The following is a 144,179-nucleotide window of genomic DNA, read 5'->3' on the forward strand; positions in this document are numbered from 1 at the left end:
ATATATCATTCCCAAACATTCTAGACATTTATGAAAATGACCATATCTAAGTGCTTGTTTGTCAGAAAATGTAAAAAAAAAAAAAAAAGGTGTCATATGCCTCCCGGTGGCGCAGCGGTCTGAGGCACTGATTGGTGCTAGAGGAGTCACTACAGATCTGGGTTCGATCCCGGGCTGTGTTGCAGCCGCCCGAGACCGTGAGACCCATGAGGCGGCGCACAATTGGCCCAGCGTCGTCCGGGTAAGGGGAAGATTTGGCCGGCTGGGATGTCTTTGTCCCATCGCACTCTATCGACTCCTTGTGGCGGCCGGGCGCATGCACGCTGGCTTCTGTCGCCAGCTGTACGGGGTTTCCTCCAACACATTGGTGCGGCTGGCTTCCGGGTTAAGCGAGCAGTGTGTCAAAAAGCAGTGCGGCTTGGCAAGGTCGTGTTTCGGAGGACGTTTGGCTCTCGACCTTCACCCCTCCGAATTTGGGAGTTGCAGTGATGGGACAAGACTATAACTACCATTTGGATTTCACGAAAGGTGTCATTCTTCCTGGAGATGTATATGAACAGATTATAATAGGATTTCATGTAGCTAAAACGCTGTCAGTTCCACTTTAATCATAGCAGTAACAAACTCAGGTATAAAGTAGACAACAAAAAAAGTAAAATCATACTATGAGCCTGTTTATTATTTCCTCAGCTTTACTCCCTGTAGGATATAGAGGGCCACAGCTGGAGCTTGTCTCTAGCTCTTTGTGTTGCTCCTCTGGGCTTTCTTCTTTGGCTGGTGCACCTCGATCAGCTGGATGCTGCGACGCTTGATCTCCTCGCGGGACATGGAGCAGTCCTCCTCCTGACTGCGGAACTGGAATGTATCTGAGAGGGAGGAGAGGAGCAGGTGGAACCGGAGGTATTACACACAATAAGCAAACACCATTAGCCAAGCACTCAACAGCCATTATGGAAATGTACAGCAATGACTTCCTGCTGTTAATAATAAGATTTTGTTTACAATATACTGAAAAACCATGCATAACCATACACCCCCAAAAAAGCATACCTTCTGAGGTACTGTCATACACAGGGCTGCTGGCCCTCTTGTAGTTCCTGGGCTCCATCATGGTGCTCTGCTCCAGGAAGCTCCACACCTGAGGGGAGAGGGGAAGGGAGAGGGGTGAGATGACTGATGAGAGGGGTGAGATGACTGATGAGAGGGGTGAGATGACTGATGAGAGGGGTGAGATGACTGATGAGAGGGGTGAGATGACTGATGAGAGGGGTGAGATGACTGATGAGAGGGGTGAGATGACTGATGAGAGGGGTGAGATGACTGATGAGAGGGGTGAGATGATTGATGAGAGGGGTGAGATGATTGATGAGAGGGGTGAGATGACTGATGAGAGGGGTGAGATGATTGATGAGAGGGGTGAGATGACTGATGAGAGGGGTGAGATGACTGATGAGAGGGGTGAGATGACTGATGAGAGGGGTGAGATGATTGATGTGAGATGACTGATGAGAGGGGTGAGATGACTGATGAGAGGGGTGAGATGACTGATGAGAGGGGTGAGATGACTGATGAGAGGGGTGAGATGACTGATGAGAGGGGTGAGATGTGAGATGAAAGGGGTGAGGGGAGAGGAGTGAGATCAGAGGGGAGAGATTCAGGCTCAGAGAAAAGAGGTAGAGAGAGATGAGGGCTGAGGAAAGAAAGTAAACCAGTGTTTCACCTTCTCATGGTCAGCTGTGTTTTCCTCAGTCTTCTCTGAAGCTGTGGTCTGCAGTGTGGGCAGACGGGCGCCGATTTCCCTCAGCTTCTCTATTGCATCCAGACCCCCCAACTCCCTGGGAGAGTCCTACAACAAGACAGAGAAATTTGGTTTAGAATCCTCTCTATTCCTGATTAAGATCACCAAGGGCTGGCATGTATAATGAGAACTGTAGTGGTAAAGAACAGAGCCTCTGGCTGATAGATGACCAGGGTTTTGTTTTTCATGGTGACCAAGAAAGGGCCAGATGAGACTGAACTGTCCATCTACAACTTGATTGGGGTCCAACTGTGGTTAATTCAATTGATTGGACATGATTTGGAAAGGCACACATAAGGTCCCACAGGTGACAGTGCATGTCAGAGCAAAAACCAAGCCATGAGGTCGAAGGAATTGTCTGTAGAGCTCCGAGACAGGATTGTGTCGATGCACAGACTAGTCAGGATCAAGGGAAAGATGAACGGAGCAAAGTACAGAGAGATTTTTAATGAAAACCTGCTCCAGAGCACTCAGGATGAGCGGGGAAAAAGGATTTAATCCATTTTAGAATAAAGCTGTAACGTAACAAAATGTGGAACAAGTCAAGGGGTCTGAATACTTTCCCGAATGCACTGTATATAAAGAAAGGGATAAAATGGCTACCTTCACTTGCACGCAGCTCATCCTGAAGAACAGGTTGTTGACACCCTTCTCCACCCCATGCAGCACTGATTGGGCCTTTCCAAGCTTGTCCTTCCAATGGCTGCAACGCTCCTCTTCCTGCTCAAGCTCCGCCTGCATTTCCTCCTTCAGCTGCTCAAACCTTTAGATAAACAGGGTGAGTCTCAATTGTATTTCCTCTCTCCTCCACAAGTTCTGAGGCTCGAGATCTGAAGTCTCTTCAGATCTTTTCCTCTTTTTCCATGGATGACACAGGAGTACCACTCTTCTGTGTAGCTCTACTGTACCTGTCAGAGCTGGGCCCAGCGCTGAACTTGAGCTGGGCGTACTGGAGCTCCAAGGCAGCCAAGGTATCCATGCTCTGCCTGACCAGCTCCTCACACTGGGTCATTTGGTTGTGCAGCTGCTCCCTGATAGCCTTCTGAGAGACCAGCCGTGTTTCCAGCTCCTACACAGTGGACAGAGAAACAGGTGAAGAGGTGGACACATAGTCAGCTCAAAGAGACTTCCAAGCACCTGACTGCCATGTTGACAAGATGACCAACTCAAGTTCGGCAGCCCAGGAAGTCCACGTATATACAGTGGTACTTGGTGAGCAATTAGCCCTGACAAAGACCCAGTTTGGGGGAGAAACATTGTCCTGTTAAACACTTTTGAAGCCTTATACCAGTGTGGATTACATTTTTGTTCAGAGACTGTCAGGCAAGTTACCAGTCTTGGGGTTTGTTTCACTACCTTTGTTTTTTCTGTAACAAGTGATCACGTTTTCATATGTGTAGTTTCATGCTATCACATGTTGTCACGTTATCTCATTAACTTCACATAAGATCACGTGATCACATGAGAACGTGTTTTTGGAACACTTCACATGTTCACGTGAAATTCATGTGGTTTTCACGTAAGGTCTCAAACACATCAAACATCACATCAAAGTTTCCATGTGTTTAATACCATTCCAATTACTCTATTCCATTCAATTATTATGAGCCGTCCCCCCTCACTAGGCTCCTCTGACTGCAATATAACTCAACAAAATGAAACACCTACATCAATGTGTCACGGGACATAGTGCTGTTTGCAACAGTGGCTTACATAAAAAGGTAAGATGAATAATAGGTAATGCATTGCTTATTAGTGCTTATTAGATACTGCATATAATAGGGCTAAATGATCCAAGTGGGCCACCATACCTGCAGATCAGTGCAGCTGAGAGCTTCTCTCAGAGCATCAATATCCTCCACCAGTTTGAATATGGACTGGGGAGTAGTGGAGACAGGGGTGGTCTGCTGGGCTGCAGGAGGAGAACACAACACAGACACGCATCATTTCATCATCTCCCTGCTCTACATGGGAAATAAAATGTGAGCACATGAAAAATGGATATCGTTGTATGTACGCATATTGCCTTTTCTCATGAAAATGATGTATGATTCAGAATATTATTGCCTTCAAGCTAGAGTACTATCTGGACATGGGTGATCTGATGCGTAGTATTCACTGTATTTATTTGAATACATAAGTGTCTGTGGTGAAAGATCCCCTGTCATAGTACCTCTGATATGAGCTGTCTCTTCAGCCAGTCCCTCTCTGATAGTCCCTCTTCGAACCTGCAAAACAACAACGCTCATTGACTGCAATAGACATCCTTCTTGACCAGAGATGGGCAACTGGCGGCCTGTGGGGCACCCCTCTTTTGTAAGCCTGTGGATCAATTCCGATTTTTATTTATTTATTTAATTGTTTTACTCTCGGGGTCTCAACTTACTGTTGAGAGTTAGAATAGTATAATACACAAGTTACAATTTCGAAAATTGGTTGTGCATCAGCAGTTTTTCTCATCATGTCAGTCACTGACAGTCACTCAAGTAGCCCATGTCAGCTAACATTTTTTAGTTTGGTAAGTTAGTCTAGCTGCCAGTAGTAATCATGGTCGAATTCTTGACCGGGGGACTCCATTGATTTTGTTAGCCACTCACTCAGATATTATATTAAAAACTGCTACTTTTTCTCTCCGCCCCATGGCAAAATGTGTAGAAATGAATGATAAAATTGCAAAATCTTCTCACATGGCAAAATGTGTAGAATTGCAGGAAATTAGCTCTAAAACATTTTTTTTTCTCTCCGCTGTCAAGTGCGGGCAGCAAACAATAAATTCTTGCAAGGTATCCCCAACAAAATGTTGCTTAGGGCCGGCTCAGACTGCATGTGTGGGTATGCAGACCCGTGAGTCACTGTGGCCCCTCATGATGAGTTCAGATTTTTTGTGGCACCATCATAGTTGCCCATTCCAGCTCTTGACTAGTGTGTTCTTTCACTTTAAATATTCCCTTTCAATCGCTCTTTCTTTTTCTAGCTTTCTGTTGCCCACAGGTCCCTCCCTCCCTCTTGTTCTCTCTCTCCCCCACAGGTCCATCCCTCTGTCTCCCTCTCCCTTTTTCTTTCCCTCTGTCTCTTTCTCACTCTCTGTTCCCCATCCCTCTCGCTCTCTCTTTCTCCCTCTCTCTCACCCTCTCTGTTCCCCACAGGCCCATCCCTCTCCCTACCTCCCTCCCTCTTGCTCTCCCTCCCTCCCTCTCTTTCTCGCTCTCTGTTCCCCACAGCTCCATCCCTCTCTCTCCCTCTCTGTTCCCCACAGGTCCAGCCCGCTCTCTCTCCCTCCATCTCTTTCTCTCTCACCTGCTCTTTCAACTTCTGAGCTCCTTTGCTGCTTCGTCGCTCTCCCTCCCTCTCTCTCTCCAGCCGACCCTCCACCTCCTTCTCTTTCACTCCCCTCCTTTCACTCAACTCCTTCTCCATCATCCTGCGTTCCACCATTAGCTGCCTCTCCATCTGAACCAGCTGACTCGAGGCGAAAGACAGACAGACATACACACATCCTACTAATGTAGTGTGAAAAGACATGCACACATCCTGGCCGGTATTCAAACGAGCCTTACCTTTTTTCTCTTATTTTTTCCCAATCATACAAAGACATGTAACCGAAGGTAATGTTATGTTATTCAAATGTAAACATCCCAAAATAGACAAGTGGGGGCTAAAAGTTACTGGATCCCCAATTTGCCTTACCTTAGTGCAGTCCACAGCAGCCACTGCGGTGTGAGACATGTGGGCCACCTTTCCCAGCTCTGTCTGCCCGCTGACCACTGAGTTCTGCAGCTGATCCAGAGCCATGGGCATCTCACGCACCTCCTGAACCAGGAACAAACAACCCAACCCCAGGTTACATTGGAGCTAGATTTGTCAGCGTCCCAAATGGCACCTATTCCCTACATTGTGCACCAGAGCCATATATTTAGAATGTTGAATATTGTTCTAATTCTAGACATTCAGTTGTAGCGTTGTTTAAATATTCCATATGTAATGTTAATGGGGCGCTAACATGGCTGCCATAGAACGTTGAAGTGTCATGTAAATGCGTCATAATCCAAAAAACGCATTGGCCCAATGCTCTGTAGTGCACTACTTTTGGCCATGGCCCATAAGGCTTTTGTCAAGAGCAGTGCACTGTATAGGAAATAGGATGCCATTTGAGCCACTTTGCCAGTCCTACCTAGTCACACTGGTCTGTTGATCGGGATTACACTGACTGGAGAATATCTCCCAAGGGAGACTTGAATTCAATGTTAACAATTTTATTTAATTCAATGTCCACAAAGAAAGGCTGATATTTGTGAATGTGATAGTGTTACAGACCTGATGTAGGTGGTCACAGACTCGCAGGTAGGTTTTTTGGATCCTCTCAGCCTCTGTGATTTTGATGGTCATCTTTTCTAGACTGTTCTCCAGCTCTCTCACACGCTGCCATGGAAGATGGAAATGTCAACAATAAAAAAACATCAAGCCAATTACTGTGCAGCGTAAATGCTTGGATCCTAGACATCATTCACGTGGGTATCATAACAAGTCATGGTCACTCAATGTCAACTTGCACAAGGTCATTCACACACCAACTCCAGTGCCTCTCCTCTTTCTAAAGATTTAATGAAATTGTCCTGTATATATGGAGTGTGGAAATACTATTTTTGTTGTCTCTTGGTACATATAACTTATTTTATTTTTTGTTGTCTATTACTGTTCTGTACTTTGTCATGTACAGTTGAAGTTGTAAGTTTACATACACCTTAACCAAATACATTTAAACTCATTATTTCACAATTCCTGACATTTGATCCTGGTAAAAATTCCCTGTCTTAGGTCAGTTAGGATCACCACTTTATTTTAAGAATGTGAAAGGTCAGAATAATAATAGAGAATTATTTATTTCAGCTTTTATTTCTTTCATCACATTCCCAATGGGTCAGAAGTTTACATACACTCAATTAGTATTTGGTAGCATTGCCTTTAAATTGTTTAACTTGGGTCAAACGTTTCGGGTAGCCTTCCACACGCTTCCCACAATAAGTTGGGTGAGTTTTGGCCCATTCCTCTTGACAGAGCTGGTGTAACTGAGTCAGGTTTGTAGGCCTCCTTGCTTGCACATGCTTTTTCAGTTCTGCCCACACATTTTCTATGGGACTGAGGTCAGGGCTTAGTGATGGCCACACCAATACCTTGACTTGTTGTTCTTAAGCCATTTTGCCACAACATTGGAAGTATGCTTGGGGTGATCGTCCATTTGGAAGACCCATTTGCGACCAAGCTTTAACTTCCTGACTGATGTCTTGAGATGTTGCTTCAATATATCCACATCATTTTTCTTCCTCATGATGCCGTCTATTTTGTGAAGTGCATCAGTCCCTCCTGCAGCAAAGCACCCCCACAACATGATGCTGCCACCCCCGTGCTTTACGGTTGGGACGGTGTTCTTCGGCTTGAAAGCCTCCCCCTTTTTCCTCCAAACATAACGATTGTCATTATGGCCAAACAGTTATATTTTTGTTTCATCAGACCAGAGGACATTTCTCCAAAAAGTACAATCTTTGTTCCCATGTGTAGTTGCAAACCGTAGTCTGGCCTTTTTATGGCAGTTTTGGAGCAGTGGCTTCTTCCTTGCTGAGCGGCCTTTCAAGTTATGTCGATATAGGACTCGTTTTACTGTGGATATTGATACTTTTGTACCTGTTTCCTTCAGCATCTTCACAAGGTCCTTTGCTGTTGTTCTGGGATTGATTTGCACTTTTCGCACCAAAGTACGTTCATCTCTAGGAGACAGAACACGTCTCCTTCCTGAGCGGTATGACGGCTGCGTGGTCCCATGGTGTTTATACTTGCGTACTATTGTTTGTACAGGCGTGGTACCTTCAGGCATTTGGAAATTGCTCCCAAGGATGAACCAGACTTGTGGAGGTCTATTTTTTCTGAGGTTTTGGCAGATTTTTTTCGATTTTCCCATGTTGTCAAGCAAAGAGTCACTGAGTTTGAAGGTATGCCTTGAAAAACATCCACAGGTACACCTCCAATTGACTCAAATTATGTCAATTAGCTTATCAGAAGCTTCTAAAGAAACATAATTTTCTGGAATTCTCCAAGCTGTTTAAAGGCACAGTCAACTTAGTGTATGTAAACTTCTGACCCACTGGAATTGTGATACTGTGAATTATAAGTGAAATAATCTGTCTATAAACAATTGTTGGAAAAATTGCTTGCGTCATGCACAAAGTAGATGTCCTAAACGACTTTCCAAAACTATAGTTTGTTAACAAGAAATTTGTGGAGTGGTTGAAAAAATGAGTTTTAATGATTCCAACCTAAGTGTATGCAAACTTCCGACTTCAACTGTATTTGTACGTTTTATGTGGACCCCAGGAAGAGTAGCTACCGCATGCGCAGCAGCTAATGGGGATCCTAATAAACTAAACTGAACAGTAAGAACTGTGTGAGTGGTGCTGTCCATGGTGCTAAACCTTGACATTTGCTTTCTTCTACGTTTTTGGGGACAATTGAGTCTGTCAAATGACACCCTTTCCACTATATAGTGTCACCTGGTCGTAGTGCTGCTCGTCTCCATCCGCATTGGAGTCCAGCTCCAGGGCTTTCATGGCCTGCTCCATCTCCAGCAGCTGAGACCCCTTGGCCCTCACGGAACACTGCAACCCGTTGTGCTGCTCTATCAGAGTACACCGCCTACGCTTCTCCCGCTCCACAATGCTCTACGCACAGAGATATGCAAGCATATTATGTACAAGCCGGCATATACAACTGGGCTCTTCCAAAAATGTAATGCCTTCATACAAAGCTAATATTGTCTACGCACGCACGGGTCATTACAAGCTTGCCACCTCTCTCTCTCTGCCTGATTTGAAGTTAAACTGAACAAAAATATAAACACAACATGCAAAAATATTACAGTTACAGTTCATATCAGGAATTCAGTCAATATAAACACATTCATTAGGCCCTAATCTATGGATTTCACATGACTGGGAATACAAATACGCATCTGTTGGTCACAGATATCTTTTTTTTTTTAAGTAGGGCGTGGATCAGAAAACCAGTCAGTATCTACCACCATTTGCCTCATGCAGCGCAACACATCTCCTTTCCATAGAGTTGATCAGGCTGTTGATTGTGGCCTGTAGAATGCTGTCCCACTCCTCTTTAATGGCTGTGCGAAGTTGCTGGATATTGGCGGGAACTGGAACATGCTGTCGTACACATCGACCCAGAGCATCCCAAACTTGCTCAATGGGTGACATGTCTGGTGAGTATGCAGGTCATGGAATAACTGGGATATTTTCAGTTCCTGGAATTGTGTAAAGATCCTTGCGACATAAGGCTGTGCATTATCATGCTGAAACATGAAGTGATGGCGGCGGATGAATGGCACGACAATGGGCCTTAGGATCTCGTCACGGTATCTGTGCATTAAAATTGCCATCGTTAAAACGCAACTGTGTTCGCTGTCCTTAGTTTATGTCTGCCCATACCATAATCCCATCGCCACCATGTGGCACTCTGTTCACAACGTTGACATCAGCAAACCGCTCGCCTACACGATGCCATACACGCTCTCTGCCCGGTACAGTTGAAACAGGAATTCCTCCATGAAGATCACACTTCTCCAGCGTGCCAGTGGCCATCGAAGGTGAGCATTTGCCCAATGAAGTCGGTTACGACACCAAACTGCAGTCAGGTCAAGAACCTGGTGAGGACGACGAGCACGCAGAAGAGCTTCCCTGAGACGTTTCTGACAGTTTTGTGCAGAAAATAATCAGTTGTGCAAAACCACCGTTTCATCAGCAGTCTGGGTAGTTTGTCTCAGATGATACCGCAGGTGAAGAAGCCAGATGTGGAGGTCCTGAGCTGGCATTGTTACATGTGGTCTGTGGTTGTGAGGCTATTGGGCTTACTGCCAAATTCTCTAAAATGACATTGGAGATGGCTTATAGTAGGGAAATGAACATTACATTCTCTGGCAACAGCTCTGGTGGACATTCCAGCAGTCAGCATGCCAATTGCACACTCCATAAAAATTTGAGACATCTGTGGCTTTGTGTTGTGACAAAACTGCACATTTTAGAGTGGCCGTTTTATTGTACCCAGCACAAGGTGTACCAGTGTAATGATCATGCTGTTTAATCAGCTTCTTGATATGCCACACCTGTCAGGTGGGTGGATTATATTTGCAAAGGAGAAATGCTTACTAATAGGGATGTAAACAAATGTGTGCCAAAAAATATATATTTGAGAGAAATAAGCTTTTTGTGCTTATGGAACATTTCTGGGATCTTTTATTTCAGCTCATGGGTCCAAAACTTTACATGTTGTGTTTATATTTTTGTTCAGTGTATATGTACCTCCATTGACAGTCCTGGCTTGGGCAGTGACCTGCTCAGGGTCCTTCCACCTCGTGGGGCTTTCTGATCATTCTCTAAAATCTCATTGACAGCACTGTACTCTGCCTGGGCCTGCCGCTCTGAACATCATATACAGGGAACAGAAGTCAATGAGAGAGAGGTGATGAATAAAATAATTGCAATCTATAGAGCATTTGATTGGCAGTAGAGGATGCCTGGTTATTCTTTAAAAGTGCCTTCCTCACCATCTTAAATAAGCATGCACCATTCAAAAATGTAGAACCAGGAACAGATATAGACCTTGGTTCTCTCCAGACCTGACTGCTCTTGACCAGCACAAAAACATCCTGTGGCATTCTGCATTAGCATCGAATAGCCCCCGTGATATGCAACTTTTCGGGGAAATTAGGAACAAATATACGCAGGCAGTTAGGAAAGCTAAGGCTAGCTTTTTCAAGCAGAAATTTGCATCCTGTAGCACAAACTCCAAAAAAGTTCTGGGACACTGAAGTCCATGGAGAATAAGAGCACCTCCTCCCAGCTGCCCACTGCACTGAGGCTAGGAAACACTGTCTCCACCGATAAATCCACTATAATTGAGAATTTCAAGAAGCATTTTTCTACGGCTGGCCATGCTTTCCACCTGGCTACCCCTACCCAGATCAACAGCCCTCCACCCTCCACAGCAACTCGCCCAAGCCTCCCCCATTTCTCATTCACCCAAATCCAGATAGCTGATGTTCTGAAAGAGCTGCAAAATCTGGACCCCTACAAATCAGCCGGGCTAGACAATCTGGACCCTATCTTTCTAAAATGATCTGCCGAAATTGTTGCAACTCCTATTACCAGCCTGTTCAACCTCTTTCGTATCATCTGAGATTCCCATTGATTGGAAAGCTGCCGCGGTCATCCCCCTCTTCAAAGGGGGAGACACTCTAGACCCAAACTGCTACAGAACTATATCTATCCTACCCTGCCTTTCTAAGGTCTTCGAAAGCCAAGTTAACAAACAGATTACCGACCATTTCGAATCCCACCGTACCTTCTCCGCTATGCAATCTGGTTTCAGAGCTGGTCATGGGTGCACCTCAGCCACGCTCAAGGTCCTAAACGATATCATAACCGCCATTGATAAGAGACATTACTGTGCAGCCGTATTCATAGACCTGGCCAAGGCTTTCGACTGTCAATCACCACATTCTTATCGGCAGACTCAACAGCCTTGGTTTCTCAAATGATTGCCTCGCCTGGTTCACCAACTACTTCTCTGATAGAGTTCAGTGAGTCAAATCGGAGGGCCTGTTGTCCGGACCACTTGCCACAGGGTTCAATTCTCGGGCCGACTCTCTTCTCTGTATACATCAATGATGACACTCTTGCTGCTGGTGATTCTCTGATCCACCTCTACGCAGACGACACCATTCTGTATACCTCTGGCCCTTCTTTGGACACTGTGTTAACTAACCTCCAGATGAGCTTCAATGCCATACATCTCTCCTTCTGTGACCTCCAACTGCTCAAAAATGCAAGTAAAACTAAATGCATGCTCTTCAACCGATCGCTGCCCGCCCGTCCAGCATCACTACTCTGGACGGATCTGACTTAGATTATGTAGACAACTACAAATACCTAGGTGTCTGGTTAGACTGGAAATCTCCTTCGACTCATATTAAGCATCTCCAATCCAAAATTACATCTAGAATCGGCTTCCTATTTCGCAACAAAGCATCCTTCACTCATGCTGCCAAACATACACTCGTAAAACTGACCATCCTACCGATCCTCGACTTCAGCAATGTCATTTACAAAATAGCCTCCAACACTCTACTCAACAAATTGGATGCAGTCTATCACAGTGCCATCCGTTTTGTCACCAAAGCCCCATATACTACCCACCACTGCGACCAGTACACTCTCGTTGGCTGGCTCTTGCTTCATACTCGTCGCCAAACCCACTGGCTCCAGGTCATCTACAAGTCTCTGCTAGGTAAAGCCCCGCCTTATCTCAGCTCACTGGTCACCATAGCAGCACCCACCCGTAGCACATGCACCAGCAGGTATATCTCACTGGTCACCCCCAAAGCCAATTCTTCCTTTGGCCGCCTTTCCTTCCAGGTCTCTGCTGCCAATGACTGGAACGAACTGCAAAAATCACTGAAGCTGGAGACTCATATCTCCCTCACTAGCTTTAAGCACCAGCTGTCAGAGCAGCTCAAAGATCACTGCACCTGTACATAGCCCATCTGTAAATAGCCCATCCAACTACCTCATCCCCATTCTGTATTTATTTATCTTGCTCCTTTGCACCCTAGTATCTCTACTTGCACATTCATCTTCTACACATCTACCATTCCAGTGTTTAATTGCTATATTGTTAATACTTCTCCACCATGGCCTATTTATTGCCTTACCTCCCTTATCCTACCTCATTTGCACATGCTGTATATAGACTTTTTCTACTGTATTATTGACTGTATGTTTGTTTATTCCTTGTGTAACTCTGTGTTGTTGTATGTGTCCAACTGCTTTGCTTTATCTTGGCCAGGTCAAAGTTGCAAATGGGAACTTGTTCTCAACTAGCCTACCTGGTTAAATAAAGGTTAAATAAAAAAAATAGTAAATTTTATGTAGCCTGTCATATATTTAGCAATAAGAGTATTTTAAGAATAATTTATTCAACTTTTATAGCGCTATTCATTACATAAAGAATATCAAAGCACTTTAAAGCAACACTAAAAAGACAAGCAATTTAGAAAACATAATTCATGAGATGGATGGTCATAACAGAACAGCTCAAAGACCGGCAGATGGTGATATTGAGTCGTTTTCATCTGCGTCCAAACGCATCGCATCGTATGCAGCATGAAAAAAACACATACACTATATCATCCGTGGACCGGTTCGTACATAAAACATTCTCTATACAGTCAGTAAAGACGTTGACTTCCTCTTTAAGTCAATTTAATGGCGAGATGGCGAGGGAAAAAACGGAAATATGTGTACTTTCTTTATGAAACCATTTTTCCCACCACCATGCTAAAGTAGCTCATGCCTAGGAACGCTTGTCCCATGTTGCGTTCAGCCAATACAGTTGCAGCAGTCTGTTGTTTACTCCTGGCTGAATGCAAGGGTGCAAGTCATCAGGAAGTAGCATTAGCATTGTTGTGGAAAATTGTGTTTTTCTAAAGAAAGTATTGCTATTTTCCCGCCATTAAATCTAGTTATGGATGAAAAACGATGCTTTTGCAGCATGTATGGAGGCTTTTGGTATGAACCGGTCCACGGGGATACGATTGTATTGCCGGCTGCATTATTTAGGCTAATGAGACCGTCGGAAAGTTCATGAGTTGTGATCATGCAACATCGGAAGTTGGTCAAAGGGGGAGCGCAATGGTCTCTGGAGCAAGTCGGGGGCAGGCAGCCATTAAGGTGCCTCGTCGTCTGTTTGGCGTCTCCATATAGTAGGACTGATGGAAGTTTGAGCTCAGCAACGGCAGTTCATGGACTCCGTTGTAGGTGTAACAAACTAGCTAGGCTTCACTACTACCAAAATTAAGCACACACTTGGGTGGGGCTACGCCAAAAAGCACGGCACATTTCATTAACAATTCAATAGTAGCCTTGTTACTTAGTCCTTACTACAGTGAATACATCAGCCGTCTTGCTTTCGGGCTTTTCTCCATCCTAAACCTCCGGACAGATGGCTGGCATTCAAATGAAAACAATTGCCAGCTAACACATTAGCTAGCTTGCCAACTTCAGTTTTGAAACTCCATGGTGGATTCTGATATTAATTCGCTATATATGTAGATTTTTAAAACAATGTTTGCGGAGGAAAAATGCCCAAAATGTATTAGTTATAGAAATATTTACAAAATGTACAGGAGCTCTTTGCCGATGCGACCTCATGGAAAACACGGAATCAATAATTGTGTCAAGGTGTGGCTTCGATATCTATCTAGGCAGTGGTTTAGAACTTCACTTAGTTATCTTTTGAATGTTTACACTAAACGTGCATGTATTATCCCTCGGAAATAGGTCTACCCGTGGACAAATAACTTTTACCTAATTGTTGTATGCGGAGTCGCTGTTCTTGCAGAGTCAGCATCGTTGGCTGCTCTGTATCCGCTGACTGCATACTGCCCTGTCTTTTGCTGTACGACATTTGTGTTTTATCGTCGCTTTTCAATAGGTTTCTGCCACGCGTATGACAATATCCTGTAGTGATCTATATCATTCTATTGAGATGTCATAATAAAACATAAATACGTGTTTGATAACAGGCACGTGAGGCAGCCACATTAGGTGCGTTCGTAAATTCACTATCTACTCCGATTTCAGAGCACTCTCGTCTGAGTGCCAGGGCGCAGAATAACTAATGCATTTACAAACGCGCAGTAAACGTGGGCAAAAAAAACGTAATTCAATTGTTGCCAGCAACACATTTACAGTCGCTCTAGATAACATGAAAACATCCAAACCAGCTCTGCTAGGGCGAGGAAAATGGTCAGTGAGGTGTTCTCGCATTTGTGTCTGGAAGTAGCTAGTAGCCAACGTTTCGATAGTTTGGGTGCTACACTGCCATTGTGAGGTCAGAACGCTCTGATCAACCTGCCGAACGCTTCGAATTTACGAACAGACAATCTGACAACACTTTGAATTTACGAACAACCCAAAAACCACTCTGACACACTGGAAACAATTTACGAAAGTACACTTATTCATTTGTGTCATTGGAGGACGATTTGGGGCAGCCCAATGGGTCTCGAGCTAAAAAAGTTGAAGAACCCCTGGGCTAATGTAATGTAAACAGTAGCTCTGGTTTAGATCTCTGGACGGAGTTGAGTTTACAAAGCTATGTAAACTGTATCATCAAATGCTATGCTATTATTGATTAACATAAATCAGTGCAATTTATTATATATATTTTTTTATTAACCTTCTAGGCAAGTAAGTTTAGAACACATTCTTATTTACAATGAGGCCTAACCCCAACGACGCTGGGCCAATTGTGGACCACCCTATGTGACTCCCAATCACGGCCGGTTGTGATACAGCCTGGAATCGAAACAAGGTCTGTAGTGACGCCTCTAGCAGTGAGATGCAGTGCCTTAGACATCTACGCCACTCGGGAGCCCTAATTTCCTTAGTAACCAGTTAATAATAGCAATAAGGTACCTCAGGGGTTAGTGGTATATGGTCAATATACCACGGCTAATGGCTGTATCCAGGCACTCCGTGTTGCGTCGTACATAAGAACAGCCATTAGCCGTGGTATATTGGCCACAAACCACACCTCCTTGGGCCTTATTGCTTAATTATAAACCAGGTGGTTTGAGCACTTAATGCCTGACTGGTTCCCTGGTTCTGATAAAACCAAGATTGAACTCTTTGGCTTGAATGCCAAGCCTCACATCTGGAGGAAACCAGGCACCATCTCTACTGTGATGCATGGTGGTGGCAGCATCATGCTGTGGAGATGTTTTACAGCTGCAGGGACTGGGAGACTAGTCAGGATTGAGGCAAAGCAAAGTAGAGAGATCCTTGATGAAAACCTGCTCCAGAGCGCTCAGGACCTCAGGCTGGGGCGAAGGTTCACCTTCCAACAGGACAACGCAGGAGTGGCTTCGGGACAAGTCTCTGAATGTCCTTGAGTGGCCCAGCCAGAGCCCAGACTTGAACCCAAACGAACATCTCTGGAGACATAAAAATAGCTGTGCAGCAGCACTCCCCATCTAACCTGACAGAGCATGAGAGGCTCCCCAAATACAGGTGTGCCAAGCTTGTAGCGTAATACCCAAGAAGACTCAATACTGTAATCGCTGCCAAAGGTGCTTCAACAAAGTACTGAGTAAAGGGTCTGAATACCTATGTGTTTTATAAATTAGCAAAAATGTCTAAACCTGTTTTGGCTTTGTCATTATGGGGTATTGTGTGTAGATTGATGAGGGGAGAAAAAACAATTGCATCCATTTTATAATAAGCCTGTAAGGTAACAAAATGTGGGAAAAGTCAAGGGGTCTGAATACTTTCGGATGGCACTGTATGAAGACTGTTTAGTGACAAAAATAAGGGGTTACAGGCATAGAAAACTTTTTCCATTTTTTTTGGACATCTTTCTAATACTGTATATCTCTCAGATATAGGACAGACACTTCAGAACAAACTTCCTTTTCATTTTTTGGGGTACTATCTGTTCCATGTAGTGAATCTGTTATTCAATGTGTTTATATGGGCTAATAGCAGTAAGGCCCACAATTATTTGTTTATATATATTTTTTTATACTTCCAGGCGTCTTATAATTCCAAATCGAATAGCTAAATGATGGTATGACCTCATTAAAACAATTCCATATAGCTTAGTACAACCTCCCTTAGACTGGGCTTAGACTCTTATGGGTTAAATCATCAGTTTTCAAATCATAAAGGACAAAACCATAGTGTTTGCAAAATCATATCAAAGTATGAACTATTTTCTGCTACTCTTCCACCTTTTATTCTTAGTAGTGTACTACAGATGTTCCATAACCCTGACTAAAACGTTCTACTCTGCTAAGGAAAAGTAATCTAAAGAAAGGGAAGGAGAAAAAAAATACAACTACCGTTAGGTATCACACACAAATCCCTGATAATATGGCACTCAACAGTGTCCTTTCTAACAATGTAAATAACAATACATATTCTACATAATTAAAGTAATACATTCACTGTAAAACAACAATACCATGTATAATGTTAATACTAGAAGAATGATAAGATTGTTTTGCAACCCAATCTAATAAGATTTAATATTTCCTTTATCATAGTTGCCCCCAGGTCAGGCTTCCAGCTCCATTAATAAATTATTGGTACTGGCTACAATCAATCACTATCAATCGATGAATCAGAAAGGAGCTGTTCTGTTACCACCATGAATGTGAAAGACACACATGGCAGCAAAAAACATTGCATTGTAAAACATCTCTTCATATAGTTTCATGTAACCAAAAGTATTATGAATGAAATGTAAATGTTATGACCTTGATCATAATACAACCTAACCTTAACATAACAGCTGAAAAATGATAAACATCCTAACATAATAATAATAATGTCTAGACTGGCATTGAGGACCACTGTCAACCGGACAGAGAAACAGTACATCATGAATATGATGGATGTTATGCATCATCAACACTGTCTGAGCGGTTTGGTGGTCGTTTGGTTTGGTGATGTCGGACCCTGATCTGAATCTCTTCATCCTGCGATAGGAAGATGGAGAGAACATGAAACAGAATGAAAAGAGGTGAGTAGTTGTAGGAGATTAAACAAGGAAAACAATGTTTTTGTAAAACTGATCTCTTGACTTTATTTTTTTCTTCTTGAGAATTCCATGGTTCTTTGTTTATTTAGTAGTTAGCATAACTTTAGTAAAGGTAATACTGGATCCTGCTTCAGTGGGTCTACGTGTGCATTCCGAATGGGAATAGGGGACCAATTGGAACTCAAACTTGTACATACTGTGTCAGACTCTGCAGTCTCCTCCCCCTCTGTGTGTTCCACTCCACTGTTGGGATTAGACATGTCAAAGTCAGAGAGAGCACTTTCTCTGGCCTCCTCATCATAGTCCGTCTGGTAATCATCATAGTCCATCTGGTAATCGTCTGATAACTCTGAGGGACGGAGAGCGAAAAACACAGGAATCAGAAAGGTACATTAGGTGTGTGTGTGTCCGTCCCTCTCACCAGGACTGGTTTGACAGGCTCAATTCGAGAGACAATCTCTGCCAGGTCAGTGAAGGAGGCATTGGGACATGTGACCACCTGAGAGACACACAGACCGAGGATCACAAAAGGCAGTCAATAATAGCCTGGTCTCAAATCTGTTTCTGCCATCTTACCAACTCCTTGTCACGGCAAACAATTGGCATGACAATTCAATAGGGAATTGGCAAGAGAGCAGAAACAGGCTGGGACCTAGGCTAAGTCAAAGAAGTCCAAAGGAACATTTATTGGCGACTATAAATTAGCAACGATTATAGTGATATGGTGGTTGCAGCCCTGTTCCACTTCTTTATGTTAATGTATTAATATGTGTAAATACAGCCTGTTTATTCATGCAAATTAGGTACATATAATTTTCTTTATTTTAACCCACAATATTTAAAAAAAATACCTGATACAATAAGACAATTTATATGTGAGTGGATTCTAAGAAAAAAAGTGAAATTTGACAAATGTAATACCTGAATTCCCACCAAAATCCCTGAACTCCATTCATTATTTGTCTGTGCCAACACAATGTTTGTCAATACCTGATGGATTATAAAAATTCAAAAAGTTTGGAGAATCTACATCCATTGTCCAACTGTTGCATTTATTAGAATTGTTTTCAAAATCTTTTAACAATTTTGATGACCGTTGCTACTGTAAATGAGAAAACTGCTACACTCCAGTTCATAACAGGTTCCTAACAGCGAGTGTTGGAAGCAATCAGTCAGAAATGACAGTAAAAACCATATCAAAACAACATGAGCCAGAGGTGCGCAAGGGTCGGAGTAAGGGTTGGAAAAGCTGGTGCAACACATCTGAAATAGAAACTAGATGTGGTGCAGTTAGGAAGCTGTCTGTGTAACTTGCTAACTCACATTGCAGCTCTTGGTCTTGTGAAATTCCTCTTGATGTCTGTCTTTCATCATCTTATCCACAACTCCACATGTCAAACATTGTCTTATCGTGCTGGTAGCCCACCTCCTGAGACAGAGACAGAGAAAGGGGGATTAGGTGAGATCATGATGACACAGCTAAGGTGTCTATGTCCCAAATGGCACCCTATTCTCTACATAGTGCACTACTTTATGGGCTCTGGTCAAAAGCAGTGCACTATATAGGGAATAGGGTGCCATTTGGGATGCCGCCAGTGAGAAACAGGGCTAATCACAGCGATCTCGTCGAACTTGCCAATCTCCAAGGTGCCATAGTGATCGATGGGCGGCCGGATGCACTCGCAGTACTCGCTGTCTTTAACCAACTCCAGCTGACGAACGCAGCAGACATAGGCCAACCTGGTCTGGATCTCAGCCATGTTCAGGATCTTTATAGTGAATTAGAGCACACAAATACATGGGAGTGCAGGTAGGCCTCCACGCTTACGCAAGCAAAGGAAAGTAGCAGGGGTCTCCAAACAACAATGACAGGAATCCAATTACAGGGCTTACCCAGAAAAATGTCCAAAAACTGACTAATACCTGGTAAACAGGAGGGAGCACTCAAAACAGTCTAGATAGATCTGTTGTGATCAACAACCGAGAGATTACTCATTGTCAACTAAATAACCCTGAAGTATACTGGGCTATCTAGCAGCCCCCTTACTCACCTGGACTTTCTCTGACAGGGGATTGAAGCGTTTCCATAGCAGCCACCAGCCAGACAGCGAGTCGCCGTAGTTGGTGAGGTTAGTCTCGTCCTGGCTGCCCATGTCGATGGCAATCACTACTTTGGCCCCCATGGAGCGAGCTACGTCAGCTATATACAGAGAGCGAGACAGAAGTAAAGACTGACCAATAACCATGGCATCTACTGTGTACTGTACATCACATACAAGTTAATGTCTCTAACTTGTACAGTATTACAAGTATGCTGACTTTTAATTTCATGTTTTATAGTCATTTGAGACATGGTCATATGAAAACTGACCAGGTAGGTTATTGATGTAGCCACTGTCCATGAGTAAGTGTCCATCTTTGGGGTCACAGAGGGGAGGCATGTACCCAGACAGTGACATGCTGGCACGCACATACCTCCACAGGGAACCTACAGGAGGAGGGAATGCTGAGGTTTAATACTTCTAGAGAGTCAAAGAGCTAGATGATATGTCCCAAATGGCACCCTATTCCCTATATAGTGCACTACTTTTGACCAGGGCACGCATCAAATTATATCTTATTCACTATACTTTAGTTTATTTAGTAAATATTTTCTTAACTCTATTTTCTTAGAACTGCATTGTTGGTTAAGGGCTTGTAAGTAAGCATTTTACGGTAAGGTCTACCTACACCTGTTGTATTCGGCGCATGTGACAAATAAAATAAGATTTGATAGTGAACTACTTTTAACCAGAACCCTAAGGGACCTGGTCAAAAGTAGTATACTACATAGGGACATAGACAGAGAGTAAAGCCAGACAGACCGTCAGTGTGAACCCTCATGGATGAAGCAGTGATATCCGTTGAAGTAGGGGATCCACAGGTCCTAGGACAGTAGGAGGAGCAAGAGGGGGAAAGGGAAATTAAGAGAGGATCATCTAAAACCCCCACACAGAGGATTTCACCTTATCTTGTTTGACCTTGTGTAAATTTGAATAGGGTAAGAGCACAATAAAAATGTAACTGACATCCTAAGTTTGTACCGACAGATGTAGCCTATTGAATATCATTATAGAAATGCATAAAATGCAGCCTCCAATTGACCCTTCGCTAAGCCCCGCCCCAGAATTGTGATAATCTAAATCGCAGCACTCCAATGGATAGCAACTGTCGAAATGGAAAAGTGTCGCGGTAGCTATTGATAAATAAGAACATCAAGACGAAACAGCTGCTTTACAAGTGGGATGCACTGTTGAGTGCTACATCCCGAGGGGTTTGTGCAGATTGTACAGAGATTGTGACAGCCGGTTAAATGACATCCCTTGAGAAGGCAAGAACAAGATGTATGTCAGGAGAAGTGCAGTATTATCATAAGTATATGTATGCTTGGAATAAATACAGAGGAGGAATGGAGGGTAGAAGAGAGACAGAGAGGAAGAGGGTAAGCTTGAGTCGGTTAAAAATGGCAGAAAAAAAGGAGATGGTTTGTTAAAGGGGGCATGGGTTATTGTGTGTTGATTGATGAGGGAAAAAACATTTAATCAATTTTAGAATAAGGCTGTAACGTAACAATATGTGGAAAAAGTCAAGGGGTCTGAATACTTTTTGAATGCACTGTAGACATACCAACAATGCACTGAGCTTGTCTGATACTTTAAGCGCACTGTTTGAATAAATAATTAAGTCACATATTACTCAAAAGGGAGCCAGAGATCAAGATAGCCTAACCAGAAAAAAAACTGTTCCCGACCCACCCCTTCCTCCCGCTCCTGTTGGCCTTTGCAGATTCTGCCATTATGCAATTATATCAATTATAATAACATGTTTTTGTTCTCTTGCCAACTAGATAAAAATTGCCTACATAAAGCCAACCAATAAAAACATTTCAGGTAGAATATCCTGATATAAATAAATATTCTATCAGTGGTGTAAAGTACTTAAATCAAAATACTATAAAGTACTAATTAAGTAATTTTTGGGGTATCTGTACTTTACTATTTATATTTTTGACAACTTTTACTTCACTACATTCTTAAAGAAAAGTATGTACTTTTTACTCCATACATTTATCTCTCTACTCTCTCTAGCCTGTCTGCTACGAACATGCAACATTGTATCAACTGGATAAGGCCCAGCAGCATCCACTAGCAAACTTGCAACATTGTATAAACTATTCTGGGCCCTCAGAGTGTCCTGAGCAGGTGAGCTCTAGACAGACATGGCTGTATTTGCGCAAGGGATAAGAAGTAACCAGGTATTTGATTAAGTTTCCACTGGATCAGAGAATTACATTTTTCCCTTTCACACTGAGGCTCGTTGGTTATCGAAAGGGAGCGAGTTGGAAATATTTTTCAAATACATTGAGGACGTATTGTCATTCTCAATGGATATAAAGACAGACTTTGTTTACTTGCTGTTTGAGGAGGAGAAAGAATACTTTACCAAGCTCCACAGCTCATTAGTGGTGGTGAGTTAAGAATCAGAAATCCCCAAATGGGCAGATTTATTCATTTGCGCACAGGCCCGGTAGTCTATAGGCCTACTTCTGCGTAATCAGGTGTGCGCCCTGACTCAACATTGACAGGAGTGCTCCAAACAGAATATAAGGAATACATTTACAAAACTCGTAAATAGAATGAAATAAACCAAAACTTGTTTCTCACAAGTGTAGCATAGGTCGTGAGCCCCACCAACAAACGTGTCCACTCCGACAATGAGAACGGTAAACGACTGTTATAATAATAATAATAATACTGTATATTGAATGCATTAACAGAAGTTATCATAACCAAACAAACATTGTAGATGAGAAATGATGGGAATTAACGGTAAATGTACTAGGCCTACTGGTGATGTGTCATGACTTGCCCTCCTGGGTGGAGATCAAAGGTTCCAAGACCCCCCCCTCGCAGGAACTTTCTCTCCCTTGCCATGCAGAATTGAGGGGAAATAACAATTTTGTTACAAATCGATTCTTCCCGCCAAAACTCCCAACATCCAAAAGTGGATAATAAACAATATTTCTAACACAAAGAATGTGGGAAATGGTCGGGAGGGACTTAAAGAACAATCATGTCAGATAATTTATTGTTTTCTGATATCATTAAAGACATTATAACAGAAACATTAACTTTGAGTTTTCACAATATATATGTCAGTTACATCTAAATGTTGTAAAACTTTATATGATTAAATATAAATCTATTTGTGAGAAGATGAAATGTGATTTTAGCCTTCTAAATGAGATAATTGTTTTTCAAATTAAGTTTTACCCAGTCAGTAACGACACCCACGTGAGCACAGACATTATGCCAAAAGGAGTGCTTATAAAGGACTCCTAAAGAATTAACATATCAGACCAAAACATGCCGGGTTGCTGCCGGTGTGTAAAGTGGTTCTATCTGTACCCTGAATAGTCAACCACTAGACCAGTACATTGCCGGGTTGCTACTGGCGTGTAAAATGGTTTAAAACTACCAGACCAGCATACGTGCAGCATGAGCTGAATATGTGACAAATGGTTTAAAACTACAAGACCAGAAAATGGTGGGACCCTCTGGAACTTGCGAGTGAAGAGGATAGGGAATATACCGGAACATTCAGTCTGCAGCTGTTTAAATACCGGTAGCCTAGTAAACTCGACCGAGGACCACCGTGTATGTACCTTTGATGTATCCAGTCTAACGAACACTCAGAGACAAAGAAAGCCTTCTACAACTACTAAGGACATTGTGACCTCTGGTGAACAACCAGAGACTTGCATCGAACTACTCGCTGTAGACGGATCGAGTGGTTTCAACAGACAACAAAGACATACAAGTGTATATATATACATTACAATTATTTTTGAATGAGCGGTCGTTCATGTGCAAAGTGTTCACATTCTCATGAGCATAGGTTTCCAACTGTATGTATGATTTCTTTCCCGCTCTTTATCTGTCCCCACCCCCTCTCTATTGTTTAAGAAGCTGTCATATTGGGTTAGTCCACTAGGTACTTTTCATTGTATTATGTTAGTAATCAGTTCAACATATAATCTATCCTGTGTGTGTGCTTATGTAATTCTGTGTGATCAGTTAGTTAGTAAATAAATAAATAATTACGCCAATTTGTGTATCGCTGAGTCATCATTTAGACTAGGGTTCGTGCAGATTTGAAATCAATGACGTTCAGAATGAGACTGATATGAGGTAATAAATGATTGATGAATGACTGGTATGATAACGATATTCCGATATATTCTTGAGTTAATTCGGGAAATGGTAACTCATTAAACAAACTTCTGTGGTGCCCCAAGATTGCTAATGAGTTTAATTGTAACAGGATTAATTTAATCACGTAATAGTTCAACCTAGTTAATTGAATTGATAAAATAACCATCAACACATTAATGATAGTCACGTCACGACATATGTAATGGTGAATTGATAGACGATTAAACTAACAATCAAAGGGAAAACAGTTCACACAATGCAGTTATGAAACAAGGAATGCACACAAATTGGCGGAAAGAGTGCATTCTGGAGAGAGATGTGCCTTGTGCATCAAAGCCCTCCTTGACTCAACATTTGAAAATTACACCCAAGATACATTATCTTCACACATACCGTAGGCTGTACACATACCAACAATGCACTGAGTTTGTCTGATACTTTAAGCGCACTGTTTGAATAAATAATTAAGTCACATATTACTCAAAAGGGAGCCAGAGATCAAGATAGCCTAACCAGAAAAAAAACTGTTCCCGACCCACCCCTTCCTCCCGCTCCTGTTGGCCTTTGCAGATTCTGCCATTATGCAATTATATCAATTATAATAACATGTTTTTGTTCTCTTGCCAACTAGATAAAAATTGCCTACATAAAGCCAACCAATAAAAACATTTCAGGTAGAATATCCTGATATAAATAAATATTCTATCAGTGGTGTAAAGTACTTAAATCAAAATACTATAAAGTACTAATTAAGTAATTTTTGGGGTATCTGTACTTTACTATTTATATTTTTGACAACTTTTACTTCACTACATTCTTAAAGAAAAGTATGTACTTTTTACTCCATACATTTATCTCTCTACTCTCTCTAGCCTGTCTGCTACGAACATGCAACATTGTATCAACTGGATAAGGCCCAGCAGCATCCACTAGCAAACTTGCAACATTGTATAAACTATTCTGGGCCCTCAGAGTGTCCTGAGCAGGTGAGCTCTAGACAGACATGGCTGTATTTGCGCAAGGGATAAGAAGTAACCAGGTATTTGATTAAGTTTCCACTGGATCAGAGAATTACATTTTTCCCTTTCACACTGAGGCTCGTTGGTTATCGAAAGGGAGCGAGTTGGAAATATTTTTCAAATACATTGAGGACGTATTGTCATTCTCAATGGATATAAAGACAGACTTTGTTTACTTGCTGTTTGAGGAGGAGAAAGAATACTTTACCAAGCTCCACAGCTCATTAGTGGTGGTGAGTTAAGAATCAGAAATCCCCAAATGGGCAGATTTATTCATTTGCGCACAGGCCCGGTAGTCTATAGGCCTACTTCTGCGTAATCAGGTGTGTGCCCTGACTCAACATTGACAGGAGTGCTCCAAACAGAATATAAGGAATACATTTACAAAACTCGTAAATAGAATGAAATAAACCAAAACTTGTTTCTCACAAGTGTAGCATAGGTCGTGAGCCCCACCAACAAACGTGTCCACTCCGACAATGAGAACGGTAAACGACTGTTATAATAATAATAATAATACTGTATATTGAATGCATTAACAGAAGTTATCATAACCAAACAAACATTGTAGATGAGAAATGATGGGAATTAACGGTAAATGTACTAGGCCTACTGGTGATGTGTCATGACTTGCCCTCCTGGGTGGAGATCAAAGGTTCCAAGACCCCCCCCCCCCCCCCTCGCAGGAACTTTCTCTCCCTTGCCATGCAGAATTGAGGGGAAATAACAATTTTGTTACAAATCGATTCTTCCCGCCAAAACTCCCAACATCCAAAAGTGGATAATAAACAATATTTCTAACACAAAGAATGTGGGAAATGGTCGGGAGGGACTTAAAGAACAATCATGTCAGATAATTTATTGTTTTCTGATATCATTAAAGACATTATAACAGAAACATTAACTTTGAGTTTTCACAATATATATGTCAGTTACATCTAAATGTTGTAAAACTTTATATGATTAAATATAAATCTATTTGTGAGAAGATGAAATGTGATTTTAGCCTTCTAAATGAGATAATTGTTTTTCAAATTAAGTTTTACCCAGTCAGTAACGACACCCACGTGAGCACAGACATTATGCCAAAAGGAGTGCTTATAAAGGACTCCTAAAGAATTAACATATCAGACCAAAACATGCCGGGTTGCTGCCGGTGTGTAAAGTGGTTCTATCTGTACCCTGAATAGTCAACCACTAGACCAGTACATTGCCGGGTTGCTACTGGCGTGTAAAATGGTTTAAAACTACCAGACCAGCATACGTGCAGCATGAGCTGAATATGTGACAAATGGTTTAAAACTACAAGACCAGAAAATGGTGGGACCCTCTGGAACTTGCGAGTGAAGAGGATAGGGAATATACCGGAACATTCAGTCTGCAGCTGTTTAAATACCGGTAGCCTAGTAAACTCGACCGAGGACCACCGTGTATGTACCTTTGATGTATCCAGTCTAACGAACACTCAGAGACAAAGAAAGCCTTCTACAACTACTAAGGACATTGTGACCTCTGGTGAACAACCAGAGACTTGCATCGAACTACTCGCTGTAGACGGATCGAGTGGTTTCAACAGACAACAAAGACATACAAGTGTATATATATACATTACAATTATTTTTGAATGAGCGGTCGTTCATGTGCAAAGTGTTCACATTCTCATGAGCATAGGTTTCCAACTGTATGTATGATTTCTTTCCCGCTCTTTATCTGTCCCCACCCCCTCTCTATTGTTTAAGAAGCTGTCATATCGGGTTAGTCCACTAGGTACTTTTCATTGTATTATGTTAGTAATCAGTTCAACATATAATCTATCCTGTGTGTGTGCTTATGTAATTCTGTGTGATCAGTTAGTTAGTAAATAAATAAATAATTACGCCAATTTGTGTATCGCTGAGTCATCATTTAGACTAGGGTTCGTGCAGATTTGAAATCAATGACGTTCAGAATGAGACTGATATAAGGTAATAAATGATTGATGAATGACTGGTATGATAACGATATTCCGATATATTCTTGAGTTAATTCGGGAAATGGTAACTCATTAAACAAACTTCTGTGGTGCCCCAAGATTGCTAATGAGTTTAATTGTAACAGGATTAATTTAATCACGTAATAGTTCAACCTAGTTAATTGAATTGATAAAATAACCATCAACACATTAATGATAGTCACGTCACGACATATGTAATGGTGAATTGATAGACGATTAAACTAACAATCAAAGGGAAAACAGTTCACACAATGCAGTTATGAAACAAGGAATGCACACAAATTGGCGGAAAGAGTGCATTCTGGAGAGAGATGTGCCTTGTGCATCAAAGCCCTCCTTGACTCAACATTTGAAAATTACACCCAAGACACATTATCTTCACACATACCGTAGGCTTAAGGAATACTCTCTCACAAACGGTATCATGTCCAAAGCAGTAGCCATTTATGGAGAACCAATGCAATTGAAACAAATGCAATTTCACTTATTTTCTCAATTTTATAACATTTATTGGTGTGCAGAGGCAAATACCCTCGTAGCACGCATGCCTTACATTGCCAATGCCTGTCTTAGAGTGATGGACTTTGCCATCCCCGTGGCCTCCGCAATGGATTAGTCAGTCCACTGAGATGGGCACGAATCAGACAGGTGTCTCGTGTGCCATGATTACATTTTTTTATTTGCGACTGCTCAACTAAAGAAATCTCAGTCGACCACCAGCCTATTGACCAAACAATCGACCACTCGACTAAATAGGGTCAGCCCTAAAGCTGAGATATCTGCCACCTTGGTGTCAGAAGAGGGGAAGGAGAAGTTGAGTGTTGTCCGCATAGCAATGATAGGAGAAACCATGTGAGGATATGACGGAGCCAAGTGACTTGGTGTAAAAAGAAAAGAGCAGAGGGCCTACAATCGAGCCCTGGGGGACACCAGTAGTGACAGTACGTGGTGGAGACACAGATCCTCTCCACACCACCTGGTAGGAGCGACCTGCCAGGTAGGATGCAATCCAGGAGTGTGCAGAGCCTAAGACGGCCAACCCTGAGAGGGTGGAGAGGAGGATTTGATGGTTTCAAGGGTTTTGACTTCTTAAACACGGCAGAAAGCTAACACAATATGATGCTCTGTAACCTTATTAATTCAGCTGCTTACTTAGATAACTAGCAAGTCAAGAGGTCGCGTTAACACAGAATTATAGAATATCTTGCTGTGTTTTGTAAAAACAGATCTAAAATGCTTCTTATTGGAATTTCTGGTCAGCATCAGACTCATTTTGTGCTTCAGCTGCACTTTTCCACTTGGATGAGAATTCATGAAATGGCATTCTATCAGCAGACAACGCTCTAGAAATATGATGGACATGAATTGTTTTCGCAAAAAATACCTTGCTTTTTCATTGTAAGCTCATTTTACTTGTCATCTGATGAAAATTAAGCTATTTTTGGCCAAATGTGTTGCACTAATTCGTTTTCTTTGAAGGAAAACTATAGTTGCATGTCCCTGATCACTCTATTGAAGCAAAAAAACACTTGACTTTCAATATGAAATGCGACCCCTGTCAATACACAGCTGAACTCACCTGCTCCCACCTTATCCCGTTGTACTATTTATAAACAAACTGTCTAAGCTCTGGGGAACTAAAAGAAGGAAGCCTGTACAGAATACAAATATTCCAAAAACATGAATCCTGTTGGCAATAAGACACTAAAGTAAAATTGCAAAAAATGTGGCAAAGAATTTAACTTTATGTCCTGAATACAAAGTGTTATGTTTGGGGCAAATCCCACACAGCACATCACTAAGTACCACTCTTCATATTTTCAAGCATGGTGGTGGCTGCATCATGTTATGGGTATGCTTGTCATCGACAAGGACTATGGAGTTTTTTTTAAATTAAAATAAACGGAATAGAGCTAAGCACAGGCAAAATCCTAGAGGAAAACTTGGTTCAGTTTGGTTTCCAACAGACACTGGGAGACAAATTCAACTTTCAGCAGGACAATAACCTAAAGACAAGGCCAAATATGCACTGGAGTTTCTTACCAAGATAACATTGAATGTTCCCTACATTTAACTACAAAAAAATGCACCATTTTCACATGTTGATGTTGGGGTGGTGCTGGAGATGAATATGAAATAGAAAAACTGAAATGTTCCTTTAAATTTAATAATAAATAGTGGCCTAGTTACAGTTTTGACTGAAGTCTGCTTGAAAATCTACGGCAGGACATGAAAATGGTTGTCTAGCAATGACCAACTTGACAGAACATGAATACTTTTTAAAGAATAATGTGCAAATATTGTAGAATCCAGGTGTGCAAAGCTCTTAGAGACTTACCCAGAAAGACTCCCAGCTGTAATCACTGCCAAAGGTGATTCTAACATGTATTGACTCAGGGGTGTGAATACTTATGTAAATTAGATACTCCTGTATTTCATTTAATACATTTGCAAAAAATTATGCGACATTGTGTGTAGATGGGTGAGAAAATGTTTGAATCAATTTTGAATTCAGGCTGTAACGCAACAAAATGTGGAATACGTCAAGGGCTATGAATACTTTCTGAAGGAACTGTATATCTTTTCATATGTGCAATGTGAATGCAAGAGACAAGTTGGAATGTCTGACTGAAATGCAGGACAAATCAACCCATCTAAATTAGTGGTGTTTGAATTTGTTGATAAAATGCGGGACATGATTGTTTGGTTGTGGGACAAAGGGCCAAAATGCAGGACTGTCCCGCACAATTCAGGACATGTGGTCATATTAACCACAAAAAAAACCAGCACGAGGCTTATTCTTTAACCAGTCACTATTAGAAATGGAATCCTGTCATTGGGAGTGGACTACAGTATAACCTACTCAGTCTCACCTCAATCTGTTTGTCCTTAAAGACAGAGCTTATGCTGTTGAAGGAAGCCCCAGAGAACATGGAGGTCACAGGGTACGTCAGGTCGAACACATTCTTGAAGATGGACCCCATGTCCAAGGGATGGAGAGGGGAGAGAGATACAGTAAACTTCTTTAATGCATTTAATCCAGTTCCTTGAATTTTATTTGACATATTTAAAATATAGAGTTGTCTCAGCCACTGGAGTACAACAATACATACATCAAAAATCATCAAAAATGCTAAACACAAAGTCTACTGACTTATTTTCATTGTGGTCCTGTACCTACTCACCATGGCCCACTCGCGAGCGTGAACCCTCATACGGCTGCTGCTCTTCTCCTCAGCGTACAGCGCCCCCATCAGGGAGCCGATGGAGGTTCCACCCACCATGTCCACAGGGATTCCTGCCTCGTTGATCGCCCGCAGGATGCCAACTTGAGAGCAGCCCCTGGATAGAGGAACACAGACCACGGTTAGGTTACAGATTCCAAAAAAATAGCACTGTACAATAAGCACAGTCAGTGTGTGAGTAAAATAAGGGGAAAGGGGGGGATGTTCAGCCTAAGAAGCCTTTAGTGGACATTCAAGTAGAGCAGTATTTAGGGGACTAGAGTGAGTAGTACCCACCTTGACCCAGCTCCTGGACATGCCAGAGCAGAAAGGAAAGAGAAGCAGAAAGTAGACAAGACAGACAGAAAGGCCATAATCAAAAGACAGGCCTCACAGAAACACAGCAAGGTAGACAGAGGAGAGAGTAATGCAGAGCAAACAGACACTAAGAGCACTATACTATAAATGTAAAGTTAGGCAAAAATGTGGAAAAACCATTACATGGGACTAAAATCACAAAATAATGGTCTTTATATAATTGCAGAGTTGTAACAATATGCAGCATAGAAATCATAATATGACTACTGCAGATTACATATCTAATCAGCTTCAAAAGTCCTACTGATGGTGCTGCATGTTCATGAGCATGTTACACTGGAGTGTGAGGTAAAGAGAGAGTAGCAGTACCTAGCACCCCCTCCCCCTAGCACCAGGGTGATGGTGTTGCCTGTCAGTATTCTGGCCAGACGGCTGAAGTCAGAGTGGCGGTCCGGAGGCTTCTGGAAAGCACGCTCGTACATCTCTCTCTGAGGATGACCACACAGGACCACAGCAGGAACACAAGACCAGGGGTAGAGGGGAAGAGTCTGCAAATTAGTGATTCATCCCAATTGGCACCCTATTCCCTAGTACACTACTTTTGAGTGCTATGTAGTACTCTATATAGGAAACAGGGTGCTATTTGGGAAGCAGACTAGGTTAGGCTGTCCTTTAAAGGCTTCTTTCTGAGACCTACATCATATGAGCAGTGAAGCAGAGTGAACCAAGACCAAGAAGTAGGTTGAATATTCCCTAGTGAGAGGAGCTGGGATTATTCTGGCTGAGGTGTGTGTGTACCAGCTTGGACACGCTGCTCTTGGAAAAGTGTGTGTGTGCGTGTGCTTGCATTGCCTGTGTCTGCCTGTGTGTCTCTGTGCCTGTTTGTATGTGTGTGTGTGTGTGTGTGTATATATATAAGGTACCAGTTTAGGCAGGCTCCTCTTGGAGAAGACCCTGTGTGGACAGGAGAGGTGCAGGTGTTTGGAGATCCAGCTCCTCATGTTGAGCCAGTCAACAGTGCCCTAGGGCGGGGGACCATCCTCCCTGTGCAGCAGAACCAGCTGCTTCTGTGCCCGCACAGCACTGCCCTCCAGCATCCGCTCCAACTAGGGGACAGAGGCCACAGCACAGGGACAACAGGGTCATACCCACAGTGGAGTTAAGGTTGTATTCCAAATGGCACCCTATTTCCTATATAGGCCATTACTTTGGACCAGAGCCCCATAGCCATCTGGAACACATCCCAAGTCATGATGTCACTGACAGCTGGGTGGAAATGTTATCTGGAAATACAAATAGCTGTGAAACTCTAAAGTCTTCTGTCACAAGCTGCATCTCACACGATGTCCTATCCATCATGTAATAATAAACTATTGGACCAGATCCATATGTGTTCAAACATTCAGTAGTAGCTTTATAAGAAGTACACTGTTTAAGAGGGATTGGGTGCCCATCAATATTATCCCTTCATAGCAATCAGACAGCAGAGAATTAAATAGTCCAAAAGCCTGTGGAGGTTGTGAAATATGACCACAAGCTATTCTTTTCTATGGGTATCATGATGAAGAGACTCAATGTAAGACCGTATGCCTGCTCCTTAACAAAGCAGAGTGAGGGTAGAAAAGACACGAAACGTGGATTTAAAAAATCATGAGCTTGCCTTGGGCTCAGTTTCAAAATATCACCTTTTTTTATATGACAGTTGTGTGTGGAAAAAATATTCTTTGTATTTTATTCCGTTATATTCCATTATATTCTTACTATAAAATATATGGGTGTTGACTGTAATCAGGGTATGTGTGTTTTGTCTGTTTAAATGAACAAAATAACATTTCATTTGGATGATGCCGTCATGGCTGCACAGAACCTTAACATAATTGAGCTCAAAATATGCCATTCTGTTATTTTGAAAATGCATTTCATTATTCTTCGAATGTTTCTTAAAACAAATGAATAATGGATTTCTTTTGATGGTGTATATTCAGTTGATTTATTAAAATAGATGTCTGACCACATCGGCCCACGTCTACTCATACTCCTAAACATGCCGGCATGTGCACAGGAGACATAAAGGCTTACCCTGGCGAGAATGTGGTAAAAATGGGACTGTATGAATTGGGTTCTAAAAAATATTGCCAGATTTTTTATTTTACAGGCAACATACCGTAAAGTCTGTCTCTAAAGGGTAAAAGAGACAAGCTTTGTTAATCTCCTTCCTCATTAAGCTAGAGCATCAGTCATTCAACCCCTAATTAACAGACTTACTTTAATAGGGGTTAAACCTAACAAAGCTAATTAAGAATCCCTTTACACTTCACTAATCCACACACACACAAACACACTCATTACTCTTTACCAGTAATTCCACTTGATAAGATATTGCTTTAAACAAAGTAGTCCCTTGACTATCCTAATTCCAATTAGGCAGATAAGGTTTTATATGTTGATTATTTATTCAGCTGCCCTTCATCAGGTTCCCCTTGTAAAATAGGTCTTCTGAATGGGACTTCCCAGTTAAATAAAGGTTAAAGATTTTTTTTTCTTAAAGGCTGTGCGTTTTGTACCTCGCCCACAGTGGGCTCAGCCTCTCCTAGTCCCACAATGATGATGCAGTCGGCCTGACGGATGCAGCGCTGGGTCCAGGGGGTTAGGGTATCGTCTGATTGGTAGAGAACGATGCGGTGGATGTCCTCCTGCTGCCCCAGCCAACTGGACAGACGGTACTCATGCACACTATAGAGGAGAGGTGAGATGTGTTTGTGTTTTCATCAACTATGACAATGAATTGATCTTGACACTAATGTGCTAAAGCAGATAAGAGAGTGCATGCCTGACATTATGACATCATTTCTGGTGGTGTCTCTGCTTTAGCTGCTGCTTCTCGTATTCTGGCTCGCTGATACGTCATGTTGAGGTCAGCAGACATGACACCTGAGAGTGTGAGGAGAGAGCATTCAGACACACGGAGCAGGGCTTGTACAGTACAGGTGTGTGTGTGTGTGTGTGTGCATGAGGTAATGGATGCTTACTTGACACTGCCACAGGAGTGGACTGAGAGCGAGACCTCTTTCCTTTAGTGGTGGGGCTGCTATCTAAAAGACAGCACTTCCTCTCCCCATTCTCTGAAACACCATACAGCAACACCATGAGTATACAGCAACACCATGAGTATGTGTTTCCAGAAAGCCACCATTGTTCATAGTGACATAACATAACAGCCTCCACATTCATGCATCTGGATCAATATTTACATGATAAAGTGTTCCAAATGTAATCCAGACATAATCCAGACTAGAGTTTCACATTTCCAGTAGCTTTCCCAAAATTGCCATGTTTTCCCAGAAACCCCAGTTGGAGGATTCCCAGATTTTCTGCTTATACCCTGCTGATTTCAGGAATCTTTCAACTGGGATTTGTCTTTTGGAGAGAAAGTTACCTGAATTATGGAACCCTATGCTGTCACGTCCTGACCTTAGAGATCCTTTTTATGTCTCTGTTTTGGTTGGTCAGGGCGTGAGTTTGGCTGGGCATTCTATGTCTGGTGTTCTATGTTGTCCTTGTGTTGTATTTCTATGTCTGGCCTGATATGGTTCTCAATCAGAGGCAGCTGTCATTCATTGTCTCTGATTGAGAATCATATTTAGGTAGCCTGTTCCCACCTGTGTTTGTGGGTGGTTGTATCCGGTTTAGTGTTTGTGTCACCTTTCAGGACTGTGCATTTGTCGTGTTTGGTTTAGTGTTGCATATTTTATTAAATGATATGAACACTTACCACGCTGCACCTTGGTCCTCTTCTTCTCCTCCAGGCGACAAGCATTACATATGCAAAACCAAAGGATAAATGATCATTCAATGCAATGATGCTGAGACTGACCAGTGAGATGACCATCCCATAATAACTGACCTGTGTCACTAGGCCCCTTCTCATGGCCAGACTCTTCAGACTGAGTCTGTCTATGAGAACCCCCTCTATCAGGCCCAGCCTCTTCAGACCGGGAGTGCTGTCTGTGTAGACCCCTGTCAGGGTTGGCTTCACCTATCACACTGCCACCAAGGGGACTGCCTGGCTCTCCTGAAACACAACACACACAGAGAACCATCAGGTTTATGCATTCCCTTCAAAGATGAAATACCCAGTCATTAATCTCAGGTTAACCCAGAACTAAAGTCTTGAGTAATTGGTCAGCTGCTGGGTCCATACATGTTAAAAGAAGAGATTAAGAGATGCTAGAATGAGGAGCGGAACTGGAACGAGGCGCTCCACCCTCTCTCTTTGCAAGTTATGGGAAAGTCTATGGGCTGAATGTCCCGACCCCTTCTGAGAATTCAAAATATGCTAAAACCTGCGAAAACATAATTTGTCCAAATAACAAGTGTCGAAAAACCCAAGCACCAGACCTATTGCTGCTCGTTAGCTATCGGCAGCCATAGTATAAATACAGTGTCTGTCTGTCAGATCTATGATACAATGTATGTTTACGTAGTCTGCCCACGAGATTACCCAGTCATGGATCATCTTTCATTATTGTTGCAAAAAAAACAGAACACTCAAAACATGAGCACAATGGCAGCTCTTCCTTTAAAGAACTCCAGGCCCCAAAAACACGGGTGGAACTAAAAAATTGAGCCAGGATTTCTGGAGGGACTACTTTTACATGCGCACCTGGCAGATAAGCATGGGTATAAAATGTTTGGGCTTAGCTTTGCTTGGGTCCTCGACATACAAACAGCTCATTGTTCAACCCTAAAGATGCAACTGGTATGTAATGTTTGGAATTATTTATTATGTTGCATCCAGTGCTTAGCACAATTTACATGTTTAACTCTGGTAGGAGTGGTGACTTCTTTTTTTGTGGATATTTTCTGACCACAGAATGCATGGGGGAAAAAGAGGTTTGGTGGCACCTCAGAACACTATTTTGGAGAACATTGTCCGGCGCTCAAGTGGTTATCAACCTATTCCTATTCCCTATTCCTTATTCCTCTGTCATTCAACTACTCTATTCAACAAATCAACTGTTTCAACATATTCAACAAATGGCATCAAAACCATAATAAAACACTAAAAAGGAATTGAGTTGTCCCTTTGCATCCTTCACGTGTTGAGCAAGCCGTTTTCAAGTTTGGGCAGAGCTGAAATAATTATAACACCTAGACAACTTGACAATTATTGAGGTCTCTATGTATGTATGTGTGTGTGTGTGTGTGCGTGTCTCATACCGCATTGAAGAGCTCAGTGGTGAGACCTAGGTAGTTGTGAAGGGCTAGGAAGGTCACTCTGCAGGCACACCATGATGATCTAGAAAGGACAACAAAAAGTAACAACGGCCCCACTGTTTTGGGAGAGCAGAACAGAGTACAGCCAGGCTGTGTCCCTGAAAATACTAAATACTCAGCGATTTTGTATCTTGCGGTTAGCTGTGTAGCTACAGAATAATGTTTCAGTTGCATACAAACCAGTCAGGGGTGTAATCTCCAGTATTTGAGTGATATTATATAATCGCTGATTTCCCTATCTACAGATCACATCCCAAATGGCACTGAATCAGATGGGCCCTGGTCAAAAGTAGTGGGACACACCCTAGGACACCCTAGGAAAAGTAGTGGGACACACCCTAGGACACCCTAGGAAAAGTAGTGGGACGCACACAGTCTGTCATTGATAGTAACAGTACCTGGATAACGCGGACCAGAGTCTCTGGGTATTTCTCAAACACACACTGGAAGGCAGCAGCTGGAAGACGCAGTATGGTAGAAGGGGCTGCAGCTCTGGCAGATAGTCTTGTAGGGGGCTGAGTGACCCTGGGATGCATAAGGTGGTAGAGGACGAGAGGAATTCATTCTAGCTTAGTTCAGTGGTGGCTGGTGTCACTTTAAACCAGAGGACGGGCTCCTTGTAATGGCTGGAATGGAATAAATGGAATGGTATAAAATACATCAAGCACATGGTTTTCCATTCCAGCCATTACTATGAGTCGTTTGCCCCTCACCAGCCTCCTGTGTCTTCGGTACTTATCAGAGTGGAGCGGATATAAAAACATGCACTAGTTGAGTCAAAGGGTAAATGACAGAGTGGAAAGCGTAACGTACAGTGATGACATCCAGGATACTGAGCAGACTATGGACACTGTCTCCTGGCAACACCTCCTTCACAACCACATCTGTCCCATCCTATAACAACAAAATACATTTAATTTTCATTTGACTGACAAATTTTACATGCATAATACATGTAGTTGTAAACGCATCGTAATGGCGGAGATCACTTCACCTCATGACCTTGGGGCGAAATGTTTGTCAAAGATGGAATACAATTTCCTTTCAATCACTGCAAATACCTTCGTCATTTTCCTATTCATTGAGGTGAAATAACATTGTCTCCAGCACCAGATAGATATAGCATGTGGAGACCTTACACTCTCATGTATGCAGAGCTCCAGACGGCCATCTTTCACCACGTAGATGCTGTCGTCGATGTCCCCGGGAGGGAAGAGAGGCGCCATCTCATGGAGCTGCACAAACACCATGTGACGACACAGCTCCAGGAACAGAGGCTTCTCAAAGTGGCCCAGGACCCTGGTGAGATGGATTACACATGGGTTATCGCTCACAGGCTTTGCTAACACAACTGTTGGTAATGCAACACCTTACAACATGAGAACCCATAACTTACTCAGTCTAGGTGAGGGATACTCAAATCTGGATCTTGAGTCTAGGTACACTCTGGTTTTATTTTTTATCTGGTAGTTAATTGAACTCACCATGTGTCCTGGGTTTGTTGTTGTTTAACCTATTTTTTTTTTTAAATAATAATTATTCAGGCGAGTCAATTAAGAACAAATTCTTTTTTACAATGTCGGCCTGGATTAAAGTGCAAGAATAAGAATTATCAGTGTAACTGGACTCAAGGTCCAGATTTGAGTATCCCTGGTCTAGGTGTTGACGTATGTTTGCGGTTTGAGCATGTAGAGCACCTCAGAGGGCAGGTGGGAGTTCTGCACGTCAAACTCTGAGGTCAGCCTCCAGCAGAAAGGGAGGGGGCTCCTTAGCCACCAGGGTGGGAGGCTCCTTGCTAATGCGTAGGATCTGGGACACAAAGTGTTAGCCTTAGTGCGTGGCGTTCAAACTCATCCTTAAAACTAACAAAACTTGGTCAAATTGTTCATCATCAGGAAAAGAGAGGTTATCACTTCAGGTATCATCTGAATACACAATGTAGTCATGACTCACTTTCGTGCTATAGACAGGACTTTAGTTCTCTTCCTGATTCGCTGCTTCTGGGACCCTGAGGTAGAGATAGGGGTTGAGGTAGAGGACAAGGTCTGCACCTGGTATGGAGAAAAACAGGGAGACATATTTTTATTTAAATATACTCTGTGGAACCAGCCTGATCGCACGGTAGCTCACATTCTGACAAGTGAAATGAAACCAGAGCACAGTGCTCAGTCCGCTTGACCAGGCTACAGTAGAGCCTAACATACAGACAATCTACTGTATCTCTATGTGCTATTTATACTGACAATAACGCAATAACAGTTATGGGAGACACACTAGACAAAATATGTGAGGGACTGACCTTTCTCATGATCTTTCTGCCATAAAACATAACTTTGTCTCTTCTCCTGAAGAAATAGTGAGGCTGCTGCTCCTCTGAAAAACACATACAGAAACATGCCATGAACATATTAGGCCTAAATGGCTTTTAGAGCTAATTTACTGTTTTTTGGGGGGGTTCATTACAATGTTACAAACTTGAACAATGTTCACTATTTTACTGGTTTCAAATATTTTGGTTTCAATTATTTGCTAATTCAAGTAGGTAGTTACTGTACAACAACTGATTCTAACAATTAAATCAAATAGTAAGCTCTTCAGTTATTAGGGAATGGAGGCAGGCAATACAGACTGTACTGTTCGTGTCTTCTGTAGAATAAAACCACAACAACGCCTATGAGAGACACTCCCAGTACAGCTACGATCAGCACACCAGTCCACTGGGAGGGGAAAAGAAGATGATTATTTGGCGTGAACCAAACCACATCCACACTAATATATTGGCTAGGGGTTTGTCCCAAATGACACCCGATTCTCTATAAAATGCACTACTTTAGACCAAAGCCCTAGTAGGCCTACTCTGGGAGCAATTTGGGATGCAGAAACAGTAGGCTTTTGGCATGCTGATCTAAGAACAGCCACAAAAGCATTTTTTGCAGAGTAAGTGCTGGAGAAGAAAGTGTTGGGTAGCTACCTGGCAATGGCATAGCAGTCTCTGTTCTGTCCTCCACCCAATGTTGCATTCTGGAGGCACCAGGCTCTACAAAACCAAAAGGAAACCAACATTCAGCTGATGTGTATTCATGACCAAGCATTTAGGAGGTTAGATAGAGGAATGGAATCAAAGACTGCATATTAGACAGGGTAGACTATTGCCTCAGAGTGGGTAGGAGACATATAACTTGGTTTATTACTGGGTATGTACTGCAGCTGTCCTCATCTTTGTCATCCACCTTGTCATCCATTCCTGGCAACAACAAAACAAGGTCACAGTGGAAGAGACTGTAGAATATGTCAGAAAGTCTTTCTCCCACACTTCAATCATTCCATACAGTGATAGGCCTAATCAGAAGGGAATGGGGTTAAAGGTGCATTGTGTGAATTATTGAACTCCTAAAAAGTAATTAAGGCAAAACTTCCCCTAACAAAACAGATTAGAAATGAGAACACTGGATCACTCACTGGCTGTAGTCACAGAGAACTGCCACAGTGTGTCTTTCTGCTGCACTCTGTAACCAGACACCCTCTGGCCACTGCACTTGCATACTTGAATAGACTCACCCAAACAAGGAGGCTACACTACACACCAAAGTAAACAGATTGTTCATGACAGGCATAACAATGGTTTAAAGTCAAATCAAATAAGGCCTGTATAAGACCTGAGTATATTAAATATCAAATTTGCCTGATCTAACGAAGTTCATAAAATACTGAGCAGGTGCACTGCAGGATTGTTTTCAAGAACTGGACTTTTTGCCTAGCTGTGCTTGATCAACAAACTGACAAAACACAGGCATACCACTCTACGAACGTTTCCCTTGCCTTAATGTATCTATTGAAGAAATATGGAACAATAAGACTATATTTCCAATCAATTACATTTAATCCCAGATATTAAATTGGTGCTCATAGGTCCAGGCAGTGGACGGCTATTTACCGAGGTAAAGTTGGTTTTAGACATTCAACAGACCAGTGTCTACTGGACAAAGATATGGCTTTTTCTTTGCAACTCTGCCTAGAAGGCCAGCATCCCGGAGTTGCCTCTTCACTGTTGACATTGAGACTGGTGTTTTGCGGGTACTATTTAATGAAGATGCTAGTTGAGGACTTGTGAGGCATCTGTTTCTCAAACTAGACACTCTAATGTGCTTGTCCTCTTGCTCAGTTGTGCACCGGGGCCTCCCACTCCTCTTTCTATTCTGGTTAGAGCCAGTTTGCGCTGTTCTGTGAAGGTATTAGGTATTACCATATCCCTTTCAATTCACATTCCTTGCAGAAATAACTATTTGCAAACATTGTGTAACTTCATGTAGAACAAATTGCACTTGAAATTAACATTTCTTTAAAGTTATTGCAAATAAATGCATATTTTAACTTTTTTCTGCGACAATCACTGAATTAGTTATTGATCTCTTCATCTTTAAATGCAATATTTGAGATTTTATGTATTTCAATCAAATCAAAACTGGAATTTCTACTCAAAGCAAAGGTTGTAAAAGTATGCTAGACATTTATAGAATAAATCATACATGGTTTGATGTTTCTGTGACAAACAGTGAATTAGTTATTGATTTATACGGCTTTTAATGGCATTTGATAGATGTGATGTATTTCTATTAAATCAAAACTGGAATTTCTACTCAAAACAGATTGTAAAAGTATTGTAACGACCCTGGGTTTATAAGCGCGGAAATCAAAACTGCCACACGAGCATGCTTTTGCGGCCCAGTCGATAGCGCGCCGGACCTCGGGCTAGAAGGTCGAGGGTTCGAGACCTGCTCCCTGCTGTTTCATTACAGTATGCTAGACATTTATAGAATAAATCATATCTAGTTTGATGATTTTGTGACAAATGGTGAATTCTTTATTGATTTTTAAATTGCTTTTGGCGAATGTCTGTTGAATGTCCGAATGTGTGAATATAAAACCAACTTTACCTCGGTCGGCTATATGGCCATTTGGGTAACAACTGTCACGGAGAGCTCAATGGACTGACAGACAAACATACGAAGTCCCGCTATGCAGTTTATTTGCCATGCAGTCAAATAAACACAAAGGAATTGCACCACACTATATGGTTAAATTAAAATATGTTCACTTACTGGCTCGTATTACCAAACGTTCCACTTTATTCTCCACTGTCAAAGTCTTGTACAGATGTATTTTCATGCCCTTGTTAAATCACTGCCAGTATCTGGAATTCCAATTGGCTACCACTGACTGAATCCAACCAATAACAAAACGTTTTATTCTGAGGTCGGTGTCTTCGTGTGCGCTCTATCTTCCGGTGGGCACTGTTCAAGGTGAGTGTGTAGAATTTCCACGTATTATCGCTAAAGTGAGATTAATCGAAGTCATGTAGCTAGTAACTATCGTGCGTTTTATCCAAATGTTGATCTAGCTAGCTACGTCAACAATTAATGTCCGCACTACAGCTGTTTAGAAACCGAGAGTGTGTTGTTAACCCATGCCATGTGTTTTGCGAGCTACAGTAGCTAACGTTAGCTAGTTAACTCGTGCTATCAACATACAAGGTAGCTAGTTATAACAGCCAGCAACGAAACTATGGACAGAGGACAATGTTCAGACGTTTTCAATTATTAGCCATCTCTTCAGGAAGAATCACAACATGGAACATGTGGTAATTAGAGTCGTGCCTAACGTTAACGGTACAAGCATGATAACATCGACCGTTAACGTTAGTTACTAGTAGCTAGCGAGAAAGCGAAGCAGTAGTTGCTCAACAATTGACTAATTTGCACAGGGTAGGAAACTGAAGTCAAGAATATACCAATTGATTTCTCATTCTCCATCTTAGTCTCATTTACTTAATTTAAACTAATGTGAAAGAACTGATACCATAAAGGTACCTAGGTTCACCACATTGAGGAGCGAACTGCAGTGATTGAGTTAGCTGCTTAATATTGTTTCCAGAGTAGGTTTAAACTATCAGTTGTAATCTCACCCATTTCATTGACTCCATACAGATTTGTCCTCCAGCTCGAGACTAAAACTCTTCGATGCGATGGGTGTATTGAATGCTCTTCGAAGGGGCCTTGTGAGAGGAGCAGATCGTATGGCTGAATTCACCAGCAAGCGTGGCTCAAGGACTCACTACAAAGGCAGAGGGGCACAGCCAACGGGAGTACTGACCTCCAGCAGAAAATTTGTTCCAGTACAGGCAATGATCCCTCAGTTTGTGGTGCCAAACTTGGAGGGATTCAAACTCAAGCCCTACGTGTCGTACCGCACCCCGGCTGGAACGGAGCCCGCTGTCACCCCTGAGGGTCTGTTCTCTGAGACTGTGGCCCCACAGATCCAGAAAGACTTTGAGGAAGGCTCCTTTGATAAGGAACAGCTGGAGAAATACGGGTTTGAACCCACACAGGAAGGAAAGTTATTCAAACTCTACCCCAAGAACTTTATACGATAAGTAGTCCACCAAATATTATCCATCTGGAACTCTTGAGTGTTAAGGATCATTGACTTATTTTGTTTGTGTTGGGAGATGTGTGTTGGGAGGTCAAGAGGTTGTTTTACTGGACCCTGGTGTATTGTGAATGTGCTTGCTGAAAGTACTAGTATTTGCACTTCTTATTAAAACATGTATATTATGTTTTGGTCTTTTATATTTTTTAGACCTCAATATGCATGTTGGCTACAGGTTATTTGAATGTAGTCGAGGTTTGCACTAAGCAAAATCAAAACGGTCAATTGATCATAATACATGATTATATCCAACTAAGCTTAGATGTCCACCAAGTCTCACAAACACAGAAGAGAAACCTGGGGATCCAAATACAGTATTTGTATTGTAAAGTGTGTGTGTGTGTCAAATGTTATTAGTTGCGTGCCGAATACAACAGGTGTAGACCTTACAGTGAAATGCTTACTTACGAGCCCTTAACCAACAATACCGTTTAAAAAAAATACAGATAAGAAATAAAAGTAACAAGTAATTAAAGCTCATCAGTAAAATAACAATAGTGAGACTATATACAGGGGGATACCAGTACAGAGTCAATGTGTGGGGGCACTGGGTTAGTTGAGGTAATATGTAGTTAGAGTTATTAAAGTAACTATGCATAGACGATAACAGTAGCAGCACTGTAAAAGAAAGGGAGGGGGAGCTGTTCAGGAGTCTTATGGCTTGGGGGTAGAAGCTGTTTAGAAGCCTCTTGGACCTAGGCTTGGCGCTCTGGTACCGCTTGCCGTGCGGTAGCAGAGAGAACAGTCTGACTAGGGTGGCTAGAGTCTTTGGCAATTTTTAGGTGCTTCTGACGCCGCCTGGTATAGAGGTCGTGGATGGCAGGAAGCTTGGTCCCAGTGATGTACTGGGCCGTTTGCACTACCCTCTGTAGTGCCTTGCAGTCGGTTGCCGAGCAGTTGCCATACCAGGCAGTGATGCAACAAGTCAGGATGCTCTTGATGGTGCAGCTGTAGAACCTTTTGAGGATCTGAGGATCCATGGCAAATTTTTCAGTGTATATATATATATATATACAAAGAAATAAATGCAACATGTAAAGTGGCCCGTGTTTCATTATCTTAAATACAAGATCCCAGAAATGTTCCATACTTTCATGCTTATATCTCTCAAATTTGTTGCACAGAATGTTTACAATCTTTGACATTTTTTGTTCAGTAATATATACATGGAAGAAGTGCTTTTCCTGGAACATTTCTCAACACAGTAGTAACAAGTCCATGATGCACTTGTCAGGGAAGCAAGCATACTTTTGTGATAGTTCACTCAAAAAACATTGTATAATGTTCATTAGTCCACTGTTATATGCTCCCCAAAATTATACATCAGCAGTAAAGTTTTCAACATATAGCACTTTCAGTAAAAAAATCTAAATATGTGACAGTGTTTTGTATCACAGTTTTTGCATTTTACTGTAAGCGCTCTATCTTCAAGATTTGATTTTTTTTATTAAAAAATGGTAATTTAACCTGTGCTGGTTGTTTTGTTTGAACATTCAAGTAGGCGATACAGGTATGTTCCTCACAGGTGAAATATTTGCATTCGTCTGTCTCTGCCTCCTGATTTCATGGGTTTGACCAATGAGACTAAACAAGTCTCAACTTCTACTTTGCTGGTGCTCCAGCCTGGCAACCATCTCCCTATCCACCTTGGGCTTTCACAGTGCAAGTGACCTGTGGGGTCCAGTCACAGTGCCACACATGCAGAACGCGGTCTTAGAAGGGTTGGGACAGGGAAGTGGGCATGCCACAGAGCTAGCAGGTGGTGGGGATAAGCTCTCAGGTACATAAACACGACTTCCTGTGTCATCTTATTGAAGTTGGCAGTGGGAGATTCATACTGAATCCTTAGGTGTCTTCCTGTATGGAACTGTTGCTCTGTGGTCTCCAGGGGGAGGCTCATCCAGGAACAGGCACGACCAGTCAGCCCTATAGGCCAGGGAGTTGTGGAGCATGTAGGAAGCTAAGACGGAACACACTCCTCTGCCCACATCTAGAGGAAGTGAAAAATACCGATTTGACACAATGACAAAACATTACCCGCACTTACAATTCTATAGTACTTTACTAAACCTTTTTGTTGGAATGCCCCTTTAAAAATCAACCAGACATTGTAGTTGTGGTAAAGGGGTAAGTTTTCATGTGCACATCATGCCACTGTCTAGCCCCAGTTCCCACACTTTGCTCGAAGGTGAGGTGAAAGTGCGTACCATATACTCTGCTGTTGTGATCTCTGTGCCTTTTTATGAACTGTGTGGTCCAGTAGAGGGTGACAAAATGCCACAATATTGACCGTTATCCCATGATTAAATAGGTTCACAAGAAAATATCAAAATATTTGACAATCAGCTGTCATGTGATGTAATCTGTGTGAGAATGTTGGGTGTGTGTGTGTTTGCATATGTTTTACTCAGAATAGATTATTCCCAGATGTTAGTTTTTTTTTCACAAGTATGTTGTGAATTTTCAGAACTCCAAACTGGCAACACTTGTAACGAAGCCAGTTTTACATTCAAAACCTTTCATTGTGCATTCATTTTGTTTGTAGAGATCTTTCACCACACAACCATGGATCCAAAATATGTTTACTGTGAAACATAATAAGTCCGTTGGTTTAATCACCAAAATACAACAATTTAGTAATTTTAAAAACCAGTTAATCCAATAGCAAAACATTTAAGATCCATGTTTTAAAATTGTTATTTGAATGTATTATGCTGCAGTACTGTAAATTACTGTACATTACACTGTTTTCACATTAGGCAATACATTTGCACTACCCATTAAAATTGACTGAACATCAAATTTCCATAATTTCTATCCCATGTGTGATCAGAGATGTGATCATTGAAGACATATTTCACAATGTAATAAAATTAAAGAAAGTAAAGAAACAATGTTTAGCTGGGTGATTTGAAAAGTCATAGTCAATCGATCAATAATATAATAATACTCAGCAAAAATGTTTATCATTAATTTACAATCTTAGACACTTTGAGAATAGAAAGGTTCAGAACTTTTGTGAAACATCACAGCACAGTTGAAAATGATATGGCAATTAGAAATCAAAACTGGATGGTTTTCAGAGATAGATGAGAGGGGTTGAGGGTAGCTGAACAGAAAAAATATAACTAATGTAAAATATACCATGTCCATAAAATGTATATAGTATATAAAACCCTAAGTATTGTTGTCCATTACTTTACTCCAATTAGGGGAGGGGTGATAGGGTTAGGGGAAAATAATATCGAAGGAAAATATTTTTAATAAAAACAAATGTATACACCTCAAAATATGTTAATGTACCAGAAACAACAATGCAATGCACCCACTAGTGGTCAAAAGGTTTTTGGAACTCCAAAGATACTGTATAGTACACTATTCTGTGGGGATGAATTACAGTATCATTTGAAAAACAGCAATGTTCCCAGAATTAACCATAATTTACAGCCTGCTGCAGTAAAACGTTACAGAGTTGTTTACTGTTGGTCTGGATTGAAATCATTGCATGCTTCATCCATTGCCTGAGGGAGGGTGGTACACTCATGGGGATGTATTTCTGTTTTGGACTTTCTGTATTATTTGCATATTGGTATTGTATTGATATTGTATAACTGCACTGTAGGAGCTACAAACAATAGCATTTCACTGCACCTGCTGTAACATCTGCTAATCTGTGTACGTGACCAATAAACTTTGATTTGATTTGTTGCATACAGCACATCTCTGATCTTGTCAATATCAGATTTGTATAAAACTTACTGTGAAGTAAAATCACAAGTCCTCATCATAGTAGTACATTTGAGTACATAAAATACCTTTTGTTTCTACTTTCCAGACGTATTGCACATTTCCCTAACAGTTTTTTTCAATCACTTTGGCACATTTTTCAGATGTACAGTATTCAAGTAAAACAACTCTAAGGTGATAACACTTGTAATGCCCCTATCTTATGTTCAGAACTTTTAATTGTGCACACATCTTTCACACCTGAGTCATTCATGTAAAATCAAAGTTTTCTGTGAAATATCATGAGCACATTTTGTTTAGTCACCAATACACCAGATAATGATAGGCTCACCATTTAGTCATTTTAACTACCATTTAATACAATAGCAAAAGATTAAAGATACACATTTCAAATCTGTTCTTTTTAAAGTGCTGAATGGAAAGAATAGTATGTGGGAAATATCATTTTCCATACAGTATTTGACTATAACTTGACTTTAAAAAAAAAAAGTGTCCAATGGCAGGTTGTGAGCAAGTTGAGAAATATGTCAGCCTTACAGTTTTATTGTCCTTATACAGTACATACATAAGACACAATCAGAAGTAGGGGTATTGTAAAGCAGTTGACTACTGTAAAAACTTAGCAAGGTGTTGTATACCTTTTATATGCAACATTGTACAAGATCACCTTTTCTATGTGACTTGTCAACTGATACAGTATCGCCTGTCTCTCTGCTTGAAATTCATCAGCTTACAGTGTATCAATGAAATTCAGATAATGAATGGAATATATTGTTATATACAACCCAGGTATTTCAGCATTGCCTTGTACACTACACTATACTGTTTATTTTAATCGCTATGGTACTATTTTCACAACTATGTGGTGAATTTTCAAAACTCTTAGTACAGAACTCCAAACTGGTAACACTTGTAACGCAGACAGTTTTACATTCAAAACCTTTCATTGTGCATCCATTTTGTTTGTAGACATTTACGTAGACGTTTACTGTAAACTATAATAAGTACATTGGTTTAATCACCAAAACATCCTGCTGTTTTGAATCGTTCCATTTCATGTAATTACAGCCATTCAGTAGCCCTGTACACAACACCTTAGCAAAACCCAAGCTTATTTTATGGCAATAGAGCTCCCTCTCACCTCTAGTGGCCGGTTTTGAAGGTATTTCCCGACATCTTCAGGACGTCCAATTTCGACGTCAATCTGGAACGATCTCCTTGTTCTGAAGAAAGCCTGTATGTATTTTCAAACACTACAAAAGTAAGTCGTCTTGATTTAGCTGTGAGGAAATGCATGAGAGCATTTCTACATTAAGTCATTAATCATTCTGAATTTGATACAGAGAAGTAGAGGCTACATCTGACAACTTCTCTGTTTTGTCCTTCACTGAAATGGAAGCTGTAGCTTGATCTGATTGGATTTAATTTGGTGTATGTTTTTGTGTGGCCTTCTCTGTGTGTGTGTGTGTTTGTTTGTTTGTTTGCTTGTTTGTTTGTTTTGTTTATGTAGCCTTGTGTGTGTGTGTGTGTGTGTGTGTGTGTGTGTGTGTGTGTGTGTGTGTGTGTGTGTGTGTGTGTGTGTGTGTGTGTGTGTGTGTGTGTGTGTGTGTGTGTGGAGGAGGAGGGGCTATGGATTGGCTATTCCCCGGTCATTCCCCAGTGGGTATTTCTGGCTGAGGAGCTGTAGTGTGGTCAAAGCAGACTGAGTCAGAGTTTGTTGTGGCAGGCAGACAGGCAGTTCTAAAGGGCTAGTCTGTGTGCTATGGATTTCATGGAGGTGTTTTTTGTCTCTCTTGGCACTGCAGTCATTGTATTTTATGGAGTGAAAATGGTCCGCTTCGCTAAGATGTTTCATCCCAGAGTTTGGTTCCCGCAGCCAGAGTCCTTCTTTACATCCATGGGAGAGTGGGCAGGTGAGCTCTGAGTGTGTGTTTATGTGTGTGTGTTGACATGTTTAACTATACTTGTGGGGACTGTTTGTTTGTGTGTGTGTGTGTGTGTGTGTGTGTGTGTGTGTGTGTGTGTGTGTGTGTGTGTGTGTGTGTGTGTGTGTGTGTGTGTGTGTGTGTGTGTGTGTGTGTGTGTGTGTGTGTGTGTGTTCACTGAATATTGCCATTGGAGGCGAAAGTAAGTCATTTGGAAGGATCATCTGGAAGTAATGTCTTATGAAGTGGTTAAACATTTATATGAAAATGTTATACTTGAATGCCTTTCCCTGTAACACCTTGTGGCATCAAACCTCTGACTAGCTGGCTCTAAGGTATTGCACTGGATGTAAAGAAGTGTGGCATCTTGTGGTCACAGTGTGATCTCACTGTGCAAATTATACTGAAGGACAACGAGTTCCATCTGGACCCAGATTAAACCCATTAATTTTTCCCCCAGATCTTTAAATGTCTGGGTGCCTGGGGAACACTCTGTAAGGTCATTCACAGCCCAGTGGTTCACTTAGGAGATTTTAAAGGGGCAATCAGCAGGTGCTGTATCAATTTTTGGACTTATATTATAAATTAATAATATGCACCCATTGATTCTTGAAGAATATAACTTCTAAATGCCTCATGAGTTTAGTTCAACGGTCAAACCCCATCAGAACCTAAAAGATATGCTTTTTATAATCCAACGTTTGTAAACAAAGTAAACATAAACAAACACTATATAGCCTCAAAACATGGTTAAAGCTAAAATGTTGATATCATGGATGGTCAGTCCTTGCATCCATAGCTCTGTCTATGAATTTGAGAGTGGTTACATTTCTCCAGCTGTAAGGTCAGCTGTAAGGTGTAAGGTTTCTTCACTGTTTTATTTGGCGCATGTGACTAATAAAATTTGATTTGATTTGATTTTGATTTGTTCCATCAGCTTTTTACTGAAACAGGGGGCGGGGATTACGCTTTGTTGTTGTTTCTACTGCTGATTGTCCCTTTAAAGAATAGAGGGGAGTTTTGGTGAGTGAATTAAAGTTGTTTTTAACACAACTATCAATGTCATGCCATAACTGTCAGTCATGCCATAACTATCAATGTCATGACACAGGTATCAACGCCATTTTAATGTCACATTGATGTCATGTTGACACATTGTATTATCTGGTAATATTATTGGACTGGCTGACATCATTGATAGTCCAGGAAAGGAAAGCATGATATTTGAACACTGTTTCCATGCTTCACACCTAAACTAAGTGTATATAATGTATGGGTATTTTGCTTTCTTAGACCCCATAGCCCTCAAACTCAACTCTGGACCTCAAAGCAGTTCCACTGCAAATCAGGGACTGATTTAGAACTGAGTTACAGTGACTTGCAAAAGTATTCACCCCCTTGGCATTTTTCCTATTTTGTTGCCTTACAAACTGGAAATAAAACCGATTTTTGGGGGGTTTGTATCATTTGATTTACACAACATGCATACCACTTTGAAGATGCAAAATATTTTTTATTGTGAAACAAAGAAGAAATAACACAAAAAAACAGAAAACTTGAGCGTGCATAACTATTCACCCCCCTAAAGTCAATACTCTGTAGAACCATATTTTGCAGCAATTACAGCTGCAAGTCTCTTGGGGTATGTCTCTTTAAGCTTGGCACATCTAACTGCTAGGATTTTTACCCATTCTTTAAGGCAAAACTGCTCCAGCTCCTTCAAGTTGGATTGGTTCTGCTGGTGTACAGCAATCTTACCACAGATTCTCAATTGGATTGAGATGCCGATGCTGCCACCACCATGCTTCACTGTGGGGATGGTGTTCTCGGGGTGATGAGAGGGGTTGGTTTTGCACCAGACAGAGTTTTCGTTGATGGCCAAAAAGCTCAATTTTAGTCTCATCTGACCAGAGTACCTTCTTCCATATGTTTGGGGGAGTCTCCCACATGCCTTTTGGCAAACACTAAACGTGTTTGCTTGTTTTTCTCTTTAAGCAATGGCTTTTTTCTTGCCACTCTTTCCTAGAGCCCAGCTCTGTGGAGTGTACAGCTTAAAGTGGTCCTATGGACAGATACTACAATCTCCGCTGTGGGACTTTGCATCTCCTTCAGGGTTATCTTTGGTCTCTTTGTTACCTCTCTGATTAATGCCCTCCTTGCCTGGTCTGTGAGTTTTGGAGGGCGGCCCTCTCCTGGCAGGTTTGTTATGGTGCCATATTCTTTCAATTTTTAAATAATGGATTTAATGGTGCTCCGTGGGATGTTCAAAGTTTCGGATATATTTTTTTATAACCCAACCCTGATCTGTACTTCTCCACAACTTCGTCCTTGACCTGTTTGGAGAGCTCCTTGGTCTTCATTGTGTCACTTGCCTGGTGGTGCCCCTTGCTTAGTGGTGTTGCAGACTCTGGGGCCTTTCAGAACAGGTGTATATATACTGAGATCATCTGACAGATCCTGTGACACTTAGATTGCACACAGGTGGACTTTATTTAACTAATTATGTGACTTCTGAAGGTAATTGGTTGCACTCGATCTTATGTAGGGGTTTCATAGCAAAGGGGGTGAATACATATGCACGCACCACTTTTCCTTTTAGACTTACATAGTCAGACTTACAGTGCCTTCAGAACGTTTTCACACCCTTTTCTATTTTTCAACATTTTGTTGTGTTACAAAGTGGGATTAAAATGGATTTAATTGTAATTTTTTGTCAACAATCTACACAAACTACTCTGTAATGTCAAAGTGGAAGAAAAAATCTAACATTTGTAAAAATAAATATTAATAATAAAACACTATCTTGATTAGATAAGTGTTCAACCCTGTGAGTCAATACATGTTAGAATAACATTTGGCAGAGATTACAGCTGTGAGTTTTTCTGGGTAAATCTCTAAGAGTTTTGCACACCTGGATTGTACAATATTTAACATGATTATTTTTTAAATTCTTCATGCTCTGTCAGGTTGGTTGTTGATCATTGCTTGACAGCCATTTTCAAGTCTTGCCATATATTTCAAGCGTACAGTGGTACTTAGTGATGTGTTGTGTTGTATTTCCCCAAACATAACGCTTAATTTAAAAGTTAATTTCTTTGCCACATGTTTTGCAGTATTACTTTAGTGCATGTTTTTTAATATGTATAGTCTGTACAGGCTTCCTTCTTTTCACTCTGTCAATTAGGTTTGTATTGTGGAGTAATTGTACACTCTCCTCAAACAATAGCATGGTAATCGTTCACTGTAATAGCTACTGTAAATTGGACAGTGAAGTTAGATTAACAAGAATTTAAGCTTTCTGCCCATATCTGACACAGTTGAAGTCGGAATTTTACATACACTTAGGTTGGAGTCATTAAAACTCGTTTTTCAACCACTCCACAAATTTCTTGTTAACAAACTATAGTTTTGGCAAGTCAGTTAGGACATCTTCTTTGTCCATGACACAAGTAATTTTTCCAACATTTGTTTATAGACAGATTATTTCTCATATAACTCACTGTATCACAATTCCAGTGGGTCAGAAGTTTACATACACTAAGTTGACTGTGCCTTTAAACAGCTTGGAAAATTCCAGAAAATGATATCATGGCTTTCGAAGCTTCTGATAGGCTAATTGACCAAATTTGAGTCAATTGGAGGTGTACCTGTGGATGTATTTCAAGGCCTACATTCAAAATCAGTGCCTATTTGCTTGACATCATGGGAAAATCAAAAGAAATCAGCTAAGACCTCAGAAAAAAAATTGTAGACCTCCACAAGTCTGGTTCATCCTTGGGAGCAATTTCCAAACACCTGAAGGTACCACGTTCATCTGTACAAACAATAGTACGAAAGTATAAACACCATGGGACCACGCAGCCCTCATATCACTCAGGAAGGAGACTCGTGTCACGCCCTGACCATGTTTATTCTCTATGTTGGTTAGGTCGGGGTTTGATTAAGGGTGGGTTATCTAGGGGAATTATATGTCTATGTTGGCCTGGTATGGTTCCCAATCAGAGGCAGCTGTTTATCGTTGTCTCTGATTGGGGATCATATTTAGGTAGCCATTTTCCCATTGTGCTTTGTGGGATCTTGTCTAGGTATAGTTGCCTGTGACCACTACTCTGAGCTTCACGTTTCGTTTGTTCGCTTTATTGTTTTTGTTCTTTAAGTTTCTCTTCCAAATAAAAGGATGGAAACATACCACGCTGCATCTTGGTCCTCTCCTTATAACGATCGTGACAGAAGATCCCACCACCAAAGGACCAAGCAGCATGGCCAGAAGGAGCAGACATCCTGGGCCCGGGAGAGAAAGGAGGATCAACGGTGACTCCGAAGTTCACGACCACGACGGAAGCCCGAAAGGCAGCCCCCAAAACTTGATTGGGGGGGGGGGGCACACGGGTTGGTCGGCGAAGCCGAGGGGCGAGTCTGAGAGCGAAGAGGAATATTGGGATAGACTGAGCGAGGAGTATTGTGAGATAGTTGTGGGGAGTGATGAGGTAGAGTGGATGGTTTGGTGTCTGGAGCAAGACAGTCGCAGTGAGGAGCGTGGGACCAGTCAGGCCCCCTGTTTTGCGGAGATACGCAATGTGTCTCCAGTGCGCATCCACAGCCCGGTGCGTTCTGTGCCAGCTCCTCGCACTTGCCATGCGAAAGTAAGCATCCAGCCAGGACGGTTGTGCCGGCTCAGCGCTCCTGGTCTCCAGTACGCCTCCTCGGTCCAGGATATCCTGTGCCGGCCATACGTACTGTGTCTCCAATGCGCCTTCACAGCTCAGTGTGTCCTGTGCCTCCTCCCTGCACTCGCCCTGAGGTGCGTGTCATCAGCCCAGTGCCACCTGTATCGGTCCCACGCATCAGGCCTCCAGTGCGCCTCCACAGTCCAGTACGTCCTGTGCCTCCTCCCCGCACTCGCCCTGAGGTGCGTGTCATCAGCCCGGTGCCATCTGTACCGGTCCCACGCATCAGGCCTCAAGTGTGCCTCCACAGTCCAGTACGTCCTGTGCCTGCTCCTCGCGCTCGTCCTGAGGTGCGTGTCACCAGCCCAGTACCACCAGTGCCGGCCCCACGCACCAAGCTTCCGGTGACAGTTCCCAGTCCAGAGCTTCCGGCGACAGTTCCCAGTCCAGAGCTTCTTGCGACAGTTCCCAGTCCAGAGCTTCCAGCGACAGTTCCCAGTCCAGAGCTTCTGGCGACAGTTCCCAGTCCAGAGCATCTGGCGACGATTCACGGTCCGGTTCCTCCGGCGACGACCCATGGTCCGGTTCATCCGGCGACGACTCACGGTCCGGTTCTTCCGGTGACGAGCCACGGTCCGGTTCCTCCGATGAATCCACGAGCGGAGTGGGTACTTCGCCCCCGTACCGGAGCCGCCCCCGACGGTAGATGCCCACCCGGAACCTCCCCTATTGAGTCAGGTTTTGCGGTCGGAGTCCGCACCTTTGGGGGGGGGGGGGGGGGGGGGGGTACTGTCACGCCCCGACCATAGAGAGCTGTTTATTCTCTATGTTGGTTAGGTCGGGGTGTGATTATGGGTGGGTTATCAGGGGAATTATGTCTATGTTGGCCTGGTATGGTTCCCAATCAGAGGCAGCTGTTTATTGTTGTCTCTGATTGGGGATCAAATTTAGGTAGCCATTTCCCCATTGTGCTTTGTGGGATCTTGTCTAGGTATAGTTGCCTGTGAGCACTACGCTGAGCTTCACGTTTCGTTTGTTCACTTTATTGTTTTTGTTCTTTAAGTTTCTCTTCCAAATAATAGGGTAGGAAACATACCACGCTGCATCTTGGTCCACTCCTTATAACAATCGTGACAACTCCTTCTGTCTCCTAGAGATGAACGTACTTTGCTGTTGTTCTGGGATTGATTTACACTTTTCGCACCAAAGGACCCTGTGAAGATGCTGAAGGAAACAGGTACAAAAGTATCTATATCCAAAGTAAAATGAGTCCTATATCAACATAACCTGAAAGGCCGCTCAGCAAGGAAGAGGCCACTGCTCCAAAACCGCCATAAAAAAGCCAGACTACAGTTTGTAATTGCACATGGGGACAAAGATGATACTTTTTGGAGAATCATTCTCTGGTCAGATGAAACAAAAATAGAACTGTTTGGCCATAATGACCATCATTATGTTTGGAGGAGAAAGGGGGAGGCTTGAAAGCCGAAGAACACCATCCCAACCATGAAGCACGGGGGTGGCAGCATCATGTTGTGGGGGTGCTTTGCTGCAGGAGGGACTGATGCACTTCACAAAATAGATGGCATCATGAGGGAAGAAAATTATGTGGATATTTTGAAGCAACATCTCAAGACATCAGTCAGGAAGTTAAAGCTTGGTCGCAAATGGGTCTTCCAAATGGACAATGACCCCAAGCATACTTCCAAAGTTGTGCAAAATGGCTTAAGGACAACAAAGTCAAGGTATTGGAGTGGCCATCACAAAGCCCTGACCTCATCCTATAGAAGATTTGTGGGCAGAACTGAAATAGCGGGTGCGAACAAGGAGGCCTACAAACCTGACTCAGTTACATCAGCTCTGTCAGGAGGAAGGGGCCAAATTTCACCCAACTTATTGTGAGAAGCTTGTGGAAGGCTACCCGAAGCGTTTGACCCAAGTTAAACAATTGAAAGGCAATGCTACCAAATACTAATTGAGTGTATGTAAACTTCTGACCAACTGGGAATGTGATGAAAGAAATAAAAGCTGAAATAAATCATTCTCTCTACTATTATTCTGACATTTCACATTCTTTAAATAAGGTGGTGATCCTAACTGACCTAAAACAGGGACTTTTTACTAGGATTAAATGTCAGGAATTGTGAAAAACTGAGTTTAAATGTATTTGGCTAAGGTGTATGTAAACTTCCAACTTCAACTGTAGATGAGATCATTTTAAAATGATGTTAAACACCAAAATCATATTAAACACTATTGCACACAGTGAGTCAATGAAACGTATTATGTGACTTGTTAAGCAAATTTTTACTACTGAATATATTTAGGCTTGTCATAACAAAAGGGTTGTATACTTATTGATTCAAGATATTTCAGCTTTCATTTTTGATTGATTTTGAAAAACATAATTTCACTTTGACATCATGGGTATTGTGTGTAGGCCAGTGATCTAAATGTAATCAATTTTTTAAAATCAGGCTGTAACACAACAAAATGTGGAAAGGATGTGAATACTTTCTGAAGGCAGTGTATATAGTCAGACTTATATAGTCAGACTTATATAGTCAGACTTATATAGTCAGACTTATCAGGCCCTCTATGGGAGTGGCTGAAAGTCTCCGAGGCAGTTTCCTAAAAGATCATATACTGACTGACCTAATATTATACCACACGGTATGGGACACTGAGAGCTACGCAATCAAAATACATACACGCCCACACACAAACTGAAACACACAGGGACACACACAACTAGTCCTGTGGTCCTGAGGGAGCAGTCAACTGGTGTTACTGGGTCCTCTTCTCCTCCTTTGAGTGTGTTCTGCCTCCCACAGTGCTATAAACTGTGGTGTTCTCTTTCCCCATAAAGGACCAACAATACGTAGCCTGACCACCTCCCTTTTCCCAAGCTCTGCTTCTATTCAATTCCAATCCAGCGCAGGGGGGAAAAAAGCAAATAGAACAGTATGTTCTGGAGCGTATTATCCTCTTCCTTCCCCTTAACCTGGAAGAGTCTCTCAAGCTCATTTGAAATCAAATGAACATACGTTTGTTTTCTCTTTCTCTGTTTCCTTTAACTATCAAGCCTTTTTGAGTGTTCGTGACATGTTTGGTTAGAGTGTGTGCGTGTGTGTTTGTGTAGCCTTCAGTCTGTGTCTGTGTGTATGCGTGTGCTTGTGTAGCCTTCAGTGTGTGTCTTTGTGTTGTGTGTGTTTGTGTAGCCTTCAGTGTGTGTCTTTGTGTTGTGTGTGTTTGTGTTTGTGTAGCCTTCAGTGTCCCATACCGTGTTGTTTCTAATTCTTCCTCTTCTGGTGTGTCAAGATGTGCTTTGTGTCTGTTCTTGCTTCATCTCTCTGCCCTGAAGCAATGCAGGAGAAGACAGGAGTCAAGAGGAGGAAAACAGACAGTCTGACATTGTACATTCAGAGGAGACTGGATATACTTCAGCTAGCTACTGAGGGAGAAAGACACGCAGGCTAGCTTGGGTATCCGTTAAGATACTGCTGCCTTTGTTATATTAAGGTCAATAACCAATGCTCCCTTAACATCCCTCCCTTCCCCTCAGAGTGGAACATACCAGGGCTTCTTTGGTAGAGTTTGGTTCGAAGGTTCTCGAAGGCTGGAGTTGTTATTCTGAACTTTTATGTTCACTATCACTGTATGTGTGTGTTCCCAAGCATATACAATTAGTGAATTGCATTAGTCAAACACAAACAACAAGATTCTTCTGCCCTGTTGGTTTACCAAGGCATGGTGAAGACAAACATTTTTAGTTTTTGTTCGCTCTTCAAGCCAGGCACTGCCTCATGGTCAGAAAGTATGGATGAGTTTGTTACTGGGACCACAGAGAAATAAACACTGGACTGCAAATACCGCAGCAATATTGAAAACTCTCCAAATTAATTCTGCAGTTTATGAAAGTAATGTATCTCTTTTGACATTCTTATGACACTGTATAAAAATGAATAGTCCAAATCTGAAATTGTAGTGTTTTGCTTAGTTGCCCAATACAATTCACCCTGAATTCTATCTGGAGTTAGTTCTACTTAAGTGATAATGCCTGAGAAGCTGGCAAAACTTAGTCTCGGGCCGGCAAACCGTGCCAATATATTCACCAAACACCGGCTTCGAGGGCATTATCACATTTATACAACGGGTTACCAATATTTTGATTATTTTATCCATACTATTTAATATTTCCAAATATATATATTTCCGACACAAATCTAGGGTTGCTACCCAAGCCAGCTGGTCGTTTGTTCTATCGGTTCGGTTGCCAGAGATGCGACCCAGTTGTTCAATCTTTTTGTTCTGTATCTATGGACGCAACCCAGACGTTCATTCTAAATGTTCCATTGCCATACTGGCTGACAACGTTCTTATCCCTTGCTTTGGTAGATAGCCAACTATGGCTAATTTACAGACACGTCAAACCGTGCTGCCAGAATAATATTTTAAGCTGTTTTCTAGTGACATTTTTTGGGATACATCCATAACAATGTGCTAATGAAGCACGATTTCGCCTGTGCTCTCTCATTAGGACACTGTTGTTCAGAGGAACTAGCCAACAACACAGCTAACACAATAACCTCATACTGAAGCTGGAAAGACTGCAAACTAGCTACACTTCGTTTCGTTTGATCTTTTTTCAATTGACATTTCTTTGTAAATATCCAGAAAAATGATGCCAGCTGATTCATGATTTCGACTGGCTGAGAAACTCTGCCTGCCTCTCTCGTCCCAACCCCGACATGTTCATTACTATGGGACAGCTGGAGATCGAATTTAAATATTGAAACAATGTTTTATTAAGTGTCAGAGAGACAGAAAGCAAGGAATCTCCGCTGTTGAAAACTAAATGTTAGTCGAAAAGAAATGTGAGATAATGTCTAGATTTTTTTTATAGTGGAGATCAAGTTTATAAGGTGCCTGGCTGGGCTGATGAGACAGTGGATTGCGCAGTCAGATGGAACAGAGTAAATAGGCATTTAACGTTGTAGATTTACCCGGTGGTAACTTGTGGAATAGACGCCAGCTGGAATGCAGTTTTAACCAATCAGCATTCAGGATTAGACCCACCCATTGTATAATGTCAAACATCTGACAGTGTATAAAACACACACAGTTCTAGAATGAGGACATACTGCGTGTGTGTGCGTGAACAGAAATCAGACTCATCAGGACAAAGGTCAAATTAAACACACAGAGACTGATCTCCTGTTGGTTCTCTGTCCTTGCGGTCCTTTTATCAGAACTGAGGAACACACTGTATGTATATGAGTACACTGTGTCAGGACAAGATAGCATATGCAAACAAACACAGAAGAAAATTCCTATTTTTATTGTCTGCAGGAGAGGAGAGGGAAGAGGAAAGGGAAGTTCTAAGTGGAGCAGTACACCCATGCTGTAGTGAATGAAGCCTGTAGTGGTGGGAAATGTTACTGCCTGGTTACTTCTATCAGCTATGTGGAAAGAGATTTTCCAGTCACATCCTATCCCATCTTCCTCTGTTGCAGTGGTCACTGGTGGGTCAGACGGAATAGGGGGGGCATATGCCTTTGAAGTAAGTTCCCATTGTTGTTTCTGAATATGCCTGTGACATCCCACCTGTCCATCACTATCTCCTACGGTTCAATGCTACCTGTCTTACCATCACTAACTCCCGTGGTTCAACCCTACCTGTCTGTCCATCACTAACTCCTGTGGTTCAACCCTACCTGTCTGTCCATCACTAACTCCTGTGGTTCAACCCTACCTGTCTGTCCATCACTAACTCCTGTGGTTCAATCCTACCTGACGTTCCATCACTAACTCCTGTGGTTCAACCCTACCTGTCTGTCCATCACTAACTCCTGTGGTTCAACCCTACCTGTCTGTCCATCACTAACTCCTGTGGTTCAACCCTACCTGACTGTCCATCACTAACTCCTGTGGTTCAACCCTACCTGTCTGTCCATCACTAACTCCTGTGGTTCAACCCTACCTGTCTGTCCATCACTAACTCCTGTGGTTCAATCCTACCTGTCATTCTATCACTAACTCCTGTGGTTCAATCCTACCTGACGTTCCATCACTAACTCCTGTGGTTCAACCCTACCTGTCTGTCCATCACTAACTCCTGTGGTTCAACCCTACCTGTCTGTCCATCACTAACTCCTGTGGTTCAACCCTACCTGTCTGTCCATCACTAACTCCTGTGGTTCAATCCTACCTGTCATTCCATCACTAACTCCTGTGGTTCAACCCTACCTGTCTGTCCATCACTAACTCCTGTGGTTCAACCCTACCTGTCATTCCATCACTAACTCCTGTGGTTCAACCCTACCTGTCTGTCCATCACTAACTCCTGTGGTTCAACCCTACCTGTCTGTCCATCACTAACTCCTGTGGTTCAATCCTACCTGACGTTCCATCACTAACTCCTGTGGTTCAACCCTACCTGTCTGTCCATCACTAACTCCTGTGGTTCAACCCTACCTGTCTGTCCATCACTAACTCCTGTGGTTCAATCCTACCTGACGTTCCATCACTAACTCCTGTGGTTCAATCCTACCTGACGTTCCATCACTAACTCCTGTGGTTCAATCCCACTTGTGCAGCTGGCAGGACGTGGGCTGAACGTGGTGATCCTGAGCAGAACCAAGGACAAACTGGATCGGGTGGCACTGGAGATAGGTGGGAGGAACTAACATCCTTCTTCTTCTTCTGGGATGAGCAACATTGTCATTGGGGACTGTTTAGATGTTAGGTCAATGGGATCAATAATGTATCTATTGATCTTCATTCCGTGACATTGCTCTTTCACAGAAGAAACCACGGGTCAGAAAGTGAAAGTGATCGTAGCCGACTTCACTGAGGATGACATATACGAGTGCATTGAGGAGAAGCTGAAAGGCTTAAATATTGGTGTATTAGGTACGTGGTTTTCAGATTTTTGTAAGTGCAGTAAGTCGTGTCATTCAGTCGTATTCATTGGAAATGTTAAAAATTAGATTATAAACGGGGTGGTTTGAGCTCTGAATGATGATTGGCTGAAAGTCATGGTATATCAGACTATATTCCACGGCTATGACAAAAAATATCTATATTTTTAAGGTTCTAATTACGTTGGTAACAAGTTTTTAATAGCAATAAGGCACAATACGGGTTTGTGGTATATGGCCAATATACCACAGCTAACGGCTGTATCCAGGTACTCCGTGTTGCGTTGTGCGTTCAGAACAGCCCTAAGCCGTGGTACATTGGCCATATACCACACCTCCTCGGGACTTATTGCTTAAGTATAGTATTATAAATAAGACAAGGAGAAATAATGATCTCCAAAAATGGTCTACCTAATGCCAATGAAAGTTAACATCTTATCCAATCCACACAGTGAATAACGTGGGGATTCTACCCAGTCATATTCCCTGCAAGTTCCTGCAGACTAAAGACCTGGAACAGGTGAGAGGAGACAGACACTATTGGTTATCTATTAGCCTGACCTCGTACCTCACATGTCCTCTCACCTACATTGATGTTACCTGGTGGGAGACGGAAGACAAAGAAAGGGAAACACACTTCATTATTGTATTTGTTTTCCTTCCAGAAAATTACTAAAGTGATCAACTGCAATGTGAAAGCCTTGGTCAAGGTGGGTAGACCTACTGCTATTGAATTACATCAGGTGTTTATGCTTAAAAGGTATACCTCAGGATGTTGGCAATGACGCCCTTTATCTACTTCCCCAGAGTCAGATGAACTCTTGGATACCATTTTTATGTCTCTGTGTCCTGTATGAGGGAAGTTATAGGTTGTTTCGCGGGCCAATGCTAAGTAGCGTTAGCGCAATGAGTGGAAGTCTATGGGTATCGCTTTAGGTGTCTTCTTGTTTTTAACTGACTTGTCTTATACTTTATCCCACAGATGTGCCAAATAGTCCTGCCAGGGATGGAGATGAGGTGTTTTTGGAGAGAGGTTTTCCTCAATATAATATTGAGAATTCACACTGTCAATTAATCAAAAGTCCAGTTTACTGAAATTGTCTGTTAATTGCTTGATGAACATATGTTGATGAATGTTAGGAGTAGAACTTGAGTAGTCCTGACCAGAGCCATGTATTTGGATGTATATTCTCTCACAGGGGGAAGGGAATGATCGTGAACATCTCCTCTGGTGTGGCCAGTGTTCCTTCCCCCATATACACAATGTACTGCGCATCAAAGGCTAGTACAGATCTGCTCTGTCTTTCACTTTGAAATCGCTTCACTTAGCTTAATTTAAGTACAGGATGATCAGTAAGTTGTTGAAAAATTATTCTGATTATTTGTTACACAAACTACTAATTCCAAAGTGATTTCAACGTTTCTATGTGGCGGTCTTTGTCCAGGTGTTTGTGGAGAGGTTCTCTCAAGGTCTGCAGGCTGAATATAAAGCTAAAGGAGTCATGATACAGGTGCAGTGATACATCTAAGCATCAGTGTGCATGCATCTATTTTACATTCATATGAATGGGGGAAGGGTGCTCAAATGATCCGTATGTGCACTGACTGTGTACTGGGGATCTGCTATCAGAGCTGGGGTGAATTCTATAGAAATTCCGTCAGTTTAGCAGGTGAATTGAAATTCTAGCTAAATCAATCATTTAAAAAAGTACTCAAGGGAAATAAATGGCACTTTTCAATTGGAAGTTGAATTCACTTCCCCACTTGACTGAATTGAAATGGAACTGACCTCTGACTTTGTCTGCTCTATTTGTCTGATTTACTCTATTTATCTTTCCTGTATCTCTGTGTCACAGGCAGTGGCTCCATTTGGCGTGTCCACCCCCATGACGGGCTACCAGAAGCCCAACATGGTGACCCTGACAGCGGAGGACTTTGTCAGGTCGTCCCTGGAGTACCTCCTAGCCGGGGACAAGACCTACGGCAGCATCTGTCACACAGTACTGGTAAAACACATGAGAACATTTACAGATTTGGAAAGGAGAAGTATTTACAGTGTATAGTCAGAGCCATCACTGAAACCATGCCACTTGCCTCTCTCCCTCCTACAGGGTTGGATGGTAAAGACTGTTCCCAAGCAGATCCTCCATAGTGAGAGCATGCAGGACAGTCTACTGGAATATGTGAAGAAAATACTGGGGAAATAGGTGATAGATCACTTGCAACACATACACTATTTTATCATCATATACTGTGCTTTCAGAAAGTATTCACACCCCTTGACTTTTTCCACATTTTGTTGTGTTACGGCCTGAAATTGATTAAATTGAGATTGTGTAAATGGCCCATAATGTTTTTAGACATTTTTACAAATGAATAAAAATTAAAAGCTGAAATGTCTTGAGTCAATAGGTATTCAACCCCTTTGTTATGGCAAGCCTAAATAAGTTCAGGAGTAAAAATGTCCTTAACAAGTCACATAAGTTGCATGGACAAACTCTGTGCTCAATAATAGTGTTTAACATGATTTTTGAATAACTACCCCATCTCTGTACCCCACACATACAATTGTCTGTAAGGTTCGGTTGAGCAGTGAATTTCAAAACACAGTTTCAACCACAAAGACCAGGGAGGCTTTCCAATGCCTCGCAAAGAAGGGAACCTATTGTCGATGGGTAAAAATAAGAAAGCAGATATTGAATATCCCTTTGAGCATGCTGAAGTTATAGTTGCATGCTGAATTACACTTTGTCACTTCAAATTAAAACTTCTTAGGGCTAGGCACCTTTTTTCTCAATTTCCACCTGAATGATGTGCCCAAAGTAAACTGCCTGTTGCTCAGGCCCTGAAGCCAGGATATGCATATAATTGGTACCATTGGAAAGAAAACACTTTGAAGTTTGTAGAAATGTAAAAAATAATGTAGGAGAATACAACACAATAGATATGGTAGGAGAAAATCCAAAGAAAAACCAACCAGAAATGTCTTTGTTTTGAGAGACCATCCTCTTAGAATGGCAAGTACGAGATCATTTAGAAAATTAGCTCCCTGGATGCAATTCCTATGGCTTCCACATAGTGTCAGTAGTCTATGTTCAAGGTGTCAGGCTTGTAACTTAAAAAATGAAGAAGAAATATCAGTTTTAGTACAGGGACATAGTCTTGGAAATTCGTGTTTGCGCGCCATGAAGACAGGACGCACCTGATAAAATCGGTTTCCTATTGAACATACTTCTTTCCGTAAGAAATATTATAGTTTGATTACATTTTAGCGTATCTGAGGGGTAAATAGAAACTTATTTTGACTTATTGAAAAAAAGTTTAGGGGTGGATTTTCGGATTCCTTTCTCTGCATGTTGAACGAGTGGATTACTCAAATTGATGGAGCCAACTAAACTGACTTTTTGGGATATAAAGAAGGATTTTATCTAACAAAACGACACTACATGTTATAGCTGGGACCCTTTGGATGACAAATCAGAGGAAGATTTTCAGAAAGTAAGTGAATATTTATTCGCTATTTGTGAATTTATGAAACCTGTGCTGGTGAAAAAATATTTTGATGTGGGGCGCCGTCCTCAAACAATCGCATGGCATGCTTTCGCTGTAATAGCTACTGTAAATCGGAGAGTGCAGTTAGATTAACAAGAATTGAAGCTTTCAACCGATAGAAGACACATATGTACCTAAATGTTTAATATCCATGATTTTTATGATTATTTATTTGAAGTGCGCGCCCTCCAGTTTCACTGGAAGTTGTGCCGCTAGCGGGATGCCTAGCCCCTTACACCCAGTCACTGCAAAGATACAGGTGTCCTTTGTAACTTAGTTGCCAGAGAGGAAGGAAACCACTCAGGGTATTCACCATGAGGCCACTGGTGACTTTAAAACAGTTAGAGTTTAATGGCTGTGATTGGAGAAAACTGAGGATGGACCAACCACATTGCAGTTACTCCACAATACTGACAGAGTGAAAATAAGGAAGCCTGTATAGAATAAAAAATATTCCAAAACATGCATCCAGTATGTGCATATTTCAAGATATGGCATATGAGGGTGTGATGAGATACCCAATGGGTTCGACCGTATTTCTCTCAACAATCGTTTGGGGGAAAAAATTATTGACTGGAAATCAAATGACCATCCATCATTAAGACAGTGGATGAATCAAATGCATTAATATCTAAATACAACTTTAAAAAAACATTACAAGTACCAGAGATATTCAAATGATGAGGAATGAGATACATTATGGAGTGTGTGTGGGGGGGGGGGGGGGGGGGCTGTGAGTGTGCACAGAGACAGTGCATAAATAAAAAGTCAATAAAGATACAAGATGAACTCAGAAAGTCTGCGTAGCCATTTTGATAGCAGATTTTACAGGTCTTCCTACTACACCGCCTGATATAGATGTCCTGGATAGCAGGGACCTCGGCCCCAGTGATGTACTGGGCTGTCTGCACGACCCTGTGTAGCGCCATGTGATCAAGGGCAGTGCTATTGCCATACCAGGCAGTGATGCAGCCAGTCAAAATGCTCTCTATGGTACAGCTGTAGAACTTTGAGGGTTTGAGGGCCAAACTTTCCTCCTGAGGGGGAAGAGCCGCCGTCACGCCTTCTTCACGACTGTGTGCGTGTGTTTGGACCATTTAAAGTCTAGTGATTTGGACACCGAGGAACTTGAAGCTCTCGACCTGCTCTACTGCAGCCCCATTGATGTGGATGGGGGTGTGCTCGTTCCCCCTGTTTCCTGTAGTCCACGTTCAGCTCCTTGGTCTTACTGACTTTAAGGGAGAGATTGTTGCTCTGGCACCACACTACCAGGTCACTGACCTCCTCCATGTAGGCTGACTCATCGTCGCCTTTGATCAGGCCTACCACTGTCGTGTCGTCAGCAAACTTGATGGTGTTGGAGTAGTGCGTGGCAACACAGTCGTGGGTGAACAGGGAGTACAGGAGAGGACTAAGCACACAACCCTGTGGGGCCCCTGTGTTGAGGGTCAGCGTGGCAGAGGGGATGTTGCCTACCCTCACCACATGGGGTCAGCCAGTTAGGAAGTACAGGATCCAGTTGCAAGGGAGGTGTTCAGACCCAGAATCCTAAGCTTGGTGACAAACTTAGAGGGGACAATGGTGTTGAACTCTGAGCTGTAGTCAATGAACAGAGTTCTCACATAGGTATTCCTCTTATCTAGGTGGGTGAGGAAAGTGTGGAGAGCAACTGAGATTGTTTAAGAAAAAAGTGAAGTAAAAAAATAAGTAAAACATTTAAAAATAATTAAAAGAGCAGCATTCAAATAACTGTAGCGAGGCTATATACAGTAAGTACCGGTACAGAGTCAATATGCGGGGGCACAGGTTAGCATTTCACTGTAAGGTCTACATCTGTTGTATTTGGTGCATGTGACAAATACAATTCGATTTGAAAACTGAAACCTACTTGAAGGTAACAGTGCTCACTTTTGCCCCTAGTGGCAGGTTTCCACATCATCGCCCAACATCCTCAGAGAAAGTCCCTATGTGGAATACTGACTTGTATCACGTGTGACCTGGTTGTAAAGAACACTCCTAATAATTTTCATTGAAGAACAGAGTGAAGACGTGAGACTGGAGCCATATCTCCACTAACACACACAGTGTGTCTGTAACTCGTATCAGTGTAGTCTCATCCAGGCTGCGAGACAGACAGGATGGCGATTGAATGACCAGACAGCCAGTCTGTCTGTCTACACTCTTTAGTAAATCACTAAAAATATTCATATATAAGCTTTAAAAAATATAAACCTCAACTGTGGGATGATGTGAACAACAGCTAATCAACAAGGCCATTTATAAGAATAAGAAGCAAATATAACTTTCCATCCCACTTACCGGTAGCTGATGTTGTTCCAGCTTGTCAGAGCAGGTTGACTGGCTAAGCACAGTGTGACTGGAGTGATTGGACATGATGAATTAGAGGGAGAAAGATGGGAATAGAGTCAGAGAATATACAGTAGATAGAGGAAGAAAGGGAGAGATGAGAAGGAGAGATGATAGATGTTGAGAGGGAGGAGGTTAGATTGACCGAGACCAAAATTTTCCCTCGTTCTGCATATTACTGTCGGAGTCCCTTCAAGACCGAGACAGAGAGAGAAAGAGATTGAGCTAGAGGAGGGAAACAAACAGTCTGTCACTCTCATTATCAACACACAGCAAGACACAGGGGAGACAGACAGACATACACACACATATGCACGCACTCGCAAAAGAAGGCAGGCAAGCACACACACACACACACCCACATTGTTCAGCATGTCGTGTGTGTCTCACTGATAAACCACAGTAATGGGAGCATATTAGGATGGCTAACATTATTTCAAAGAATGTAACATGTATTGTTTTTAGTCTGTGTCACTATCTAGTGGCAGTTTATCGTCATCACAAGCGACGGCCAAACCCAGACGACACTGGGACAATTGTGCTCCACCCTATGGGACTCCCAATCACGGCCGGATGTGATACAGCCTGGAATCAAACCAGGGACTGTAGTGACGCCTCTTGCACTGAGATGCAGTGCCTTAGACCGCTGCCCAAATTGATCCAGAGATGCCCAAAGCCTAATTCCCGCACCTTGGCTCCAAAGAGGGGTAGGATAACAGTGCTAACCCTAAGCCTAAAATGGTAATACATTGTACAGCCGTGACCTTAAAGCTAGTCATAGCCCTGAGCCAAACCCTACCAAGATAACAAAATGTATCTGGGATGGACCTGGCCCTCAATGACCACCTTCTTCCGGTCCACATTGGGTATGGAATTACCCAGATACAGGTGCCTTAAGCCAGCCAGAGATGACCCAATGTGTAACCGCATGTCAGCCAGCAATTCAACAATGGTTCCCTAGATTAAAACCAGACATCTTCCATTAGAAAGCCTCATTTGGGACAGCAAATTCCCTGAGCCACCTTCATTGTGCCAGAGCTTCCCCTGAATTAAGTGACCTGTACACACGTGAGACATAATTACAGCAATACAAAGAAGACATTACTAGCCTGTTCAACCTCTCTTTCGTATCGTCTGAGATTCCAAAGATTGGAAAGCTGCCGCATTCTTCCCCCTCTTCAAAGGGGGAGACACTCTAGACCCAAACTGCTACAGACCTACATCTATCCTTCCCTGCCTTTCTAAGGTCTTCAAAAGCCAAGTTAACAAACAGATCACCGACCATTTCTAATCCCACCTAACCTTCTCCGCTATGCAATCTGGCTTCCGAGCTGGTCATGGGTGCACCTCAGCCACGCTCAAGGTCCTAAACGATATAACTTCCATCAATAAGAGACAATACTGTGCAGCCGTCTTCATCAACCTGACCAAGGCTTTCGACTCTGTCAATCACCACATTCTTTTTGGCAGACTCAACAGCCTTGGTTTCTCAAATGATTGCCTCGCCTGGTTCACCAACTACTTCTCTGATAGGGTTCAGTGTGTCAAATCGGAGGGCCTGTTGTGCGGACCTCTGGCAGTCTCTAAGGGGGTGCCACAGGGTTCAATTCTCGGGCTGACTCTCTTCTCTGTATACATCAATGATGTCGCTCTTGCTGCTGGTGATTCTCTGATCCACCTCTACACAGACGACACCATTCTGTATACCTGTGGCCCTTCTTTGGACACTGTGCTAACTAACCTCCAGACGAACTTCAATGCCATTCAACTGTCCTTCCATGGCCTCCAACTGCTCTTAAATGCAAGTAAAACTAAATGCATGCTCTTCAACCGATCGCTGCCCGCACCTGCCCGCCCATCCAGCATCACTACTCTGGACGGTTTTGACCAAGAATATGTGGACAACTACAAATACCTAGGTGTCTGGTTAGACTGTAAACTCTCCTTCCAGACCCACATTAAGCATCTCCAATCCAAAATGAAATCTAGAATTGGCTTCCTATTTTGCAACAAAGCATCCTTCACTCATGCTGCCAAACATACCCTCGTAAAACTGACTATCCTACCGATCCTTGACTTTGGCAATGTCATTTACAAAATAGCCTCCAACACTCTACTCAACAAATTGGATGCAGTCTATCACAGTGCCATCCGTTTTGTCACCAAAGCCCCATATACTACCCACCACTGCGACCTGTATGCTCTCGTTGGCTGGCCCTCGCTTTATAGTCATTGCCAAACCCACTGGCTCCGGGTCATCTACAAGTCTTTGCTAGGTAAAACCCCGCCTTATCTCAGTTCACTGGTCACCATAGCAGCACCCACCCACAGCACGGGCTCCAGCAGTTATATGTACTTCCGGCGCCGACAGAGATGGCCGCCTTGCTTCGCGTTCCTAGGAAACTATGCAGTATTTGTTTTTTTTATGTGTTATTTCTTACATTGTTACCCCAGGTAATCTTAGGTTTTATTACATACAGTCGGTAGGAACTATTGGATATAAGAGCAACGTCAACTCACCAACATTACGACCGGGAATACGACTTTCCCGAAGTGGATCCTCTGTTTAGCCTACCACCCAGGACAATGGATCAGATCCCAGCCGGCGACCCAAAACAACTGCGCCGTAGAATGGGCAGACGGAGCGGTCTTCTGGTCAGGCTCAGTAGACGGGCACATCGCGCACCGCTCCCGAGCATACTACTCGCCAATGTCCAGTCTCTTGACAACAAGGTAGACGAAATCCGAGCAAGGGTAGCATTCCAGAGAGACATCCGAGACTGTAACGTTCTTTGTTTCACGGAAACATGGCTCACTCGAGACACGCTATCTGAGTTGGTACAGCCACCTGGTTTCTTCACGCATCACGCTGACAGAAACAAGCATCTCTCTGGTAAGAAGAAGGGTGGGGGTGTGTGCCTTATGATTAACGAGACGTGGTGTGATCATAACAACATACAGGAACTCAAGTCCTTTTGTTCACCTGACTTAGAATTCCTCACAATCAAATGCCGACCGCATTATCTACCAAGAGAATTCTCTTCGATCATAATCACAGTCGTCGATATTCCACACCAAGCAGACACATCGACGGCCCTGAAAGAACTTCATTGGACTCTATGTAAACTGGAAACCACATATCCTGAGGCTGCATTTTTTGTAGCCGGGGATTTTAACAAGGCTAATCTGAAAACAAGGCTCCCCAAATTCTATCAGCGTATCGATTGTGCTACCAGGACTGGCAAAACCCTAGACCACTGTTATTCTAACTTCCGCAACGCATATAAGGCCCTCCCCCGCCCTCCCTTCGGAAAAGCTGACCGCGACTCCATTTTGTTGCTCCCAGCCTATAGACAGAAACTAAAACAGGAAGCACCCGCACTCAGGTCTGTTCAATGCTGGTTCGATCAATCGGATTCCACGCTTCAAGATTGCTTCGATCACGTGGACTGGGATATGTTCCGCATTGCGGCGAACAACAACATTGACGAATACGCTGATTCGGTGTGTGAGTTTATTAACAAGTGCATCGGTGATGTTGTACCCACAGAGTCTATTAAAACATTCCCCAACCAGAAACCGTGGATTGATGGCAGCATTCGCGCAAAACTGAACGCACGAACCACTGCTTTTAGTCAGGGCAAGGTGACCGGAAACATGACCGAATACAAACAGTGTAGCTCTTCCCTCCGCAAGGCAATCAAACAAGCTAAACGTCAGTACAGAGACAAAGTGGAGTCGCAATTCAACGGCTCAGACACGAGAGGTATGTGGCAGGGTCTACAGTCAATCACGGACTACAAAAGAAAAACCAGCCCCGTCGCAGACCAGGATGTCTTGCTCCCAGACAGACTAAACAACTTTTTTGCTCGCTTTGAGGACAATACAGTGCCACTGACATGGCCCGCTACCAAAACCTACAGGCTCTCCTTCACTGTAGCCAACGTGAGTAAAACATTTAAACGTGTTAACCCTCGCAAGGCTGCAGACCCAGACAGCATCCCCGGCCACGTCCTCAGAGCATGCGCAGACCAGCTGGCTGGTGTGTTTACAGACATATTCAATCAAACCTTATCCCAGTCTGCTGTCCCCACATGCTTCAAGAGGGCCAACATTGTTCCTGTTCCCAAGAAAGCTAAGGTAACTGAGCTAAATGATTACCGCACTGCAGCACTCACTTCCGTCATCATGAAGTGCTTTGAGAGACTAGTCAAGGACCATATCACCTCCACCCTACCTGACACACTAGACCCACTCCAATTTGCTTACCGTCCCAATAGGTCCACACACGACGCAATCACAACCACACTGCACACTGCCCTAACCCATCTGGACAAGAGGAATACCTATGTAAGAATGCTGTTCATCGATTACAGCTCAGCATTTAACACCATAGTACCCTCCAAACTCGCCATTAAGCTCGAGACCCTGCGTCTCGACCCCGCCCTGTGCAACTAGGTCCTGGACTTCCTGACGGGCTGCCCCCAGGTGGTGAGGGTAGGTAACAACATCTCCACCCCGCTGACCCTCAACACTGGGTCCCCACAAGGGTGCGTTCTCAGCCCTCTCCTGTACTCCCTGTTCACCCACAACTGCGTGGCCATGCACGCCTCCAACTCAATCATCAAGTTTGAAGACGACACTACAGTGGTAGGCTTGATTACCAACAACGACAAGACGGCCTACAGGGAGGAGATGAGGCCCCTCGGAGTGTGGTGTCAGGAAAATAACCTCACACTCAATGTCAACAAAACAAAGGAGATGATTGTGGACTTCAGGAAACAGCAGAGGGAGCAGCCCCCTATCTACATTGACGGGACAGTAGTGGAGAGGATGGAGAGTTTTAAGTTCCTCTGCATACACATCACGGACAAACTGAAATGGTACACCCACACGCACAGCGTGGTGAAGAAGGCGCAGCAGTGCCTCTTCAACCTCAGGAGGCTGAAAAAATTTGGCTTGTCACCAAAAACACTCACAAACTTTTACAGATGCACAATCGAGAGCATCCTGTCGGCTGTATCACCGCCTGGTACGGCAGCTGCTCCGCCCATAACCGGAAGGCTCTCCAGAGGGTAGTGAGGTCTGCACAACGCATCACCGGGTGCAAACTACCTGCCCTCCAGGACACCTACACCACCCGATGTCACAGGAGGTCAGTACAGGTGCATCAAAGCGGGGACCGAGAGACTCAAAAACAGCTTCTATCTCAAGGCCATCAGACATTGAGTGGCTGCTGCCAACATATTGACTCAACTCCAGCCACTTTAATAATGGAAAAATGTATGTAATCAATTTATCACTAGTCTCTTTATATAATGTTCTCATACCCTACATTACTCGTCTCATATGTATATACTGTACGCTATACCATCTACTGCATCTTGCCATCTTGATGTAATGTATCACTAGCCACTTTAAACAATGCCACTTCATATAATGTTTTCATACCCTACATTACTCATCTCATATGTATATACTGTACTCTATACAATCTACTGCATCTTGCCAATGCCGTTCGGCCATCACTCATTTATGTATTTTTATGTACATATTCGTATTCATTCCTTTACACTTGTGTGTATAAGGTAGTTGTTGTGGAATTGTTAGGTGATATTACTTGTTAGATATTACTGCATGGTCAGAACTAGAAGCACAAGCATTTCGCTACACTTGCATTAACATCTGCTAACCATGTGTATGTGAGAAATACATTTGATTTGATTTGATTTTGTATATTTCACTGGTCACCTCCAAAGCCAAATCCTCCTTTGGCCACCTTTCCTTCCAGTTCTCTGCTGCCAGTGACTGGAACAAACTGCAAAAATCGCTGAAGCTGGAGACTCATATCTCCCTCACTAACTTCAAGCACCAGCTGTCAGAGCAGCTCACAGATCATTGCACCTGTACATAGCACATCTGTAAATAGCCCATCCAAATACCTCATCCCCATACTGTATTTATTTTGCTCCTTTGCACCCCAGTATCTCTACTTGCACATTCATCTTCTGCACATCTATCACTCCAGTGTTTAATTGCTATATCGTAATTACCTCGCCACTATGGCCTATTTTATTGCCTTACCTCCCTTAACTTAACTCATTTGCACACACTGTTTTTTCTACTGTATTATTGACTGTATGTTTGTTTATTCCATGTGTAACTCTGTGTTGTTGTATGTGTCAAACTGCTTTGCTTTATCTTGGCCAGGTCACAGTTGTAAATGAGAACTTGTTCTCAACTAGCCTACCTGGTTAAATAAAGGTGATTTTTATTTATTTTTTATAATTCCGAAAGCAAAAGACATCACTGAAGAAAATTATTGAAGTGCTCAATACACAAGACAAACACATTATGTTCTATCTTTGTGGGGACCTAAAATCCCCGAAAGTCCCCACAGGGATAGTAAAACAAGAAATTCTCCCCCGTGGGGACATTTCCCATGTCCCCATGAAGACAAAGGCTATTTTAAGCTTGGTGGTTAGGTTTAGAGTTTAGAGTTACAATGAGGGTTATGGTAAGTGGTTAGGTGTAGGATTTGGGTTAAGGTTAGGGAAATAAGATTTTGAATGGAAATCAATTTTAGGTGGACACCAGGATAGAAGAACACACTGCAAAATCTTTCCCTAGCTCCGACTACAAAAAAATGTATCGCTCACATTGTCAGCAAGTGTGTGTGTGAGAGAGAAAAGGGATAGCGGTTTGCTTGAACAAGGGCTCAATTCAATCAGATCCCCTTTAGTCGACATCTGCATAGTGGTTGTTTTGGCAGTGGAGGAGGTTGAACTGCGTTAGAGCTGTCAAATTGGCTGCACGGAATCACATTAAGAGAAATCCCATGCAGCCCTGTTTACAAGTTGGAACACTGGAATGTGAGATGTAATCTACACCTCGATTAGGTTGATAGAAATCCTCATTACTTCGTTTAATGCTTTTTAATTTGAGCGTCATTATTCTATACATCCTACACATGCTCAACTTCTAATGCAAATGGGATGCTGTGGCTTCGCGGCAATGATCAAGAGCAGCTGCTCACCGATTTGACAGCTCCAATACAGTTACACCTCCGAAACCGCCAAACATCAGCTATGCGGGTGTCGGCTATCACCGGTAACCACTTGGTCTGATTGAATCTAGGCTCTATAATCTAGCTAGTTTACACTGACCTGAAACATTCTCTATCTGTAAGTACCACTGTTTATTTATTTTGTCCTCCCCGTCGCTCAGAATTGCTGGAAACACTTTTGTTTCGGGAAACGCACCTCAAGCAGTTGTAAAGATATCCAGACAGCTCACGCCTGTAAACTGAACTGTGCTATTGGCTCCAGTTTGAGCACAGGCCTATTCCTACAGTAAACTAAATCATGACACACTATATTTATTTGAGTTAAGACTTCTTGGTCTGTTGCATTTGACGTGAGCCAGTTTCTTCTCACCGCACCTTAACATGGAATAAAAACAGAGTTTTATTTAAAAGGCCATACATGTTTAATGCTTTTCGACCTGTCCCCATAATAATGTAATTGGTTCAGAGTTTGTTTTGATATTTTAACCTGCATGTCGTGATCGCGCTTGGTGTAGGGGGACAAAATACATTTATGCACAATAGCGAACGATGGCGCACGCGCGCAGCCGGTTTGGGTTCCGTGCAAGTGTTATTGTTTATTTGTTTACTCCAATTGGGGGATGGGTGGTATGGTTTGCGGAGAATAAAGGTATATTTGAAAAAAAAAAAGTATGTACAGTCGTGGCCAAAAGTTTTGAATAACACAAATATATGGCAAATAGAAATCCAAAAATCCCAAATCCCAAATATTAATTTTCACAAAGTCTGCTGCCTCAGTTTGTATGATGGCAATTTGCTTATACTCCAGAATGTTATGAAGAGTGATCCGATGAATTAATTAATTGACAGCATGCCAGGGCGGATTGCAGAGGTCTTGAAAAAGAAGGGTCAACACTGCAAATAATGACTCTTTGCATCAACTTCATGTAATTGTCAATTAAAGCCTTTGACACTTATGAAATGCTTATAATTATACTTCAGTATTCCATAGTAATATCTGACAAAAATATCTAAAGACACTGAAGCAGCAAACTTTGTGGAAATTAATATTGTGTCATTCTCAAAAATTTTGGCCACGACTGTACATAGTTATCAAAAGGTCATGCCAGGGTAAGCCTATCAAAACACAGCCCTTATTTTAAATGTTTCCAAAATACCCTATGGGCAAAATGGTGGTAAAATTATTGGAACCATTTCCCTGTTTGACTGCTAAGTTTAATGGGTTTATGACACCTCCACTGTGGGATTCTATTGCTAATAACCCATCCACATCTTCCCAACTTTGTGATGAAGTGAAAACTGAGGCATGCACCCTAGCCTAACCGGCTAATATAGAAAATAAGCTATAGTATAGGCAGAGACAGCCGATACATTTTTTACGTAATTTTCCTGATTTAGATATGTTTCTGCTTATATTTACCGACATTTTGGTAGGCTGTTAGTCAACATGTCTATAATTAGACAGGCCTACATTCAGCTTCTCTTCTTCCCTAATATGTTTCCCTAGAATACTAAATAAACCCTTGCTCACCAGAATAATGACACAAATCGATAGAATGAATGCCTCAATCTATTTGACATCGGTAAAGTTCTCTGTCATCTCTGCTGTCGGGGAGCAAAGACGTTTAGGGGCCAGGGAGAAAATGCCATAACAAATAAAAGAAACAGAAATTTTGCACAGAAAACCTTTCTAAATGACATCAGTTTGACTGGTTCTAAGGAAACAGAAAGCTGTGAAATGACCAACATGTTTCTGATAAGATTTCGGTTTGGCTTGGATGCATATTTTATGTGGTTGAAATACTATCAGCTTTTATGATGCTGATTAAAATGATTAAGATAGCACCCCTACAGAAGGCATCTAACTGTGCATTCATTCTCATTTTATCAAGATGCTGAATGAAAGAAATTGTATTTCTCCAACATTTTGCATACATTTGGTGTATAATTTTACTGAGGGAAATGCCTAATTCTTCAGGAGTTAATATGAAGGCTATGTGAGAGGTTAGACCAGGCAAAAACGAAACTTAAGAATGGGAATTATAGAAATAGCGCATATAGAACAGATCTACCGCTTCTTTGACTTGCTTTCAATGAGAATGAAAGATCTATAAATCACACTTCTATGTGAATTTGGTTGGGTTTCCCAAAAAGTTACATATTGTAGCTTTAACCCATCTGAACAGTAGACTACAATTCCTTTGAGGTGCCATAGGCCTATTTAAAATCCCCATCTTGTGACTGTGGAATTTGTATAGCACCTCACAATCTTCACACATAACATACTGCTATCATCCTCTTCCACCACTTCAGCAAATCTCTCTCAAACATTTATTTTCTGTCCCTCCCTTCTCGTTATTGTCAACTCTTCATTTTTCAGAATTTCCCTTATTGAATTCAACTCTGACATAGTTAATTTTGATACACAGAGGGAAAAAACAAGTCTATTTGGCTTGGTGTAGGGTATTTGGTCCGCCTACAGTTACATGCTGACTAGACCGGGCATACGCAAGTTAATTTTGTCCATCCACACAAGACACATCAGGACATGCAGGTTGAAATATCAAAACTAACTCTGAACCAACTATATTCATTTGGGGACAAATCAAAAAGCATTAAACATTCATGGCAATTTAGCTAGCTTCCTAATTTGTCCTGGGATATAAACATTGGATTGTTATTTTACCTGAAATGCAAAAAGTCCTCTACTCCGACAATTAATCCACAGATAAAAGCGTAAACTGAGTTAGTTTCTAGTACTCTTCCTTCAGTCTTCTTCTTCTTCTTCTTTGGACTTTATATGGCGGCTGGCAAACAACTTTAAGGTGCATTACCACCACCAACTGGACTGAAGTGTGGACCTCAGTTCATCTTTCAATCACCCACGTGGTAATATGCTACTAAAAGGAGATGGGAGATGCGGGACTTGCAATGATTGAATAACATGTATATGTACATTTATGTTTTGCAACGGGAGTGGGGGGGGGATCAGCATGTTACATGAGTGTTTTATGCATTTCAACCTGTCTCCAAATTAGTATAGTTGGTTCTGAGTTTGTTTCAATATTGCAACCTGCGTGTCCTGATCGCCTCTGGTGTGGATGAACAAAATCAACCTGCGTGTCCTGATCGCCTCTGGTGTGGATGAACAAAATCAACCTGCGTGTCCTGATCGCCTCTGGTGTGGATGAACAAAATCAACCTGCGTGTCCTGATCGCCTCTGGTGTGGATGAACAAAATCAACCTGCGTGTCCTGATCGTCTCTGGTGTGGATGAACAAAATCAACCTGCGTGTCCTGATCGCCTCTGGTGTGGATGAACAAAATCAACCTGCGTGTCCTGATCGCCTCTGGTGTGGATGAACAAAATCAACCTGCGTGTCCTGATCGCCTCTGGTGTGGATGAACAAAATCAACCTGCGTGTCCTGATCGCCTCTGGTGTGGATGAACAAAATCAACCTGCGTGTCCTGATCGCCTCTGGTGTGGATGAACAAAATCAACCTGCGTGTCCTGATCGCCTCTGGTGTGGATGAACAAAATCAACCTGCGTGTCCTGATCGCCTCTGGTGTGGATGAACAAAATCAACCTGCGTGTCCTGATCGCCTCTGGTGTGGATGAACAAAATCAACCTGCGTGTCCTGATCGTCTCTGGTGTGGATGAACAAAATCAACCTGCGTGTCCTGATCGCCTCTGGTGTGGATGAACAAAATCAACCTGCGTGTCCTGATCGCCTCTGGTGTGGATGAACAAAATCAACCTGCGTGTCCTGATCTCCTCTGGTGTGGATGAACAAAATCAACCTGCGTGTCCTGATCGCCTCTGGTGTGGATGAACAAAATCAACCTGCGTGTCCTGATCGCCTCTGGTGTGGATGAACAAAATCAACCTGCGTGTCCTGATCGCCTCTGGTGTGGATGAACAAAATCAACCTGCGTGTCCTGATCGCCTCTGGTGTGGATGAACAAAATCAACCTGCGTGTCCTGATCGCCTCTGGTGTGGATGAACAAAATCAACCTGCGTGTCCTGATCGCCTCTGGTGTGGATGAACAAAATCAACCTGCGTGTCCTGATCGCCTCTGGTGTGGATGAACAAAATCAACCTGCGTGTCCTGATCGCCTCTGGTGTGGATGAACAAAATCAACCTGCGTGTCCTGATCGCCTCTGGTGTGGATGAACAAAATCAACCTGCGTGTCCTGATCGCCTCTGGTGTGGATGAACAAAATCAAACTGCGTGTCCTGATCGCCTCTGGTGTGGATGAGCAAAATCAACCTGCGTGTCCTGATCGCCTCTGGTGTGGATGAACAAAATCAACCTGCGTGTCCTGATCGCCTCTGGTGTGGATGAACAAAATCAACCTGCGTGTCCTGATCGCCTCTGGTGTGGATGAACAAAATCAACCTGCGTGTCCTGATCGTCTCTGGTGTGGATGAACAAAATCAACCTGCGTGTCCTGATCGCCTCTGGTGTGGATGAACAAAATCAACCTGCGTGTCCTGATCGCCTCTGGTGTGGATGAACAAAATCAACCTGCGTGTCCTGATCGCCTCTGGTGTGGATGAACAAAATCAACCTGCGTGTCCTGATCGCCTCTGGTGTGGATGAACAAAATCAACCTGCGTGTCCTGATCGTCTCTGGTGTGGATGAACAAAATCAACCTGCGTGTCCTGATCGCCTCTGGTGTGGATGAACAAAATCAACCTGCGTGTCCTGATCGCCTCTGGTGTGGATGAACAAAATCAACCTGCGTGTCCTGATCGCCTCTGGTGTGGATGAACAAAATCAACCTGCGTGTCCTGATCGCCTCTGGTGTGGATGAACAAAATCAACCTGCGTGTCCTGATCGCCTCTGGTGTGGATGAACAAAATCAACCTGCGTGTCCTGATCGCCTCTGGTGTGGATGAACAAAATCAACCTGCGTGTCCTGATCGCCTCTGGTGTGGATGAACAAAATCAACCTGCGTGTCCTGATCGCCTCTGGTGTGGATGAACAAAATCAACCTGCGTGTCCTGATCGCCTCTGGTGTGGATGAACAAAATCAACCTGCGTGTCCTGATCGCCTCTGGTGTGGATGAACAAAATCAACCTGCGTGTCCTGATCGCCTCTGGTGTGGATGAACAAAATCAACCTGCGTGTCCTGATCGCCTCTGGTGTGGATGAACAAAATCAACCTGCGTGTCCTGATCGCCTCTGGTGTGGATGAACAAAATCAACCTGCGTGTCCTGATCGTCTCTGGTGTGGATGAACAAAATCAACCTGCGTGTCCTGATCGCCTCTGGTGTGGATGAACAAAATCAACCTGCGTGTCCTGATCGCCTCTGGTGTGGATGAACAAAATCAACCTGCGTGTCCTGATCGCCTCTGGTGTGGATGAACAAAATCAACCTGCGTGTCCTGATCGCCTCTGGTGTGGATGAACAAAATCAACCTGCGTGTCCTGATCGCCTCTGGTGTGGATGAACAAAATCAACCTGCGTGTCCTGATCGCCTCTGGTGTGGATGAACAAAATCAACCTGCGTGTCCTGATCGCCTCTGGTGTGGATGAACAAAATCAACCTGCGTGTCCTGATCGCCTCTGGTGTGGATGAACAAAATCAACCTGCGTGTCCTGATCGCCTCTGGTGTGGATGAACAAAATCAACCTGCGTGTCCTGATCGCCTCTGGTGTGGATGAACAAAATCAACCTGCGTGTCCTGATCGCCTCTGGTGTGGATGAACAAAATCAACCTGCGTGTCCTGATCGCCTCTGGTGTGGATGAACAAAATCAACCTGCGTGTCCTGATCGCCTCTGGTGTGGATGAACAAAATCAACCTGCGTGTCCTGATCGCCTCTGGTGTGGATGAACAAAATCAACCTGCGTGTCCTGATCGCCTCTGGTGTGGATGAACAAAATCAAACTGCGTGTCCTGATCGCCTCTGGTGTGGATGAACAAAATCAACCTGCGTGTCCTGATCGCCTCTGGTGTGGATGAACAAAATCAACCTGCGTGTCCTGATCGCCTCTGGTGTGGATGAACAAAATCAACCTGCGTGTCCTGATCGCCTCTGGTGTGGATGAACAAAATCAACCTGCGTGTCCTGATCGCCTCTGGTGTGGATGAACAAAATCAACCTGCGTGTCCTGATCGTCTCTGGTGTGGATGAACAAAATCAACCTGCGTGTCCTGATCGCCTCTGGTGTGGATGAACAAAATCAACCTGCGTGTCCTGATCGCCTCTGGTGTGGATGAACAAAATCAACCTGCGTGTCCTGATCGCCTCTGGTGTGGATGAACAAAATCAACCTGCGTGTCCTGATCGCCTCTGGTGTGGATGAACAAAATCAACCTGCGTGTCCTGATCGTCTCTGGTGTGGATGAACAAAATCAACCTGCGTGTCCTGATCGCCTCTGGTGTGGATGAACAAAATCAACCTGCGTGTCCTGATCGCCTCTGGTGTGGATGAACAAAATCAACCTGCGTGTCCTGATCGCCTCTGGTGTGGATGAACAAAATCAACCTGCGTGTCCTGATCGCCTCTGGTGTGGATGAACAAAATCAACCTGCGTGTCCTGATCGCCTCTGGTGTGGATGAACAAAATCAACCTGCGTGTCCTGATCGCCTCTGGTGTGGATGAACAAAATCAACCTGCGTGTCCTGATCGCCTCTGGTGTGGATGAACAAAATCAACCTGCGTGTCCTGATCGCCTCTGGTGTGGATGAACAAAATCAACCTGCGTGTCCTGATCGCCTCTGGTGTGGATGAACAAAATCAACCTGCGTGTCCTGATCGCCTCTGGTGTGGATGAACAAAATCAACCTGCGTGTCCTGATCGCCTCTGGTGTGGATGAACAAAATCAACCTGCGTGTCCTGATCGCCTCTGGTGTGGATGAACAAAATCAACCTGCGTGTCCTGATCGCCTCTGGTGTGGATGAACAAAATCAACCTGCGTGTCCTGATCGCCTCTGGTGTGGATGAACAAAATCAACCTGCGTGTCCTGATCGCCTCTGGTGTGGATGAACAAAATCAACCTGCGTGTCCTGATCGCCTCTGGTGTGGATGAACAAAATCAACCTGCGTGTCCTGATCGCCTCTGGTGTGGATGAACAAAATCAACCTGCGTGTCCTGATCGCCTCTGGTGTGGATGAACAAAATCAAACTGCGTGTCCTGATCGCCTCTGGTGTGGATGAACAAAATCAACCTGCGTGTCCTGATCGCCTCTGGTGTGGATGAACAAAATCAACCTGCGTGTCCTGATCGCCTCTGGTGTGGATGAACAAAATCAACCTGCGTGTCCTGATCGCCTCTGGTGTGGATGAACAAAATCAACCTGCGTGTCCTGATCGTCTCTGGTGTGGATGAACAAAATCAACCTGCGTGTCCTGATCGCCTCTGGTGTGGATGAACAAAATCAACCTGCGTGTCCTGATCGCCTCTGGTGTGGATGAACAAAATCAACCTGCGTGTCCTGATCGCCTCTGGTGTGGATGAACAAAATCAACCTGCGTGTCCTGATCGCCTCTGGTGTGGATGAACAAAATCAACCTGCGTGTCCTGATCGTCTCTGGTGTGGATGAACAAAATCAACCTGCGTGTCCTGATCGCCTCTGGTGTGGATGAACAAAATCAACCTGCGTGTCCTGATCGCCTCTGGTGTGGATGAACAAAATCAACCTGCGTGTCCTGATCGTCTCTGGTGTGGATGAACAAAATCAACCTGCGTGTCCTGATCGCCTCTGGTGTGGATGAACAAAATCAACCTGCGTGTCCTGATCGCCTCTGGTGTGGATGAACAAAATCAACCTGCGTGTCCTGATCGCCTCTGGTGTGGATGAACAAAATCAACCTGCGTGTCCTGATCGCCTCTGGTGTGGATGAACAAAATCAACCTGCGTGTCCTGATCGCCTCTGGTGTGGATGAACAAAATCAACCTGCGTGTCCTGATCGCCTCTGGTGTGGATGAACAAAATCAACCTGCGTGTCCTGATCGCCTCTGGTGTGGATGAACAAAATCACCCTGCGTAAGATGGCGCACGCAGACAGAAGTGCCTGCCCGGTCTAGTCAGCATGTTAAGCCATAAAGCACAGTGTCAAACTAGTGGCTGTGGTTTTCGCTCCTTCCTTGTACTTGATTAATGAATTAAGGTTTCTAATTAGTAAGGAACTCCCCTCACTTGGTTGTCTAGGTCTTAATTGAAAGGAAAAAAACTCAAACCTACAGACACTAGGCCCTTCATGGTATGAGTTTGACACCCCTGTCCTAAACCTTAGGCTTATACACTCATGCCAGATAGCCTAAAATAATGAAAGAAAAACCTCAACCTATAGATATAAATTGCACAAGAATGACAGTTTACATTTATGTATTTTTTAAGGTGTTGTTTTCTGTTTATTCATCCCACCCAGATAAAACTATGACCGCTGGGACTGCAGGTTATGAGTCGACTTGTACATCACTAGTGCAAACCATAGCATAAACATAGTAAAACGTTACACAATTGAAAAGGAAAACAAGCGTTTTTTCTTGGCCAAGTTCATGTAGTCAGTCCTTCCCCGTTTGAGTTCAGGTTCATTCCAAGTGGATAGACCCAGCACCCAGGTTGGATGACAGAGTGCTATGGCAACTAGAGCCACTAGAGGGCACTCAATATACACCTTTCACAGCAGTTCCAATGGCACAATTAGTCCAGATTCATCTCTGGTTAGAAAGAATTAGGCACCACACACACAGTAGAGAACACCACAAGTGTCTGCCTGGTGAAACACAGGGAGTTTCCAGTGACAGATCTGTTTGACACAGACTAGTAGTTACTCACGCTACTGTACGTTCTCCTTCCAACCCACAGTTTGAAGGATGAATGTCACTTTCTCCTGAAATCAAAAGTGTTCCGTTTATTGTGTTCATTGATTGGACTTTCCACACCTGAGGTACTGGGTCATTATATGGTGGGACCTTGAACACGTTAAATACCACCTTTCAGTGTTCTATTTCAAAGCCTTTTCATGGATCAAGTGATGAGTCAATTGAACCCTTGTCACGTTGGCACAAGTTCAGCATTTAAAACTGTATGTTTGATGGGGAGAGAGCAAGAACAGGTGAGTGAGAGAATAAGAGAGAGACAGAGCGAGAGAAGGAGAGAAATAGATAGAGAGTAGGATGAAGTAATCTGCCTATACCCAGGTTATGCACTGTGTTTTTAGGAACTCAGTAGGGACTCAGCTTAATGTTGAGAGTTAGAATAATATAATTCATATGGTGCAACTTCAAAATTTGGTATTGCATCAGCAGTTTCTCTCTTGTTATGCCAGTCACTGACAGTCACTCAATTAGCCCATGTCAGCGAACATGTTTTAGATTGCTAGGTACGGTAGTCTAGCCAGCTATCTAAACCTTGGGCATGGGCCCAGGGGCCCTGACCTCCAGGGGGTCCCCATTGATTTTGTTAGACACTCTCTGTCAGATATCATTATGATCATGGCATAAGTCATGGCAAAATGTGCAGAATTACAGTAAATGTGCATCAAGCATGCAAAAGCTTCTCTCCGCCCACTGGCAAAAGGAGTACAATTGCATGAAATTAGTTTTAAAATTGAAATATATTTGTTTTGCCCGAAAGGTGGGAGGGTTCCCCAACCAAATCTCAAAAAGCTTGTGCCAACGTGACTCTAAGCAGAACGCTGACTTGCAGGTTCCCTCTCAATAATGCCACAAAAAAATTTAAGCTCAATGGAATAAAAATAAAATACAAATGCATGAAGGCACTCAACAAATGTTTAGTACAATATTTCCTTGTGTTTTGGGGAGGATAATATGGAGAGCAAAGTGTTTAAATTGTGCTGTATTTTTAGCAATAATAAATAGAAGTCTAGCAGCAACTGTCGTGATGCATGTGTAGTGTGAATGTGCGTGTGTGTGTGTGTGTGTTTGTGTGTGACAATGAGTGAGTACATGTGTGCTAAGGTGCGTAGGCTCAATCCCAGTTCAAGTATTCAGCAGGCTGATGGCTTGTGGGTAAAAACTGTCTCTGCGCATGGTGGTCCGAGACCCAATGCTCCGATATCGTCTGCCCAGCAGTAAGAGAGTGAACAGTCTTTGGGAGAGTGAACAGTCTTTGGGAGAGTGAACAGTCTTTGGGAGAGTTAACAGTCTTTGGCTGGGGTGTGAACAGTCTTTGGGAGAGTGAACAGTCTTTGGCTGGGGTGTGAACAGTCTTTGGGAGAGTGAACAGTCTTTGGGAGAGTGAACAGTCTTTGGCTGGGGTGTGAACAGTCTTTGGGAGAGTGAACAGTCTTTGGGAGAGTGAACAGTCTTTGGGAGAGTGAACAGTCTTTGGCTGGGGTGTGTGGGGTCCTAGATGATTTTACGCTAAGGAACTTAAAACGTCTGGCTCTCTCCACTGCAGTCCCGTCGATGTGGATTGGGGCATGTCCTCCTCTCTGTTAGCCTCACAAAGCGACCTTATCCCCCAGGCTTACATTATTGATATCCGTGCAGCGTTTTTCATGTAAACTTGCATGAAACGCTGCACAGATGGCTTGCAAGGCTACCTCTCTGCTTCCTGACGTCGATAATCAATTCCTTTGTTTTGCCGATGTTGAGGGAGAGGTTACTGTCCTGGCACCACAATGCCAGTTCTCTGACCTCCGTGTAGGCTGAGTCATTGTTGTTAGTGATCAGGCCTACAACTGTGGTATCATCAGAAAAACTTGATGATGTTGGTGTCGTTTGGCCACGCAGTCGTGGGTGAACAGGGAGTACAGAAGGAGGCTGAGCACGCATCCCTGCCGGGCACATGTGTTGAGTCACCTATCCAGTATTGTCCATTCAGTGATGAACACAAGGAGGGGAGGATAGTCATTAAATGACTATCGCCCAGTAGCACTCACTTCTGTCATCATGAAGTGCTTTGAGAGACTAGTCAAGGATCATATCACCTCCACCTTACCTTACCGCCCCAATAGGTCCACAGACGATGCAATCGCCATCACACCGCACACTGCCCTAACCCATCTGGACAATAGGAATACCTATGTAAGAATGCTGTTCATTGACTATAGCTCAGTATTCAACACCATAGTACCCTCCAAGCTCATCATTAAGCTCGAAGCCCTGGGTCTGAACCCCGCCCTGCGCAATTGGGTCCTGGACTTCCTGACGGGCCGCCCCCAGGTGGTGAAGGTAGGAAACAACATCTCCACTTCGCTGACCGTCAACACTGGGGCCCCACAAGGGTGCGTGCTCAGTCCCCTCCTGTACTCCGTGTTCACCCATGACTGCGTGGCCATGCACGCCTCCAACTCAATCATCAAGTTTGCAGACGACACAACGGTAGTAGGCTTGATTACCAACAACAACGAGACAGCCTACAGGGAGGAGGTGAGGGCCCTCGGAGTGTGGTGCCAGGGAAATAACCTCACACTCAATGTCAACAAAACAAAGGAGATGATCGTGTACTTCAGGAAACAGTAGAGGGAGCACCGCCCTATCCACATCGACAGGACAGCAGTAGAGAAGGTGGATAGTTTTAAGTTCCTCAGCACACATATCACTGACAAACTGAAATGGTCCACCCACAGAGACAGCATGGTGAAGATGGTGCAACAGCGCCTCTTCATCCTCAGGAGGCTGAAGAAATGCGGCTTGTCACCTAAAACCCTCACACACTTTTACAGATGCACAATTGAGAGCATCCTGTCGGGCTGTATCACCTGCCCAGTACACCACTACGGCCGAGCTCCCTGCCATCCAGGACCTCTATACCAGGCGGTGTCAGAGGAAGGCCCCAAAAATTGTCTCCTGCCACCCAAGTCATAGACTTCCCTCTCCGCTACTGCATGGCACTAATTCTGGACAACAGGAACCTGAACAGCTTCTACCCTCAAGCCATAAAACTGTGGTATCATCAGAAAAACTTGATGATGTTGGTGTCGTTTGGCCACGCAGTCGTGGGTGAACAGGGAGTACAGAAGGAGGCTGAGCACGCATCCCTGCCGGGCACATGTGTTGAGTCACCTATCCAGTATTGTCCATTCAGTGATGAACACAAGGAGGGGAGGGTATGAAAAAATGAAATATAGTGGTCCTGTGTGGGTGGGCGAGAGGACAGAACAAAAGCCTAGCTGTCTTTTAAGACTGAGTGCTTGTTTTTGAAGTAAACAGAGAGGAAAGAGTCCAATGAGCGTCCAAAACAAGCACACAGACACCACGGCCCACCCAACATGCATGGTTATGGACCAGGTCGAACCACCTCAACACGAATGTTTATGGACCAGGCCGGACCACTTCAACACGCATGATTATGGACCAGGCCGGACCACCTCAACACGCATGATTATGGACCAGGCCGGACCACCTCAACACGCATGGTTATGGACCAGGCCGGACCACCTCAACACGCATGGTTATGGACCAGGCCGGACCACCTCAACACACATGGTTATGGACCAGGCCGGACCACCTCAACACGCATGGTTATGGACCAGGCCGGACCACCTCAACACGCATGGTTATGGACCAGGCCGGACCACCTCAACACGCATGGTTATGGACCAGGCCGGACCACCTCAACACGCATGGTTATGGACCAGGCCAGATCAACTCAACACACATTATGGACCAGGCCAGATCACCCCAACACACAGGCTGGAGCAGGCCCAGAATAGTCATCAGAGCTGAACTAGGACATCCTGGACAGGAACCATGACAAGATTTTTGCAGTTTTTCACTATAGCTTTCAAATGTCAGATTTTTCCATCAGAGGAATGTGCTGAGCTTGTAAGTATGACACACCACAATAAATATTTGAACATTTACATTCTCTGACATGTTTCTGTGACATAATTTCCACCATATCCCTCAACTTTTGTTTTTGTGAACATCAAAAAGGATTTTCACCTCGTTTCAAAGCGTAATTATTTCCCTCCAAAGTAATACCACCCATCCTCCCTGTCCTTCGATGCAGGTCTTTGAAACTCAAGAATATAAATTCCTACCTTTCATCTCCTCCTAAAGAGCGTGCTGTCAAGGACAAGGTGAACTTTCGGCAAGCAGGAGGGGAGCAGGAAAGACAGAGAAAGTACGAGAGATGGAGAGAGAGGGAGAAATGGAGTGAGAGAGAGGCAGAGAGATGAAGAAAGAGGGAGAGAGGCAGAGAGAGGGAGAAATGGAGAGAGAGAAATAGGGGTAGAGAGAGAGGGGCAGACAGAGGACCCCACATTACAGAGATAGATGGGGAGAAAGAAAGAGAGAGAAAGTGATTGTGCACGCAAGAGAGGTTGGAGCGCACTCCACTCCACTCACATATGGTGGGGCTTTGCTTGTGTAGTCCCACTTCAAGGCAAGGGCCTTGCAAACATAAACAGAGAAGAGGCTACAGCTGGGGAGAGAGGAGGGAGAGGGGCCGGGCCGGCGAACCACTTGCTTACTGATCCCCCCGTTCACTAAACAATGGATCAGATGACGCAGGCCCCTTTGGCACCGCTACACAGACATGGCCCAGAAATGCCTTTCTTCTCAACATTCATGTCTCCCTACTCTCAATATTTACTCTACTGAAACGCACAATTTTCCATTGCTTTTGTCCCGTTTGAAAGGAGAGACCTCCCTCGCTCTCTGTCTCACCTTCTACAGTTCGACATTAGGGTGTTCAGAGAGGACATGCATCTCATTATGGAATATCCAGAGGAACATGAAGACATTGACTTTCTATTAAACATCATATTATACTATAGAACCACATGTATTATTTCAGTCATTCTGTCTAGGTGTGGAGAATGAGCAGGTCTGAGCCCATTTAGGTCGTCTCACCAGTGGATCATTAACATTCAGACAGTGGGCTTGCAGTTTGTTTCCAGGCGTGTATAGGAACCAGAGACTAAACTGGAGGATGATTCCTTCCTTCCTGTGTGTGTGTGTGTGTGTGTGTGTGTGTGTGTGTGTGTGTGTGTGTGTGTGTGTGTGTGTGTGTGTGTGTGTGTGTGTGTGTGTGTGTGTGTGTGTGTGTGTGTGTGTGTGTGTGTGTGTGTGTGTGTGTGTATCCAGTCTTCCTCTTTTATCATGTAGAACAACAAGAGAGGAAGGGCCCAGGAGCTAGGGAATTAGACTGAATTACAGCAAACGGATTGCCTAGGAAACCAAGACAGGAATGGTTGACCAATGGTGTGTAATTTCCTAATGAAATGAAAGGGGGGAATGTTTTTCATTCAGAGACCTCCTTGGAGAGTTATTGTAACAACTGTGGGATATTCCCCCGCTCGATAGAGTTCTTTGCTTGCTGAGTCACCTAAATATGCCCCTTGGGCCTTAATGAAACTTAGATACGCTCACTATATGGACTCTCATGTACTGTATGCCCATGAATATCTGTGTACTGCACAAAGCATTGAACATAGTGTTACTGTGTATGTACTATGTTAAGTACTAAGGTATAGCATACCCAGTTATTTAAAAATATTTTATGTTTAAAATAATAAAGTTTTAGCAATTTAGGAGAGAGAGCATATGTAGGAGAGAGAGAGAGAGCATATGTAGGAGAGAGAGAGAGCATATGTAGGAGAGAGAGAGCACATGAGGAGAGAGAGAGCACATGAGGAGAGAGAGCAAAATTAGGAGAGAGAGAGCACATTAGGAGGAGAGAGAGCATATGGAGGAGACAACGAAGGGTAAATATTGTGGCAATGATAGATTTGGAGAGGAGAGAGGAAGGGAGGCATCATAACAAATAGGGAAAGGTGAGAGAGGGTGCGAGGGGATAATAATCGTTGAAAGAAGACAACATACAGTGGCAAGAAAAAATATGTGAACCCTTTGGAAATACCTGGATTTCTGCATAAATTGGTCATAAAATTTGATCTGATCTTCATCTAGGTCACAGCAATAGACAATCACAGTCTGCTGAAACTAATAAGTCACAAACAATTATACGTTTGTCTTTATTGAACGCACCGTGTAAGCATTCACAGTGCAGGGTGGGAAAAGTATGTCAACTCTTAGATTTAATAACTGGTTGACCTCCCATTTGGCAGCAATAACCTCAACCAAACGATTTCTATAGTTGTGGATCAGACCTGTACAACGGTCAGGAGGAATTTTGGACCATTCCTCTTTACAAAACTCTTTCAGTTCAGTAATATTCTTGGGATGTCTGGTGTGAACTGCTCTCTTGAGGTCATGCCACAGCATCTCAATCGAGTTGAGGTCAGGACTCTGACTGGGCCACTCCAGAAGGCGTATTTTCTTCTGTTGTTGATTTACTTCTGTGTTTTGGGTCGTTGTCCTGTTGCATCACTCAAACAGGAAGTACCCGTGCCAAGGACTATTCAACGCTGGTCTGACCAATCGGAATCCACGCTTCAAGATTGTTTTGATCACGCGGACTGGGATATGTTCTGGGTAACTTCCGAGAATAACATTGACGTGTACACTGAGACGGTTACTGATTTCATCAAGTAGTATATAAGAGATATTGTAACCACTGTGACTATTAAAACCTACCCAACCAGAAATTAAAACCTAACCTACCAGAAACCATAGATAGACTGCAGCATTCGTGTAAAACTGAAAGCTCGAACCACCCCATTTAACCATGGCAAGGTGACTGGGAATATGGCAGAATACAAACAAAGTAGTCATTCCCTCCGCAAGGCAATCAAACAGGCAAAATGTCAGTATAGATAAAGTGGAGTCGCAATTGAACGGCTCAGACATGAGATGTATGTGTCAGTGTCTACAGACAATCACGGACTACAAAAGGAAAACCAGCCACGTCGCGGACACCGTCATCTTGCTTCCGGACAAGCTAAACACGTTCTTTGCCTGCTTTGAGGATAACACAGTGCCACTGACGAGGCCAGCTACCAAGAACTGAGTAAGACATTTAAACATGTTAACCCTCGCAAGTCTGCCGACCCAGACGGCATCCCTAGGCGCGTCCTCAAGGCATGCGCAGACCAGCTGACTGGTGTGTTTACGGACATATTCAATCTTTCCCTATCCCGGTCTGCTGTCCCCACATGCTTCAAGATTGCCATCATTGTTCCGGTACCCAAGAATGCAAAGGTAACAGAATTAAATGACTATCGCCCAGTAGCACTCACTTCTGTCATCATGAAGTGCTTTGAGAGACTAGTCAAGGATCATATCACCTCCACCTTACCTTACCGCCCCAATAGGTCCACAGACGATGCAATCGCCATCACACCGCACACTGCCCTAACCCATCTGGACAATAGGAATACCTATGTAAGAATGCTGTTCATTGACTATAGCTCAGTATTCAACACCATAGTACCCTCCAAGCTCATCATTAAGCTCGAAGCCCTGGGTCTGAACCCCGCCCTGCGCAATTGGGTCCTGGACTTCCTGACGGGCCGCCCCCAGGTGGTGAAGGTAGGAAACAACATCTCCACTTCGCTGACCGTCAACACTGGGGCCCCACAAGGGTGCGTGCTCAGTCCCCTCCTGTACTCCGTGTTCACCCATGACTGCGTGGCCATGCACGCCTCCAACTCAATCATCAAGTTTGCAGACGACACAACGGTAGTAGGCTTGATTACCAACAACAACGAGACAGCCTACAGGGAGGAGGTGAGGGCCCTCGGAGTGTGGTGCCAGGGAAATAACCTCACACTCAATGTCAACAAAACAAAGGAGATGATCGTGTACTTCAGGAAACAGTAGAGGGAGCACCGCCCTATCCACATCGACAGGACAGCAGTAGAGAAGGTGGATAGTTTTAAGTTCCTCAGCACACATATCACTGACAAACTGAAATGGTCCACCCACAGAGACAGCATGGTGAAGATGGTGCAACAGCGCCTCTTCATCCTCAGGAGGCTGAAGAAATGCGGCTTGTCACCTAAAACCCTCACACACTTTTACAGATGCACAATTGAGAGCATCCTGTCGGGCTGTATCACCTGCCCAGTACACCACTACGGCCGAGCTCCCTGCCATCCAGGACCTCTATACCAGGCGGTGTCAGAGGAAGGCCCCAAAAATTGTCTCCTGCCACCCAAGTCATAGACTTCCCTCTCCGCTACTGCATGGCACTAATTCTGGACAACAGGAACCTGAACAGCTTCTACCCTCAAGCCATAAGACTGCTAAATAGTTGGCTAACCTCTAAAAGTCTATAGCCCATAGAAACACATTGAATAACACATTCATGGAAAAGGGAATAAGGTTTTGAAGTGTCTGTACAATACAGTATCTAGGAGATATAAGAAAGCTAAGGAAATATTTTAGTTTTTTGGACACATATTTAACCCCTTTGCTTGTTGGCACCTCCATACTTCCATTAATTTTTTAAACCTGTACCGGGTTACCTTCAGATGAGTCCCATGACAGTTGTGGGGGTCGTAGAGCAAAACGGACAACACCATAAACCCATTGATTTTTGAAAAATATAACTTACTCCTCATGAGCCTCATGAGCTTAGTTCAACTGTTGTACCCCATCAGAACCCAAAATACAACCTTGTTTTACTCCAATGTTTGTGAACAATATAAATGTAAACAAACACTGTATAGCGTCAAAACATGATTAAACTATAGTATTGAAATCATGGATGGTCGGCCCTTGCATCCATAGATCTGTCTTTTTGACCAAAACACAGGCGTGGTGACCGCTTTGCTATTGTTTCAATTAAGGAGCTTTAAAGGGGCCTTTTAATTAGGACCACCATTGGTCCTGCCATGTAAATGGGCAGACATGAGATCCTCAGGCTAGTGGTCACTAATGAACACAGCAGGCAGCTTGGGTTACAACCACTGAAACACTGTCAGACCATACCTGGTCCGAGTCAATAGCACATGGTAGTAATTATCTGCATTACGACGTAGATTTCTACACTGACTGCACAAACATACATGTGCACGCATACACGTGCATAGTAATCTGCGAGCTCCGGCTCCGAGGGTTGCTCGTTCAATCCCAATGATAGGTAATTGTTTGCATTTTTGGGGGGGAATTTTTTTTATTTTTTTTTATTGAATATTAGAAAAATACAATATACTTGCAGTGAAGCCGCTCAACGACTACATCATACCAGTCATCCAACAGATTCCCATTCAGAGCGACACACAGAAGCATCCAGGGTCAGTGCCCTGCTCAAGGGCATGTTGACCGATCTACCACCAGGCCAAAAAACGTGAACCCGAACCTTCCAAGATCCCCACAGTTCCCCAATAGCTGTCCCTCAACCATTCGAGACCCCTCCCACAGTCCCCCCAGAAAAAAAGTCCTTTCCCCCCCCCAAGAACCCCCCAATGCACTAACAACCAAGAGAATGAACTAAAGAGAAAAAGGAAAAGACAGAAGAAAACAGCAAACAACAATGCAATTAAAAATAATAATAATACATTTAAAACAAAGGACATCAAGGACAACTAAAATCATAACAGCAATGCCAACTGTATATGTTTGTGTGCATGTCTGGCACTATTACATGTATGTGTGTGTTCTTGTATGTGTTTATTTGAATGAAAGTGTGAGTAAATGCATGTGTACAAACTAGAGGTGTAACGGCTGTCGAAGTCGTTCTCCTCCTCAGACGAGGAGGAGCATGGATCGGACCAACACGCAGAGTGGAAAGTGGTCATCTTTTAATGAACGTAGACTGAACACTTACACATACAAAAACAACAAACGTGACAAAACCGAAAACAGTCCCGTGTGGTACGAACACTGACACGAGATACAAACACCCACAAAACACACGTGAATCCCAGGCTGCCTAAGTATGATTCTCAATCAGGGACAACGATTGACAGCTGTCTCTGATTGAGAATCATACCCGGCCGAAACACAAACATCCCAACATAGAAAATAACACATCGACAACCCACCCCAACTCACGCCCTGACCAACTAAATAAATACAAGAAAAAGGAAAAACAGGTCAGGAACGTGACAAGAGGTCAACCGATTAATCGGAATGGCCGATTATTTAGGGCCGATTTCAAGTTTTCATAACAATCAGTAATCGGCATTTTTGGACACTGATCATGGCCGATTACATTGCACTCCACTGCGAGTGCAGCAAGGAGCCAAGGTAAGGTGTTAGCTAGTATTAAACGTATCTTATAAAAAACAATCAATCTTAATATAATCACTAGTTAACCACACATGGTTGATGATATTACTAGTTTATCTAGCTTGTCCTGCGTTGCATATAATCGATGTGGTGCCTGTTAATTTATCATTGAATCATAGCCTACTTCGCCAAACGGGTGATTTAACAAGCGCATTCGCGAAAAAGCACTGTCGTTGCACCAATGTGTACCTAACCATAAACATCAACACCTTTCTTAAAACCAATACACAAGTATATATTTTTATTTTTATTATTTAGTTAATATTGCCTGCTAACATGAATTTCTTTTAACTAGAGAAATTGTGTCACTTCTCTTGCGTTTTGTGCAACAGAGTCAGGGTATATGCAGCAGTTTGGGCCGCCTGGCTCGTTGTGAACTGTGTGAAGACTATTTCTTCCTAGCAAAGACAGCCAACTTCGATAAACGGGGGATGATTTAACAAAGCGCATTTGCGAAAAAAGCACAATCGTTGCACAAATGTACCTAACCATAAACATCAATGCCTTTCTTAAAATCAATACACAGAAGTATATATTTTTTTAAACCTGCATATTTAGTTTAAAGAAATCCAGGTTAGCAGGCAATATTAAACTAGGGAAATTGTGTCACTTCTCTTGCGTTCATTGCACGCAGAGTCAGGGTACATGCAACAGTTTGGGCCGCCTGACTCGTTGCAAACTAATTTGCCAGAATTATACGTAATTATGACATAACATTGAAGGTTGTGCAATATAACAGGAATATTTAGACTTATGGATGCCACCCGTTAGATAAAATACGTAACGGTTCCGTATTTCACTGAAAGAATAAACGTTTTGTTTTAGAAATGATAGTTTCCGGATTTTACCATATTAATGACCAAAGGCTCGTATTTCTGTGTGTTATTATGTTATAATTAAGTCTATGATTTGATATTTGATAGAGCAGTCTGACTGAGCGGAGGTAGGTAGCAGCAGGCTCGTAAGCATTCATTCAAACAGCACTTTTGCGCATTTGCCAGCAGCTCTTCGCAATGCTTCAAGCATTGAGCTGTTTATGACTTCAAGCCTATCAACTCCCAAGATTAGGCTGGTGTAACCGTTGTGAAATGGCTAGCTAGTTAGCGGGGTGCGCATTAATAGCGCTTCAATCGGTGACGTCACTCGCTCTGAGACCTTGAAGTAGTTGTTCCCCTTGCAGAGGGGCTTTTGTGGAGCGATGTGTAACGATGCATCGAGGGTGGCTGTTGTCGATGTGTTCCTGGTTCGAGCCCAGGTAAGGACGAGGAGAGGGACGGAAGCTATAAGAACATCCAATAGTCAAAGGTATATGAAATACAAATGGTATAGAGAGAAATAGTCCTATAATTCCTATAATAACTACAACCTAAAACTTCTTACCTGGGACTATTGAAGACTCATGTTAAAAGGAACCAACAGCTTTCATATGTTCTCATGTTCTGAGCAAGGAACTTAAACGTTAGCTTTTTTACATGGCACATATTGCACTTTTATTTTCTTCTCCAACACTTTGTTTTTCCCTCAGCCCATCCCATCTATCTCTGCTAACCACTTCGGGTTTCTATGCAACACATATCTTTCAAATAAGCGGCGATGTTTAACGTACAATTTCAATCTATCTAATCGAATAGAATCCACAGATTGCGAGTTGAAGATAAATACTTTTACTAAGAGTATTAGTATATTAGTAATTGACTGACCCGGTCTCTCCAGATCTCCTAACAGTACTATTTCTATGGTTAATTTTAGATCACTGATATGCATTTTCAGCCTTTCCTGAACCTGAGACCAGAAACAGGCTGCAATACCAAAATAAATGGTCAATTGATTCTGTATCCTCACAACAAAATCTGCATAGCTTCAATGATTTTATGCCCCAAATATTCAACATTTTATTGGTGGCAAGAATTCTATATGATCATTTTAGCTGAAAAGCACGAAGTCTTGAATCTTGCGTTGTTTTATATATCAACTCATGTACCATGGAATCGTAAATCAAAAATCTCTTCCCAACTATTTTGCAATCTGTATGGCACTGTTGTCAACATCCTGGTCCTCAAATGAAACTGGTATACTTTCCTATTTATGCTATTTTTATTCCTCCGCCAGTTATGATCCTTTACAATATATATTTACAATATCATTTAAGGACAAAATACCCTTTTCAAACATCTTTCCCATAAATACAGGTATTTTATCAACCAGCACATTTGAGTTCAGCCATAATATTTGTTGTAATATTTGTTCTATCTTTTCAGGGGGATGAAATTGAAATTGTAGCCAGCTCTGCAATGCTTGTTTGAAAAAGAGAGATACTTTGAAAAAAGTATCATTTTCAATTAATCAAAAATGAGACATGGCAATCTGCACAAAGGAAAAAGGCAATTTTTAAACAATGGATGAGCTTTTCTTAGTAATCTACTTGAGAACCTTTTAGGGTTCAAATAAAACTTTTGAATGAGTGAAGCTTTTAGAGAGAGGTTTAGTGCTTTTATATTTAATCATCTCAACCCACCCAATTCATATTCATTATATAGATAGGCACGTTTTATTTTGTCTGGTTTAGCGTCCCAGATAAAGCGAAACATGTTTTGCTCATATGATTTGAAAAACGAATCATCAGGAGTAGGCAGCGCCATAAGTAAGTGAGTAAACTGAGATATGACTAAGGAGTTAATCAGGGAAATTTTTCCATAAATAGACAGGTATTTACTTCTCCATGGTTGCAAGAGCTTGTCTATTTTTACAAGTTTTCTATTGAAATTCATTGTGGAGAGCTTATTTATATATTTTGTGATATGAATACCGAGTGTCTACTTCACCATCAGCCAATTTTATAGGTAAACTACAGGGTAATGTAAAAGTTGTATTTTTTAAGGATCCAATATGTAATATTGTACACTTATCATAATTAGGTTTTAGTCCAGAGAGAACAGAAAAGTTATCTAGATCTCAATGAGACATTGCAGGGATCTAGCTTGCGGACTTAATATAAAACTTGAGTCATCGGCATACATGGACACCTTTGTTTTTAAGCCTCTAATGTTGTTATTGGATCTGATTTTAATAGCTAGCATTTCGATGGCCATAACGAATAGATATGGTGACAGCGGACACCCTTGTTTAACTCCTCTTGACAATTCAAAACGCTCTGAGAAGTAGCCATTATTTACTATTTTACACCTGGGGTTGCTATACATTATTTTTACCCATTTTATAAGAGAATTACAGAAATTGAAAAAATCCAGGCATTTATAAATAAAATCCAGTCTTACTTTATCAAATGCCTTTTCAATATCCGCTATAAATACCATTCCTGGCTTCTTATATGTTTCATGATGTTCTATTATTTCTATTAGTTGTCGTATATTATCTCCAATGTATTGTCCATGTAAAAAACCTGTCTGATCAGGATGACCAATACCTGGTAAAACCCTTTTAATTCTGAGTGCTATGCATTTGGCTAGTATTTTTGCATCACAACATTGAAGTGTAAGGGGGCTCCAGTTTTTTAGATAGACTGGGTCTTTATATTTGTCATTTGGGTCTTATTTTAATAATAGAGAAATCAGACCTTCCTGCTGAGTACCTGACAGACTCCCATTTATATAGGAGTAGTTAAAACAATCTAACAATGGGGCTATTAGTATATCAAAAATGACTTGATATTTTTTTATTTTTTTTTATTTCACCTTTATTTAACCAGGTTGGCTAGTTGAGAACAAGTTGTCATTTGCAACTGCGACTTGGCCAAGATAAAGCAAAGCAGTGTGACACAGACAACAACACAGAGTTACACATGGAGTAAACAATAAACAAGCCAATAACACAATAAACAAGTCGATGACACAGTAGAAAAAAGAAAGTCTATATACAGTGTGTGCAAAAGGCATGAGGAGGTAGGCAATAAATAGGCCATAGGAGCGAATAATTATAATTTAGCAGATTAACACTGAAGTGATAAATGAGCAGATGATGATGTACAAGTAGAGATACTGGTGTGCAAAACAGCAGAAAAGTAAATAAAATAAAAACAGTATGGGGATGAGGTAGGTAGATTGGGTGGGCTATTTACAGATGGACTATGTACAGCTGCATCGATCGGTTAGCTGCTCAGATAGTTGATGTTTAAAGTTGGTGAGGGAAGTAAAAGTCTCCAACTTCAGCGATTTTTGCAATTCGATTCCAGTCACTGGCAGCAGAGAACTGGAAGGAAAGGCGGCCAAATCAGGTGTTGGCTTTGGGGATGATCAGTGAGATATACCTGCTGGAACGTGTGCTATGGGTGGGTGTTGTTATCGTGACCAGTGAACTGAGATAAGGCAGAGCTTTACCTAGCATAGACTTATAGATTACCTGGAGCCAGTGGGTCTGGTGACGAGTATGTAGCGAGGGCCAACCGACTAGAGCATACAGGTCGCAGTGGTGGGTGGTATAAGGTGATTTGGTAACAAAACGGATGGCACTGTGATAGACTGCATCCAGTTTGCTGAGTAGATTGTTGGAAGCTATTTTGTAGATGACATCGCCGAAGTCGAGGATCGGTAGGATAGTCAGTTTTACTAGGGTAAGTTTGGCGGCGTGAGTGAAGAAGGCTTTGTTGCGAAATAGAAAGCCGATTCTAGATTTGATTTTGGATTGGAGATGTTTAATATGAGTCTGGAAGGAGAGTTTCCAGTCTAGCCAGACACCTAGGTATTTATAGTTGTCCACATATTCTAGGTCGGAACCGTCCAGGGTGGTGATGCTAGTCGGGCGGGCGGGTGCGGGCAGCGAACGGTTGAAAAGCATGAATTTGGTTTTACTAGCGTTTAAGAGCAGTTGGAGGCCACAAAAGGAGTGTTGTATGGCATTGAAGCTCGTTTGGAGGTTAGTTAGCACAGTGTCCAAGGAAGGGCCAGAGGTATACAGAATGGTGTCGTCTGCATAGAGGTGGATCAGGGAATCGCCCGCAGCAAGAGCGACATCATTGATATATATAGAGAAAAGAGTCGGCTCGAGAATTGAACCCTGTGGTACCCCCATAGAGACTGCCAGAGGTCCGGACTTCATGCCCTCCGATTTGACACACTGAACTCTGTCTGCAAAGTAGTTGGTGAACCAGGCGAGGCAGTCATTAGAAAAACCAAGGCTATTGAGTCTGCCGATAAGAATATGGTGATTGACAGAGTCGAAAGCCTTGGCCAGGTCGATGAAGACGGCTGCATATACCTCTACCGGTATGCCATCAAGCCCTGGGGTTTTTCCAGACAAAGAATTGAATAGCCTCAAAAAAATCTTCCTCTGTAATTTGGCCTTCACACTGATCTTTCTGTACATTTGTTAATCTTCCATTTTTTATATTATTTGGAAAGAATTCCTTACCATAATCTTCATTCAGTGAGAAAGGATGAGACAGAAAAGAGAACATCTGCCTAAAATTATTAGCTTCCTCTTTTAAAATATCATTCGGAGAATCATAGACGACTCCGTCTTCAGTAACGAGTTTCTGCAAATTATTTTTGTTAGTGTTACTGTATTGGAGATTCAGGAAGAATTTTGGGAATTTTTCTCCATTTTCCATCCAGTGTGCTTAATTTTTGTAAAAGTTTACATTAGATCGTTCTTGAATAAGTTCCTCAAGTTCTTTTTGTTTTTCCTCTGACTTATTTTGTATCTCTGTAGTATCGTTTTTATTGCTAACTACCTGTACTATTAGTTCATGGATTTCCCTTGTTAGTCTTGTCTCTTTAGCCAGAAAGTGCTTTTTTATTATTGATGAATATTGAATTGAATGACCTCTGAAGGTACATTTAAAGGTATCCCAAACAATAAGGGGATTTGCTGAGCCTATATTATACTGGAAAAATTCAGTTATAAATTATTTTGTCTTAGTTAAAGTAAGTTGTCCTCCAGTAAACATTGATTAAATTTCCAATATCACCGTCCACGTGGAAAATCTATGAGAGTTATGTGAATGCCAATTATGTCACGTTCCTGACCTTGTTTTCCTTTTGTATAGTTGTGTTTAGTGGGTCAGGACGTGAGCTGGGTGGGCAGTCTGTGTTGTTTGTTCTATGTTAAGTGTCAGTGTTAATTGACCTTGTATGGCTCTCAATCAGAGGCAGGTGTTTTACGTTTTCCTCTGATTGAGAACCATACATAGGTAGGTTGTTTCACATTGTTTGTTGTGGGTGGTTGTCTTCCGTGTTTGTGTCTGTGCACCACACGGGACTGTTTCGTTTGTTCGTTCGTTTGTGTAGTCTGTACCTGTTCATGCGTTCTTCGTGTTTATGTAAGTTCTCTAGTTCAGGTCTGTCTACATCGTTTATTTGTTTTGTAGTTTGTTGAAGTATTTTCGTGTTTCGTTTTTACTTTAATAAATATCATTATGTCTACATATAACGACGCTGCGCTTTGGTCCAATCCCTACTCCTCCTCTTCGGAAGAAGAGGAGGAGGACAACCGTTACAAATTAGATGATGATCCGATCACATTCTGTCTCCTATTAAAACTTTTTTAACCTTTGATGCAAGAGAGAAAGAGACAAGAAAGTAGTCAAGACGACTAGCTTGATTAAGTCTTCTCCATGTATATCTCACTAGGTTGGGGTTTTTAGTCTCCAAATATCCATACTATTCTCAGTATAAATTGACCACAATTAGTGCTTGTAAAGTTACCGCCATCAGAGGTATTATGAAGGTCAAAACTAGAGCTTTCAAAGGTCTGATATTTAGAATTCAAGAAATAGCTTCTAGCAATATTTGTTTTATTCCCTTGCCTGTAAGCCAATGCCAGATATGTTAGAAAATTGAGACAAGATATTATGAGTGTAGCAAATCTGAGTAGGTTGATGTGTATGATAATTGTTTGAAATTTACTTTCAACCCAAAGATGTCAACATTTGATGTTTGGAGCAACTTTGAAATTTGATGTTTGGAGAAACGTGGAAAAAAGTTTATTTCTGCAGTGCGACTGTGAGCACTTGTTGGTTCTAGATTAACACCATGAAAAGAGATGTGTTTTGAGGTGGAAATCTGATCGCTGGATTAATCACTCCAATATGAGTGTGTACAGTGTGGGGCAATGACATGCAGTCAGGGTAGGCAGTGCTTACCCTGTGATAAAAAAAATGGTTAAGTAATTATTTTTTGTTATCTGGTGTTTTTTATCAATGATTCTGGTGTTTTTTATGCTCAAAATTTCAAATTGTTCTACAACTGTATCAAAACCTCAGGAAAGGCGCCAGGATATGCATGCCTTCCTTCCCATCCATTCATATTGTTGATCCGTGTGGTCATTCCAGACTCCAGTCAGTGTTGATGGACAGGGTCAGCATAGGTCTCGCTGCTTTGCCTAGCTTCATTTGTTGCATTGAGACGATTTCATGTTTTGCCCATGTGTATTGCCTAAACATGTTGTGTGGCTAACCTTGGGGAAAGTTCTGCACACGTGGGCTTGTCTACATTATTTGGCGTTGCATCCCTTGAACTGAATGAAGCTAGTTAGCTAGCAAAACAACCTAACAAATGGACAATATACTGCACCTCAAAATATATATATTTTGGGTTTTCCAAGGACAATTTTGTGTAATTCAGAGTGGGAGACCAACACCTGTGCTTCCTGGCCTTCATCAGAGGAAGGGACAGAAATCATCCGATAGGGACAACAGCTACTGATGGCCTCTGGATATGATACTCAGGCACGTGCAGAGATAGAGCTCTACCTGTGCAGATCACACACCACTTTGCCCTTCCAGTCTCCAAATTGCTCTTTTGGGTGGTGGTATAATTTCCCCAAAAAATGTTGTATACATATTTTGTTGTTGTTCTGAACAGGCAATGGCACAGAAATGCCCTTGTCTGTGTGTGAGCGTTTGTCTACAACTATGTGTAGCCGTTAGCATTGAGGCTAATGACAACCATCTTCTGGTAGATGGAAAGGCTTTCCTGAAAACCTTCTCAATTAAATGTTAACTACAAAGTAGTCTATGCCTAGCTGGAAGAATTATATCATGATTTTTCAGTGGTAATTTGTTCAGCAAACTCTGCAATCACATCCCACTGGGCACAGACATCAATCAGTTCAATGTCTAGTTTTGATTTACATTTTGTAAAGTTTTCAACTAATTTGTCATTGGATTTAATTTTAAAGTCAAATTGCCCTTTATTTTTGCAAATCCAATCAGTTTTCCACCTTGATTCAACGTCATCACATAGATTTTTTGGGGTTGAAATGACATGGAAACAGCATTGATTCGACCAGTTTTTGCCCAGTGGGATGTGTGCTTCAGGAACATCCTAACCAAGCAAGGCTCTTGCCAGTGGCACTTAAATTAAAGGGTTTCTACACCCCAAAATGTACTTTTCTTTGATTTTTCCCAGACCTCAAAAGTGGTCTCTTGATGTAGTTTAAAGTAACTGCCCAGTGAAAATCTCACTTTTAAAGTTCATATAGTGTCAAGTCACTAAAGTACTGGAGCATATCAAAGTGGGATTTTCAGAGCAAAAACCTGAAAAACCTGAAACCTGGAAAAACAAAACAGAGAAAACAGAATTTGGGAAAACCTAAACGGAATTAGGTATTTATTTTATCATTTTTTTACTCTCATTACTGACTTCTTTAGGGATAGTGTGAAGCAGCAGCTATATTCCTGAAGTGACCTTCAACCTCCCTGCTCCTCAATACTTCTTCCACTTTATCAAAGTTTCAGCCAGGTTGGATACATAGTGTCAACAAGTTGGGTTGGATATAGTAATAGTAAGCTACATTTCTTCCAATCTTCTATTGTGACTGGAATTGTTGGTCATTGCTGAAAAGTGCAGCATTTATTGCAGTTTAAAATAGTTTAGCAAAATACTTTACTCATCAGATTCTTCATTTTTTGTTCTTGCTTTGATGTAATAATCATGAAAAAGCATTTTGTGTTGACAATTTTTTGGGGGAGCACATTCCCCCCCAAAAGATCTGTGTATGGTCCTGGCTGTCAAAGGAGATTTTCATCAAAACTGATGCACGCTTTCGTGTTCTACAGAATAAAATAAGGAAATGGGGTTCTGCTGTGTATTTATCAGCGACAAAATGAAAGTTTTGGATACCGGAGACAAGAATCTAACACTTTTTTGGATCGGTTTGATCACGAAAAGGTTCACTCTGAAGGACAGACGAATGGACTTCATTTTCAAGTAAAGGGAGACGTAAATGCATTTTCCTTTGCCATTTGCAGATTAGGCTACTGTTAAATGCACATGAGAATAGACAATATCCCTTTGAAGCATTTGATTTATCAAGCTATATTTTTCTTAATGAGACACTTTTTTTACATTTTGAACTGCATTTTTCAGTAATTTCAATTGTGGATAAGGACATTGCATTAGAACATTATTTATTATGTTTGTGTAATAATATTTACATTGCAAACTATTCGGATGAAATGTGCCCATTTATTGGTGACCCCAGCCTCCTTTGAGCCAGTAGGGGATGGGTGAGGCTGGAGTGAGGGCTCTTGACAGGGGAATTCCTAACAGTAGGTGCAACTTAGATGCAAACTGCAAACATTGGGATATAAATTGCAGCATTTGACTCTCTCTCTCTCTCTGTAAAAGGCAAGCCACACTCCATGTCTGCACCTGTGACAGCACTATTTGCCTTCCTATAGTGCTGTATAATTCCCCTGCCACATTTCCTATTCTGAAGGGATAGTTCAGTATTTTACACCTTCTAGTCAGATGGTTCCTTACCTGGTTCAGTTTTGTTTAAATAGCCATTACTAACTTCAGCTAACTTTAGCCACCGCTAAGAAAAAAATTATGGGAGTGATTGGGGAACAAAATAAAGTTCAACATTTGTGGCCAAATCACATCCGTGTGACTTCCAACCAAGTCAGAGAGTTAATTTGAGTTGATTTGGCCACAAATGTTGAACTTATTTTTTCCCCCCAATTTCTCCCATAGTTGTTTTTATTAGCGGTGGCTGAAGTTAGCTAAAAAGAGAGGGAAGGAAACCAGTGGAACAAAGGACTGACTCACACTGCTTATTTTATCTTGTCTCATTGCTGCAACTCCCCAACAAGCTCGGGACAGGCAAAAGTCAAGTCATGCATCCTCCAAAACATGACCCGCCAAATCACACTTCTTAACACCCGCACACTTAACCCGGAAGCCAGCTGCACCAATGTGTCAGAGGAAACACTGTTCAACTGATGACCGAAGTCAGCCTGCAGAAGCCCGCACCATCACAAGGAGTCGCTAGAGTGTGAAGAGCCAAGTAAAAGCCCCCCTGGCCAAACCCTCCCCTAACCCGGGCGATGCTGGGACAATTTTGCACCGCCCTATGGGACTCACGGTCACAGCTGGTTGTGACACAGCCTGGGATCAAACCTGGGTCTGTAGTGATGCCTCAAGCAGTGCCTTAGATTGCAGCACCACTCGGGAGGCCTATTTGTTTGTTTTTGATACCATCAGGATGCATGTATGAAGCAAAAACCATTGTAGCCTACTGTGATCATCGAGTGCTTGGGTGGTGACAAAGCCCTAATAAAAAAAACTCTAATGGAATTCCATCTCTAGATCTGATCTTACTGCCCTGTGGCGAAACATACCAGTATCAACCCTGTTTAATCACAAGTGTCAGACCTGGTCCACTTCTTTTCCCTCTCTCTCTCTCAATCAATCAAATGTATTTGTAAAGCCCTTTTGACATCAGAAGATGTCACAAAGTGCTTATACAGACACCCAGCCTAAAACCCCAAACAGCAAGCAATGCAGATGTAGAAGCACGGTGGCAAGGAAGAACTCCCTAGAAAGGCAGGAACCTAGGAATAAACCTAGAGAGGAAACAGGCTCTGAGAAGTGGCCAGGCCGAGTTCATGGCCATTAAGGCCAGATCGTTCTTCAAGATGTTAAAACGTTCATAGATGACCAGCAGGGTCAAATAATAATCACAGTGGTTGTAGAGGGTGCAACAGGTCAGCACCTCAAGAGTAAATGTCAGTTGGCTTTTCATAACCGAGCATTCAGAGGTCGAGACAGCAGGTGCGGTAGAGAGAGAGAGAGAGAGAGAGGGAGCTCGTCCGGTGAACAGGTCAGGGTTCCATAGCCGCAGGCAGAACAGTTGAAACTGGAGCAGGTGGACTGGACCAGGTGGACTGGGGACAGCCAGGAGTCATCAGGCCAGGTAATCCTGAGGCATGGTCTCTCTCTCTCTCTCTCTATCGACACACCTATTTGAAAAGGCTGGGAAAAGTGCACAAGTTAAAGTTAAAGGAAGGTAGACTCAGCAAGATGATGTGGCACCATCTTAAAGTATCTGTTTGTTAAGTGTGAAATATGCAGAAATCGCACCGTCATTTCCTAGTTAGTAAAGTTCTAATAGTTAGCCTAATTTTAGTTTGTGACAAAACAAGCAGTCATTGAATAGAGAATCATTGTGACCGCTGTGAAATATATTTTCCATAACCACAAATATTGTATTTTTCAGTTGTTTGAAGCTGGTGCACAAAATCAAAAGTAAAAGACACAAAAACAAAACATACGAACGGGAAGCATAGAACTAGCACACTTAGAACAGATCTACCGCTTCTTAGACTCACTTTCAATGAGAATGATAGATCTATAACTAACATTTCTATGTGAATTTGGTCAGGTCGCCTAAAAAGTAACATCTGCAATCTGAAATCGGCACATACATTTTTGGACATTTAAATTAATTATATAAAGCTATTGATTATTGAAGAATATAACTCATGAGCGTAAGTCAACTGTCTTACCACATCCAAACAAAATATAAGCTTGTTTTACTTCGTTGTTTCTAAACAAACAATTTAAATGTAAACAAACACTGCATAGCTTCAAAACGTGGTTAAAACAATTTTTTAGATCTCATGAATTTGACGGGTCCATTTTGTGAGTGGTTATATTTATCCCTCATCTGTTTAGCAAAATATATATATTTTTTACTTTTTACTTGAACAGGACATTCAAAAAACAGCATTCTGACTGCACACAAATATCAAATCACATTTTATTTGTCACATGCGCCGAATATAACAGGTGTAGACCTTACAGTGAAATGCTTGCTTACATGCAGTTTTAAGAAAATACCCCCCAAAAAAGTAAGAGATAAGAAATAATTAAAGAGCAGCAGTAAATAACAATAGCGGGGCTATATACAGGAGGGTACCGGTACAGTCAATGTGTGGGGGCACCGGTGTCGAGGTAATTGAGGCAATATGTACATGTAGGTAGAGTTATTAAAGTGACCTTGCATAAATAATAACAGAGAGTAGCAGCAGTGTACAAGAGTGTGTGGGGGGGGGGGGGGGGGGGGCAATGCAAATAGTCTGGGTAGCCATTTCATTAGCTGTTCAGGAGTCTTATGGCTTGGGGGAAGAAGCTGTTTAGAAGCCTCTTGGACCTAGACTTGGTGCTCCGGTACCGCTTGCCGTGCGGTAGGAGAGAGAACAGTCTATGACTAGGGTGGCTGGAGTGTTTTGACAAGTTTTAGGGCCTTCCTCTGACACCGCCTGGTATAGAGGTCTTGGATGGCAGGAAGCTTGGCCCCGGTGATGTACTGGACCGTACGTACTACCCTCTGTAGTGCCTTGCTGTCGGAGGCCGAGCAGTTGCCGTACCAGGCAGTGATGCAACCCGTCAGGATGCTCTCAATGGTGCAGCTGTAAAACTTTTTGAGGATCTGAGGACCCATGCCAAATCTTTTCAGTCTCCTGAGGGGGAATAGGTTTTGTCGTGCCCTCTTCACGACTGTCTTGGTGTGCTTCGAACATGTAAGTTTGTTGGTGATGTGGACACCAAGGAACTTGAAGCTCTCAACCTGCTCCACTACAGCCCCGTCAATGAGAATGGGGGCGTGCTCAGCCCTCCTTTTCCTGTAGTTAACAATCATCTCCTTTGTCTTGGTCACATTGAGGGAGAGGTTGTTGTCCTGGCACCACACTGTCAGGTCTCTGACCTCATCCCTATAGGCTGTCTCATCGTTGTCGATGATCAGGCCTACTACCACTGTTGTGTCATCAGCGAACTTAATGATGATGTTGGAGTCATGCCAGGCCGTGCAGTCATGAGTGAACAGTGAGTACAGGAGGGGACTGAGCACGCACCCGTGAGGGACCCCCATGTTGAGGATCAGCGTGGCAGATATGTTGTTACCTATCCTTTCCACCTGGGGGTGGCCCATCAGGAAGTCCAGGATCCAGTTGCAGAGGGAGGTGTGAAGTCCCGGGGTCCTTAGCTTAGTGATGAGCTTTGAGGGCACTATGGTGTTGAACGCTGAGCTGTAGTCAATGAATATCATTCTCACATAGGGGTTCCTTTTGTCCAGATGTGAAAGGGCAGTGTGGAGTGCAATCGAGATTGCATCATCTGTGGATCTGTTGGTGCGGTATGCAAATTGGAGTGGGTCTAGGGTTTCTGGGATAATGGTGTTGATGTGAGCCATGACCAGCCTTTCAAAGCATTTCATGGCTACAGACGTGAGTGCTATGGGTCGGTAGTCATTTAGGCAGGTTACCTTAGTGTTCTTAGGCACAGGGACTATGCTGGTCTGCTTGAAACATGTTGGTATTACAGACTCAGACAGGGAGAGGTTGAAAATGTCAGTGAAGACACTTGGCAGTTGGTCAGCGCATGCTCGGAGTACACGTCCTGGTAATACATCTGGCCCTGGGGCCTTGTGAATGTTGACCTGTTTAACAAGAATGTAAGATTTCTGACAATATCAGATATGTCTATGTCCAGGGAAATGTTCTTGTTACTTACAACCTCATGCTGTTCGCATTAGCCTACGTTAACTCAACCGTCCAGAAGAGGACCCACCAATCCTGAAGAAGATAAAGATCTTACTCACATCGGCTGCGGAGAGCGTGATCACACATTCGTCCAGAACACCTGATGCTCTCATGCATGTTTCAGGTTTACTTGCATCGAAGCGAGCATAGAAGTTATTTAGCTTGTCTGGTAGGCTCGTGTCACTGGGCAGCTCTCGGCTGTGCTTCGCTTTGTACAGTTGAAGTCGGAAGTTTACATACACCTCAGCCAAATACATTTAAACTCAGTTTTTCACAATTTCTGACATTTAATCCTAGTAAAAATTGGGTCAGTTAGGAACACCACTTTATTTTAAGAATGTGAAATGTCAGAATAATAGTAGAGAGAATGATTTATTTCAGCTTTTATTTCTTTCATCACATTCCCTGTGGGTCAGAAGTTTACATACACTCAATTAGTATTTGGTAGCATTGCCTTTAAATTGTTTAACTTGGGTCAAACGTTTCGGGTAGCCTTCCACAAGCTTCCCACAATAAGTTGGGTGAATTTTGGCCCATTCCTCCTGATAGAGCTGGTGCAACTGAGTCAGGTTTGTAGGCCTCCTTGCTCGCACTTGCTTTTTCAGTTCTGCCCACAGATTTTCTATAGGATTGAGGTCAGGGCTTTGTGATGGCCGCACCAATACCTTGACTTTGTTGTCCTTAAGCCATTTTGCCAGAACTTTGGAAGTATGCTTGGAGTCATTGTCCATTTGGAAGACCCATTTTCGACCAAGCTTTAACTTCCTGACTGATGTCTTGAGATGTTGCTTCAATATATCCACATAATTTTCCTACCTCATGATACCATCTATTTTGTGAAGTTCACCAGTCCCTCCTGCAGCAAAGCACCCCCACAACATGATGCTGCCACCCCCGTGCTTCACGGTTGGGATGGTGTTCTTCGGGCTTGCAAGCCTCCTCCGTTTTCCTCCAAACATAACGATGGTCATTATGGACAAACAGTTCTATTTTTGTTTTGTCTGACCAGAGGACATTTCTCCAAAAAGTACGATCTTTGTCCCCATGTGCAATTGCAAACCGTAGTCTGTCTTTTTTATGGCGGATTTGGAGCAGTGGCTTCTTCCTTGCTGAGCGGACTTTCAGGTTATGTCAATATAGGACTTGTTGTGGATATAGATAGTTTTGTACCTGTTTCCTCCAGCATCTTCACAAGGTCCTTTGCTGTTGTTCTGGGATTGATTTGCACTTTTCGCACCAAAGTACGTTTATCTCCAGGAGACAGAACGCGTCTCCTACCTGAGTGGTCTGACGGCTGCGTGGTCCCATGGTGTTTTTACTTGCGTACTATTGTTTGTACAGATGAATGTGGTACCTTCAGGAGTTTGGAAATTGCTCCCAAGGATGAACCAGACTTGTGGAGATCTACAATTTTTTTTTCTGAGGTCTTGGCTGATTTCTTTAGATTTTCCCATGTTGTCAGGCAAAGAGGCACTGAGTTTGAAGGTTGGCCTTGAAATACATCCACAGGTACACCTCCAATTGACTCAAATGATTAGCCTATCAGAAGCCTCTAAAGCAATGACATCATTTTCTGGAATTTTCCAAGCTGTTTAAAGGCACAGTCAACTTAGTGTATGTAAACTTCCGACTTCAACTGTATATATACAGTATATGGTAAATCAATTATTTTCTTATTATCATTAAAATTGAACCCGTCCCGCAATATGTTTTATTTGGACCGCAACCTGACCCGCGGGTTTACAGTGCATACTCCCACAAATAGATTTTTTTGCAGATTATCCTTGTGGATCTGCGAGTATCCAACCCGATGCAGGACTCACAATGTTGTAATATTTGAATGTGTGTACATTCATGGCTTTCGCTGTGTTTGTGGGAGTGACTGGATATACACATTGGCCTACCAGCGACTTTGTAAAGTCATTTTGTATTTTAGTTTTATATTTTTATGTTCTCACTTGCATGTTTTAATTCTGTTTCATGGTTCTTGTCATACAAATGCACACTTGTTGGAGACTAATATGCTGTGTCTTTGCAGAGCCCCTTCACACATTGCATCTTTGCACATGTTGCAGCCACTGTTCTTTTGGTTTTATATATTTTATTTCCATGCCGCTCTTGTATTTTAGCCTACTGCTAAATCTGTGAGCTTGAGTAGGCCCAATAGTGCTGGCTCTGCCATTTGAACCCTACCAACTGTTTTAACCTGTGATTAACCTGGTGAAGTTCTAAAACCAATATATGAATTTACTATTTGAGAGTTAAGGTGTCCCTAAATTATATCACCTATATTGTGATACTTGCATGTAAGTGTGCCCTTAATCGAAGAAGATGTGTGTGTCATGCCACCTCTGGTGCTGTGGTGCTGTGAACCATATTTTCCCTTGAATATCATGTGTACCTATTTGGTAACCTCTGTGTTTTTGCTCCCAGTAATCATTCCTGTTCTAGTTTCTGGGGGGGGGGGGGGGGGATCTGGCGTGTTCTTGTTACATTATTGCTCATGATGCAAAAACAACATAACAATTATCCAACTGATTCTTGATGAGAAAAAAATAAAAAAGTATTCTCTCTCATTATATTCAGTGTATCTATGCCATGCAGATCTCCCCGTTGCTCCTGGTGTAAAGGGTAGCGGAGTCATATTTTCCCATAGGGGGTGCAACAAATGGGAAGTAAAAAGAAAGTTGAATAGAACTTCAATGCTTTAATACATTATGAAAGTTCATATGTCAAACTGCCGAATGTAAACATAACTGGAGACACTCTGAACTTTTTGGAACAGACATCAACATTATGATTTCTAGCAAAAATCTATCTGAGCAGTAGCTAATGAACTGTAAATATGTGCTGATTTTGCAAAAGGTTTACTAAGCTTGCAGGTAAAGTAATTTGAGTAATTTACTGGATGGTGGAGCCAAATTCGAATTTTCTTTATTTGTGCTAAATGTATTGTTTTTGCTACATTTAGAATAATACTACGAATTATGGAGTATGGTTGTTGAACTCATATCTTTTGGTTTTCTATTATGGTTGTCATCGGTATTTAAAAGCATTATGGAGCCTTTCCTGGGCACACCCCTTTTTACCCATCCCTTTAGGTTTTTGGCAGTATGGGTTTACTAGGCCTCAGGTATGGCAGTACCTTCAAGTTTTGACCTCCACTCTATGCTAAGACTTAGAACTAAGAAAGCTGCTACTAGTCTATACCTTTTACTTACAGTGTAAATCTGATCGCTTTGACTTTAATCATTGATGGAATATAGCCAATGAAAATACTTTCTGTTTGGAAAATAAGTTTGGTTTTTACACTATAAGAGTTTTAGATTACCTGTTCTGTGGTTGCTTTGGAAGCCTATCTGACCACGGCATCAAATACCTGTGACTTCAAGGCAAGTTTGGAATTGATTTACAAATTGCATTTATACTGGAATTGACAGTTAATTAGCCACCGCTCTGACTCTCTTTAATTAGCAATCATAACACAGACAACTGTTTCCGATGATGATGAGTGGCTCCAGTCTTCTTTACATCCTAGTTTGTGACATATGTACTTTCGTAGACTATTAACATAAGCCTCAATCCTCGCTACTGTATATGGCCTCGCTACTGTATATGGCCTCGCTACTGTATATGGCCTCGCTACTGTTATTTTTCACTGTCTTTTTACTGTTGTTTTATTTCTTTACTTACCTATTGTTCACCTAATACCTTTTTTGCACTGTTGGTTAGAGCTTGTAAGTAAGCATTTCACTGTAAGGTCTACCTACACCTGTTGTATTCGGCGCACGTGACAAATAAACTTTGATTTGATTTACTTGGTCCATGCACTGTGACAGAATAAACATTGTACTTTGTGACCCCATTTGAACCCACAACTTTTTAGTTTGTAGTACATTGTTCTCTCCACAACGCCACCAGTTCACTGCTGCATCACAAGAGGAATAAGGGGGTTCAGATTGTGAAACTTCGGGAAATACTTTCCTTGAGGTTGTAAAGACATTCCAAACACAGAGAATAGTTGAACATTTGTAAGAAGAAAAGGTGTTCTTGTTGTAATAGCCCTTTCAGCATGGTCTGAAAGGTATCCTCTTTTACTACTTCTACTACTATCTGTTTTGAAATAAATATTTTGCTTTGTTACATAATGCCATTACTGTTATTTAATTTTTTTAAAGATCTTAACATTTGTTTTTTATCTATGTTGTTGGACTCAGAAATTGACTTACTGCAAACCTCCAACACTTGTTGCTGGTGCTGGATATCAGCGGCGGACTGACCATCTGGAATTTTTGGCAAATGGGATGGTCCATTTTTAGCCCAGTGGGCCTGTCTAACTTTGATTTTTTTGTGCAAAATTATCATTATCTGGTTAATAATAGAGGCTGCAAGTAAAAAAAAATGGTCTGTTATGTTAGAAATGCCAGTGCTGATTTCTGGTCCCATTCCGCCCCTGAGGTGTCTCTTAGTAGCTCTGTGAGGAGGACCCCCTCCCTGAGGGCTGGCTGTGAGCTTAGCCTGGGAGCGATGGTGATGGATGAGAGCTGAAGAAGAAGAGGAGGAACCAGGTCTATGTCTGGTCCAGTTGAGCTCCAGAGAATCCAGGTCCCAGAGGACTACTGGCACTGTTGTTTACTGTTTGCCAGGTCAGAGCTGAAGCACTGAGCAGCTCTGCACATTCCACTATCACACTATTCTTCTTCTTTTTATTTTACTTCTTCTTTGGCGTTCTGCTCCTCTGTCTCATGAGAGGGAACATCCCTCTGGGGTTCTGGAATGGACCTATGTGGGGTTTTAGGCTATGTCTGGGGTTCTAAAACAGCGCTCTGGTGAGTTCCTTTGAGCTGGGTCTGTGTTTGGCTATAAAGGAGGAGGAAAGTTTTAAGGCTGTCCTGTCAGGTTTGGGCTGGGCTGTGTGTGGTTCTGGGAAATTGTGTTTGACGATGGATGGCAGCTCAGAGCCCTGGTCTGTGTAGTACTGTCATAGCTGAGCCAGTCTCTGGTCTGTGTAGTACTGTCATAGCTGAGCCAGTCTCTGGTCTGTGTAGTACTGTCATAGCTGAGCCAGTCTCTGGTCTGTGTAGTACTGTCATAGCTGAGCAAGTCTCTGGTCTGTGTAGTACTGTCATAGCTGAGCCAGTCTCTGGTCTGTGTAGTACTGTCATAGCTGAGCCAGTCTCTGGTCTGTGTAGTACTCTCATAGCTGAGCCAGTCTCTGGTCTGTGTAGTACTGTCATAGCTGAGCCAGTCTCTGGTCTGTGTAGTACTGTCATAGCTGAGCCAGTCTGGCCAGTGGTACTCCTCAGAACCTCTTCAGGAAACGGTTTCACTGAACCAATGCTAAACACACACGCCATCTCCTCCAGCTGCTACCTACACGCGCACACACACAGGATTTGGCCCAGAGAGTGCAGGAAAGTTGCAAAATAACATTAGAAACGACTAGAAATAGGAAAATGTTGCCTTAAGTATGTGTGCTTGATACTTCATGAGGTGCATCTAGCTGGGACAGAAATACTTCTCAGCCACTGGTGGTATTACTTACTACGTGGTGTTGCTACCATCTGTAACTTTCATAGGAAAAACAATGAATAAAGCAACATTCGATAAAATGCTGTGCACACGGATTTAAATAATTTAACAGCGGACTTAATTAGGGGTGTGTGTGTGTGTGTTTGGATGTCCTCAGGCAATAATTTTGGGGTGTGTCAGGAGAGCTGTGGAGGGTGAAAGGTAATACCGTAGGGCCTGAACACAACTTGCTAAAGTTAGGCAAATGGGTGGGAGGGTTAGCTCACAGGTGATCTCACACACATATCATACACACTGAGAACCCTTTTGTACCAGTTGAGGGCACTCCACACTATAGTGGTGGTTAGATTTGGCTCTCTGCCCAGCCCTAGCAGGAATATCTGCCCTCCCCTCACCTGCAGATGGTTCCGGGGGTCTCTCCTATGATAACGGTGGTGTGTCGGGTGGGATGGTGGATGCTCTTGGAGGTGTGTGATCTGGTGGTAAACGTCACCGCTGCATGTCTGTCTGTCTGTGTTGCTGGGCCATAATTATGGTTCTGTGGGGCTGCAATAGAACTCTTTTGGCTGGAGGAGGTGAAAGTCGCTCTGTCCTCTGTTTGTCTGGATCTTCTGCTCTGGTCTACTGGTCGGTTACTGGCCTGTCTCTTACTAAGAATTCTCCCGGTCTCCCTCCTTCCTTTAAATATTTTCTTAAGTCTATTTTCTTAAAAATGCATTGTTGATTAAGGGCTTGTAAGTAAGCATTTCACAGCGCATTTGGCGCATGTGACAAATACAATTTGATTGGATTTGATTTGATGTCAATATCATCAGACTCATCCGAATCAAACACCACCTGGTGCCTTCTGGGAACTGCAGTTTTAGTGTTAGAGCGTCGGCCTCCTTTAGAGGGGGGTGAATCTTCGTCACTGTCTTCCTCCACCCTTCTCTTCCTCCTTATTCCTTGTTTTAGATTTGGTCTTTCTCTCTCTATGTCATCACTTTCTTCTGACAGTGCAACAGGACTATGGTCTCGCCTCCCTCCCTCCATCACCAAGCTACAGAACAGTGTTGGTAATTCATAAAGCATTTAGCTGTGCTTAGTAATGCAAAGATGCTTGCAACAATAAATCATCCATACATATATATTGTGAGTCATGATGTCATGAATATAAAACAAAGGATACATTGTAGCTTTTAGAGCATGGAAGTTATGTGAGGGCCTTAATGAGTGCGACCACCTACAGCGATGATAATCTTATGATTTTTGCCAACCAGATGACTCTTCCGTAATATGTGTAAGTGTGTGTCTGTTACTGCACCCTGGTGTATTGTGTATGGCTGTTAAAGTCTGAATGGCCCCAGTAAATACCCAGCCTTATAAAAGGACATTTGTGTTGGGTCTTAGCTGGGAAATGTCACAGTAGATAGAGGCAAAACTACTTGGTAAATAAATAATACAGAACAGATAGCCTTCAGTGTGGTCTGGTCCTGCCATTATAGAGGGATAATTATGCCCATCTGTTGGACACTGTATCAGAGAGAGAGCGAAAAAGAGAGGGGGCTGGTGAAGGAGAGACAGGAAGACCCACGTCTGAGGTATCCTCTCTTTCACGTGGGAATGGAGGGATGAGAAGGCCGCCTGGGAAAGGAGAGGGAGGGACGGATGAGAAAGACATGTGCCCCTGTCACGGTTCCCTGAGAAAGGTATTTACTCACGCTCTCTCTCTTCCTCTCCTCCTCTTCCTCTGTGTGTGTGCAGGCCGTCATTACTCCCACCTCCACTCGGCCCTTCTGCTGAGAGGAATACACACACGCACACACTGTCACGTCCCTGCACTGGCCTATACGATACACTCTGAAGAGAGATCACACCATGGAAATAGACTGAACAGAACGGGCGACCCCGTTAAGGTCAATTATGCCATAATGGGTAAACGGTGGCCATTTTGAATGTCCCCATAGCACTATTTTCTATGGGTCACACACCAGCACAGAGTTCACTGTTGTTAACACTTACATTGAGTATACAAAGATAGAATAAGGTTATATTGCTATGTCATTCTATGTGAGTACATAGCATATTAGTATGGATATTGCAGCATACAGTACCTGTCAATAGCGTTGAACTCTTTAACAATCTTCAGCCTCTCTCTGGACTTGGTACTGCCGTCCAGTCTTCTGTGCTCCAGCCCCTCGGCCATACAGGACTCCAGCCCCTCGGCCATACAGGACTCCAGCCCCTCGGCCATACAGGACTCCAGCCCCTCGGCCATACAGGACTCCAGCCCCTACGCCATACAGGACTCCAGCCCCTCGGCCATACAGGACTCCAGCCCCTCGGCCATACAGGACTCCAGCCCCTCGGCCATACAGGACTCCAGCCCCTCGGCCATACAGGACTCCAGCCCCTACACCATACAGGACTCCAGCCCCTCGGCCATACAGGACTCCAGCCCCTCGGCCATACAGGACTCCAGCCCCTCGGCCATACAGGACTCCAGCCCCTCGGCCATACAGGACTCCAGCCCCTCGGCCATACAGGACTCCAGCCCCTCGGCCATACAGGACTCCAGCCCCTACGCCATACAGGACTCCAGCCCCTCGGCCATACAGGACTCCAGCCCCTCGGCCATACAGGACTCCAGCCCCTCGGCCATACAGGACTCCAGCCCCTCGGCCATACAGGACTCCAGCCCCTCGGCCATACAGGACTCCAGCCCCTCGGCCATACAGGACTCCAGCCCCTCGGCCATACAGGACTCCAGCCCCTCGGCCATACAGGACTCAAGCCCCTACGCCATACAGGACTCCAGCCCCTCGGCCATACAGGACTCCAGCCCCTCGGCCATACAGGACTCCAGCCCCTCGGCCATACAGGACTCCAGCCCCTCGGCCATACAGGACTCCAGCCCCTCGGCCATACAGGACTCCAGCCCCTCGGCCATACAGGACTCCAGCCCCTCGGCCATACAGGACTCCAGCCCCTACGCCATACAGGACTCCAGCCCCTACGCCATACAGGACTCCAGCCCCTACGCCATACAGGACTCCAGCCCCTACGTCATACAGGACTCCAGCCCCTCGGCCATACAGGACTCCAGCCCCTCGGCCATACAGGACTCCAGCCCCTACACCATACAGGACTCCAGCCCCTCGGCCATACAGGACTCCAGCCCCTACACCATACAGGACTCCAGCCCCTACGCCATACAGGACTCCAGCCCCTACGCCATACAGGACTCCAGCCCCTCGGCCATACAGGACTCCAGCCCCTACGCCATACAGGACTCCAGCCCCTCGGCCATACAGGACTCCAGCCCCTCGGCCATACCGGACTCCAGCCCCTCGGCCATACCGGACTCCAGCCCCTCGGCCATACAGGACTCCAGCCCCTCGGCCATACAGGACTCCAGCCCCTCGGCCATACAGGACTCCAGCCCCTCGGCCATACAGGACTCCAGCCCCTCGGCCATACAGGACTCCAGCCCCTCGGCCATACAGGACTCCAGCCCCTCGGCCATACAGGACTCCAGCACGTCCAGCAGCTAGAGGGTTATCACAACACATTGAGAACACCTCCTTTTGGTGATGTGTTATCACAAGTATATGCTTAAAGTGTCCGTTGTAGCTCAGTTGTTAGAGAATGATGCTTGTAAACCAGGATAGTGGGTTTGATTTCTGGGACCATCCATACCTAAAATGTATGCACGCATGACTGTAGATAATTTGGCCAGCATCACAACCGCAGACCACGTGCAACCACACCAGCCCAGGACCTCCACATCCGGTGTTCTTCACCTGGGGGATTGTCTGAGACCAGCCACCCTGACAGCTGATGAAACTGAGGAGTACTTCTGTCTGTAATAAAGCCCTTTTGTGGGGAAGACCTCATTCTGATTGGCTGGGCCTGGCTCCCCAGTAGGCGGGCCTATGCCCTCCCAGGCCCTCCCATGGCTGCTCCCCTGCCCAATTCATTAGGTCCTAATGAATTTACATAATTGGCTGATTTCCTTATATGAACTGTAACTCAGTAAAAAAAATACATATGTTTCATGTTGCGTTTATATTTTTGTTCAGTATACATAAAAAAGGAAACAAAAGTGAGAACTTTTCCTTGGTAACCAAAAATACAGCCCATTTTTCTCCCAACGGTTACTCAATAACACCACCACAGTGATATGTGTCCAGGCCAGCCGTCATGTTTTATCATAAAAGAGGCCAGGGAACTGCCTTGCGCGGTTCAGCAAGAGAACAAGTGTGTGTGAGATCTAGTGCAGTATGTAAACCGTTTGACATCAGTGTTTGGACTTTCTTTATGGGAACATCTGCCCTATTAATTCCCAGTGTTGAGAAAACAGGAACAAAAAGTTACATTTTTGTATGGCAGTGTACCATGGCGGACAGGCCTAATTTGGGGTGCTGCACTGCGCTGCTTCTTTTAGAGAAAGTGAAGTAGCATATAGAGGATCTGCATAGCAACAGATTAGACTACACTACAATATGTTGAATTGAACTAAATTCAATGGAATGGAATAGATAGCAAAACATTTTCAAGGTACAATGCAGCTGTTTTTATCTCAACATCAAATAATTGTCATTGTTTTCAATTAAAATGTAGAAAAATAGGCAAAAATAGCTTTTTCGCTAAATGCAATTTCTCCAGCAAGAATTTTGCTAGGAATGTCTGCTCTGAGAGATGGGCCTAATTGGAGGAACCTAATGGGAAACTAGCTGTTATTGGCAGAGAGGAGGGAATATATATATATTTTTTGTGATTGGTCTATTAACTTGTCACCAACTGGTCCAAAAATCCCACCCAGCCAAACAAGCTGAAATTGCAGGTGATATTTCTAACAGCTCTAACACTAATAGTGCATTATCATAATTTTCACAATTTCATAGTATTATTCCAACCTCATAGTGTGGAAATATATCAAACTGAGCATACAAAACATCAGGAACAATATTGAGTTGCAGCCCCTTTTGTGGGGCGGCAGGTAACCAAAAGGATAACCTAGTGGTTAGAGCGTTGGGCCAGTAACCAAAAGGTTGCTGGATCGAATCCCCAAGCTGACAAGGTACAAATCTGTAGTTCCGCCCCTGAACAAGGCAGTTAACCCACCGTTCCATGGTAGGCAGTCATTGTAAATAAGAATTTGTTCTTAACTGACTTGCCTAGTTAAATAAAGGTGTAAAAAAAATGTTGCCATCAGAACAGCCTCAACTCTATAAGGTGTTGAAAGCATTCCACAGGGATACTGGCCCATGTTGACCCCAATGCTTCCCACACAGGAAACTGTTATGTGTGAAAAACCCTGCAGCATTGCAGTTCTTGACCCACTCAAACCGGTGCGCCTGGCACCTACTACCATACTCTCTTCAAAAGGCATTTGTATTTTACAATGAGAACGTCACGTGTGCTCCCTTTCCGGCTTCTAGGTCACCAGGCTGCTCGTTATGGCACACACCTGTCCCCATCGTTACGCGCACCTGCGCGTCATCAGACTCACCTGGACTCCATCACTTCCCTGATTACCTTCCTTATATATGTCGCTCCCTTTGGGTCCTTCCCCAGACGTTATTATTTCTGTTCCTGTGTCATGTCTGTGCGTTGTTCTTGTTTCTTATTTTGTTTTATGTTGTTTATTTATTAAAACTCACTCCCTGAACATGCTTCCTGACTCTCAGCGCACATCTTTACAGAGAAGACAATCGTATCAAAAGGAAAGTGAACATTGCATTGTGAAAGGCAATTACTATATATGAACATGTGTTGCAATGTGAAACATGTAAACTCAGCAAAAAAAGAAACGTCCCTTTTTCAGAACCCTGTCTTTCAAAGATAACTCGTAAAAATCCAAATAACAACAAATATCTTCATTGTAAAGGGTTTAAACACTGTTTCCCATGCTTGTTCAATGAACCATGAACAATTAATGAACATGCACCTGTGGAACGGTCGTTAAGACATTAACAGCTTACAGACGGTAGGCAATTAAGGTCACAGTTATGAAAACTTAGGACACTAAAGAGGCCTTTCTACTGACTCTGAAAAACACAAAAAGATGCCCAGGGTCCCTGCTCATCTGCGTGAACGTGCATTATTCATGCTGCAAGGAGGCATGATGACTGCAAATGTGGCCAGGGCAATAAATTGCAATGTCCGTACTGTGAGACTCCTAAGACACCGCTACAGGGAGACAAGACGGACAGCTGATCGTCCTCGTAGTGGCAGACCTCATGTAACAACACCTGCACAGGATTGGTACATCCGAACATCACACCTGCGGGACAGGTACAGGACGGCAACAACAGCTGCCCGAGTTACACCAGGAACACACAATCCCTCCATCAGTGCTCAGACTGCCCACAATAGGCTGAGAGAGGCTGGACTGAGGGATTGTAGGTCTGTTGTAAGGCAGGTCCTCACCAGACATCATCGGCAACAACGTCGCCTATGGGCACAAACCCACTGTCGCTGGACCAGACGGGACTGGCAAAATGTGCTCTTCACTGACGAGTCACCGTTTTGTCTCACCAGGGGTGAAGGTCAGATTTACGTTTATCGTCGAAGGAATGAGCGTTACGCCGAGGCCTGTACTCTGGAACGGGATCAATTTGGAGGTGGAGGGTCCAGGGCGGTGTGTCTGGGGCGGTGTGTCACAGCATCATCGGACTGAGCTTGTTGTCATTGCAGGTAATCTCAACGCTGTTTGTTACAGGGAAGACATCCTCCTCCCTCATGTTGTACCCTTCCTGCAGGCTCATCCTGACATGACCCTCCAGCATGACAATGCCACCAGCCATACTGCTCGTTCTGTGCGTGATTTCCTGCAAGACAGGAATGTCAGCGTTCAGCTATGGCCAGCGAAGAGCCCGGATCTCAAACCCATTGAGTACGTCTGGGACCTGTTAGATTGGAGGGTGAGGGCTAGGGCCATTCCCCCCAGAAATGTCTGGGAATTTGCAGGTGCCTTGGTGGAAGAGTGTGGTAACATCTCACTGCAAGAACTGGCAAATATGGTGCAGTCCATGAGGAGGAGATGCACTGCAGTATTTAATGCAGCTGGTGGCCACACCAGATACTGACTGTTACTTTTTGATTTTGACCCCCCCCCCCCATTATTCCATTTCTGTTAGTCACATGTCAGTCTCAGTTGTTGAATCTTGTTATGTTCATACAAATATTTACACATGTTAAGTTTGCTGAAAATAAACACAGATGACAGTGAGAGGATATTTATTTTTTTGGTGAGTTTATTTCTAGATGAAAGACTGATTAAGTTTGGTTAAAAAGTGACTGTTTGATTTTTTTGTGGTGTATTTAGTCAATTGACCCTGAGGAATGCACAGTGATGCTGAAACGGTGGTGATTTCCCCAATAAATTACTGGGAGTTTATATATAAAATGTGAGACTCACTTTATTTTTGTAGTTTATTCGCCGTTAGTCAGCACCTCTACAAAAATAATTTTATCTGGGTGTGCACGTGCTCATGTTTTTTCCTTGGGTATTTAGTCAATTGAAAATGTGCTTAAGAGTTTTGAAACATCTGCCTTTTTGATGATCTGCTAGAGTTTTGTACTAAGAGTTGTGAAAATGTACCACATTCTTGTGAAAATTGCACTAAAGCAATAAAAACACTGATCCCCAAAAGGAAACATCACAGGCTTACAATAACACACATTACAAAGATACACAGTGTACAAAACATTATGAACACCTCTTTCCATTACTGACCAGGTGTATCCAGGTAAAATCTATGATCCCTTATTGATGTCACTTGTTAAATCAGAGGGTGAATGGACAACACAAAATATTTACGTAAGTTCCTTTCAATGGGGTACTGTAATAGGTGCCAGGCGCATCGGTTTGTGTCAAGAACTGCAACGCTGCTGAGTTTTTCATACTCATCACCACCCAAAGGACATCCAGCCAACTTGACAAAACTGTGGGAAGCATTGGAGTCAACATGGGCCAGCATCCCTTTGGAATGCTTTCGGGATCTTGTAGAGTCATGCCCTGATGAATTGAGGCTGTTCTGAGGAAAAATGGGACAATTCAATATTAGGAAGGAGTTCTTAATGTTTCGTATACTCAGTGTATAAAGGGCTGCTGTACCTTAGAACTACAATCCAACCGACAGTTTCCACAGTGTTAGCTCATATCTACAACATGTACAAGACTGCTCTGCCTAGCAACAGATAGACAACAGTTATTTCACTCTGGGTAAGCAGACCATAACCCACCCAAGGAGAGACATTTCTTCTTCATTTTTCCCAAACAGTTTTTTTAACTGTATTTTCTCTCACCCACCCACTCTCTGGCTTCTGGTGTGTTTATAAAGTAACACTTATGATTCTCCGTCTACGTACGGACATTTTCAGACTAGAATGTACTGCCAGTCTGAAAAGGGAGATTCTTTATATATATACAGAACCAGTCAAAGGTTTGGACACACCTACTGATTCCAGGGTTTTTCTTTATTTTTACTATGTTCTACATTGTAGAATAATAGTGAAGACATCAAAACTATGAAACAACACATATGGAATCATGTATTAACCAAAAAAATTTAAACTAATTAAATATATTTTCTATTTGAGATTCTACAAAGTAGCCACCCTTTGCCTTGATGACAGCTTTGCACACTCTTGGCATTCTTTCAACCAGCTTCATGAGATAGTCACCTGGAATGCATTTGAATTAACGGGTGTGTCTTGTTAAAAGTTAATTTGCGGAATTAGTTTCTTTCTTAATGCGTTTGAGCCAATCAGTTGTGTTGTGACAAGGTAGGGGGGAATACAGAAGATAGCCCTATTTGGTAAGAGATCAAGTCCATATTATGGCAAGAACAGCTCAAATAAGCAAAGAGAAACGACAGGCATTACTTTAAGACATGAAGGTCAGTCAACCCGGAAAATTTCAAGAACTTTTCTTCAAGTGCAGTCACAAAAACCATCAAGCGCTATGATGAAACTGACTCTCATGAGGACCGCCACAGGAAAAGAAGACCCAGAGTTACCTCTGCTGCAGAGGATAAGTACATTAGAGTTAACTGCACCTCAGATTGCAGCCCAAATAAATGCTTCACAGAGTTCAAGTAACAGACACATCTTAATATCAACTGTTCAGAGGAGACTGCGTGAATCAGGCCTACATGGTTGAATTTCTGCAAAGAAACCACTACTAAAGGACACCAATAATAAGAAGAGACTTGCTTGGGCCAAGAAACACGAGCAATGAACATTAGACCGGTGGAAATCTGTCCTTTGGTATGATGAGTTTGAGATTTTTGGTTCCAACTGCCTTGGGTCTTTGTGAGATGCAGAGTAGGTGAACGGATGATATCAGGATGTGTGGTTCCCACCGTGAAGCATGGAGGAGGAGGTGTGATAGTGTGGGGGTCTTTTCTGGTGACACTGCCTGTGATTTATTTAGAATTCAAGGCACACTTAACCAGCATGGCTACCACAGCATTCTGCAGCGATAAGCCATCCCATCTGGTTTGCGCTTAGTGGGACTATCATTTGTGTTTAAACAGGACAATGACCCAAAATACACCTACAAGGTGTATAACAGCTATTTGACCAAGAAGGAGAGTGATGGAGTGCTGCATCAGATTACCTGGTCTCCACAACCACCTGACCTCAACCCAATTGTGTGAAATAATTTATTAAAATATTCATATCATACAGTGGACGCCTAACTATAGTCCTGCTCATGCAATACCCTGATACATTTACTCAAATCTCTGACAGCTGAAACGTGAGGTGGAAAATTATAATTTTAGGAAAGTAGCCTAAAAACCAATAAAAAACTAAATAAAGCTTTACATATGCTACACAAGGAATAGTGTTTTTGTAATTTGTTATAGTTGTTTATAAGGACACATAATTGTGGGTCATTTGGCCAAAATCCCTTGTTTATTGATTTCGATGGCTGTGGCAGGTTGGATCTGAATGCATATGGATTTCCGTGTTAAAATCTTTAAATCTAAAAAAAATTGTCCAGTCCCAATTTTTCCTAAAAGAAACTTGAAATGGCATATTATTTTTATGAAGATTTTAGATTATTCGCATGAAAGTCTGTTGCCATTTGGATGGAAGGCTAGCTATAGACACTCGAAAGAAGTGCACTAGTCCAGTGCCACTTTGATTGTGCATGCACTTTATGCTTTACCAGCAGCCCCAAACATCTAAATGAATAAGCTACCAGCTAAACAAGCTCGTAAGAAATGTACTCATCCTCGTACTTATCTGGAGGTTGAGTATTTTTTTGTCTCTACCTTTGTAATGTGTCTGTATCTATGTAATTGTATATGTATTTACGTAAAAAATAGGGATCACAATGGAATCCCTGATTTTATTGTGAAATCCCGGTCACTTTTAAAAGTCTGACAAATAAAATCAATCAATCAGTAAATCAATCAAATCCAAACTCGCAGCGGTGAATTTAATTAATGGAAAGAGATATGTTACAAAACACGTGACATTCTGAGATTTTCAAGCAAAGCCTTCGATACTGGGTAAGCCTACAAGCCTGTCCTTGTGATTGTCTCCACCCCCTCCAGGTGTCGCTTATTTCCCCCAGTGTATTTATCCCTGTGTTTCCTGTCTCTGTGCCAGTTTGTCTTGCATGTTTCCAAGTAAACCAGTGGTTTTCCCATTCTCCTGCTTTTTGCATTCTCCTTTTTCTAGTCCTCCTGGTTTTGACCCTTGCCTGTTTCTGGACTTTGTACCCGCCTGCATGACCATTCTACCTGCCTTGACCACGAGCCTGTCTGCCACTCTGTACCTCCTGGACTCTGATCTAGTTTTGACCTTTTTGCCTGTCCACGACCATTCTCTTGCCTACCCCTTTGGATTAATAAATATTGTAAGACTCCAACCATCTGCCACCTGTGTCTGCATTTGGGTCTCGCCTTTTGCCTTGATAGGGAGGGATGTATTTGTAGAGATTGACATAGTCTATTTACTGTGGGTTTAAAAACGCAAACCATGACATTGAAGTGTCTGAAGTTGGTATGCTTTGTTTATTGGTTGTGTGGTGCATTGTTACAGAAACCTGAAAATCTGTTACATATATTGTAAATAATTATAAATATGACATCAAAATGTTGATTATAGGATTTCCCACTAGCTGGTCATTGTCTGCAGCCGGCTCTGATCGTGAAGTAATGAAACAGGCAGGGAGAGTGAGCTCCTCTGTGGTGGTTGGTGAACCCGAAACCTTCTAGCCCCTAGCCCTGCGTGGCATCGACTGTGCCACAAAAGCATGCTGAAGTGGCAAAGTCGATATCCATGTTTATAAATGCAGGGTCGCAACAGTTGTCTTTTTTGTCGTAAACATTATTTTGAGTTTATTATATGAGGGGGGAGGGTATTCAATTTATTTTACAGAACAAGGGGTGGGTCATGTGAAAATATTTTTATTGTGGGGGGTGCATTTATTTTTATGACACCTTGAGTTGGACCACACCTCAGTAAATGTTGATCTGTCCCTAAGTATAAGGGTTTAATTACATCAACAACAGGACTGGATTCAACATCATGTTGGGAGCGGACATTATCCGGACGTCTGTTGTAGGTTATAATCAGATGCAGGAGAGTCTAAGACCTGAATGGGAGATTTGTACTTCTCAGGGGTTTATGAAACACTCTATCTGTGTTCCTCCCATGAGTCACTGGGCCCAACATGTGCCAAAACCAATTACAGCCATGCCAAACATGGCAGTTTCAGATTCATAACCATTGATTGCAGAAATGGAAAATGAGGATGATGTTTTTTATTTCCCCTTTGCTATTCCCTCTTCATTAGATTTGTAAGTAATTAATGTTGTAAGTAATTAATGGTGTGAGAATGTGTCTACTTGTTGAATGTGTCTACCTCTCTCTGTCTCTCTCTCTCTCTATCTCCTCTTCTTTCATCGCCTTACATAGCTGCAGTAGCCCTAACATCATATTGTAATTGTATGAAAGCAGCCGTAGATGTTTAACAACTGAACCATAATAACGTGTGTGAAAGATTCCATGGATCTGGTCTAGCATATCCTGTAGATGGTTGGCTGGTATAGCTTTCTGGGATACAACATGTGTGAGACAACTTTCTCTTCTGATATTGTATTTTCTGATTAACTGATATCACAGAAATTGACCTGTGAATGGATGACTTTGCAAGCTATTTCACATCTTAATTATTAACCTGGGAAAGTACAGACCCAGAGAAACCCATAAGCTGCATCAGGGCTTGAGGGGTTGAGATTGGGACGAATTCATACCAACAACCCACAGTCATTCCTCTTCTTGATATCCAAAATAATCCAGGGTTCCTTTCAACTACACTCTATTCACCTTAATTCGGAGATTGATAGTCACTCAATGGTAACTATAATCTTGTCTTGAATATCTTTATATTCAGTATAAACAAATCCAATAATTGCTACTGTAAATAGCTTCTATTCAGTGAAGCTGGAGACAAATACGGTGCTGCCATGATTCTTAATTAAGTTGGACAATACTTGAATTGATTCCAAGCTGCTTGAATTCAAACCAGTTTCTCTCTCTCGCCCTCTCTTTCTCACTCACTCTCTCTCGCCCTCTCTCTCTCTCTTTCTCTCACTATCTTTCGGAGGCAGTAATTTAGACAACCAACCACGCACACTTGAAAGGAACATCTTCCAGTAAACATTCTCTAAAAGTAACAGAGCTCTGTGTTTTATAGGCTGCAGGCCTTATCCTCATCATCACTACAATCATCCTCCTCCTCGTCGTAACTATCAGCATTGACCGTGTCTGAGAATCAGATTGGGGGCTAGACAGCCATAGCCATATCAATGAATCAACGTATCTTCTACCAACCGTCCACTCATTACATTGCCAACGTATCTTCTACCAATCCTCATTACATTGCCAACGTATCTTCTACCAATCCTCATTACATTGCCAACGTATCTTCTACCAATCCTCATTACATTGCCAACGTATCTTCTACCAATCGTCCACTCATTACATTGCCAACGTATCTTCTACCAATCGTCCACTCATTACATTGCCAACGTATCTTCTACCAATCGTCCACTCATTACAGAGCCAACGTATCTTCTACCAACCGTCCACTCATTACATTGCCAACGTATCTTCTACCAATCGTCCACTCATTACATTGCCAACGTATCTTCTACCAATCGTCCACTCATTACATTGCCAACGTATCTTCTACCAATCCTCATTACATTGCCAACGTATCTTCTACCAATCGTCCACTCATTACATTGCCAACGTATCTTCTACCAACTGTCCACTCATTACATTGCCAACGTATCTTCTACCAACTGTCCACTCATTACATTGCCAACGTATCTTCTACCAACCGTCCACTCATTACATTGCCAACGTATCTTCTACCAACCGTCCACTCATTACATTGCCAACGTATCTTCTACCAACCGTCCACTCATTACATTGCCAACGTATCTTCTACCAACCGTCCACTCATTACATTGCCAACGTATCTTCTACCAACCGTCCACTCATTACAGAGCCAACGTATCTTCTACCAATCGTCCACTCATTACATTGCCAACGTATCTTCTACCAATCGTCCACTCATTACATTGCCAACGTATCTTCTACCAATCGTCCACTCATTACATTGCCAACGTATCTTCTACCAATCGTCCACTCATTACATTGCCAACGTATCTTCTACCAACCGTCCACTCATTACATTGCCAACGTATCTTCTACCAATCGTCCACTCATTACATTGCCAACGTATCTTCTACCAACCGTCCACTCATTACAGAGCCAACGTATCTTCTACCAATCGTCCACTCATTACATTGCCAACGTATCTTCTACCAACCGTCCACTCATTACAGAGCCAACGTATCTTCTACCAACCCTCCACTCATTACACTGCTTCAGCATAGAGGAGTCTTTTGTGTCTCCACCCGAGCCGCAATAAGCAGGTCAACCAGAAAGTGGAACAGACTGTGTGTGTTTGTGTTTGCGTGTGTGTGTGTTTGCGTGTGTTTGCGTGGGTGCGTGTGTGTGAGAGAGAGAGATTTACCCCCTAATCAAGTCTCTCTCTATCAAAGCCTTCATGGGCCTCATGAAACAGCTGATTCACTGGCCAACAACAAAAGCATAAGACTGCAGCAAACAAAAGCAAAAAAATCTCCCTCTCTCTCTTCTCCTGGGCAGTTCCCCTCACATCCTCATCCTCCCAACCCATCAGGCATGTATAGGCACAGTGCTTGGTGTTGGAATTAAATACAGTTGAAGTCGGAAGTTTACATACACCTTAGCCAAATACATTTAAACTTAGTTTTTCACAATTCCTGACATTTAATCCTAGTAAAAATTCCCTGTCTTAGGTCAGTTAGGAACACCACTTTATTTTAAGAATGTGAAATGTCAGAATAAGAGTAGAGAGAATGATTTATTTCATCACATTCCCAGTGGGTCAGAAGTTTACATACACTCAATTAGTATTTGGTAGTATTGCGCTTCAAATTGTTTAACTTGGGTCAAACGTTTCGGGTAGCCTTCCACAAGCTTCCCACAATAAGTTGGATGAATTTTGGCCCATTCCTCCTGACAGAGCTGGTGTAACTGAGTCAGGTTTGTAGGCCTCCTTGCTCGCACACGCTTTTGCAGTTCTGCCCACAAATTTTCTATAGGATTGAGGTCAGGGCTTTGTGATGGCCACTCCAATACCTTGACTTTGTCCTTAAGCCATTTTGCCACAACTTTGGAAGTATGCTTGGGGTCATTGTCCATTTGGAAGACCCATTTGCGACCAAGCTTTAACTTCCTGACTGATGTCTTGAGATGTTGCTTCAATATATCCACATAATTTTCCTACCTCATGATGCCATCTATTTTGTGAAGTGCACCAGTCCCTCCTGCAGCAAAGCACCCCCCACAATGTGATGATGCCACCCCCGTGCTTCACGGTTGGGATGGTGTTCTTCGGCTTTCAAGCCTCCCCCTTTCTCCTCCAAACATAACGATGGTCATTATGGTCAAACAGTTCTATTTTTGTTTCATCAGACATTTCTCCAAAAAGTACGATCTTTGTCCCCATGTGCAGTTGCAAACCGTAGTCTGGCTTTTTCATGGCGGATTTGGAGCAGTGGCTTCTTCCTTGCTGAGCGGCCTTTCAGGTTATGTCGATATAGGACTCGTTGTGGATATAGATAGTTTTGTACTTGTTTCCTCCAGCATCTTCACAAGGTCCTTTGCTGTTGTTCTGGGATTGATTTGCACTTCTCGCACCAAAGTACGTTCATCTCTAGGAGACAGAACGTGTCTCCTTCCTGAACGGTATGACGGCTGCGTGGTCCCATGGTGTTTATACTTGCGTACCATTGTTTATACAGATGAACGTGGTACCTTCAGGCATTTGGATGAACCAGACTTGTGGAGGTCTACAAATCTTTTTCTGAGGTCTTGGCTGATTTCTTTTGGTTTTCCCATGATGTCAAGCAAAGAGGCACTGAGTTTGAAGGTTGGCCTTGAAATACATCAACAGGTACATCTCCAATTGACTCAAATTATGGCAATTAGCCTATCAGAAGCTTCTAAAGCCATGACATCATTTTCTAGAATTTTCCAAGCTGTTTAAAGGCATAGTCAATTTGGTGTTTGTAAACTTCTGACCCACTGGAATTGTGATACAGTGAATTGTAAGTGAAACAATCTGTCTGTAAACAATTGTTGGAAAAATTACTTGTGTCATACACAAAGTAGATGTCCTAACCGACTTGCCAAAACTATAGTTTGTTAACAAGAAATGTGTGGAGTGGTTGAATAACAAGTTTTAATGACTCCAACCAAAGTGTATGTAAACTTCCGACTTCAACTGTATCTGGCTGCTGGTCCGGACCCCCCGACGCCCCCAATCCCTCCTAAAGCCCAGCATGAGTTTTAACAAGGGAACAAAGAGCTGCATGACTGCACGTCCCAACAATGAGACCACACAAAAGTACCTGCTCAGCAGAACTGGACGCCGTTTCTCAGGCGTTTAAGCATGCAATTATGTCCCCCTCTGCCCTTCTGCTGCACACTGAGGGGAAATAGGAAAACAACAAGGCGACTGACTGCCTGGGATTCTATCATTTGTTACCGTAGAGGAAACATTGGAGAATAATATTGTCCGTTTACCTTTCTTACGTAACCAAGTAAATTACTTTTGTCTGGGGGTGTGGGTGCATTAATGTGTGTGAGTGTGTACGTGCCGTGTATGTAATTTTATGTGAGTGAGTGTGTTTGCTTACATGTGGGTGTTCTATGAGATGTTCTCCGGTGGGGAGTAGTCATACTATGGGCTAGGCCATGCGTCCATGCGTGCAGCATACACATATTCTCCATCTGGAGTCCAGAGGGGCTAGCTGGTCCAATCCAAGCCCAGCCGTATGGACCATTTACCACACATTGCTTCATCCTTCATGGGTATAGCCTACTGTACCCCACTGCTGGAAACTGTGAATAACAGAAGTGGGTCTGTGTTTGGGGATGATCTCTCCTAAGAGAAATGTAGCGATACAGTGCATGTTTGAATGCTGTTTGCAAATACTGATGGGATGTTGGAAGTTTTGGTTTGCTGGTTATCCCTGCATCACTCCTAACCATAGAATAACAATGAGAATATAGAGCAAGAGACAAAATTCCATTCATGGAACATTCAAAATGGTGCATCCAATACGACCATCAATTCACATGGAAGGTTGTTTTGTATGGGAATGTGTTATAAATGTTTTGTATAATTTCAGCCAGTCATTTTTTAAGTAGCGCACACGAGCCAAAACGGGCCCCTGAAACGTCATCCATTTTGTATGATATGTTAAATCCTGCATAATATATATATATATATTCCCTCTGCAATTCGTATGTTATGTTACAAATTTGTTAGTGATTAAGATCCTGTTCAATCTCTTTAGGTTATGTAATAAAGAATTGATTTTGCCTGAGACTTGGTATTGGAGAGAAAGAGAGAGAAAATGAAGAGGACAGATAGCAAGAAAGAGACGTGTCACAATCGTCAAAGGGAGAGAGAGAGGACCAAGGCGCAGCGCGTGAAAAATACATCTTCTTTTTATTATAAGAAGGAAAACGAAACAAAACAACAAACAGACGACCGTGAAGCTATATAAATACAGATAGTGCTGACACAAACACTACACATAGACAATTACCCACAAAACAGCTAAAGCCTATGGTTGCCTTAAATATGGCTCCCAATCAGAGACAACAATAACCAGCTGTCTCTAATTGAGACCCAATTCAGGCAACCATAGACTTTCCTAGACACCTACACTGAACACTAAACCATCTACTCTACTAAACCCCCTAAACCATACAACACCCTAGACAATACAAAAACACACAAACTTCCCCATGTCACACCCTGACCTAACTAAAATAATAATGAAAACAAAGATAACTAAGGCCAGGGTGTGACATAACCCCCCCCTTAAGGTGCGAACTCCGGGCGCACCAGCATAAAGTCTAGGGGAGGGTCTGGGTGGGCGTCTGTCCACGGTGGCGGCTCTGGCACTGGTCGTGGTCCCCACCCCACCATAGTCACTACCCGCTTTCTTAACCCCACTGGAATAAGGGGCAGCACCGGACTAAGTGGCAGCACCGGACTAAGGGGCAGCACCGTACTAAGGGGCAGTACCGGACTAAGGGGCAGCACCAGGATAAGGGGCAGCACCAGGATAAGGGGCAGTACCAGGATAAGGGGCAGCACCAGGATAAGGGGCAGCACCAGGATAAGGGGCAGCTCCGGACTGAGGGACGGCAGCTCCGGACTGAGGGACAGCACCGGACTGAAGGGCAGCACCGGACTGAATGGCGGATCCTGGCTGGCTGGCTCTGGCGGATCCTGGCTGGCTGGCGGATCCTGGCTGGCTGGCTCTGGCGGATCCTGGCTGGACGGCTCTGGTGGATCCTGGCTGGACGGCTCTGGCGGATCCTGGCTGGACGGCTCTGGCGGATCCTGGCTGGACGGCTCTGGCGGATCCTGGCTGGACGGCTCATGGCTGGCTGACGGATCTGGCTGCTCATGGCTGGCTGACGGATCTGGCTGCTCATGGCTGGCTGACGGATCTGGCTGCTCATGGCTGGCTGACGGATCTGGCTGCTCATGGCTGGCTGACGGATCTGGCTGCTCATGGCTGGCTGACGGATCTGGCTGCTCATGGCTGGCTGGCGGCTCTGGCAGATCCTGTCTGGCTGGCGGCTCTGGCAGATCCTGTCTGGTTGGCGGCTCTGGCGGATCCTGTCTGGTTGGCGGCTCTGGCAGATCCTGTCTGGTTGGCGGCTCTGGTAGATCCTGTCTGGTTGGCGGCTCTGGCAGATCCTGTCTGGTTGGCGGCTCTGGCAGATCCTGACTGACGAATGGCTCTAGCGGCTCCTGACTGACTAACGGCTCTGACGGCTCGGGACAGACGGGCGGCTCTAATGGCTCGGGACAGACGGATGGCTCAGACGGCGCTGGGCAGACGGATGGCTCAGATGGCGCTGGGGAGACGGATGGCTCAGATGGCGCTGGGGAGACGGATGGCTCAGATGGCGCTGGGGAGACGGATGGCTCAGATGGCACTGGGCAGACGGATGGCTCAGATGGCACTGGGCAGACGGATGGCTCTGGCCGGATGAGGCGCACTGTAGGCCTGGTGCGTGGTGCCGGAACTGGAGTCACCGGGCTAAGGACACGCACCTTCAGGCTAGTGCGGGGAGAAGGAACAGGGCATACTGGACCCTGGGAGCGCACATTAGGCCTAGTGCGTGGTGCCGGAACTGGTGGTACCGGACTGGGGACACGCATCTCAGGGCTAGTGCGGGGAGCAGCAACAGGACGCACAGGACTCTGGGGACACACAGGAGGCTTGGTGCGTGGTTTAGGCACTGGTGGTAAAAGGCTGGAGACACGCACCATATGGCTAGTGCGTGGAGGAGGCACTGGTGGTACTGGACTGGGGCGGGGAGGTGGCGCCGGAAATACCGGACCGTGCAGGCGTACTGGTTCCCTTGAACACCGAGCCTGCCCAACCTTACCTGGTTGAATGCTCCCCGTCGCCCGACCAGTGCGGGGAGGTGGAATAACCCGCACCGGGCTATGTAGGCGAACCGGGGACACCATGCGTAAGGCTGGTGTCATGTATGCCGGCCCGAGGAGACGCACTGGAGACCAGACGCATTGAGCCGGCATCATGGCACCTGGCTCAATGCCCAATCTAGCCCTACCAGTGCGGGGAGGTGGAATAACCCGCACCGGGCTATGAACACGTACAGGAGACACCGTGCACTCTATTGCGTAACACGGTGTCCGCCCGTACTCCCGCTCTCCACGGTTAGCCTGGGAAGTGGGCGCAGGTCTCCTACCTGCCCTCGGCCCACTACCTCTTAGCCCCCCCCCCAATAAATTTTTGGGTAGTACTCGTGCTGCCTCCTCATATCGCCTCCTCTCGGCTTTCGCTGCCTCCAGCTCTTCACGAGGGAGGCGATATTCTCCCGGTTGTGCCCAAGGTCCCTTTCCATCTAATATCTCCTCCCATGTCCATGAATCCTTGATGCCTTGATCCTGTTGCCGCTTGTCACGCTGCTTGATCCGGGTTTGGTGGGTAATTCTGTCACGATCGTCAAAGGGAGAGAGAGAGGACCAAGGCGCAGCGCGTGAAAAATACATCTTCTTTTTATTATAAGAAGGAAAACGAAACAAAACAACAAACAGACGACCGTGAAGCTATATAAATACAGATAGTGCTGACACAAACACTACACATAGACAATTACCCACAAACCAGCTAAAGCCTATGGTTGCCTTAAATATGGCTCCCAATCAGAGACAACAATAACCAGCTGTCTCTAATTGAGACCCAATTCAGGCAACCATAGACTTTCCTAGACACCTACACTGAACACTAAACCATCTACTCTACTAAACCCCCTAAACCATACAACACCCTAGACAATACAAAAACACACAAACTTCCCCATGTCACACCCTGACCTAACTAAAATAATAATGAAAACAAAGATAACTAAGGCCAGGGTGTGACAAGACGAGAAGAGCGAGAGAGAGCTAAGGAAATAAATAGAGAGGTAGAGGGAAATAAATAGAGAGGTAGAGGGATCTCTGAGCTCAGAGCAAATAAACAGTGTACAGATATGGACTGTAGTGTTGGGACCCTGTGTTGACAGATATACTGGAGCCCATTTATGAAAGCCTGTGTCTATCTGAAGAAAGAGGAGTTATGATGCAGAGATTTGTTTGCTAGTGTTAGTTACACAAGCAGAAGCATAATAGCACCTGTTGAACACTTTGAATCAAAACTATTACATGTGCGTGACTGACTTGTAGTCTATAGACCAGTTGGACTTAACATTTAGGGTGGTAAAAGTTGGTATTTGTTTCTTGTCAACGTTAAGCATGACTCAAATCCTCCATCTGCTGATTTCCCTAGCATCTCATTACATCATATTCATACAGCTCAGTCAGGGTAATACAATTACCACTTATACATGAAAAGGAAACTAGATATTGACATTTATTAAATGCACACTTTAACAATCCTGATCAAGTTTTTTTTGCAAAAAGTGTACATTTAAACACCTCTCCCAGTTTCAGCACTGTAAGCAGAAATCTTAGTAATTCTTAAGTAATTAAGTAATTAAGACAAAAAAACACTCTTATTTCCTCAAATACAGATGTAGCATGTTAATTTGAGCCAGTTTTCTACAGCAGGGTAATAATCTTGCAGCAACAGTAAAAAAAAATGTATGTAGGATTTATGAATTATTATGTGGATTATTATTCATTTTTGTAGGAGTTGATACATTTTCCTTTAGGGACAATCAAGTCTGAAATTTCAAAATGGAAATCACAAACTTCAGAAGCCTTTTTAAACCTCAAATATACTACACGTTTTAAATTTCCTGAGCGTACACATCGCCGAGGAACATTTTAATAACCACTTTAAACAATGCCACTTTATATAATGTTCTCATACCCTACATTACTCATATCATATGTATATACTGTACGCTATACCATCTACTGCATCTTGCCATCTTGATGTAATGTATCACTAGCCACTTTAAACAATGCCACTTTATATAATGTTTACATACCCTACATTACTCATCTCATATGTATATACTGTACTCTATACCATCTACTGCATCTTGCCATCTTGATGTAATGTATCACTAGCCACTTTAAACAATGCCGCTTTATATGTTTTCATACCCTACATTACTCATCTCATATGTATATACTGTACTCTATACCATCTACTGCATCTTGCCTATGCCGTTCGGACATCACTCATTTATATATTTGTATGTACATATTCATATTCATTCCTTTACACTTGTGTATAAGGTAGTTGTTGTGGAATTGTTAGGTTATATTACTGCATGGTCGGAACTAGAAGCACAAGCATTTCGCTACACTTGCATTAACATCTGCTAACCATGTGTATGTGATAAATAAATTTGATTTGATTTGAATTGCAGGAAAGTTCTCCAGCAACAGGGTGATCATATTAAGATCCTACATCTGTGTGACTTGGGCGACCGGGATGGTACCTATCAATTAAATGTTGTGCTGGTGGGATGGCTTCACATCTGAACTCACCACTTCAAAGTCACACACACTCCATGTCCTCAAGTCACCATTGACCCTCAAGACTCCTCTTAAGTAGCATGCTTCCTTCTTTTCTCTCTCCCACTGGGGACAGACATCAATTCAACGTCTACTCCACGTTGGTTCATCATAATTTAATTGAAACAACATGAAAACAACGTTGATTCAACCAGTGTGTGCCCAGCTCTTTCACGCTCTCTCCCTCTCTCGCTGCTCCCAAGGAACTTCCCCAATTTGAGCAGATGTACCTGATTTCGCCCCTGATATATATATATATATAGTGGGGAGAACAAGTATTTGATACACTGCCGATTTTGCAGGTTTTCCTACTTACAAAGCATGTAGAGGTCTGTCATTTTTATCATAGGTACACTTCAACTGTGAGAGACAGAATCTAAAACAAAAATCCAGAAAATCACATTGTATGATTTTTAAGTAATTAATTTGCATTTTATTGCATGACATAAGTATTTGATACATCAGAAAAGCAGAACTTAATATTTGGTACAGAAACCTTTGTTTGCAATTACAGAGATCATACGTTTCCTGTAGTTCTTGACCAGGTTTGCACACACTGCAGCAGGGATTTTGGCCCACTCCTCCATACAGACCTTCTCCAGATCCTTCAGGTTTCGGGGCTGTCACTGGGCAATACGGACTTTAAGCTCCCTCCAAAGATTTTCTATTGGGTTCAGGTCTGGAGACTGGCTAGGCCACTCCAAGACCTTGAGATGCTTCTTACGGAGCCACTCCTTAGTTGCCCTGGCTGTGTGTTTCAGGTCGTTGTCATGCTGGAAGACCCAGCCACGACCCATTTTCAATGCTCTTACTGAGGGAAGGAGGTTGTTGGCCAAGATCTCGCAATACATGGCCCCATCCATCCTCCCCTCAATACGGTGCTGTCACGAGCGTCAAAGGGAGAGAGAGAGGACCAAGGCGCAGCGCGTGAAAAATACATCTTCTCTTTATTATAAGAAGGAAAAACGAAACAAAACAACAAACAGACGACCGTGAAGCTATAAATCCAGATAGTGCTGACACAAACACTACACATAGACATAGACAATTACCCACAAAACAGCTAAAGCCTATGGTTGCCTTAAATATGGCTCCCAATCAGAGACAACCATAACCAGCTGTCTCTAATTGAGACCCAATTCAGGCAACCATAGACTTTCCTAGACACCTACACTGAACACTAAACCATCTACTCTACTAAACCCCCTAAACCATACAACACCCTAGACCACAGGTGTCAAACTCATTCCACGGGGGGCCGAGTGTCTGCGGGTTTTCGCTCCTCCCTTGTACTTGATTGATGAATTAACATCACTAATTAGTTAGGAACTCCCCACACCTGGTTGTCTAGGGCTTTATTGAAAGGAAAAACCAAAAACCTGCAGACACTAGGCCCTCCGTGGAATGAGTTTGACACCCCTGCCCTAGACAATACAAAAACACACAAACTTCCCCATGTCACACCCTTACCTAACTAAAATAATAATGAAAACAAAGATAACTAAGGCCAGGGTGTGACATAACCCCCCCCTTAAGGTGCGAACTCCGGGCGCACCAGCATAAAGTCTAGGGGAGGGTCTGGGTGGGCGTCTGTCCACGGTGGCGGCTCTGGCACTGGTCGTGGTCCCCACCCCACGATAGTCACTACCCGCTTTCGTAGCCTCCTCCAACTGACCACCCGCCAACTTAACCCCACTGGATTAAGGGGCAGCACCGGACTAAGGGGCAGCACCGGATTAAGGGGCAGCACCGGACTAAGGGGCAGCACCGGACTAAGGGGCAGCACCGGACTAAGGGGCAGCACCAGGATAAGGGGCAGCACCAGGATAAGGGGCAGCACCAGGATAAGGGGCAGCACCAGGATAAGGGGCAGCTCTGGACTGAGGGACGGCAGCTCCGGACTGAGGAATGGATCCTGGCTGGATGACGGCTCTGGCGGATCCTGGCTGGACGGCTCTGGCGGATCCTGGCTGGACGGCTCATGGCTGGCTGACGGATCTGGCTGCTCATGGCTGGCTGACGGATCTGGCTGCTCATGGCTGGCTGACGGATCTGGCTGCACATGGCTGGCTGACGGATCTGGCTGCACATGGCTGGCTGACGGATCTGGCTGCTCATGGCTGGCTGACGGATCTGGCTGCTCATGGCTGGCTGACGGATCTGGCTGCTCATGGCTGGCTGCTCATGGCTGGCTGACGGATCTGGTTGCTCATGGCTGGCTGACGGATCTGGCTGCTCATGGCTGGCTGACGGATCTGGCTGCTCATGGCTGGCTGACGGATCTGGCTGCTCATGGCTGGCTGACGGATCTGGCTGCTCATGGCTGGCTGACGGATCTGGCTGCTCATGGCTGGCTGCTCATGGCTGGCTGACGGATCTGGTTGCTCATGGCTGGCTGACGGATCTGGCTGCTCATGGCTGGCTGACGGATCTGGCTGCTCATGGCTGGCTGACGGATCTGGCTGCTCATGGCTGGCTGACGGATCTGGCTGCTCATGGCTGGCTGACGGATCTGGACGCTCATGGCTGGCTGACGGATCTGGACGCTCATGGCTGGCTGACGGATCTGGACGCTCATGGCTGGCTGATGGATCTGGACGCTCATGGCTGGCTGACGGCTCTGGCAGATCCTGTCTGGTTGGCGGCTCTGGCAGATCCTGTCTGGTTGGCGGCTCTGGCAGATCCTGTCTGGTTGGCGGCTCTGGCAGATCCTGTCTGGTTGGCGGCTCTGGCAGATCCTGTCTGGTTGGCGGCTCTGGCAGATCCTGACTGACTAACGGCTCTGACGGCTCGGGACAGACGGGCGGCTCTAATGGCTCGGGACAGACGGATGGCTCAGACGGCACTGGGCAGACGGATGGCTCAGATGGCGCTGGGGAGACGGATGGCTCAGATGGCGCTGGGGAGACGGATGGCTCAGATGGCGCTGGGGAGACGGATGGCTCAGATGGTGCTGGGGAGACGGATGGCTCAGATGGCGCTGGGGAGACGGATGGCTCAGATGGCACTGGGCAGACGGATGGCTCAGATGGCACTGGGCAGACGGATGGCTCTGGCCGGATGAGGCGCACTGTAGGCCTGGTGCGTGGTGCCGGAACTGGAGGCACCGGGCTAAGGACACGCACCTTCAGGCTAGTGCGGGGAGAAGGAACAGGGCATATTGGACCCTGGGGACGCACATTAGGCCTAGTGCGTGGTGCCGGAACTGGTGGTACCGGGCTGGGGACACGCATCTCAGGGCTAGTGCGGGGAGAAGGAACAGGGCATACTGGACCCTGGGGACGCACATTAGGCCTAGTTCGTGGTGCCGGCACTGGTGGTACCGGGCTGGGGACACGCATCTCAGGGCTAGTGCGGGGAGCAGCAACAGGATGCACAGGACTCTGGAGACGCACAGGAGGCTTGTTACGTGGTGTAGGCACTGGTGGAACTGGACTGGGGCGGGGAGGTGGCGCCGGAAATACCGGACCGTGCAGGCGTACTGGTTCCCTTGAACACCGAGCCTGCCCAACCTTACCTGGTTGAATGCTCCCCGTCGCCCGACCAGTGCGGGGAGGTGGAATAACCCGCACCGGGCTATGTAGGCGAACCGGGGACACCATGCGTAAGGCTGGTGCCATGTATGCCGGCCCGAGGAGACGCACTGGAGACCAGACGCGTTGAGCCGGCATCATGGCACCTGGCTCAATGCCCAATCTAGCCCTACCAGTGCGGGGAGGTGGAATAACCCGCACCGGGCTATGAACACGTACAGGAGACACCGTGCGCTCTACTGCGTAACACGGTGTTCGACCGTACTCCCGCTCTCCACGGTTAGCCTGTGAAGTTGGCGCAGGTCTCCTACCTGCCCTCGGCCCACTACCTCTAAGCCCCCCCCCCCCAAGAATTTTTTTGGGCTGACTCACAGGCTTCCTACCGCGTCGTCGTGCTGCCTCCATTCGCCGGTATCCCTCCTCGCACTGCGCCAGAGAATCCCAGGCGGGCTCCGGCACTCGCCCTGGGTCGATCGCCCACCTGTCGATCTCCTCCCACGTTGTGTAGTCCAGATTACGCTACCATTGCCATTCTTCCTTGCGCTGCTCCTGTTGCCGCTTATCACGCTGCTTGATCCTGGATTGGTGGGTAATTCTGTCACGAGCGTCAAAGGGAGAGAGAGAGGACCAAGGCGCAGCGCGTGAAAAATACATCTTCTCTTTATTATAAGAAGGAAAAACGAAACAAAACAACAAACAGACGACCGTGAAGCTATAAATCCAGATAGTGCTGACACAAACACTACACATAGACATAGACAATTACCCACAAAACAGCTAAAGCCTATGGTTGCCTTAAATATGGCTCCCAATCAGAGACAACCATAACCAGCTGTCTCTAATTGAGACCCAATTCAGGCAACCATAGACTTTCCTAGACACCTACACTGAACACTAAACCATCTACTCTACTAAACCCCCTAAACCATACAACACCCTAGACAATACAAAAACACACAAACTTCCCCATGTCACACCCTTACCTAACTAAAATAATAATGAAAACAAAGATAACTAAGGCCAGGGTGTGACAGGTGCAGTCGTCCTGTCCCCTTTGCAGAAAAGGATCCCCAAAGAATGATGTTTCCACCTCCATGCTTCACGGTTGGGATGGTGTTCTTGGGGTTGTACTCATCCTTCTTCTTCCTCCAAACACGGCGAGTGGAGTTTAGACCAAAAAGCTCTATTTTTGTCTCATCAGACCACATGACCTTCTCCCGTTCCTCCTCTGGATCATCCAGATGGTCATTGGCAAACTTCAGACGGGCCTGGACATGCGCTGGCTTGAGCAGGGGGACCTTGCATGCGCTGCAGGATTTTAATCCATGACGGCGTAGTGTGTTACTAATGGTTTTCTTTGAGACTGTGGTCCCAGCTCTCTTCAGGTCATTGACCAGGTCCTGCCGTGTAGTTCTGGGCTGATCCCTCACCTTCCTCATGATCATTGATGCCCCACGAGGTGAGATCTTGCATGGAGCCCCAGACCGAGGGTGATTGACCGTCATCTTGAACTTCTTCCATTTTCTAATAATTGCGCCAACAGTTGTTGCCTTCTCACCAAGCTGCTTGCCTATTGTCCTGTAGCCCATCCCAGCCTTGTGCAGGTCTACAATTTTATCCCTGATGTCCTTACACAGCTCTCTAGTCTTGGCCATTGTGGAGATGTTGGAGTCTGTTTGATTGAGTGTGTGGACAGGTGTCTTTTATACAGGTAATGAGTTCAAACAGGTGCAGTTAATACAGGTAATGAGTGGAGAACAGGAGGGCTTCTTAAAGAAAAACTAACAGGTCTGTGAGAGCCGGAATTCTTACTGGTTGGTAGGTGATCAAATACATATGTCATGCAATAAAATGCAAATTAATTACTTAAAAATCATACAATGTGATTTTCTGGATTTTTGTTTTAGATTCCGTCTCTCACAGTTGAAGTGTACCTATGATAAAAATTACAGATCTCTACATGCTTAGTAAGTAGGAAAACCTGCAAAATCGGCAGTGTATCAAATACTTGGTCTGTCTGTCTGTCTGTCTGTCTGTCTGTCTGTCTGTCTGTCTGTCTGTCTGTCTGTCTGTCTGTCTGTCTGTCTGTCTGTCTGTCTGTCTGTCTGTCTGTCTGTCTGTCGATGCGTGGTCTATAGACAGCAAATCCCCTTCTGACACGCAGAAACCCCCCAACACGACACTCCTTATCCAACACGACACTCCTTATCCAACACGACACTCCTTATCCAACACGACACTCCTTATCCAACACGACACTCCTTATCCAACACGACACTCCTTATCCAACACGACACTCCTTATCCAATACATCATTTGTCTCCTGTCATGTCAGTCCAAGCAATACAAGTTCAATAGTATCTTACAATCCCTCAGATCCATTTGACTATAGGGTGATAACAAAACATCCACTGTGATAATCAACTTTGTCATTGTAGAATAAATCAATCTAACAATTCTTTAGATTAGAATAGTTGAGAGCTACAGTTGTATGGTTTTCTGGCCCTGCGCACTCCAATAACTGAAATCCTTATACAGCGCTCTTCATTTTCTTTACTTATCCCATATAGCCACTAGAGGGAATCACCTCAACAAGCCATTGCCTTCCTCCCTCAGTCACCAAACTATATACGGTATGTAGGCCTACAGGCAATGCCTAGCCCACAAATGCAAAGACATCTCCTTCTCTCTATGTGCTGTTCTTTGGCATAAAAATGCAATGGCAGCGGGATGATCTTGTGCTCTTCTCAGGGCATGAGATCATTGGAGGCGTGGATAAAAAAGAACAACATCCTTCGTCCTGTGTGGTCACATGGGTAGAACTATTGTAGTTAGTGACGGGCCCTGAAGAGTTCATTTCAGCATGTTCAAACAAACAGAGAGAGAGAGAAAACACACTGTTTGGCAAAGATAGACAACACAGAGCAACGCCTCGCCTCCCCTCGTTTCTCCCCGGCTCTGTTCACGACCAGAGAGCTGAACTTGGCTGAGAGGAGTGGAGTAAAGAGAGCGAGAGAGCGAGAGAGCGAGAGAGCGAGAGAGCGAGAGAATTTTTGCTCGTGCATGAAAGCAAGCTAGAGAGTTGGTCTTTTATGTGCAATAAGCAAGTAAACACTGGCATGTTTAGCCCTGCTGTGAAGAGATTATTGTTATTTATTAAATATATCAGCTTCCCACCAAACGACAGAATGCTTTTCACTGACCCGTCGCCATGAGAGAATGGAGCCTTTTCTACATCACACGCACATACACACGAGACACAGTTGTTGAGAGAGGAGAGAGACAGAATGGTATGCATTTTTTCAGGCCTGTGTGTGTAGCATACCAGTCACAACTGACTGTATATCAAATCAACTTTTAATATGTCTTTGTTTTAGTCTCTATACCCACATGAAGAAATACTACAGTTTACTATAGAATGCTACAGTACTTACTATAGAATTCTGCAGTAAACTATAGTATACTGTAGAATACTATATCACACACTGTAATATCCCTCAATCATGTGTAGTACTTAGTGTAGAATTTTGTAGTATACTGTAAAATTCTGAAGTAAATACTACAGAAATATTCACACAAAAAAATGTACTAAATAGTACAGTAACGTCTGCAAAAACACCACACTTTTTTAACTGTAGTAAATACTACAGTATTTAACTTGCATTTAACCTGCCCATTCCCATTCCATGTCTCAATTTGTGCTACCCATAAGTGAGAAACCTACATGGCAAGTAAAGACCATGTATTGTGTTCCCTACAGGTTGTAGAAAAGAGCAGAAGCGCTGAACTCCCCGTTCAGACCCCAGTCCTACCTACGTACAGGTTATGGGAAATGTTCTCTTTTAGTGTTTCTCCAGTAGGTTTCCTCAAGGAGAAAGCCCCCAACTTCAATGTCAAAGATAACTCAACAAAAACACTTTAGTAAATACTACAGTAATGTCAGCAAAAACATTACAATGAATACCATAGCATATACTACAGTTTTCTTAAACTACACTATTTATACTATAGTTAGCTGTAAATACTACAGTATACTAAAGTTAATACTACAGTATTCAAGGAACGTCCGCAAAAGTACTGTAGTGAATACAACAGTAAAGTCTGCAAAACACTACAGTGAAACTATAGTATTTATACCATAGTATACTTAAGCTCTATGTAACGGCAGTCTAGCTCTTCCTCCTCCTCAGACGAGGAGAGGCGAGAAGGATCGGAGGACCAATGTGCAGCGTGGTAAGTTTCCATAATTTAATGACATGAAAACTAGACAAGAATACAAAAACAACAAAAGTACTAACCGTCACAGTCCCGTGTGGCACAAACACTGACACAGGAGACAACCACCCACAAATCCCCAACACAAAACAAGCCACCTATATATGATTCTCAATCAGGGACAACGATTGACAGCTGCCTCTGATTGAGAACCATATTAGGCTGAACACAGAAACAGACAAACTAGACACACAACATAGAATGCCCACCCAGCTCACGTCCTGACCAACACTAAAACAAGCACAACACATAAGAACTCTGGTCAGGACGTTACACTCTAATTACGTTGGTAACAAGTTTATAATAGCAATAAGGCACCTCGGGGGTTTGTGGCATATGGTCAATATACAACGGCTAAGGGCTGTGACCAGACACTCCACAATGCGTCGTGCCTAAGAACAGCTCTTAGCTGTGGTATATTGGCCATATACCACAACCCCTCATGCCTTACTGCTATTATAAACTGGTTACCAACGTAATTAGAACAGTAAAAATAAATGTTTTGTCATACCCGTGGTATACATTCTAATATACCACGGCTGTCAGCCAATTAGCATTCAGGGCTCGAACCACCCAGTATGTAATATAGTATTTATACCAAGGTATACTATAGTATTGTTTTAAGTGGTAAGCCTGCAGTTTTGTAGACAATATCTATGATTCATGAACAATATGACAGGCATCCCTTCCATAATCAACTGGAGTACAGGAAATCCCTCTTTCCTTGCAATGAGAACTAAGTCATTATTAGTTATAAGTTATTGCTAAGTTACCATCAAGTTATTGGCTCAATCACATACCAACTTCTCATAGGACATGGCAGTGTACCAGAGACTCCATGTATAGGTTTTGCTCCAGACAGTCACATCCTAGCACGGAGGCAGATTAGAATGTCATTGAATATTTGGTGGCAATGTAGCTAGCAGATCTGTGCACAGTGTACAGTGTACATTGCAAACATTGTATTTATATTTTTGTTCAGTGTACAAACGGTATGTAGACACACACACACACTTACACACCTTTCAGCAGACCCCTGAAAATGACTCAAGCTCATTTAAAATCAACACTCGCTGGTTCCGTAAATCCTAAAAGCATTTCCAGAACCATTTCCTGCCCCTCGGGTGAACGCGCGCGTGTCTGTGCATGCATGCTTGTATCAGTCTGTAGATGTGGGCTGGTTCTCGCTCTCTGTGACCAAAATGCCAAGGAACTGGGTCTGAGCCATTCTGGACAGAGGGTATACCTGAATTCACAGTGGTATACCCTACGCTCAGTGACCCTGCCTTCTTGTTCAAATAGGGTTCATCAGTCATCTGTCTGAGAGCTTTTCCACTCTAGACCTAGAGGATCAGACCACACCAGGCAGGCTAAGACCAACAAACTGCTATTTGACTACTTTTAATACGTTAGGCTACTTTCATCTTCTACCCAATATGGGACATGCCAGGGCTACACCTTGGAACAACTAACAGACTGTACCACTTCTACACCTTAAACGTAAACACGTGGCTACATTCCCAGTTCTCAAATCTAAATCTAAACCTCCAATCATTTCATTTGAAATGAGGCTAGGATGAAGGAATCTGCTGAGTGAACTCATGAAGGCACAACGTGTTTATTTAGCTAAGATTTATTCATCTGAAACACAGCATGTGTTCATTCCATCACAGCACTCAGCCCCATATGGCCCGAACTGTTAGCAGGATGTCCTGTCTGACAGATAGAAATAATCTGTTTCATTACACACACACACAGACACGCACACACACATGCACACCCACACACACAAACACATACGCAGAGGCACACACACACACTGGCCCCATTCATCTTGCCTTATCCACTCCACTCCACCGTTCAGACAGACAAAGGAGACGTTCTATACTGCAGCTCTGCAGGTGCTGCTTCTATTTAGTTTTCAATCAGAATTCAGTCCTTAGTTTAATCCAGTGTTTCCTAAATGGTGGGTCAGGAGTGCAACCCGCTGGTCGGTCATGCCATGGTGGTTGGGGAGGCGAGAGTTGATGAGGAGAGGAAGTTCAGACGTCAGAGAAGTAGTAGGGGTACAGAGAGTGGGCATGGAGGGGGAGGGTGTGTGCAGAGGTGACATGTGACAGGAGATGAAAGGGGAGCATCCATATAGGGGCCTGTGACTCTGTGTCCAGACTGGACTGGGCTGCTGTATGCTCCAGGGCCCCCCACATGTCACCAGATGAAAGGTGTGGCATTATGCACAGTAACGGGTCTGTGGCTGTGCTGTGTGGACAACATTGTTCTGGCACATTATTGGAGTATGTTCTGTTCAGATCCATTGAGCTGGACTTCAGTAAGGTTGCACATTTCCGGAAACTTCCCCAAAATTACCAGGTTGTCCAGAAAGCACAGTTGGACAATTCCCATATTTCCTGATTATTCCATCCTGATTCCAGAAACAGAAAACTAGAACATTTTGGGAAAGTTACCGGAATTTTGTAACCCTAAGTAACAGTATTTGCTATTAGTAACTGACTACTAATAACTGATTACTTATATAAAGATGTGGTCAAATATATTGGCACCCTTGCATGATTCACTATTTCTAATATAAGTTTTTTTTTTTAAACGTTATTTGTTTGATTTACAACTGCACAGGATCAAGAAAGAAAACAAATCTAATCTGAAATTAAGATTTTTGACTTCAAAGTCAAAAAGAGCCTGGACTAAATTATTGAAAATTCTAATTAATTTGGTTGGAGGTAAGGGGTTCTGGTTCATGTGTGGTAAGTTGTGGTAAGTTTCAGGTACCTACAATGTAAATTTAACCATTCAACCAGTTTTGAAAAGAGAAAACGGAACATTCTGCTCCATTGCACTCCATTATAAAAGTGCAAAGGTGCAAATATATCTGTACCTTCATGTTGTTTTTTTAAGCTATGTCATGTGTATTGCATTTCATGTAACATGTACCCAGTGCAATGTTTCACACTTACAGTGCTGGGGAAAAGTATTTAACTCTTTCTAATTTTCTCTACATTTGCATATTTTTGATACTGAATGTTATCAGAGCTTCAACCAAAGCCTAATATTAGATCAAGGGAACCTGAATGAACAAATAACATATCAATGACATACATATTTCATTTATTCCATAAACAAAGTTATGCAACACCCGATGCTCCTGTGAAGAAGTAATTGCCCCTTACACTATGCTAATGTCAAGCAAGGATTAGCTAGATGAGCCGAACAAACTTCTCTCTTCGATGAGAGCCCAAGCATTATCCAAATAACTGGTTGTGTCACTTTTAGCTGCTATGAAAACCAACCAAATGCTTTCTGTTGTTGTTGATCAGTCTCTCACGTCGCTGTGGAGGAATTTTGGTACACTCTTCCATGCAGCACTGCTTTAACTCAAGGGCATTTGTGGGTTTTCAAGCATGAACTGCACGTTTCAAGTCCTTCCACAACATCTCAATTGGGGTTAGGTCCAAACTTCAAATGTGTTGCTTTTTAGCAATTTTTCATGTCAAATCAAATCAAATGTTATTGGTCACTTACACGTGATTAGCAGATGTTATTGCGGGTGTAGCGAAATGCTTGTACTTCTAGCTCCGATAGTGCAATAATATCTAACAAGTAATATCCTTTCTGGCTCAGGCGTTCCGCTAGCGACCCACCTCGACAACATCCAGAGAAATTGCCGAGCGCCAAATTCAAAATACAGAAATAGTCATAATAAACATTCATAAAAAATACAAGTGCTATACATTGGCTTAAAGATGAACTTCTTGCTAATCCAGCCGCTTTGTCAGATTTCAAAAAGGCTTTACGGCGAATGCATACCATGCGATTATCTGAGGACAACGTCCTGCTTACAAAAGCATAAAAACATTTAACAAACAAGTAAAGGATTTACAAAAGTCAGAAATTGCCATACAATTAATCACTTACCTTTGAATCTCTTCATATTGTTGCAGTCACAAGAGACCCAGCTACACAATAAATGTCTGTTTTGTTCAATAAAGTCCCTCTTTATATCCCAA

The 144,179-nt window shown here is 43.4% G+C and overlaps 2 protein-coding genes, 1 non-coding gene and 1 pseudogene across 6 annotated transcripts; 3 read left to right on the forward strand and 1 right to left on the reverse strand.

Moving 5' to 3' along the window:
* Positions 1-691: 691 nt before the first annotated feature.
* LOC120062918 lies at positions 692-41,065 on the reverse strand (annotated as a pseudogene).
* Positions 40,803-42,156, forward strand: LOC120063371 (39S ribosomal protein L41, mitochondrial-like). Of its 4 annotated transcripts, none has more exons than XM_039013720.1 (2): positions 40,803-40,843; positions 41,528-42,156. In XM_039013720.1, the coding sequence occupies exon 2, from the start codon at positions 41,566-41,568 to the stop codon at positions 41,971-41,973; it is 408 nt and encodes a 135-aa protein (XP_038869648.1). In that variant the 5' UTR covers positions 40,803-40,843; positions 41,528-41,565; the 3' UTR covers positions 41,974-42,156. The 4 variants fall into 4 exon arrangements, with proteins under 4 accessions (XP_038869648.1, XP_038869649.1, XP_038869650.1 ...); XM_039013721.1 differs by lacking the exon at positions 40,803-40,843 and adding an exon at positions 40,857-41,181; XM_039013722.1 differs by lacking the exon at positions 40,803-40,843 and adding an exon at positions 41,188-41,305.
* Positions 42,157-47,434: 5,278 nt separating this feature from the next.
* On the forward strand, positions 47,435-61,637 carry LOC120063373 (testosterone 17-beta-dehydrogenase 3-like). Its single transcript, XM_039013724.1, has 11 exons — positions 47,435-47,689; positions 57,885-57,931; positions 58,968-59,043; positions 59,176-59,283; positions 59,744-59,811; positions 59,957-60,001; positions 60,274-60,308; positions 60,491-60,572; positions 60,737-60,802; positions 61,148-61,297; positions 61,403-61,637. Exons 1-11 carry the CDS (start codon positions 47,539-47,541, stop codon positions 61,496-61,498), a joined length of 924 nt encoding a protein of 307 aa, XP_038869652.1. The 5' UTR covers positions 47,435-47,538; the 3' UTR covers positions 61,499-61,637.
* A 78,075-nt stretch (positions 61,638-139,712) lies between these two features.
* On the forward strand, positions 139,713-139,765 carry LOC120063597. The gene has a single exon (XR_005478530.1). It is a non-coding gene; the product is annotated as a U7 small nuclear RNA (small nuclear RNA).
* The last annotated feature ends 4,414 nt before the right edge of the window (positions 139,766-144,179 follow it).

This window comes from Salvelinus namaycush, chromosome 18, assembly GCF_016432855.1.
Source record: "Salvelinus namaycush isolate Seneca chromosome 18, SaNama_1.0, whole genome shotgun sequence".
Taxonomy (NCBI): domain Eukaryota; kingdom Metazoa; phylum Chordata; class Actinopteri; order Salmoniformes; family Salmonidae; genus Salvelinus; species Salvelinus namaycush.

Excerpts from the sequence above, each read along its gene's own strand:
- LOC120063371 (XM_039013720.1), top strand. The coding sequence starts at position 41,566 with ATGGGTGTATTGAATGCTCTTCGAAGGGGCCTTGTGAGAGGAGCAGAT.
- LOC120063373 (XM_039013724.1), top strand. The coding sequence starts at position 47,539 with ATGGATTTCATGGAGGTGTTTTTTGTCTCTCTTGGCACTGCAGTCATT. Across the intron at positions 59,284-59,743 it reads CTTAAATATTGGTGTATTAG|TGAATAACGTGGGGATTCTA; the intron begins GTACGTGGTTTT and ends CAATCCACACAG. Across the intron at positions 61,298-61,402 it reads GCATCTGTCACACAGTACTG|GGTTGGATGGTAAAGACTGT; the intron begins GTAAAACACATG and ends TCCCTCCTACAG.